Here is a 144,179-nt window from a genome sequence, read left to right as displayed (position 1 = left end):
TGCTGGCGATGATGATTTTTTTTGCGTATATCTACGTCCAGTAACCGTTAATAGTGACAGGAATTGTCAAGCTGTCGAATCGCGTGCGCTGGCCGGCGACGTCTCGCAAACGATAATCGTTACCGGACTAAACGAAAACTGCTCGTTGTTATGACGATATTCTTGATAGGTTGTACAAAATGGCGGGTCTTGTTTGCAATAATGCGTGTGTCTCCATATACACATAGCTAGAAAGGCGCTCGGCTAGCGTTGCTATGGAGCCAGGTGTTGAAAATAAACGCTGTTGGCATAGTTACACCGATGACCACGTTGAGAAACCAGCCGTTATTGCTAGATAAACCTGGTGAAAATCAGTCATGGTTTCGTTTTAACAACCTGACTGAGCGCTGGATTGTTATTAGACATGATACTGTATATCATAATGTAGCGAAACGCCTCCCATAGGATTCAGCGCTTTGTAAACGATACTACAGGCTACATTGTCACAATGCAAATAGTAGCATCAGGAATTTGATTGCGCAGATACTGTGCCTATTTATATGTTACATGTACACGTCCTAAACAGTACAGTCCTGTTGTGCATTATTGTATTATTTCTTTCTTTGTATTTGAGAATATTAAAGTATGCTCTACACGTGTTCTTTAACTTGTACATTTATTAATGTTAATATGTTATTACTACATAGGATGATAATAGTGAATACTATAAGAATTTGATTTAAAATCATAAACCAAACAGTTTGAGCGAAATGCAAATTATCTGTTTATTTTCATTTGGACCTATTTGTTTTTAAGTCTCACTTTGTGTTTTTGATGATGGTGTGTGCACTCTTTCATTTGCAAGCTGTGATCAGGTTACTGGTAATAAGACACCAAATGTGCTGCCTTAACCTTCCCTTCTCTACTTGCTGGGACAACAATGGTTGTAGTCTTTTGGGCTTTCCTGTAAGAGCCTATGGCCTCGTACACACTGCATTTTAATTCGGTTGTCACTGCACCTTTTAGTGCTTAATCCTGTTTTGTACACACACACTTCAGTTTACGGTACTGACAAACGCATGCTACAACCGAATGAACTCCCACAAAATGCAGGTATTGACAACCAAGTACATAACCGAACTGAACGCTCAGTTGGTAATTAATTATTTAAATGTGCATCATGGACATGACAAGTCTCTCACCTAAAAAGTAAATGCCTAGAAGGGGAAAAACTGCAGAAAATGAGCGTTTGCTGACTAGTGTTGCCAGATCTTGCACGAAAAAATCTGCAAACAAGAAAAATACAATTCTTTACCTTAAAGATCAAAATATTGGGACCGGCAGCTTTTTACTTTAATAGCACCAAAAACATGAACCAAAAGCCATAAATGGTTAAGCGACACAACTGTACGTAAGTACAAAGATAGACGAGGAATTGGCAAAACTGCAACACAGCGCTGAAAGAAGGAGCCTCACAAATACATACAACACACAACGCCAAGACGGTGGTTTATTGCAACATAATGCTGTAATATTATTTTAGTCAAAGCTGTGAGTGTGAGTGATAACCACATGAGACAGCACACCGTTGCTATGGTTACCTCTGTGTCAATCATCTCAGTTTCGTGAGTGAGTCTTCTTCCGTACACACAGGAAATGATAATGTAGGGGATTTACTCCTGCATTTTAATGCGGTTGTCACTCCTGAAAGTTTGCGGTGTGTACGGGCCTATGTGCCAAGTATGCAGTGATTCATTTGTATATATATAGTAATGATAACCCAACTAACTCTTAGTGATGTTGGCTAAGGCAAACAATTAAAACGCCTGTTGGATGCCAAATGTTTTTTCAGCTAAGCGCTTTGGTAGCTGTGATACTTCTGTTTTGTTTATCAGTCGTTGTACGATGCGCCGGTTGGTTGTTGTGATATGTGTCCCGCCCTTCCTCCACTGTGATTGGACGGCTGTGTGAGAACTGACATTGACGAGTGGAGCTTTTCACCCAAAGTTGAATCTTTTTCAACTCTTGGTGCTCAGCGTTGAGCGCGGAAAACTGCTGAGCGCCGGCTTACAGCGCGAAGATAAAAACCGCTAGCTGCTGGCATTTCTGAAAAATGCCACACTTCCATTGGAACAATTGGAAACAATTGAAAGCATACACCGGCCGCAGGTGTAAAAGCTTTGGTGTGCGTTTACACCGGTGTCTGACAGGTTTTGTCCGTGCCAAGCGCCGGCACCGCGCTCGAGAGTTGTAAAATGTTCAACTTTGGGTGAAATGCTTAGCTCGTCAATTACACTTCTCACTCCCCCGTCCAATCACCGTGGCGGAGGGGTGGGACAAATATCACAACAACCAACCGGCGCATCATTCAACGACTGATTACAAAGCAGAAGTATCATAGCAACCAAAGCGCTCAACTGAAAAAAAGCTGGCAAGCGCCTACAGTCGGCGTCTGCCTGGTGTTTTTAGCCGCGTTTAAAAGCTTTGGTGTACATGCCCCCTAACACCAGTTATAAAACTTTGACAAATACCTCATGAATCACACACAGTTTGTGCTACAGACGCGAATGGTAACTAAAATGTATGGCTGTGTGTTATTTCTTTCAAAGCAGTTAAACGTTTTACCTGGTGAATGATAAAATAAGAAATGCATTAGACTTACATTAAAGGAGGGACCTGAGTCATTTATAAACAGTAGAGACCAGAATATCACAGACTAAAAAAGTAAAAATAAAATAAAATAAAGGTACTACATGATGTCTTAGAAGAACAATTTTTTGCAATATGGTTCCATAAAGCCATCCATTTTCACGAAAGATTCTTTGTGGTGGATAAAGGTTCTTTAGATTATGAAAAGACAAGAAATGGTTCTTTTAAGGACCACTGTCTGAATGGTTCTATGGGGGAACCAAAAGTATGTTTTTTCTATGGCATTGCTGCCTTTTGTAGCACCTTTATTTTTTTACTTTGGCCAGGAAGGATCCATGCAGAACATCTTAGAGAGTCCATAGCAACCACCAACAATACAATACTTTAGCCTTGTGGGCAAGTAGTAAAGCTCAATGCTTTTCTGCACAGTCCTCCTTTGTCTGTTCTTGCAATCATTTTTGATTGTATTTTGAACCTTTGATGTGTTTTTCCCTCTCATCGCATTCAGTCCAATGGCAACCCCAGCTTATGTTAGGGAGCTGCAGCAGACCTCCCAGCCCCAAACGGGTGCTGTGACTTCAACAACAGGCCAGCCCGCCACGGTGACTGTGGCCCCTCAACAGTTCCTGGCTGAACTTCAGATGACCGGCGCTTCGGCTGCCCCACCCGCCGGACGGACCACACCCCCTCCAGCACAAGTGCAGAAGAGCCCTGCTATAGTCCAGGCCCCACCCACACAAGCCCCATCCACTCAGTATGTCACAGCTGAGATTCAGAGTTCACCAACACAGTCCAGCAATGACCAGAATACACCACAGTACATTGTTGTCACGGTTACAGGTGAGAAAAAACTCTTTGTTTTACTGAAAACTCTTTGTTGTAAACTCTCAAATCTTAAACAGTCCTCTCTTTTCCTGCAGAGGGGTCTCTTCATTCCAGCGACTCTGTGTCAGACTCAAGTCCTCCTTCGGCTATAGTACAGACTGGAGTTCCCACACAGGTGGTTCAGCAGGTTCAGACCGCCCAGCAGGTAACCCCGTAAGCCCGTACACCCTGTCAAGACATTGAGCAGTACACCTGCACCACAAGTCACCTGAATAAGCCCAACCACGCCTCAAGCCTCAAATCAATAAACATCAATATATAAGAAACCCTTGGGAATTATCTGACTCTTGAATATGATATTAAAGGGATAATTCACCCAAAGGTCATACTTTACGCATCTTCATGTTGTTCTAGACCTAAAAAATATTTTGATAAGCATACACTTGACAGCACCCAAAGGGTGAATAAATTATGAGTTTTCATTTTTGGGTAAACTATCCCTTTAACAAACAAGGCACATTTTATTACATTTTTCATTAAGTAATCAAGGTCATGGATGGAAGACTACAATTATTGTGCAAGCATTTCTATGACTGTTACACTGTTTACAGAGTCTGTTTGAGTTTGTAGGATGTTTTACATTTTGATGCACAAACATTGAACAAGAATAGCATTCTCTGTTACCACAGAGGAAACCACCTCTCCCATTATAAGTGTGCTGAAGGCCACTTTGGTAGTTTCACACACAACACAAAGGTGCACGTTTTGTTGAAGCCTGTTTGTGAAAACATGACTATCCACCTACAACAGAACAACTAAACAGGCAATCAGTTATTAATATAGTTTACTAACAAACAACATACTATATGATAATTCCCAGAGGGAACTATTCACTATTTTTAGATAACCGAGCATGTTTTTATAATATAAATTGCAATATAACAATTCAAAAGTTTACCATTTTAAGGGCTGTTAATATGTTTTCTTTCTTTTTCTTTAGTTTTGAGAAGGTTCATTCTGTAATTTTTCTGTGCATGTATTTCCACACATTCAGGCTGTGAAGTGTGGTGGCACAGAGTAAATAACTAGTTGTTTGAAGTTCCGCAGTAACCCTGTTGGGTAAGCTTAATATTTTTCACTTCCCTCGTAATCTATTAACAGAGGTCAGTGGTTCAAGCCACCACCCAGACAACGAAAACTGAGCCGGGCACACAGCTGAATGTCACCAACCTACAGTCTGTGCACCTGCCACAGGAGGTGAGCTGTCTCATATACATATATGTCATTATGTGACTAAACTCTGGATTTTGAACAAATGCACACTCAAACTGATGCCCATGATCAGTTTCACTATGACCAACAAGCTTTTTTATAATATGCGTTTTACCTGAATCATATTTTAATTGTATAACGTTCATAATCATATGATGGGTTCATGCACTAAAGAAATGATTCACCCAAAAAGGAATAAAAATTGAGATCTGTATATTGAATACATACGGTGATGTATGATCATTAAAATAGTTGCTATATCTGTGTCCCAATTCGAAGGCTGAATGCCAAACACATTGAAATGTAAATGCTGCTAATGTGATTTTTTTTAACAAAAAAATTACATTTCAGAAGACTATAGCATCAAAATATAGCAAACAACTCATAAGCTGTGTGCTTCGAAGGTCGCGTTTTGAGAAGGCAAGGACTCGGTCTTCAAAGGATGCAGCTTTCTCATTTCAGTTCACTACGTGGACTTTAAAAGCTGCATCCTTCGAAGACAGAGTCCTCGCCTTCGAAGGACGTGGCCTTCCAGGACACAGCTTATGAGTTGTTCACTATATTTTGATGCTATAGTCTTCTGAAATGTAATTTATTAGTTAAAAATCACATCAGGAGCGTTATATATATATATATATATATATATATATATATATATATATATATATATATATATATATATATATATATATATATATATATATATTTATTTTTATCAGTAAGGGGATTTCTAAGTGGGCTTAGTCAGGGGCGTCAGTTTGTGTTAAAAAGTGGTGGGGACAAAAAATCAGATGAAAAAAGATTACAGCAGGACGGGAAAAATCTTGAATAACGGCGCATCAAAAATGTTGCACAAAAATACTCAGCATAAAACCCTAACAATGTCGACTGCACATGTAACAGTACCTGCAACACCAGCTCAACCGAACAGTGCCAAAGCATCATACTGTAGAAGGCAATGATTACAATTAAATTCATTACATTATGTAAAAGAAAACACACTATAAGCACAAAACCAGTCGTACACTGCAAAAAAAAATTTCAAGAAAAAATGTTCTTTGTATTTTTGCCCTGTTTTCAGTAAAAATGTCTAAAAATTCTTAAATTAAGATGCGTTTTCTTGATGAGCAAAATGACCCAAGAAAATAAGTCTAGTTTTTAGGCCAAAAATACCAAATGTAAGTGATTTTGTGCATAAAACAAGCAAAAAAATCTGCCAATGGGGTAAGCAAAAAAATCTTGAAAATTTTTCTTAAACACTAAATTCAAGAAAAATTCAGGAAAAAAATGCTTACCCATTGGTAGATTTTTGCTTGTTTTATGCACAAAATCACTTTTTGATGATTTTATTTGATATTTTTGGTCTAAAAACTAGATTTTTGCACATCAAGAAAAAGCATCTTGATTTAAGAATTTTTAGATATTTTACTAAGAATTTTTTTCTTGAAAATCTGACTTTCTTACTTAGTATTTATGTCTTGTTTTTGGTAGAAATATCTAAAAATTCTTAAATCAAGATGTATTTTCTTGATGAGCAAAATGACGTAAGAAAATAAGTCTAGTTTTTAGACAAAAATATACAATTTAAGTGAATTTGTGCTTAAAACAAGCAAAAATATAGAAAATTTTGCTTAAATTAAGTGTTTAAGAAAAAAGAAATCTTATTTTTAAGATTTTTTTCTAACCCCATTGCCCGATATTGTTGCTTGTTTTAAGCACAAATTCACTTAAACTGTATATGTTATGTCTAAAAACTAGACTTATTTTCTGAGGTCATTTTGCTCATCAAGAAAAAGCATCTTAATTTAAGAATTTTTAGATATTTCTACTGAAAACAAGACAAAAATACTAAGTAAGAAAGTCATTCTTGCAGTGTAAGTCGAACAGGTATTGTTTGATTTTTCAGAACATTTTAACCAAATGCTTTCAAAAAGTGGTGGGGACATGTCCCCAGCATCCCCAGTGTAAATGACACCTATGGGCTTAGTTCTCTTTATGTGTTCAATACTTATTCCCTGTGTCATTTCACTTCATTTATTATGAATCAACTTGTACACTTAAATGTTCTGATTTCTTTGTATGAATTCAATATTTGGCTTGATGGCTACTAGGGATGTTCATTCATATCAGTTAATTTTCCCGACCGACAACCGCAGCTTATGAACCAAACATTAACCGTTAACTTATAAGATTTTAATATGAAATTGTCATTGAGTAAAAATACAGTTGACGGTTGACTGTGACTTAGTAAAAACAAAACATTTCATTTGAACGTGCAAACAGCAGCGACAGATCAACAACAGAACCAGGATTCATACATTATCAGATATTCACGCAACATTACCTTGTCAAAGAGCACGCGATCGGTCCAGAGGATTAATATCTAAAAAGGGCAGATTGTCACTTTTTCATCTACCACAGTGATCATGTTTAAAGCAGGACGCTTTTAAAAAAGTTTCGTTTTTGCGTCGTTTTTTTCTATGTTTGTGCAAAAAGAGAGATGTTTATGGTCAGGGTCAAAGGCCATCAGCGAAGGTCTGTGCGGATGTGCGCGAGACGGAGACGGACCGCGTCATCTTGTGCGGACATGAGCGCATCTCCGTTCAGCTTCCAAACACGCACACAAATGATTTCTCATACAAATGATTACTTTATCAGACCGTCAGGGCAGCAATAATTTGTGTCATTTACATGACATTCACAAATTAAAGATAGAAAAGTGGCTCATGAAGACATGAAGATGTCTGTTGGCACTGTGTATTAACAAATATTTTTTTCTTTTAACTGATCATGTAAATCGGTCATACATTCTTTCCTTCGGTTAACGGTAAAACGCTCAATGTGAACATCCCTAATGGCTACATCTGGTGGAAATTTTGTGTCAATAGCCCACTTAGAAATCCCCTTACTGATAAAAATGCTGGTGTGTATATATATATATATATATATATATATAGTGTGTGAATGATATTCGGATGTACTACATCCGGCATGTTGATGCATCACAGGTCATTCATCATCATAACAAAAGGTGAGGCGTTAAGTTGGATTATGTTAAACAAACGCAATTAAACAGTGATTTTCCTTATGTATTTACATTTGAGAAGAGCTGCTTTCTGATATTTTTAAATATGATGACGCCTCTCCTTTGTTGGGTGACTCCTCTCCTGGGGGCTTAAGGCACCGTAAGGTGTCTATCGAATGCACACTTCAAAATCTTGCCGGATAGAGTAGGCCATCTGGGTATTTCTCACCTACTGTTTTTTGAACAGTTTTAATTTGGACATACCATTCTCGCAGGCTTTTCGCCAACTATATTGTATCGAAGTGGGCGATTTTGGATGCAGAGATGGTGCTTCACTATGTGCCATACCAGTTAACATTGTTAACACTAGTTAACATGTCAACATTGGCTGGATTTACAACCGATTTGAGAATATGGGAATCTATGCATTTTTCTCCTGCTTACACGTTCGTATATCGACTCTATGCCACATGAGGGAAAAAACAGGCACTTCACTTCAAACATGCAATGTAAATGCGCCATTCTTAAATAAGATTGATTCTCTCGCATGTCGCGTGACCAATCACAAACATGATTTAATACTCAGAATTAAATTTAGCTTTCACATAATATTTGAGTGCTACAAACGTGTTAGCAGAAAATGACCTAAATTTCAGTCTGTTGACAACTGAATGACATCATTTTCATTTTTGGGTGAACTCAAATTTCTTTAAGTGTACAGACATCTAATCCTCTGATGGTTCCTTTCAGGGCTCTTTCCTCAGACAGACAGGAAGTGATGCAGAGAGAGAGAGAGAATTTAAGCAACAGAGTCAGATAGAGGAGTGGTTGGAGCGTAGGGCAGCAGTAGCAGAGAAACAGAGTTTATCTTACACCTCTTTTAACAGAGGTTTGCTGGATTATTCACCCTCACCATCCTGTTTTTCCTCATCCCTACCGCTCACCTGTTCATGCGTCACCTTCCCAATGCCCGTCATGCCAGTGGGCTGGGAAACAGATGGATTCTCCTACACCGCTATACCTGTGGCAGAAACAAGCTCCTACCTCTATGAGATGCCCCATGGTCATAGCGTAGGTGACGGCAGCTGGGGAATTTACTAAGACTGAATTGAGGGAAATGAGAATGATGGTGCAATTTATAAAAGCGTCAGTCAAATGCATAAATGTAAATGTACCGTGTGCACAATTATTTTATAAATTAAACCCAATCTGAGAGAGTAAGTGGAAGATGTTAAACCATTTATAATTAAATTAGTCTTTTAGTGTGTTTAATTATTCATTGCAAAAGTGTAAAAATGTGCACTACAGGTACAGCAGCAACTGCAGCAGGTGCCAGTCCAGCATGTGTATACAAACCAGGTGCAGTATGTGGAAGGAGGGGACACTAACTACCAGACCAGCACCATGTGAGTATAGCAGAAAAAGTATGGAGTGAAACACAGAAGTCGAACGTGACGTTTCCGTTTGAAACCTTTTTCTTATTCTCACAGTCGCTCCGGCAGTTTTCCCTACACGGAGACCCCTCTGTACACGCAGACCACGGCAGGACAGTACTACGAGACCACCCCTGCCTCTGGTTCTGAGGCCACCTCCCCTGGCACCCCTCTGACCGTCTCCGTAACCACGGGTTCCCCCGGAGTGTCCATGTACGTGACGGGGACGGGGCAGATCGTGGCCAACCCCACATCGGCTACCGGGGGCGGGGTCACAGCCGTAGTTGCGTCCTCTGGGGCGGCGTCCAACGGTTCGGGAGAGTCCGGGAGCGAGGCTAATGGCAGCGGCGCAAGTTACGTGATTCAGGGCGGCTACATGCTCGCTGGGAGCGGGAGCGGAAGCAGCAGCAGCGGAAACGGTTATACGCATCCCACCCGCGCATCTCCGGCCACCGTGAGTATAAACGAAGGCGAGGACAATAGCGTGCCGTCGGCAGACAAAAAGGTATGACGACAACGGGGATGGGCCGCAACCTTCACCCATCGTCACTCACACGCCCACCAACCCTCCCTTCCCGCTACTCAAACAAAATTGACGCATGATCTCATTGTTTCTTTTCACATGTCAGAGAGCACAGTGAAAGCGGCCTGACCCGGTTGTAGATGTGGGTCAGATCTAATTTTTATGATTCTCAGTTTCATTTTGTGAACTATAAAGTTATCACATTGACCTTTGCAGCATGCTCCTTCTGTGATGACGCTTTCTGGTTGCATAAATCACATCGTCCGTTACACAGACACAAGTCATGTGACTTATTCTATTTCTTTTCTAAGGCAGCTGACGGAAAGAAGGGACATCAGAAATGTTCAAAATAACATATAGACTTGGAGACAAGAAACCATAAGAGTGGGTCTCTTTTGACTGAACCACCTAGAAACCCACCAGAACATGCAAGCAACAGTATAGCGATTCACCAAAAAACCTAGAACATGGCAACGCCCTAAGATCCTAAATAGATTGTTGTCTTTTACTGTGCTGTCATGTTCATTGCAGAGAAAAATATGTCATAACCATATTCATGATATCCATAAGACAGGACAGAATTGGCCTTCAAATTTGATTGCATATTTTTTTATTTAATTCTTTAAGTAAAGGACGAAGGGATTTCATTGATTTACCGTTCCATTGTGTACTCATATTGTATGCCACGGCACGCAAAATATTTTTTGTATAGAAATGGAGAAATAATAATATTTGTTATATATTAATGAGCATTACAGTAAACATTATTATCAGTGAAATCCTCATAAAATCAATTCCCTTACTTTAATCCTTAAAAGCATTAAAGTAAAACGGGTTGAATCAGATTCAGTTTCATACTAGAGGTCTTCACGGGTCCACCTAGATCTGAAAACCCGAGGTCCGGGACTAAAAGTTTCAGATGGGTCGGGTTTGATGTTAGCGGCCTTGGGTCTCGGGTAATTTAAAATGAATGTGTTTTTGTCAAACAGACCCAAGAAGACCCTAACTATCTTGCGTGTGTGCATTTAGTCCTTTTCCAACCCCTCATCTGTTTGCCAAGAGTGCATGCTTGTGGCTGGCAATAGGTTTATTTTCGTTGAGCCAGACCTGTCAGTCAATTTTGAATGAACATTTTAGCGGTTACCTTGGTAGTAGATTGATATTGCTGAACAGGAAGTAGGTTAAGAAGTCGGTCACTACCTCAGGGTTGTGGCTAGAAGGGATACAGATATGGTCAAAATCTTGAAAAATCAGGCTGGGTGAGTGCTGTTTAAATCCTATCCCTAATCCAAACATTTCATGGGATTAAGACCAAACCACTGTTCAGTGTGTCGACGGGTGATGGAATTTCTGGAATATCATGAAATTTTAAAATGTCTTTTCCAGAAATTGAAAGTCTATTTATAGTTTTTCATCCAAGTCATGGAATATCGTGGAATTTCAGTTTCCATTTATCAAAAGGTAATATATTTTACACACTTTGTTTATTGTTATAGAGTGCCATAGGGGTGAGGTATTTGGGATGAATGCACATTTTAGCGGTTACCTTTGGTGTCGTCGTCAGATACCAAATGAAAAGCTGAAGACTGTACACACGTCGCTGCCATTTGGGTCAGTGACAAAAACGGTTTGGCAAGACAAGAAATTCAAAATCTTTATAAAAAATTTGTTTTAAAAACATGCATTAGGTTTATTTCAATGCACAGTGTATTTATGTTCATTTTATGCAACCATTTTTATGAAAGTTAAGACTGAATGGATCTGAAAATGTCAAATGGTGTAACCGCCAATTGCACCAAAGAATGAGAATTATTAAATATTTTATCCATCTAATGGCATGAAATCATAACAAAAAATTATAATTTTAAAATATCCTTTTAATGCGTTTTAGTAATATTTGTCTTGACATGCTGAAAAAAGCTGTGTTTTCTAAATAATCTTTGACAAATGATTTGAAAATGCATGTAAAAAAATCATAAATGATTATAATTTATTCCACATTTTTTATGAATATATTTATATTTTCATTTGAAAAGAATACTAGTTACACCACATTGACATTTTTGCAATTATCCCCCAAATATTCTGTCAAAATAAAATAAAACCAGAAATTTGGTCCTCGTAAAAAAAAAAGAATGCATGCAAGAAATTTGCAAATTTATTTTGAAATTTTTACCCGTTTACTGTCAGGTAAATTTTTTTTCCACTGGGTCGGGTTGGACTCGGGTCAAATTTTCTTGCAATTGTCTAGTGTCAGGTCTTTATTTAAAAAAATATTTATGCACGTCAGGTTCGGGGAAAAAGTGATTCGGGTTGGGGTTTTGGGTCCATTTCTTTTGACCCGTGAAGACCTCTATTTCATACTTGACTTTACCTACAACACTTTTCATGACTGCATATCTAAAATGCCTGTGCATGCCCAGCGTTCATATGGGAACGTACACGCATATTTGCATCTAGGCGTGTGTTTATGTGTAACTTAGGGCACCCTTTAGTCTGGGCACTCTGTCTGAGTGTGTGTGTGGATGTTTGTGTGTCTCATCCCGGCAGCTGTCCTCTGGCCCTCAGGTGCAGTGGTTACTGGACAACTATGAGACCGCTGAAGGGGTGAGTTTGCCCCGCTCCACGCTCTACTGCCACTACCTGTTACACTGTCAGGAGCAAAAGCTGGAGCCGGTCAATGCGGCTTCCTTCGGGAAACTCATACGCTCTGTGTTCATGGGGCTGCGGACCAGACGCCTGGGAACTCGGTGAGAGAAGTCACATGACAGTTTCAGCGGTTCAAAAAACTAATGTGTCACTGCATATTAAACTTAGGTTATACGTTAAAAATATGACACACTTCCCCTTGACATATTTGGGTTTATACCCAAGTTTTTAGTTGTGCCAATTGTTTTATGTAGTATTATTTCACCAAACAGTTCATGAATGAGACTGACCATAAAATATACACTAACTCTGTGCTCACACACACTTAATGTGCTTTAAAGCTTTCATGACCTTCTGGTCTAAGTCATCCAGGTGCTTTGAAGCTTTGTGTGTGTGTGTTTGCAGAGGAAATTCCAAATATCACTACTATGGTCTGCGGATCAAAGCAAGCTCGTCTCTGCTCCGACTGATGGAAGACCAGCAACACCTGGCCATGAGACAGCAGCCCTTCTCCCAGAAACAGAGGTGGACGCACCTGTTTTTGCATGTCTCTCACTTTTGCCGTATTGACGCCTTTCTTGTGTACCAGTGTGTTTCTCAGTCCGGCTTATTCTCCTCTGATCCTGCAGGTTGAAGCCGGTGCAGAAAGTGGAGGGAATCACAAACGGGATGTCATCCGGGCAGCAGCAACAGCAGCAGAATTCCGGTCTGTCGGACATCAGCACCCAGGTGCAACAGTACCAGCAGTTCCTAGGTGAGTCACGATATCAATGGGAAAAAAACAAAAAATGATTCGATTTGCATGTCCTGGCAAACATTAGGCCTTCGTGGTATCACAAAGTTATGCCAAGTGTCATTTGATATGGAAATCATAATTATGGTGGGGTGTAAAACGTTATGCGCTCAGCCACTTTCGACCACATTCAGAGGTACACATTCGACCGGATTGCTTTTGTGGTGTAGACGTGCATGTGGTCTAATGTGTTCGAGCAGCCACAAAAAAAAAACGCCCCCACTCTTTGCTTATTGATCTAATGTGTTGAACACAATGTTTTAACATAGGACTTCTAGCGTGAACACACAGTGCCCAGCGCTATCTTTAGGCTTTCATTGATAAAACTGAAGCGGACAAAATGCATCTTAATAAACAGCCTCTTAAATGCAAAAATGTGAAGCGCCTCCAAATCAGCCATGCTTTGAATTTAATATAAGTTATTGAAATAATTGCAGAAAAGTGTAAGAGAACATATGATGGATGTAAATAAAATCTTTCAAATGCTGTAATTAAAGGTGGGGTGCATGATCTCTGAAAGCCAATGTTGACATTTTAAATCAATTAAACAATCACGCCCCTACCCCAGTAGAATCTGGACCTTCTTTTGGTAGACCCCCCCCACACACATACGCAATGATGTCGGTTAGTAGAGACGCCCCTTACTGCTGATTGGCTACAAGTGTGTTTCGGTACTTGGCCCGACTCCCTTTTCCAAAGTGTTTTTCAGAAATCATGCACCCCGCCTTTAAAAAGAAACAAATCGTGTTTGCTGTTTCTTTAGATGCGTCTCGAGCCCTTCCAGAGTTTCCTGATTTGGTCCTTCAGGGTAAAGCATTACCAGAGGGCATTGAGCTGGAACATCTCAAGAGCTTTCAGATCCTCTACAGAGAACACTGCGAGGTAAAACTTTTTTTTTTACAGAAATACTTTTCTCTCCTATATCGCTTCAGTTTCGTTGCATTAAATCGAACTTTTTGTTTATATATGTATGCTTTATGCTCAGGCCATTCTGGATGTGATGGTCAACCTGCAGTTTCCATTGGTGGAGACACTTTGGAAAACATTTTGGAGATTCAGCGAAAATCAAGCAGGAGACGCAGCATTAGCTGTGTAAGCACTGGTTCATTATGATATATCTTATAATTGCACATCAAATGCCTAAACTTACCCTGTAGTAGATCGATATTGCTGAACAGGAAGTTGGTTGAGAAGTCGGTCACTAGCACAGCTATGGCCAAAATCTGGTGAAAACTCTCTGGATGAGCGCTGTTTTTATCCTAATCCTACCCCCAAACCTTACCCAAATCCCAATATTTCATGGGATTTAGGCTGTAGCTGTATCCTATCTAGCCAAAACAGCCGTTTTCATCCTAACCCTAAACCCAACATCTTGCGAGATTTGGCCGTAGTTTTATCCTGTCCAGCCAAAACCGCCGTTGTTATCCTTACTCTAAACCCAACATCTCGTAAGGTTTGGCCGTAGCTGTATCCTATCTAGACAAAACAGCCGTTTTCATCCTAACCCTAAACCCAACATCTTGCGAGATTTGGCCGTAGTTTTATCCTGTCCAGCCAAAACCGCCGTTGTTATCCTTACTCTAAACCCAACATCTCGTAAGGTTTGGCCGTAGCTGTATCCTATCTAGACAAAACCGCAGTTTTCATCCTAACCCTAAACCCAACATCTTGCGAGATTTGGCCGTAGCTGTATCCTATCTAGCCAAAACGCGTTTTCATCCTAACTCTGGCCATAGCTGTATCATATCTAGCCAAAACCGCCGTTTTCATCCTAACCCTGGCCATAGCTGTACCCTATCTAGTCAAAACCGCCGTTTTTATCCTAACCCTAAACCCAACATCTTGCGAGATTTGGCCGTAGTTGTATCCTGTCTAGCCAAAACCGCCGTTGTTATCCTTACTCTAAACCCAAAATTTCGTAAGATTTGGCCGTAGCTGTATCCTGTCTAGCCAAATCCGCCGTTGTTATCCTTACTCTAAACCCAACATATCATAAGATTTGGCCGTAGCTGTATCCTATCTAGCCAAATCCGCCGTTTTCATCCTAACCCTAAACCCAACATCTTGCGAGATTTTTGCGGTAGCTGTATCCTGTCTAGCCAAAACGCGTTTTCATCCTAACTCTGGCCATAGCTGTATCATATTTAGCCAAAACCGCCGTTTTCATCCTTACCCTGGCCATAGCTGTACCCTATCTAGCCAAAACCGCCTTATTCATCCTAACCCTAATCCAAACATCTCGTGAGATTTGGCCGTAGCTGTATCCTATCTAGCCAAAACAGCCGTTTTCATCCTAACCCTTAACCCAACATCTTGTGAGATTTGGCCATAGCTGTATCCCATCTAGCCCAAACCGCTGTTTTCATCCTAACCCTAAACCCAACATTTCGCTAGATTTGGCCGTAGCTGTATCGAGTCTAGCCAAAACTGCCGTATTCATCCTAACCCTAAACCCAACATCTCGTGAGATTTGGCCGTAGCTGTATCCTATCTAGCCAAAACCGCTTTTCCATCCTAACCCTAAACCCAACATCTCGTGAGATTTGGCCGTAGCTGTATCCTATCTAGCCAAAACCGCTTTTTCATCCTAACCCTAAACCCAACATCTCGTGAGATTTGGCCGTAGCTGTATCCTATCTAGCCAAAACCGCAGTTTTCATCCTAAACCCAACATCTCACGAGATTTGTCCGTAGCTGTATCCCTTCTAGCCAGAACCCTAGCACAGATGCTGACATTTTAAAATTCTATGATTGGTTTTTAATTCTAAAATAGTTTTTTTTTATCTTGACTGCCATGACTCACTGTTAATTTACGTGAAACTGAAAGTTTGTTTACTCAGAAGGAAAGAGCAGCGAGTTACCGTAATTAAAGATTAGTAAGATATTAAACATTAGCCTTTTTTTATACATCACAGGCACGATGAGTCAGAGAAGCGGCTGCCCAAGTCATGTCTGGTCGTACTTTGTAAATATGATCCAGTGTTGCGCTGGAGTCGTGACTGCGACAACACGCTGTACCAGGGCCTGGTGGAGATACTCATCCCAGATGTTTTAAGACCCATTCCCAGTGAGTTCCTCAATGTTCTCGCAGCAAGAGCACTAGGGTGATGATAATGGCTGATCACGCCACAGACTGTACACAACACATTCACCGTCATGTATTTAATTCAGTTTTTATACTTTCCCCAGGTGCCTTAACGCAAGCCATCCGAAACTTTGCCAAGAGCCTTGAGAGCTGGCTGACAAACGCAATGATGAACATCCCTGAAGAGATGGTTCGTGTCAAGGTCAGTCACATATGGGTCATTCATATTTGCTTGTATTTAAAGGGATAGTTCACCTAAAAATGTAAATTCTGTCATTATTTACTCATTCTGCTCAACACAAAGGAGCAATGTTTCTAACCAAACCATTTTTGAGCACCATTAACTTCCATAGTATTATGTTTTTTTACTATGGAAGTCAATGGTGCCCCAGTTTTCTGCTTGATTACAAACATCTTCCTTTGTGTTTAGGCGAACAAAGAAGTTTGTAACATGAGGAAGAGTAAATAATGACCGAATTTACATTTTTGGGCGAACTATCCCTTTAACTGGAATATATAATCTGTCACATGTAAAAATGAATATATGCATACATTTGTTGACAGCATTTAAAAAAGCCTTTTTTAATGTCTTCAAACCCACAGAGATGCTTTGGCCATGTATAATCTCTGTCTTATCTCATTCAGGTGACATCTGCCAGCGCGTTTGCGCAGACCCTGCGCAGGTACACCTCTCTAAACCACCTGGCCCAGGCAGCTCGTGCCGTACTGCAAAACACGGCGCAGATCAACCAGATGCTCAGCGATCTCAACAGAGTGGACTTTGCCAACGTGCAGGTGGGTGTAACCGGACAATCCGTCCCTCACCTCCCAGTCAGATGTGAAGATGAATGCTTTTTCAACTTGAACTTTCATCTCTCGCCATCTAAGAGGAAGTCTCACATGGCTCACACGTGTATGCAGGGGCGTTTGTGGTCAGTCGAGCTGTCAGGAAAAGGAAACTCGAGTGTTTGTCGTAACACGCGATTTGTTTTACTGAAACCGATTGACATTAAGGATGTAAGCAACTAGTCATTTCACAGATGATGATTATTAGTATAGTTTGTTATACAGTGTATTTGTGAAAGGGGCAATTCCCTTCACACAACCATGCGTTGGGTATTTTTCCTCCAGTGCAAAGAAACCTAAAACATTTTAGTCCAGAGCTTAAACCATTAGGTCACAGCACTACAACACCCTTTACTGCTCACTGTGTCTAATAGGTGATAGATATAAAGGGCAGTAAACAAACATCCTGATAACCATGAGCAATGTGCTAAAATCACTCATAATAGCAAATCTACCATCAACACCCCAGCAACACCACTTTGTAGGTGTGAGCAAAAATGTGCCATTTTTGGGTGTGTCCTTTAAAATGCGAATGAGCTGATGAAATGCAAACACTGATCGCTATGATGGTGGTTTGTTGAAATTGATATGATTGTGCTGTCAATATTTCTCTCTCTCTCTCTCTCTCTCTCTCTCTCTGCACTTAATGGCAGTGCTGTGGTTGGATAGTGCAGATTAAGGGGTGGTATTATTATAATAAGATACCCTTTTGACATCACAAGGGGAGCCACATTTCAATTAGCTATTTTTTCACATGCTTGCAGGGAATGGTTTACCAAATCTAAGTTACTGGGTTGATCTTTCTCAAATTTTCTATGTTGATAGAAGCACCGGGGACCCAATTATAGCACTTATAGGAAAAAGTCAGATCTTCATGATATGTCCCCTATTAACAGACATTACACTGATATTGAATTGAGCCTATTTCTCTGTAGGAACAGGCCTCTTGGGTTTGCCGATGTGAGGATCGGGTGGTCCAGCGTTTGGAGCAGGACTTCAAACTGACCCTCCAGCAACAAAACTCCCTCGAACAGTGGGCCGCCTGGTTGGATGGTGTGGTTTCACAGGTCTTAAAGCCATACCAGTCCAGCTCGACCTTTCCTAAAGCAGCTAAACTCTTTTTGCTCAAATGGAGCTTTTACAGGTGAGCTTTAAATCTTTGGGCTGTCATTGGCCACACCATTACACACCATCTTTACTCACTGTAAAAGCACTATACAAATAATAAATGACTATACTATACTATAATCATTTTTGAAGCAGTAAATTCTGGTATTGCCGTGTCTTGCCTTCTATTTTTCACAGCTCTATGGTGATCAGAGATCTGACCCTCCGCAGCGCTGCGAGCTTCGGCTCGTTCCACCTCATCCGTCTGCTCTATGATGAATACATGTATTATCTGATAGAACACAGAGTCGCTCAGGCCAAAGGAGAAACGCCTATTGCAGTCATGGGAGAGGTACAATATCACAAACACAAATGCAGCACTGTGCAAACTTTTTTTTTTTTTTACAAAAATTTAATATTTAAAGGTATAATGTGTAAAATTTAGGAGGATCTATTGACAGAAATGGAATATAATAATATACATAACTATGTTTTTGGTGGTGTGTAAAGACCTTACATAATAAACAAATATGTTTTTATTAGCTTAGAATGAGCCGTTTCTATCTGCATACACCGCGGGTCTCCTTACATGGCGTCATGTTTTTACAGTAGCCCTAAATGGACAAATGATTCTATAGACCGCGTTTTGTCACTACATTGTGTAAGATGATGATGTGTTTGTCCTACCATAGCTATGCTATGCATTTCGAAAAGAACAGGTGACCTTTGGACTGTGCCGTTGGTTGCAATTCACAGTCTCACCACTAGATGCTGCTAAAACTCCCTGAGTTGGGGAACTTTTGGAAGGATCTATTCACAGAAATGCAAAATAATCTTCATAACTATAGTATCAGTAGTGTATAAAGATCTTATATAAAGAACTGTATTGTTTTTATTACCTTAGAACGAGCTGTTTTTATCTATCTTTATCTATCAGTAGCCCTAAATGGACAAACCGATCTATAGAGCGCATTTTTTCACTACGTTGTCTCAGACGATGACGTGTTTGTCCTGTGGTGGCTACTATAGCTTCTCTATGCATTTCGAAAGAGATGGATGAGCCTTTGTTTTCCTTCAGAAATCTACACAGTGGACCTTTAATTTTTAGATTTCTTCGCTATAAAGAATTATGTGTAGCATATTTGCATAAAGAAATGCAAACAGTCTTGCAGTAGGTTGTGTAGGCATCGTAAAACCCTGATCTTAACATGTCTGGGAATACATGAAAACATAGAAGCCATTCATACAGCCTAAAGCCCGGGATACACTGCAGGATCTTTGCCATCCTATAGATGGTTCATCGGACGCATGTGCGGTGACGTGATACGCGTCTGGTCTGAACTTTACTTCCGGTTTCAGTTTTTTTAATGGTCTGACTAGTTGCTAAACTGAACTCTTGAACAAATACCTCGTCGAAAATAACTAATGTTTTTGTTTCCTAGGTAATCTATAGTATACTTTCTATAGACGTGTAAAACTATATTTTGGCGAATTGTTTTTTTACTTTCATTGTTTCACTAGTTTGCCTGCCCATTTAGAATGAATAATTAATGGTAAACGAACTTGGCTTGCTGTTTTCGAAGGCAGCTCGAATCTTGGTCGAGCTCGAGCCGCAAGTCCAAGTAACAGAACAGAAAAAAAATGCAGAGATTCCAGAATTTGCGGCTGGGCGCGGAGGCATGGAGACTCCCGTTTAGGCTACCATATGATTTTAATGATGATTGACACAGGACTGTTTAGGTTCCTTTCAAATCTACATTAAAAGTGTAGAGAGAGCGCGGCTCTGTACAAAAGTGGAAATGATCGATGTTATTTGAAGTCGGCTCTTAAAGTACAAAATACCCGATTAAGCTATTACGTGGCTATTGTAAAAAAAAATTACGGGACGTTCTTGCGACCTGGTGGCAACTTGTCCATGACCCGGTACTGGGTCGCGACCCGGTGGTTGGGGACCTCTGCCTTAATCAATACTTGAGGATGATCGGATGCAAATTTGGATCGTATTAAAGGGGGTGGTGTACTCCGATCTGTGATCCGATCCGCAGGAGAAAAGTACGCATGTAAACGCGTGAATCGTAGTATTTTCTCAGTCGGATGCAAAAATACATTGTCCACATGCGCAGAACATTTGTGCTCAAGTTCACGTATTATATTAAAATCTTAAATCACACGATTCTCTTATTCTCACAGAAACACACAATAGCAAGGCAGTGGCATCACGCATTATTAAGGTAACGTTAATGGGGTCACACAATGTACATTCTGCCGCGTTTTGGATACTTTTAAAACATTAGGCTACTTAAAGCAATAAAATATAGGTATACTTCTTAAGAACAACTTTCTCCAACTCCGTTTTGACTTTAATCCAGAGATAAAGCCTGAACTCGACGGCAGCGTCCACAAGTGCTTTTTTTCGAGTTTAGATTTGAGCTACTGTTTAAACTGTTTCCACCAGTTGTTGTTTTTCTGCGGGTTAAAGATGAAAGTATTTCGTTCATTAGTTATTGGTATTTGGGCTGTGAATAGTCATTGGGATGCTTGTGGGCTAGTTTTGAGTGTCCATGTGGGATGGTTCTGATACGTCAATCTGGCAACCCTGGCTGTGCGCTTGTGCAGACGTTCGGTTCAGATTCTATAGAATGTACATGTAAACAAACATTTTAATCAGACTGCAATGTTTAGGGTGCATTTAAACTGTATCGTCGTAACTTTCAATCCTATTTAATTCAATCGGATTGACAAAATTTTGTGCATGTAAACATAGCCACTGTCAGAAAACGATCATAGGCTATCTTTGGTCGCAAGAACGGGGAAACGGCCAGCTTTAAAGGAACATACCGACTTTTTGGGACTTTAGCTTATTCATCGTATCCTCCAGAGTTAGATAAGTCCATACATACCCTTTTCATCTCCATGTGTCCTGTAACTCTATCTGACACACCCACCGCTAGCCTAGCTTATCACAAAGACTGGAAGTAAATGGCTCCAGCTAGCATACTGCTTCCAATAAGTGACAAAGTAATGCCATCATTTTCCTATTCTAAGTTGTGATTTGTATAGTCACAGTGTGTACAAATAACAAGGTCATATGAGACACAGCCATCTTTAAACCGTATATATACTAGGAACTATATTCTCAAAAGGTGCAACACTGGGGCGAAATCTTTGCTCCTCACCACCGGGGTTTCTTAGGTGCTGCGAGCAAATCACTTTGGCCAAGTAGCAGTGCTTCACCGATTAAGTGCCATGATCACAGAAATCGCGACGATTGTTTCACAATGGCAATATTTGGTCTAGGACAACCAAAAATCGTGTATACTGCAAATGACAATTAGAGACATTTGAAATGCTTAGGGTGATTATCTAATGGTTTTTTTTTACTGTTAATTGATACATGCTTTTGTTGTCATTGATAAAAAGCCTGCTCATTTTATAGTATTATTTCACAACTTTACACTGTACTTGCACAATCTCAGACCTGTTTGAGACTCAACAAAAGTCACATAAAAGTCAAAACAGGATATTACAGAGGAAGTGTTGCATAAGTATGAAGGCAATCGCTTCAAATGTGGTAATTCTCAGTTTTGCTCTTTTTAAGTTTGCAAGTCTCGGACGAAGTTTGAACCCACTGGATCCTGATAAAGGTTAGATGCTTAACACGTGCACCCACCCATCCATCACAAATGAATCAGCTATCAATTGGATCTCAGTAATTCATCATTTAGCGTTATTAGTGGTGTTTGCATAATTAGGTTTAGAGAATTGAAACAAACATTATTGAACTATGAAACTCACTGTTCATCATTTCTCCTGCATGATTCCTCAAAATGTACATCTTGTTGAGAAGTGAGAAGCCTGATCAGATGTGTGTCCTTACTTTAAAGAGAGATGACGTTGATTGTCAAGTATGTGACCCTGCCGGTGTAACACTGAAATCGGTGACCGTAATAGGCGCATAATCTGATGGGTCACAGAATTTGGTACAAGACTTGAACCGGCGAACTTTGGGTTACAAGCTCAACTCTCTAAGCATTAAGACACGACTGCCCCTCTACTTTAAACAATCAGATATCCTGGTGACTACCAACGTCTCCCCCCATATAAAAACCAAGATATAGTAGAGAGACTTCAGACCTTTTTTAACTTGACTAGCAAGTGTCTTAGCAGCCAAATAGCACTGCAAACCTTTCAGAAGCTCCTAAGCAACTGCATAGCAATACTTTGAAAACAGACCCTATTGTTGCTACAGCAACTTTTTTGTGGGCAAGCACCACTCATTGCTTTTTCACAAACTGTAACTTTAGTTTCTGATGTGGTTGTTTATTTCTCCTTTGTTGTGTGTTTCTCAGAAGAAGAAGAGGAGGAGGAAGAAGACAGTGAGGATGAGTGCCAGGAATTGTCTCTGCAGTCAGATGTCGGCACTATTGGCGACGAATCCCTCGAACCACCCGCCAAACTGGCTCGAACCGACCAGAGGGTGCTGTTCAGCACGGGCAGCATGGACAACTGAGAACTTGCATTACATGCACATGCATACAAAGCAGATACAGACGTACCACATATGTACCTACAAGCACACACGTATATCTTAAATCACAAATCATTTGTGCCCCTACAGTACCAACATATGCATCTACAAAGCCGAAGTGCTGCAGCCTACACATTTACACCGCAGTTTGTACATTTTCCTGCCTGTCAGTGTCTCAAATATGTACATGCACAAACGCATTCACCGTAATGCACGCAAGACTCATAACATGAACACAACCACCACTTTCAACAGGGTTATAGAGAACCTTTCTGACTGAAAATACTAACAAAATCGCTGCACTTAGATCCGGGAGAGTTGTTTGCAATGGACCGAGCACTGATTGGCTATTGGACTCTTGATCAAAGCTGTCAGTCAAACTCTTACAGCCTATGAGGGCGGGACTGGATCAGTGTAGAGAAAAGATTGACTCTTAAGTGTCTGTTTGCGTGTCGACGTGTATCCTTTCTGCCTCTCCGTGTGTTGTTCGTGTGGTGACGAGTGATCGTTTTTATTGGCTAGGATGCAAGGGTGTGGTTTCGTGACTGTGTGTGTATAATTGTGTGCACGTGTGAATGACCGTTGTGATTCTCAAGAAGTGTTGATAGTTTTCGTCAGTGGTATTTTTCGAAGACGTACAACCTTTTTTCAGTTCTCGATGCCTTTAGCGACTGCCGTGTCATTTGCTGTTTATAGGCCAGCTCTTAAAAAACTGTTACACGTAAGCCTCAGGGCACGTGTTTGTTTTTTTAGAGCTGGTCTGTACTTCTTAAAACAGTTTTTTATTTAGTACTACTGTGGTCTTTCAGCCGTCATGAAGGTTCCTTTTTTCCACTGATATTTATGTTAAATTGTTTTTTATAAAGTTTTACGGTTCCGTTTAAATTTTTTTGCACTTTCCTTTTGCCATATATATCGTCCTAATTGTACAAAACATTACATGTTTCCAGCCTTACATATATATTTTTTCTATGGTCACAAAGTGACAATCTGTGTGCAGTGTTGTCTCACACTGTTTAGTGCATATTTGATGGTTTGCTGTGTATTTGGGATTTTGGGGGAAGATATTTATTAGCAGAACCCTTCGAACACTTGACCTGAGCTTTGCCTGATGTACAGTAAGCAGAAAAACAACCCTGAGCCCTTATGTTGTTGCAAACTTTTATGATTCATTACACATACTTTCAGGTTTGAAATAACACATGTACATGTTTTGGTCACCGTTATACCACAGTTTAACCCTTTTTGTGTTGTTTAAAATTCTTGTTTGTGTTGAGGCATATGGTTATATGCTAACATCATAATTTAAAAATCTATCCCAATTCATTCTGTATATATGTGAACTTGGATTAATGCTACTGTGTATTTGACAGAAAAGTAAGCGGTGGGGTAGCACACGAGGAGTTGACTGATCTCAGACCAGCATGTTCTTTTCTTTGCCTTTGATAGAACCACAAGCAGACATATCACAACCCTCTCTATGTAACAGCCATTTAAATAACAAAAGAAATTTCACTTTTCAAAGTTGTTTTCTCAAAAAGCTAAATGTGTGGCAGTGTTTCGAGTAACCATTGGTATGGTTGTGCCTTTGGAGTTATCAAATGAAAAGCAGATGTTTTTAATTGAAAATATGAATAAATTAATCATTTCTAAAATTGTGAATCGTTTCAGATATTATGTTGCAGCGAACACCGGCGTGTGACTTGACATCCTGTTCAGAAATGTGTGACAAACTCATCTCGTGTGGTAATGAAAGAGCATTTGAGAAGTTACATGTAAAGGTACTTTCCAGATTGTCACCTTTGTACCTCATAGAGATTTCTGAGAAGACCTCTCACGCTAAAAATAATGAAACATCATCAACTTTTGATGCATCTCGTAAACATCTGATCGTCTCAATGTTATGTTAAAGATACAGTAAACCCAAAAACAAATTATTCACCCTTATGTCTTTCTTCAGAGTGTTGTTTTGGGTTACTATGGGAGAGGATGGTGACCGCCTCTTCAAGCTTCAAAAAAGACCCAAAACTCTATTCGACTTGCTGTATATTACGTGTCCTCAAGACATTTACTCCACTTTCTTGTTGTGGATATCGCGGTTGCTACATCATTTAAAAAGTTACAACTTAAAACTGCCAGTTCAGCAAGTGAATGTGCAACTGTTAAATTGCACCGATTTCATTGGTAAAAAACTACGTTATTTTGTGTATTTGGTTAAAAACACATTATTTTCCACATACCGTAAATTTTTGTAGCTCCATATTTCACTCTCTTTATAAAACGCACGGATCATTTGAAAAGCTCTGATTGTCCAGCTTATCTATACATTGTGATTGGCCTGAATACCTCTGATGTCAGTCGGAAATGTGGCGCTCCTTACCATGTTTGAAAGATTCGCTCACAATGCAATGCGAACAGGAGTTTACTTACAGGCTGTGAGTCAGAAGCGGGATGAATTACGATAATGTTGGTCTTTACTACATCACCAATCTTAGGAAGTAAACTGGATAACTCGCGTCACCGTTTACGTTGAGTTTTTTACCTTTTGCATATCGTTAACATGTACTAATACACACTTACAAACCAAAGGAAATGTAAAAATGCGAATCGGACAATAGGTGCTCTTTACAAATTCCTGTAGAGATTAATAATAATAATAATAATACATTTTATTTTATAATGTGCTTTTCACACACCCAAAGTGCTACAACAACATGGCAAATACAACAAAGTAAAAACAAATACAAAATTAAATACATAAATAAAATAAATACAAATACAAATAACAGATAATACATTACAGTATTACTGGCAGCTGTTTGCCAGTAACTTACTGTAGATTTAAATGTATGTTATTTCCTGGCAACAGTTTGTTTAGCCTTAAAGGAATATTCCATTTTCTTAAAAGAAAAATCCAGATAATTTACTCACCACCATGTCATTAAAAATGTTGATGTCTTTCTTTGTTCAGTCGAGAAGAAATTATGTTTTTTGAGGAAAAAATTGCAGGATTTTTCTCATTTTAATGGACTTTAATAGAGCCCAACATTAAATACTTAACTCAACAGTTTTTTTCAACGGACTATAAACGATCCCAAACGAGGCATAAGGGTCTTATCTAGCGAAACGATTGTCATTTTTGACAAGAAAAATAAAAAAAATGCTCTTTTAAACCACAACTTTTCATCTAGATCCGGTCGTGATACGTCAGCGTGACCCCACGCAATACGTCATGACGTCAAGAGGTCACAGAGGACGAACGCGAAACGCCGCCCCAGTGTTTACAAGTGTGTTGAAAGAGGACCGTTCCTACGTTGTTGTATGTCAACTGATACTAATTAATGTCTTTGTGTCAGTTTATTGTTTAAAATGGTCCGCAAATATGCGTTTTATATATGTTACACGTGACCTCCCTACGTCACGCATTTACGTTATTATTACGTTATGTTACTTGGGCCACGTTTGGGATCGGTTATTGTCCTTTGAAAAAAACTGTTAAGTGTTGAGTTAAGTATTAAATGTTGGGCTCTATTAAAGTCCATTAAAATGAGAAAAATCCTGCAATGTTTTCCTCAAAAAACATAATTTCTTCTCGACTGAACAAAGAAAGACATCAACATTTTGGATGACATGGTGGTGAGTAAATTCTCTGGATTTTTCTTTTAAGAAAATTGAATATTCCTTTAAATTAACATTAACATGTCTGTCTTAATAACTATAAAAAAACAGCCTCATGCAAAGCATTCTGGGAACCAAAATCTGAAGTGAAAAAAAAAACAGAAAAAGGCTTTTTGGTTCCCAGAATGCTTTGCATGAGGCTGTTATTTTAGTTTTATTGTGTAAAGGCAAAGACTTATTTATTATATGCCTTTAGGACACTTAAAATATATGACATGAGTCGAGTGGAGTGATTTGTTTAACACTTTTTGGTCTTTTTAAAGCATGAAGTGGCAGTCACCATCCACTCCCATAATAACCAGAAAATACAAAACAAAACTTCTGGGTCTTTGATAGTATTTTTGGTAACTAAACAACACTTTTTAAAAAAAAAACTGTTTTGGTTTTGAAGAACATAGAAAGTGGGTTCAAATTACATAAGGGTGAGTAAATAATGACAACATTTTTGTTTTTGGTGAACTCTCTCTTTTAAAGGAAAACACCACCGTTTTTCAATATTTTACTATCTCAACTCAGACAAATTAATACATCCCTATCTTTTTCAAGACGTGCACTTAATCTTAATTTTTTGGGCCACCATACTTACTCGTGTAACTACTCATGTAACAGTCTTTAAATAGGAAAAACATGGAAGTGTTTGGTGACTTCTAAATTCATCCTTGTTTGGATCCTAAGGAATGAATGGGGCTAGGCTAAATGCTAACACATTCACGACGCGCTGTACAAACATTAAGTGCACGCATTGAAAAAAGATGAGGTAAAAACATAGTAAAATTTTGAAAAATGGTGGTGATTTCCTATAACTTAAAGCTGGTACAGCAGTACTGTATAAATAAAACCCCTTACTTTTCAAAAACGTTTTTTAATTATAGAAAAGATATATGGATAAACAAAGAATGAATTCAAAATGTGTTTATTTATAATCACAATTTATTTGTAGAAGTGTGATCATGAGTGTCAACATAACAAATAATATTCAGATTACATTAATACAAATAGCTTTGTGGTTTGCTTCTCTTTACCTCCAGTTTTGAATTTGTTATCATGTTGAGACCACAATGAGACAATTTTGAAAAGTGTTCTCTCTCCCAAATGACTCACAATGGTCATTTGAATTGTCAATGATATTTGCTGCTTTTTGATATAAAAAATCTGTAATTTTGATCTATACAGTGTATTGTTGGCCAGTGCTACAAATATCCCCGTTGCGACTTATGACTTATGGTTTTGTGGTCTGGGGTCACAAATGTGTAACAAACTGACTAATTAGTTCCTTTAAACTGACAAACCACAAATATTTTCGAAACGTGATCAAGAGTGTGAGTGTGCCATCAGATTTGGCAAATCTGGATCCCTGTGCTTTGCTTTGGCACACTAAGCTCATCCTCTTGATGACGTGTCTTCACAGAAAAGTAAAGCCTGAAATAGCAACAGTGTCATAGACTGCTCATAATATGCTACCGTTATTCAGAAGCAGCCATCTGACCCATATTCAAACCAAATGTTGCCATTGCACATTTAATAACACTACTCCGATTATTTCCAAGCAGCTTTCCAAACTTGTTCATTCAGTTTGTATGGTTACCTGCAAGTGAGAAAACCAAAACCTTGTTAAAAACAAGCCTCCAGGCTTAGTATGGCAGGCCAGTTCTTTCTGTCTGATCATATTGTTAAAGGGAAACTCCACTTTTTTTTAAAAATATTGAAACTCTTTGGTTATTTTTAAGCGTGATGCTAATGGTCTAATCAGATTCAATGGATTATGCTAAGCTATGATAAAAGTGGTAGCGCCAGACCTGGAGATCAGCTGAATGGATTCCAAAACGGTAAGAATCCAATGTTTAACTCTAGGGGAGCTGGAAAATTTGAATATTTTTTAAAAAAGTGGAGTGTGCCTTTAATAGTTGTATAAGTCATATTCATTTAGTTCACATATTATTAAAGGTTTTCTAGAAGCCTGCATTGTAGCCTGGCTGAAAGACATCTCAGCTTGAATGAGGAATGAGGAAGCACCATTTCCAACTCCACATTTTGCGATGCGCAACTTCACCAACTTGAGACAGCAACCTTAAAGGAAAACACCAATGTTTTTCAATATTTTACCATGTTCTTACCTCAGCTTGGAAAAATTAATACATACCTATCTTTTTCCAATACGTGCACTTAATCTTTGTACAGCGCCTTGTAAATGTGTTAGGGGAGCAAATGGGGTCACAGTCGCAACCTGCCGGTCTTAAGACTCGAACCGGCAACTCTCTGGTTACAAGCCTGACTCTCTAACCACTGCTATGACTGCCCCAAGTTTAAATGTAAATATAAAATGCATGCTTAGATGATTGGGTGAAATTTTCATATCAGACCTCAAAGAACAGGCTTTGAATGTGCTGTTTGGGATTGCATCTGTTCATCCATCAGTAGGTTTTCCAGATCTGCTTCTGAGTTGTTTCGAACTTGGACAAGACAAAAACCCTGTGGATCTGCTGGACACGTAAAGAGCCCAAAGTATTGCAAAAATTATGAGAACATAAGGATCGGCCAAAAGCTGTTAAAAAGTTATGGTATGTATGTGTCGCTTGGGATAAAAACATCTGCCAAATACACAGATTTTGAGTATAAAATGCGATGTGCATATGTGCTCTTGTAAGAGATGTAGGGGCGGGTTTTCGGACAGGGATTAGACTAGGCCTAGACTAATAATTTTTTAAGAGCTGGCCAAACTGAAAACAACTTGCACTGACATATCTTTAAATACATCAGTATCATTTGTTTTGCCCCAAAATGCACACAAGTAATGTTTTTAGCATGTTTGTTAAAACTAGTAATATTTTCTAAACTAAGGCCTAGTCCTGGCTTAAGATAATCCCTGTTCGGGAAACCGCCCCATTGAGTGTATATATCTGTGGTATAAGCGGAATGCTTGACGATGGGCAATTTAATTATTTAAAAATAATGCACAAGCTTGCTGTGCATTATTTTTGAAGAATTCAACTGCCCATCATAAATTATTTCTTACATATATTGTAGCCTATGCAACAATGCACTTTAAACATAAACACATTGAGCCCAAAGCAAGTTTTTTAGAGATTGTTCTCTAATTCAGCAAATAATTTTTGTGTAAATTGTAATATTATATAAAGAAAAGAAACGTAAGAACAAATGAATGATTTAGGATGACTATAAACCTATACATTATTTATATGAATATTATCTAAACGTGAGTAGGGAAGATTTCTATTTTGGAGTGTTTTCATGTACAATCATCAAGAGGGCAGCATAACACTGCTGCATGAGGTTGAAAAAAAACCCCCACAAAACCAGTGCATGCAGGTAGGCTACTGTAGACATGCGAAGCCATTGTAAGATGAACTATATTGATGTCAAAAGACGTCATTAGTTTACTAAACCTGGTTTCCTTTCATTTCAAGTAGGAAGTGCATCTAAAAATAAAGTCTACTATAGTTTTATTGATTTTTAAGTTTAAAATTGGACAGAAAAAGGGGTGTGAAAACTGTGTGTTATCAGACGCACGCGCGTTGCCGTGGTTACGGGTCTGAACTGATGCTGCGTTCCAGGCAGGTTTTTAAACCCGTGAGTTACGACTTCAAAACCACGACTCACGACCCTATGCGTTCCAGGCAGGTTTTTAAACCCGTGAGTTACGACTTCAAAACCACGACTCACGACCCTATGCGTTCAAGGCAGCCTGTAACCCGTGTTTTTACAACCTTCTACCGGTGAAAGTGCACTGGAACGGCAGTCAAACCCGTGACTTCCCACCCGTGAACTCGTACTAGATCGATGTACTCCCAGTTCAGAGTCGTGAGTCGTGGTTTTGAAGTCGTGAGTTACGGGTTACAGGTTGCCTGGAACGCAGCATGAGGTCTGTTCTTGTTTATCGGGGTAGTGATGATTATGAAATGATTATTTTTTACATTTAATTCTCATATTTTTTTGATTGTTCATGAAATCATTTTTACACATTGTTTTGATTATTTAAATTAAATCGTTTGCAAGGTTTACCTGGCAGTTAATATTAATAATACACATAATACATATTTAAAAGTAATTATTTAATGAATATATCTTTGAAAAACTGAAAAATCTTCACAATAAGAAATAAACACAATAAAGTGTCTGAAAAAAAAATGCAAATCAAAATAAGCTGACTATACCAGTACTAAATAGTAGTCAAACATGTCTGTAGTAGCTAAAAAAATCAATTTCTTACAGATCCTTAAGAATAGCATCTTTCACTAAATTTGGATGTTGTTTTGGAAATGTATAGACACGCGTGCACTGACGCGATACACGGATCTGAACTTTACTTCCGGTTTCGTTTTTTTATGGTCTGACTAATGGCTAAACGGATCTCTTAAACACATGTGCCTCGTCGAAAATAACAAATGTTTTGGTTTCCTAGGTAATCTATGTGTTGTTTTTTTTGCTTGTTATATAAATAAACTACGTTTAAAGAACTTTGTTATTAATTCTTAGCAGAGTTTACAGGAAATTACGTGCGGTCCACGACAGCCGCTGTTTTTTTTGTTACTGCTGAAACCGTCTATATTTTACCTGGCAGTTCATACTGCTTATCAACGTTATGCAACATTTCTTTAAATGCTGTTTTTTCCACTGTATTGAATGCTTTTCGATGTATCGCGTGACACTGTCTGTTAAAGAGCGCCATCTGATACGGTCTCATTAATACAGGCACTGCAGCTCCCCCTTATGTTTTTAGAGAGATGTGCAATCATTGCAGTGATCTGTAGACAGGGTTTAAATTGGGCCGGGGCCGTCCGGGGCTAAGCCCCGGCACATAGGATGAAGGTCTCGTCCTGCTCTTGCCAGTGTACCCGCTACGCTGGTGCGTGTGCACTGACGCGAAGGGAATAATGCGTTTTCATTATGGGGCATACTCACCAACGCAAGTTCAACGATTTGCGCGAGCAGATTACATACAAAGTCAATGCAAAGACGCAACCAGGCGCGTCCTCGCACGGGGCGATGAAAATGACGCGAATTGGGCGCAGCAATTGCCGCGAAAACACGCGCTTTTCCCTTTAAATGCGTCTTCGCGTAAGTTACGCAACTCAAGCGAAAACACTCAGAACTTCAAGAACGCACTCTCACGCAGAATCATTTGACGAGAGAGAGAGACAGAGAGAGAGAGAGAGAGAGAGGTAAGAATGGTGCCCACGTCGAGAAAACTTCATAGAAGACTAGAAACGTGTAAAGGATTAAAGTATGTATGTCACTCATCTAATTACATTACGTTAACTGGATAACACTGGATATAACTCATTGTATAGTTTAATAAAATAATGTATTTTGATTACACAAATCAAACCTAACTATATGATTGTTTTAGCTGCTGACCAGCATAGGGAATCTCTATGGCTAATTTATAAGACATGTAGCTATACAGTACTGTGTGTTGTACCTTTTCTTGTTAATTGAGTCTTTTGGGGTAGCCTATCTTATGCCTAGAATTATTCAAGGAGGTTGATTCTTTTAACTTCCTTTAAAGTTTGATCAGTTGTGCATAATGACATGTGCAACAAATGGATATAGGGTGTCAAACTCATAGATTTGCATCATTTAAAATTCAGAAGCTCTTTTTAAAATATTTTGGGTCAACCTCTGGCACAGCTTTAAAGCTGAAACTTATCAAATCCTATAGAGGTCCAGAATGTCATTGAAACACATAGTGGCTTTGCTATCATCAGTATTAAACATGTTACTCCTTGAAGTACCCCTCCCCGCAGAGCCCCCCCACATAACAAATCCCAATTCTTACCAACCAGGTAAGAATTTAAGGATCTAAAGCTGTGTAGTAGTTGATACGCTTTAGCTATGAATTGAATTAAGTATTTACTTTATTTTGGTCCATTTGTTTATGTTGTTCCCGCTGAAAGCTGATAGGATGTGATTAAAATGTACTTATGGCTGTGTTTATTTGATTTTATGATAGGATAAACAAAGTCATACAGTTAAGTAACAGTAAGGCATCAAAAAGAGAAAACAATCAGGCAGGTTTTAGGACGTAAGCTGAGCTGTTGTTGTTGTTCAATACTCTGAGATGTCTGGCTATATTTGGAGACTCCCATGAGATCCAGTCCATGCCCAATCTGGCCCTTTTCCCTCTTATTTCCACGTGCCTAATAATACCAACCTCTCCACACGAAAAGAGGAGAATGCATACTTGTGTCAGGATTGAAACGCACATGCCAGAACTGCCATCGGTTTATTGGTCAGTTTCTGCCCCTCTCATCTCTCCTGTTGTTGTTGGGATCGGCCTATGCGGCTTTCGAGCGTGTGAAACGGTGTGGCCAACTCGTGGAGAGAGAGCATATGTCCATCTCTGCCTCTCTCATCCTGACATGTGTCCTCCTCCGCCCGTGGCCACCTGTGACACTTCCTGTGCCCCTTCTGCTGTTGCTCCGTCACTTTCAAGCTAATCTCCAAGCCCACGCCAACAGGTACCGCTGACGTGCTAACAACCACAATCAGCACTGACCACGGTCACCAGGATGGGGTTATGCACTCTTAAAAATAAAGACCTCTAAAAAAGTTGATTTCATAAAAAACCTTTCTGTTGCCCAAAAGGTTTTTTAGATAATAAAAGGTAAACAGAAGTGGATTGTAACCTTTAACTGAAAATCATTTTTCTATGCCATTTTTTGTTGTTCCTGAAACAACATTACTGATAAAGAAACCTGTTGAAGTAACATCCTAACCTATATCCTACCCATAAACTAAAAATATTTTTTGGGGAGGGTTATGGGTAAGTGTTACATATTTCAATAACATGTTTAAATGTATATATAGTCCCATACTGTATAGGCTTTTGATCATGATCATAATTTATACAAGTTGTTAAGGAGCACCGATTCCCGTTTTTAAATTTCCTTTGGTGTGTAAGTGTGTATTAGTACATGTTAATGATATGCAAAAGATACAAACCCCAAAGTAAACCATGACGCGAGTTATCGTCTCCAACGTTCAGGAAGAGAGTGTAATCTAATGCTACAAAAATGTACGGTATGTGGAAAATAATGTATTTTTTAACAATAAACCACGCAAACACATTGTATTATACCAAATACACAAAATAACCTTGATTTTAGCAATGAAATAGGTGTGCTTTAAGGACAGTAGTTGGCTATGTTTTGCAACTTGTAAAGTGTAAAAGTAATAAAACAAGAGGTCACACCCTCTCAGAAAATAAGGAACTTAAGATACCTTCATCAGCGTTTCCCACAATTCTATGCATGTGTGTGCGTGGGGAACGTGATTGGTCGAGCCTAGTCGAGTTAAAAAAAAATAAAATAGCTGCCAATTAATGGCTGGAGCATGAATTTAGTGTAAATAATATATATAAACTTTTTTGCACATTTTGATAGTATTTCTAGCGCGATAATTAGTTTTGTAGTTTTCAAATATGGGATTAGTTATCACAAAATCGCTCTCTGTCTATAGACGGTTTCAGCAGTAACAACATAAACAAGCGGCTGTCGCGGTCCGCACGTAACTTCTGGTAAACTCCGCTAAGAATAAATAACAACAAAGTTCTTTAAACGTAGTTTATTTATATAACAAGCAAAAAAACAACACATAGATTACCTAGGAAACCAAAACATTTGTTATTTTTGACGAGGCATTTGTTCAAGGGATCAGTTTAGCAACTAGTCAGGCCTTTAAAAAAACCAAACCAGAAGTAAGGTTCGGATCCAGACGTGTATCACGTGCGTCCGATGAAACCGTCTATATTTCAAACATAATTCCATTACACTGCCTATAAAGTCTGTCTGAATGTGTTTCCTGGAGCGGCCTTCATGCCGCTGAAGTCATTGCCTCATGAGTCAGCTGCCTTGGGTTTCAGACGTGGCCCTTGTGAGTACGTGGACTTGATTACAACCTGAATGTGATTTTGCAATTGATTACTATGTCTTGTCCGAAGAAGTGTATTTTTTTATGTGGTTTATGCCAAAAAAGCTTGCAACAGGGTTTTGCAGCTAAACACAGTCAAATTTGTTAAATATCAAAGGGACATTTGTGAAAATAAGGCATTTCAATTACTGACTTAAAACATTTTCATTGCCATTAAAGTGAAAATACTGAACCTAAACATAAGAGTCTAATAAAAAATACACACTTTCAAGAACTTGCACTTATGGTACATTCACATAGGCCATCAGTGTTAACGCTTGACAGAGGGCGTGGCTAAACGTGGCTAACAGCCAATCAGATTGGCAGCAACACATGCTCCTGTGTTCTCCGGTCTTGCATAAACGTAATTGTTATTTGTATAAGGCAAGCTGATTGGTTGACGCCAGTATTGGCGTTTGAAAAGTTGAGAAATGTTAAGCTCCCGTTCTTTCTGTGTTTTTGAAGATTTGATTGTGTTTACAGTGCGCAATATAACATGTGTTTATGTTTTAGTGTAAAAAACGCGGTATTTTTCACACAATTTACTTATTTCTAAAGCGCTGTTTTCACTGTCCTAAAACCGAGCTGATGTCTTCCTTGTTCTATGAAGTCCCTCCTTCAGAAATACGTAACGAGTTCTGATTGTGTAGTTTGTTTAGTGTGTTGTGATTCGATAGCAGCTTAACTTGCTGTTAGCATAGCTGGCGACTGAATTATTCTTGTGGGCGGAGTTTAGTCAAAAAACTGTTCTAGTGACGTCATTAAAGCAGGAAATAGAGGGCTGTAGTCCAAACCGGCCGTTCGCTGTAGGCTTTGAAAGGCGAATTCTGTTAAAGAAAATATATCGCCTGGCAAGCTTGGGTTTAAAAAAAAAATGTGATCAGAAAAAAACGTGACCTTTCAACTTTTGCAGCGAGCAAGGCCAGTGACGTGACGCTGACGGATCCACAATTCAGTTCAGCAATGCATGACGGCAAGAAGCGTTAAAGCTGATACCCTGTGTGAATGTACCGTTAAACGGTTTTGCATTTGATCTCCTCGGCTGCATTCGAAAGCTTAGGCAGCTGACTTGTTGCCTTGCTGCCTCATGAGGCAATGACTTAGGTGGCATGAAGGCAACTTTGGGAAACGCATTTGGACAGCCTTCATATGCAGCGTAATTGATTTATGTTTGAAATATAAACAGAGAGCGCCTTTGTGATAACTAAACGAATATTTGAAAACTACAATAATAATTTCTCCCTAGAAATGCAATCAAAATGTGTAAAAAGTGAAAATAAAACTTTATTTACTAGTGATGTAGTACTCGAGTTTGGTCTCAGTGATTTCTCAGACTCAGACTTGCTTCCTCAAAGACTCGGTATATTTGTATTTGAAAACCAACAGACTCGGTCTCGACTAAGTCTCGACCTTTCAAAGACTAGGTCTTGACTTGGACTCGACTTAGGTGGTCTCGTCCCCATCACTATTATTTACACTAAATTTGTACTCCAGCCACTTTCTTGGCTGCCATCAAATTTTTTCTAACTCGACCAGGCTCGACCAATCACATTCCTCCCGCCCACGGCCACGCATAGAATTGTGGGACAAGACGATGAAGGTATTTCAGGAGACCTAACATTTCATTCAGACGTGCCTTAATGCCTTCCTGCCTTGGAATGCTGCCTGCAAAGGCAACATTTTAGAGCTTTCAGATGCAGCCCTCATTTATAGTCAAGAGATTTGATGACAGTCGCTTTATACAGGAGATATGTTTTATTTAACCTAGCTTTTCATGAGCCAGGACCCTTGATATATCTGTGTATTTTTTAACTTATACAGATATGGATTTACATAGTGTTAGTTTAAACTTACCCAACAGTTGTAATATACTGTATAATAGCTACTTTGCATGAATAGTAAATCTACCTGCCTGGGACATTTGCCAGGATGGTTGCCAATTGAAAGTTTCTTACAATGAAAGTAAATGACATCATTTTTATATTTCTGATGAACAATCCCATTAAAAGCGCTTTGCACAAACAGCACCGCTGTTTCAGGTTCATTTTTATGTCACATTCATGCATTCATGTGTGTATTTGCATAATTTAAACATGCAATGGTCACCTTTAGCTTCTTAGTTGTTTCATATTACGCCATTATTCAAAAACCAGGCCCGGCATAACACAAAGCAATATTTTCACATCTGAGGTTTATTACAGCAAAGCGAGAGATTATGACAGCATTTAAATCTCTGCAGATATTCAGCTATTGGTAGTTTCAGCCGACTTCATTCTGTGCACAGAAGCATTTTATTGTAAATAGGATTGTGAAGTGACATTTTTAACGATGCCAAAGACTTTCATTCCAGTAGTCTTGCACGCTGCTAGGAATATTAAGTTTGGACTTAATATAAATGTATACGGTACCTTACAATCAGCCAACCTTTTAGAAAAAAGGAAGAAACAGAACATGTAGAGGAGGAATATCGAAACGGGAGGGAGGGTGGTAGAGCGAGAACGGGCGAAAGAGAAAGAGAGAGAGAGCGAGAGAGAGTGTTCAAATAAATCCTTACCACATTATGATTAGAGCGCACAAGTCCTGCCTCTGATATGAGTGCAGAAGGAACCAGGATTACAACTACACTAATCTGAGAAGCACAACTGCACACTGAACCGACCATGTAACCCCACCAAACCATCAGGGGTCAGGGAACAACTACTAAACGGGCACAATCGACACTTACAACTTCCCTTAATGATAAGAATCAACAAGCTACAAGTACAAAATACTACAACCTAAAGAAAGCGGAGACAAAAATATCTACTGGCTGAGAAGCCACTACTAAAAAGAGAAGATCTGTCTGCCGGCCACAGCCACCTGTTCATACGGGCACAGGCAACCACCAGTATTCGGAAAAATCTGTGGCTTTTATTGGAATGAAGACTTCATGCACCGGACACACAAGCCAGAGACAAGTAAATAAGGTAAACCAAAGGTACACATACATGTTTCAGTGGACATCAACAGGTAATAAAATTCAATTTTTCTTAATTGAGTGATATTTTGTACTCTTTAAGGAATTTATTCTGGACATATTTGATGGGATCCACATCTAAGAGATGTGTCCAACTAACCAGTGACCTTCTTGGACAAGGACGCTATATGCTCCTCGACCGGACAGTTGTGGATAAGCATCTCATCTCTCGCCATTCTCCTCTGTCATCTACTTTCCCTCCGTCTCTCCGCGCACCTCCTCGCCTCTCCCTCCCTCCAGCCATCCATCCCACCCTCCCCTCACGGACGACGATGTGACCTTCTGCCAAACTGCTAGAGACCATGCCACCATCGCAGTGGGATCTTCTGTCTACACTGAAATAGACTCGAACGACAGCCGAAAGGAAAGAAAGAGAGAGAGAGAAAATAAGGAAAAAAATCACGGAGGAGTCGAAATGTGCTGTCGGAAGTCCGGGCTGCATGTGGTTTGCCAAAGCAGGTAAATGATACCTTTCACTATCACAGCTGTTGCTGACAGGCACGTGCATGACTAAAGTAAGTTAAACAACTGTATGGTGTTACTTTTAAGATTCGTTTCAAATTTGGGTAGTGTGTGGGTGAAGTGGGTATGAATCCAGTACTGTGTTTGCCATGCAGCTGTTTGGTCTGCTCCGGACCCACAGGTTGGATGCTTGTTGAAATAGTGAAGTTTTAGGTTAGAAATGTATGTTGGTGTTATAGTAGCGTTCAGCCGTGACTCGCAGGCACTATGGAGAAAGATCAATCACGCCACACTGCAGACAGCGAGCGCGTATCTCTTAAAGTCATTGTGCTTGAATGTTAAAGCGGCAGAAATCCAATTCCTTTGAGATGTGAACTGAAATATTTTGGAAGGAAGGCGATGACAGCTTTCAGTAATTACTGCTGGGAGCTGTTAGCATTGACGCATTTGGGATACGTCCCACTGAAGATGTGATAATGTGCCACTTTCATACAGAGAAGAGGGAATGTCAGATGCATAGGAAAAGAGAAAGAAAAATCAGGAAAATCAAATGTAACCTTGTAAAAAAAGTTATTGTGAGACTCAAAACTAAAAAGACTAAAAAATATTAATGCTCAAAATGTTTTTAATCCTGTTCAGATATTTTTCCCCAAAGTAAAAAAAATCAAATATCTGGCATGCGCAATGTAATTGCATTTCATCTGTTTTTCATGAAATGACCTGATTGTCCTTGCATCCTTGCTTTCCTTTAGTGAGAGTACTTTTACCTGTTAGTCTTGTACGTTTACTATGATTTTACCTGAAACAATAAGAAAACCTTTCCTCCTGAATTTTTATTTGATGCTTGGCATATTTTGCATACAATTTTCAGTATTTTTATGGATGAAGGTAGTTCGGCTGTGTGAAATAAGCATATAGGTTCAGCTGACAGGTTGGCATTAGAATCAGTGCGTGTGTAGTATATGAAGAACGCAGTGTGCGCTCTAGAAGGATAGGTCATTGACGTCAAGTGCCTGGGAGAATGAAGCGTTCTCTCTACGGTATATCAGATATTGATGCTTTTATTGTAGCCTCTGGAGGGTGTGTTTTTTTCAGCATGCTGCGTAAACATAAATAAGAGAGTTTTTGTGTTTCACATTTTCTTCTGATCAATTGCAAACCACTCTTGTCGATTTTTTTTGTGTAAATGTACAAAGACATTGTAAAGTTCACAATATGAGTAGTGCAAGACTCGCCAGAACAGTGCCAGGGTGTTGGTTTCACATACAAGGGGTGGTTTGGGGTGGTTTTACTCCTTAGGATTAGGAGGTGGGGTCAAATCTTTAATCGTATGTTGAGATTGAAATATAATTTAGTTAGATGGAGTAACCGTACATTCAAACAATGTGTCAGGGTTAACGCTTCTCATTTACATTGAATGGGTGACGAACTGAATTGTGGATTCATCAGCGTCATGTAACTGGCGTAGCTTGCGGCAGAAGTTGAAGATTTTCAACTTTTTAAGCGCCAACACTGGCGTCAGCCAATCAGATCACCTTATGCAAATAACCTAGTGCAAGCCAGCCAATTACATTCATGCAAGACCGGAAAACGTGTTGGGGCCACTGCGTTGGCCACGCTACAGATACACCCTCCATCAAGTTTTAACACTGGTGCCCGTGTGAATGTACCGTAAGTGTTGTGAGCGTTGAACTCTTATACAGTAAACGAAGCAGAAAATTTGTCAGATTTGTCATGACTACACTCTTAAAAATAAAGGTTGTTTCACGATGCCATAGAAGAACCTTTTCTGTCTAAATGGTTCTTCAAAGCACCTTTAACATTTGAAGAACCTTTCTGTTTCACAAAGGTTTTATAAAAGTTCTTCAGATTATAAAAATGTATAAAGAAATGGATCTTTAAAGAACTTTTGACTAAATGGTTACTTTAAAGGAAAACACCACCGTTTTTCAATATTTTACTATGTTCTTACCTCAAATTAGATGAATTAATAAATACCTATCTTTTTTCTATGTGTACACTTCATTTTTGTACAGCGCATCGTGAATGTGTTAGCATTTAGCCTAGCTCCATTCATTCCTTAGGATCCAAACAGGGATGAATTTAGAAGCCACCAAACACTTTCATGTTTTCCCTATTTAAAGACTGTTACATGAGGAGTTACACAAGTAAGTTTGGTGGCACAAAATAAAACGTGGCAATTTTTGAAATGGATAAAATGAGAACTTTATTGTATGGTGGAAGAGCAGTGAGTTTGCAGCACTTCGACCTCTGCCGCAGTATTATTGACGGAAGTTTGAGCGAGAGGGGGAGGAGTCAGGAGTGATGTTGTTACTGCACGCCGAGGTCGAAGTGCTGCAAACTAAGTGCTCTTTCGCCATACAATATAGTTCTCATTTTTTATCCTCTTAAAAAAATCTGCATGTTTTATTTTGTGCCACCATACTTACTCGTGTAACTACTCATGTAACAGTCTTTAATACACACAGTGGCCAAACCTGCACCACTAAACAAAACAAAGTTTTACAGCCAATAAACGCCAAGAAGGATTTGGGGGTGGGGGTTGGTCGCGTTCACGAAAGCACGGAAGGGAGGGGGAGGAGTTAGCTACGCTCCGTTTGTTTGAAAACAGTTCAAATATCAACAACCAGTGACGTCGAACATATTCGCTTAGAGAGCCTTTAAATAGGGAAAACATGGAAGTGTTTGGTGGCTTCTGAATTCATCCCTGTTTGGATCCTAAGGAATGAATGGGGCTAGGCTAAATGCTAACACATTCACGACGCGCTGTACAAATATTAAGTGTACGCATTAAAAAAAGATAGGTATGTAATAATTCGTCTAAGTTGAGGTAAGAACATAGTAAAATGGTGAAAACGGTGGTGTTTTCCTTTAAGGAACCCAAAAAAGTTCTTCTATGCACTCTCAGAAATAAAGGTGCAAATGTTGTCACTGGGGCAGTACCTCTTAAAAAGGTCCTAAAATGTACCATTTTGACACAGATATGTAACTTTGAGGAACCAATATGTACCTCTTAGGTACAATGTGCACCTTTTAAGTACAAAAGTGTACTTTTTGAAAAGGTACCACCACCATAGTGACAGCTTTTGTACCTTAATGCACCTTTTTTTCTGAGAGTGTGGCATCGCTGTGAAGAACCTTTCAAGCATCTTTATTTTTAAGAGTCTATGTTTTATGTAAGCGGAGAACAGATGCATCGATCGCAGGGTTTGTTGGCTCCACACTGCAATGACTTCCATCTCACAACAGGGTGGACACACACACGCATGTCACAGACGCAAGCATGGACATTTCGAGACTTTGCCCACACTCACCCTCTCTGTTTATTGGCTCAGTTATGTAATTATATGGATGCTTGCTAACTATAGTCTGCATACATAGGGTTAAATATAAGAACAAAAACTAAAAATGCTCAACATCAACATCCTGTTTTTATGGTGACTTCTAAAAACACTATTAAAAATAAAGGTGCCTTAAAGGTTCTTGTTTTCAACCAAGCATTGGGTCAAAATGGACGAGCCCAACGCTGGGTTAAATAAGCCCATAAAAGCATTAAATTTAACACAACAATGGGTTAAAAAGCCCAGCATGACTATTTGTCTCTTTTCGACCAAACGCATAACCCAGAATTTGAGTGTAGAAGAACATTTATAGGTTAAATCTTTAAAATATGTGTAGTTGTTGAACAGTGTATACAATTCTGAAAACAGTATAGGACTACTAAAGCAAACAGGTCAAATCAACAGATTTCGAAAACAGATGCTATCTTAATCTCTACAACGCCTACAACACATACAGTGTGCATCACAGTCCCGTGCTGTACTACACACAGACAGGCTCGGATTACAAACGTGTGAACATAAAGGCGGTTATGACACATCCCATGTAAACACACTTGCCACAGTTACTGTTGAATCACGAACATTCATTACTTGATGCTGGCCACGTAACAGCATTCAGTTTTTGTACGTGAGTTACACAGGGGGAGCAGTGCCATTCTGCTGAAGTTTAATGAAGACATCACTGCAATAACCGATCACGAGCATGTTGTCATCATTACTCACCCTCGGGTTATTTTAAACCTATGTCACTTATTTTCTACTGGAGATTACAAAACATGGATGTTTTGAACAAAGTTCAAGTGATAATAAATGTGTTCGAAGCTGTCAACAGAGACCACAAAGGTGTACAGTTGTATCACAGCCAAATATTTTCTTAACCTAACAAATCCTATTTACTTTCACTGTAAGATATGTAACAAATAAGTGACGACAGGCCGTTAAATTATTTGCGTCATGAAGTTACACCGCGAGTGTGCATTATTTTCAAATAATTCAATGGACCGGAGTCAATTATTCCACTTATACCACGGTTATCACAAACTTGCTCAGTAGGTTATTTTAAAATATTTGACATTTTAGGTGTGCGTTTATCGGAAAATTATGTGTATCCGTAAAATATTTCTTAACCAATCAGAATAAAACATTCAACAGGCCCGTAGTATAAAGAGCAACATAAACATTCTTGTCTAACAACTTTTTTTTTTTTTTTCACAAAAAATTAAGAATTTTTGAAAGGGTGAGCTTATGATGACCGACTACATTTTGGGTAAACTGATGCTTTAAGGGGGCTTGCACACCAAAGTTTTTTTACGCGAATGAAAACGCCCTTGCTTTATTTCAGCAAACTGCCAGCTTTCTAGCGCTGTGTTTGCTATGATACTTCGTCGTTGTACGATGTGCCGGTTGGTTGTTGTGATATTTGTCCCGCCCCTCCTCCACTGTGATTGGATGGCCGTGTGAGAACTGACATTGACGAGCTGAATTTTTTACAAAGTTGAATATTTTTCAACTCTTGGGGCTCAGCACTGAGCCGCGCTTTCATTGTAAACAATTTTAAAAACATACGCCGGCCGCAGGCGTAAAAGCTTTGGTGTGCACGAAATTTCTATAAATAGTTTTTCGTGTCCGTAGCACAACTTTTTTTTCGTGTCATTTTTTAAATTTTGTTTTCCAATTGTTTTTATTTCCTATTTTTAAATCATTGTCATTTGGGGTATGGGTTAGGATGTAATTTTATGTATTGGTTTCTACATGTTTTTCAACTGATTTTAAAATTATTTTTGCTTGGGTTGGTGTTTGGGTTAGGATGTCTGAAATGTAACAGAAAGTCGTTCTAACCCCAAGCGACTGATAAAAATAGGAAAAAACTATGAGAGAACAATACATAAAATGACACGAAAAGGAAAGTCGTGCTACGGACACGAAAAACTATTTTTAGGAATTTGTGCTGAATGACACGAAATAGACATGCTCAGTGGCATGAAAAAAGCAGGAAAATTGTGTCCATGAACACAAATAAATCAATCAAATATTTTGTGACTATACCACGACTTGCCTTAAGATTGGGTTGGCATATTAGTCCCTCAAAGGTACATATCTGGACCTTAACAAAAGGTACCATCCCAGTGCCAGCTAAATGTATGTTCATACTAATAGTAAATGTCTAAATATTCAAAAAGTTTTTGGCTGACCTGTTTGTCAGCATATTTTGAGAATGAAGTGGTCATAGAAAACAAACACATTAATCTCTCCTTATACATTTATAACATATATTATAAATGCAAATGAGCACAAGGTAATACGATTACACGACAACCATTACACACCCAGCGTAAAACAGACAGAAACGCAGAGCTTGCAAGATTCATCAAGGTCATGCGTGGGGAAATTGGACATTTCTCCATCAATGTGCTCCCATGGTCACATCTTCTGTCAATCAGGCTTCGTTCCTTAGAGAAACTTGTGAGAAATTAACAATTATCCTTCGACTGTAGGTGAAAATGTGATTATATGCACATCTCGCACCTATGTGTTGAAACCTTAGGTTGGCGTTCGTCGTGTGTTTGAGTCAGCGAAGCACGTCTTTGTATTTGTATTCTGAGTGCAACACAAGTGCATCATGCCCACAATAATGTCCTCTAGCAAAGAAAAAAACCCTGTTGGCTACAAACTAAATGACAAAACCCACAACCAATCCATGGTTTTCCTACACTGCCGCTTAAAATTTTGAAAATCTGTAATATTTAGGTGTAAGCACATTTTTCCGCCAAAAAACATTTAACTTTGGCATGTGGGACCATCTGGTTAAAGTAAAACCAGAGACAATGAACAAACAGCTGTTACATTTATGGTGCGTGGCATCTTAAACATCTTGTTAATAGAGTCACAGCTTAAATATGGCTCTTTAATTAGTGGTGCTTGATAAAGCATACATCCTCATACCACGCATTTAAACTCCTAACCCTAAATATTAAAACATAGTGCATAAAGACATCTATAATGCACTCTTAGAACCATGATTTCCTTTTTCTACATTTTGTTAAAACGAGAAAAGCAAATAATAACGGTGATGTTAAAGCAGTCATGTGACATCTGGATGAGGGGAGATTCTGTAGTGGATGCCAGTGCAAGATTAGATCATCTTATCATGATCCTGCTTTCCAAATACCCCCCCCCCCCCACACACACATACATATGCTTGCAAGATAACCCACTCCCAACACTTGCTACACCCTAACACGAGTTCACCTTTAACAGTGATGTTATATCAGATGTGTCTACTAAAATACACTGTCGACCCTGCAGCGTACTTTCAATTCTAGTCTAATACCTCCTTTCAGATGTTATTACAGTGAAATAAAAAAAATCAGCTTGTTGTGTTAAGGTTGACAGTGAGTGAGAAATGTGTTAGAGAGGAAAGATTGATGGACCCTATGGGTCATTCTACGACTCTGGGTTAATAGAGATCTTTCAAGAATGTCCCAGGGACTGATCCAGGAGCAGTCTGTGTCCTCTTTAATGGTCAAGATTAAAACTAATCATAAAGCTGTGTAATGTGGAGGTCAGTATGCATGTAGCTTGCTGGCAAATTACTGGACTTAAATTTTTTGTTAGCATCTAGGTTTTAGATGAATGAGTTAGATAGATAGAATTTTCCTTACATTTTTAATTTGAGGGTTTTTGTATTATTTATAACATTATCCTGTATAGTGCCGAAGTACACATATTAAATGTCATCTCTCCCTGTAATTCATATGAGAATATAAAAATGCAGTAATAAGGTATTGTGCAAAACAGGTTTTTTGTGTGTGCTTCAAGAAATAAAGATGTTTAACTTTCAAAGAAGCTACTAAAGTTACGCATAACCAATGTCCATCACATATGCAGATTGATATTTAAGTTATTTTTCTTCTCACATTTCTTCTTCTTCTGACATTTGGATACTAAAAAAAATATAAAATGCCATAAATAAAAAACTAGCTATGTTAGCTGAATACCTTAAAAGTCCATGGATATGAATATTGCCATCATAATGCTGCTAACACTTTCTAGATAGGGTGCAGTTTCTTTTAGGATATCCTATTATGAAATAATTAGAAATATGAATTTTATTTTATTTATTAATTTTTTACTAACACCATTCCAGCATCTATCCCAGACAGGAGACGACTCCAAGCCAGATTCGCACCGGAACTGCTGGCTTCGGCTCTGGCTCTGGCTTATTCTGTTTTTAAGTTTAATCTGTAAATATGTTTTTATAAGCTGTCTTCCTCAAAAAACGAGCGTTTAAAGACACAAAAGTGAAAACAGGCAACTTTTCATAGTACTCATATTAGTAGAACTGCGTCCACTAGGGGGAAACCTAGTCGGCGATCCACTTTATTCTCCTTAAAAGCTGGGTTTTACGGCTCGACAGCTTATAAAAACTTATTTCTGGGTTTTTTGGCTTCTTAGCTGTACATATTGTCACACAGCAGCTTTCAGGCATTATTCGATTTTTTGTTATAAGCCAGAAATGACAAGGAGGCAGCCTCTCGCAATACAAAGTCAATGGAGACGGTTGGATTGTTTTCCCCCCCGGTGGGCATGGTTTTCAGGTTATGACGCGCTGCGCTCTGTCTCTATACACAAGTTAATCTATACAAGTTGACCTACACACAAGTTGGGGTAAGGGCAATTTAACATCTCCATTAACATATAAAGGTGTCATACAAAGAACCATTTTTTGATGAATTGTTGCATAAATAACACTTAGGACCTTATCATACACCCGGCCCAAAGTGTTTTTTGCTAGTTTCAGTTGTCATTTTCACGTTTAGCGCCACGTTGATTAAATAGCAAATAAATTTGTGCCCATTTTTGTGCCGAAGGGCGTTCTGGTCTGACAACGAGGTGTGTTCAGGCGCACTGTTGCCACATTGCTATTTTGAGGCAACTAAAATATTGGTTTTGTTATTTAAAGAGCGCAATAGTAATATGTGCTTATAAACGGATTAAAATGTAAAAGATTATTATTGAGTCTCTTGGACACTGAGGAGATGTTAGAAGGCGTAAAGAGCTACTTTAACTGTAGCCTGGTAAGTAATTTAATGTTTTGCTTTTAAACAAATGCAAATATTGCATTTATTATTATTATTTTTTAAATGCTACCCCACGGATTTATTGTATATGATGACTTTGTGAAGTCTATGGTGAGATGAGAACCTTTTTAAGTAATGCTTTCAAAAACACTCACGGCACTGTCCGAGTGCTGAAGGCTCTCCACACGTTTGTAAATTCTTTATCTCCTGTTTGTTAAAAAAATAATGTATTTTTAGAGTACAAACCTTTTCTTGCATATTTGTAAATTATTTTTGCACTGATCATGTAGGCCATCCATACATTCACAGCAATTAAAAGCCTGCTAATTTGACTTCCATGACTGAAAAAAATCCACTTTTAAAGAGAACCAAAGGTTTTAATACAAAAAATACAAATAAAAACAATGCAATTTTTTAACATCAATTTTAAGTTTTTTAGTTTATCATCTTACAAAATCTGCCATCTAAATAGGGAATTGGCATAACGTGAGGTGCAACTGGCTTTTAAAGGGGATGAGAGCTGAGACTTTCATTGATTTATTGCACATTACGCCCAAAATTAACCCATTACTCATTAGGAGTTTAGGAACAACCCTTTTAGACTGTGAGCTAGGCGCACAAACCATTTTTCCTATCGTTAAATTAGAAAATTGAGATTCGAAAACACCCATTTAGACCGTGCGCTTAGATCGTTAAAATAGTGCCCTTAATTTTCACAAAATGTTTTGTTGTAGTTAAAAAGATTATTTATAAAACGGGCAGTTCTGGTTCTTCATTCTGATTGGTTGAAACGCGTTCTAAGCCGTGATAAAATACACCGGTAAACCCACGGTTCAGACCACATTACATAAGTATCACTGCGCCACTGTTACTGCGTATTGATTTATGAAAATAAACACCACAGTCTTAAATCATATTTTTAATTTGTCTACAATTGCACAATTAATGGCGATATCCAGATGAATGTCAATAAATATTGTTGAGTCATCTCGTCGATAAAGAGAAAACGTTGTCTGAGGATTTTATAAGTCAAGTTCACACGTCCGCTATTATCCACTGGGTGGCGATCTTACCCAACTTAAACACTGACGCATTCACTGAAAACACCGTGTAGTACTGTTCATGGCTCCGTCTGAATCTGATCTCTTCAAGTTCTTCACAAAAATGGAATTATCTCCGCTTTTAATAAAAAAATTTGAGAGGTGATAAGAGATCAAATGAAGGTAGGATGAAATGTTTTTTTGTTTGTTTTTGTTTCAAAGCGGATGGTCTGTTCTTTCATTTTATATTTTATGTTTATATAAAGAAGATAATTTTCTGGAAGGCATTAAACTAAAACTGGGTGGCAACTTAAAAAAAAAAAAAAGCTGACATAGAAAGAGAAAAAAAAAAAAAAGCTGACATAGAAAGAGTTCAGCATGCTTCCAAGCATATTTGATCATCACTTCAACAGTTGCACGATATAAATGTTAATGTATAAATTAGATGAATGGTGATTTATAAAATAAACACCACAGTCTTAAATCATATTTTCATTGTGTCTTTGCTGTGTCTGTGTTGGTTGGGAACTGCGCTCTGTTTCAGTCACACTTGATTCTGAGGAACTACTTTGTTTGGCGGAAGAGTAATATTTGTACTAATATAATTACAACTTTTTTGGGTTTTATTTTATAAAATCCCGCTAACGTTATGCATATGAAGTAACCGTTTTATAAACGCAATAAACCCCTCGAAGCGTTGGGTTACCAGTGCATTTTATAACAGCTAACAGTCGTGCCTAACAACGCCCCTTAGCTGTTATAAAATGCACTGGTAACCCACTGCTTCTCGGGGTTTATTGCTTTAGAAAGATATGAACAAAAGAAACTTTGACTTTAAGTTTCTTTAAGGAACCAAAAATAGTTCTTCTATAAAATCGCTGTGAAGAAGCACCTTCATTTTCGAGTTCACCTAACCTGCACGTCTTTTGACTGTGGGAAGAAACCGGAGTGAAATATGACATTTAAAATAGATATTTTAAATTGAGCATGTCACACTACATTGGCTCCAGCTCTTCCGTGACCCCACATAAGAATAATACATACAGAGGAATAATGGATGAATGGGTTGCAGGTGTCACTCCTTGACATCTCATCTCAGATATGTTGGAAGTGAACTTTTAGATTCTTGTTTTTTAAGCATTTATTTAACTTACGTTCGACTAGCAACACTGCTGGATTTCAAGGAGTATAAACGCAGGGTAATGTTGGTCCAGTCGTCTTGTACGGGATCAGATGATGTCTTGGATCTGTGAGAATCCTTCAGTGTCATGTTAAAACGCCATTACTGTGCTTTAATGAGCTTGAATGTTTCTTTATTGGCTCATTACGACACAGTCATGCTGCAGAGGTAATGGGAGTCATACTGTATGAGAACATACACAGGGTGTGTGTGCGTTTGTCAGCTTGTTATTGATGTTTATCATGAGCCCATAATGACAGGCATCATTTAATCAGGACAACAGGAGTAAATATGAACGTGGAGGTTTTCCAGGCTGTCGACAGACAGGATGTTGAGTTATTATAGCTAAGAGGTGAAATGTGATGGCGGGCCGAATGAATGTTGCCGTTTAAACATTTGTCAGCACCTCAGTCGTGAAGATCGAGTTTAAAGTGGAGCGCTGACCTTGATTTGATGTGACATTAACAGCGCCTGTTTATTGACTCCAATGTTTGTCCAAAAATTCTATCAGTGAAGAAGGCTCACATTTTAAATCACCCACACATGTTAGCATTTGTCTTGGAGCAGTTTGCTTTGGAAGTTGTATAGAGGCGGTTTTCCAGACAGGGTTTATCCTCCGTCCCAGACTAAAATGCATGTTTGAGCTGCCTTGATTTAAAACCAGCTTGCATGGACATATCTTAAAATATGTCAGTGCCATTGTTTTGTCTCAAGATGCACACCAGTATTGTTTTTACTACTTAAATGTCCTAATATAACTAAGGCCTAGTCCTGGATTAATCTAAACCCTGTCTGGAAAACCACCTCGTATGTTTAATATTAAAGATCAAGTGAAATCAAATATGAGTTTTGTGGCTTTTAGCAAATGTCTTTTAGCTTTAAAGTCATAAGTATAGTAGTGTACTAACTTTTAAAAAGGGCAAAAAATATTGATGACTCATACTGACAGCACTTTGTCCAAATAAATGCTCTTTACAATGAAAATGTAACTCTCCATAAAACTTTTGCAATTGACTAGCAAGTGCTAAATCTTGTTTCATGGCTAATGGCCATATTTAAAGTCCTCATAAAACAAAATTGTAGTTTTTCGGCTTTTAGTATAAATATTTTATTAACCTTAAAAGAACTAATGTGCTTTTAAAAGAAAACACCACCGTTTTTAAATTTTTTACTATGTTCTTATCTCAACTTAGATGAATTAATACGTACTTATCTTTTTTCAGTGCGTGCACTTTTAATCTTTGTACAGCGCTTCTTGAATGTGATAGCATTTAGCCTAGCCCCATTCATTCCTATGGCTCCAAACAAAAGTTTTATTTTGTGCCACCATACTTGTGTAACTACTCATGTAACAGTCTTTAAATAGGAAAAACATGAAGTGTTTGGTGGCTTCTAAATTCATCCCTGTTTGGATCCTAATGAATGAATGGGGCTAGGCTAAATGCTAACACATTCACGACGCACTCTACAAAGATTAAATGCACGCATTGAAAAAAGATAGGTATGTATTCATTCGTCTAAGTTGAGGTAAGAACATAGTAAATTATTGAAAAACGGTGGTGTTTTCCTTTAACTCTTTCCCTGCCATTGACAATTATCTCGTCAATCCGCAATATCGCTATTATCCACCAGGTGGATACTTCCGCAACTTATAAAACCCGGAAGTATCGCCCTAGGGCAAACAGCTGTATGTCGTGTATGTTTTTCAGGATCGCTCTGCATCTGATCTCTATCAAAAGTCCTTTACAAAAATTGAATTATTACAGCTTTTTGCTCAAAATGTTGTGTTATTGGAGAAACCTATCCATATTTGAGAGGTGATAAAAGAGAACTAATGAAGGTAGAATGAAACTTTTTTTGAACGCAGACGGTCTGTACTTTCATTTAATATACTGCATCTTTATATATTTAAAGAAGAGCATTTTCTAGGCATTAAACTTTTGTGAAAATCATGAAAAATGCTGGCGGGGAAAGAGTTAAACATTGAAAACATACACATTAAAAACATAAGCATTCAAAACGTACAGTTTGTTCCTACACCAATACGGATTAACAGTTTTCATGACATCATTACACACATCAGATTTCAGGCTGTGAGACGAAGTAAATGCTATTGATTATATTAAAAGGAGGTGGGGCCTCTTGTATGCCCCGCCCTAAATTCTGTATCAGTGCAAATTGTTAACATATCAAACAAAGCTGTGAATTTGAAGGCAGACGGCAGAAGACTCTAGACTGGCTCCGCCCTCCTACGTGCTTCCGCTTAATTTTCATTTCGCTTCAGCAGTACGTCTGGGATTGCTCTATAGAGTTTCGTTTTCTCCTGCAAAAATCTGCAGGACCAATCAGCGAACAGATGGGGGTGGCTAAGAACGATGACGTTGAGGTCGTGCGTCAGTTTGAGTTGTAGTTAAGTAATGGCAGCGGAGAAAGACGTGAGAACAGCTATTCGGTCCGTTGTTGCAAAACTGCCGAATATACAGAAGTTAAAGCCGGAGCAAGAACAATGTTTGCTAACTTTTGTTTGTCTGATTATTCTGACTTGTTGTTTCCGTCCGGTTTCGGTGCATGATATACGTCACGACCACACGTTAGCGATTGGCTTTGGCAGATCCTGAGTGACTCTGGGCAGATCCAATAGTTTTAAACTCCAACAGAGGACCCTCCTTAACGGAAGTAACGCTTTGTAATGGAGCACGGCCAGACTCTCTGTACAAATGAAATGAATGTACGAGAGTCTAGTTGGACCAGGCTAAGATGACTCCAGGTCTAAAGCTGACTTCAGTGCAGATCCCGTGCGGATCTGGTTCGGATCTGGCCTGGAGTCTCTTCTGTCTAAGTAAACTTAACTATTCAGCTTTAAAGATTAATTGATCATTAAATATTGCACTTAGGGCTATTAAGCATTTCACACTCATTTATTATTTGCTTTTTGCATTGTAACGGCAAACCATAAAATAAATGATTATGCCTAAAAATATATTCACAAGTCTCATTTAATTTCATATTATATACTGATATCTAATATGATACAATATTGTTCCTGATCAAGTCTGCACAATATATGTAGGCAGTAGGCACATGTAGTGTGTGTGTGTTTTTAGCCCTTGCAAGTTTGTAACATGATGTTTTGTTGGTATGCCATTCTGGTGCAATATTCAATTTGAATTCAATGTGATATTGTCAGTCTAGCAAAGGAGGAGAGAGCTACTTTTTGGGTTTATTACTTTGGCCGTTTTCCTTTTTGTCCTCTCTCTCTTGATATAACAATCCACTGCAACTGGAGATGAGTTCGGTCAAGTGAGGGCACGGAGGAAGTTATGACAGAGCGAAAACTCTTTCAAAAAAAAGTACTAAAGTTGAAATACAATTCCATTTAAATTCAAATGAATGGGAATTGGAAATGAAAATGAGCCCAGGGATGGATGAAAATACTATAAGCACTATAAATTTCAGAAATGTATGGTTCCCCTTGATGTGTGAGGGATTTTTAATGGGATTATTTTTTACAATGTTTGAAACCGCAGTAACCTTGAAGTTAAATGAATATTTTGGAACGACTCCAGAGTTACAAAAACAGGTTTCAATTCTGAAAAGATTTCCGTGTGTTGCTGTGGTCTATATTTCAAGTTAATGTGCGGTATGGTTAAATATAAATAACAAATCAATAACAGCTTTTTCATGTGCCAGTGTAAGGTTATCTCTGGTAAATAAAAATGTCCTCTTCTTTTCCCCCACTAGAGGGTGTTGAACACTTTGAGTATTCGGTGCTGTATTTACTGAACTCTGCATCAGGACCACATTATCCGTAACACATCATATATACAATAGTTTCATTTAAATAAGGATTGCCGATGGTTAAGGAATGGTGGATGGGCATAGTGGGGCGCTTCATGTCATGCTGGATCATTCCTTTGCTTGATACTTTGATCTAATCTGGTATATGTTCTCAAAGGCCCATACTTAGAGAGAGCCAAATCACAGATCACTAATCTGAGCAGACACAAACTTTCTACTGATAGCAGCTCAGTACGAGTAGGGACAGTGACACATTTTAAACCCAGATAGAGAGAGAGAGAATAAAGAGTGAGCTGTTGATTGGTAGACTAGATTACATCTCTTAAAGGCAAAGGGTGTCATTTTTGCCCCTACAATCTCAAAAGCGTTAGATCGAATAGGGACAAATCCATCCGTTTAGTTAAATTAACCCAACATTTTTTTATATCTGACCCTACAATACTATAGGTTGAAACAATCCAGCATACTGTATGGTTGGGTTTGTCCCTTTTTGACTCAACACTGGAATTAAAATAATATAGCATTTTTTAAGAGTGTATAGCATCACCAAATTGTAATTGTAAAAAAAAAGAATCTTTTTCAAACTATTCTTCCCCATTCCAAACCCATGCCATTGGTTGCTGCTTTAAAACAATGTATAATTGGAAAAAGGCGCTATATAAATAAATAAATGTAAATAGGATTTTAGTATGTTGGACTGTTTGAGATGCCAGTCCAACTACGCAATGTTTTTATAACACCACTATAGCCCTATTCGGACGGGATTAGTTTTACAGGGGGACCTCTGAGAAAATCGTGCTTCTCAGAGGTCCTCTGTGTTTTTAATCCCGTCCGAATCGGCCATGTCTGTGTTTTTCTCTGACGACCTCCGTAAGAATTCCAGAGCAATTTACCTACTGTTTTTCGCCGAACTCAGAGGTCCTCTGAGAAATTTAATCCCGTCCGAATGCAAATGTCTGTGTTTGCCCGCAATATCTTTTGAAAACGCGGTTCATTTCGTGTTTTGGCCAACGTGATCTGCCGTAAGGTCTTACTAATGCGCGTATATTGTATTTCCTGAGTCCCATTCATTCAGATATTAATGTTTTTTCGCATTCGGCAAAATAAAATAATTAAATCAAGACGAGCTGAATATCATACACTGTTAAGACTGGCCACTGTAATATCATTAACGTTATGAGAAACTCCGTTCAAAGTTCTTCAGCTCCGGAATGGTAATGTTAATTAATAAAGATAATAAATTGTTATTAATCATTATTTCTTCATAAGATTTATTATAAGCAGCCAGTTATATAAAACACGTAGGCTACTTTAGTAGGATTTGTATATTTTATTTTGATTTGTTAAAATTAAATTAATAAATTACATGTTCTGTCATAATTTTACATTTAACGCAAAATATTAAACATTACAAACACGTATCCAGAGCACGTGCTCTTCTGCAACGCCCAAATGCATGAAACAGACACTCCCATCTCTGGAATAGCCTGAGAATTTTAATCCCGTCCGAATCGGTACATAAATTCACAGACGTCCTGGGGGACACGTTGAAACTCAAACGTCGTTTGGAAAACTAATCCCGTCCGAATAGTATGTATGACAGAGTATTTTTTTGGGCAGGGGGAGCTCAACCAAAATCCCTTTAGGGAAGTCGCCTCAGAAGGCAGCCATTTATTTTCATCATGAAAGACTAAAGTCCTATCTACTTGAATGGGGAAAAACAGATATCTCTAAAATCACAATTAAGCAAACATATTTCCAGTGTTGGGGGTAACGCATTGCAAGTAAAGTGCATTACATAATAAGATTACTTTTCTGAAGTAACGGGTAAAGTAACGCATTACTTTATAAATTTACACATGAATATTTGAGTTACTTTTAAAAAAAGTAAGTTACTTTTCAGTTGAATTAATTCAATAAAAAATATATTTACTGAATTACACTAAATGTAGTTACGTAGAATTACGCACTTTATGCATGCGTGTCTGATCGGCAACAATTTGAGTAAAAACAATCACATTTTTGCGATGGAAATATGCAATTTATTAATGCAGAACTTCTCAGTCATAAAAACACCTGAAAAGAGATCCTTCTCAGCCAAGTAAGCCTCAGACAAGTAAGACAAAGTATTGCAAAAGTAACTTAAAACGTAAGAATTACTTTCCATGAAAAGTAATTAAGTAACACAATTAGTTAATTTTTTGAGAAGTAACTTAATATTGTAATGCCTTACTTTTAAAAGTAACTTTCCCCAACACTGCATATTTCTGACTAACAATTAAACCGGACATCAATATGTACCATAACTTTTGTTTCTTATGCTCAAATTGCACTAAAACGCATTTTTTCAAGTTAGTTTTAGCTGCTGTGCATGCACACAGGTTGGCAAATGTCAAATGTGACTCTGTACAGACCAGGGGCGTCGCTAGACCCCTTTTACTGGGGCACGTGCCCCAGTGTAAATCTTTTGTGCCCCAGTGTAAATCTCAAGTTTAAATTTTATCAGTTAACTAGTGCAATCCTTTACAAAGACAATCGCGGCAAAAACGGATCTTTATGCAAAGTAGTTATCCAATTTAGGCTTGTAAAAGCAACGAAGCATTCGCATTGACGCGTGCACGCACGTATCCATGGCCGCGCGCGTTTGTGTTCACCGCGCACAACCGCATTCAAAAGGTGACGCCACTTGAGTGCTTATGAAAGCATAACGAAACTAAAGTAAGTTTCTAAATCATAATGCTAATATTATTTTGACTCGATCATTATTGGCTTCTGTAGATGGACATCAGAAATGTTTTGTGCAAAGAAGGGAAAGGGAAGAAGAAAGGAGAGATGATGAGTTTAAGTTAGACAAACTACATCCTGACCCTGTCGGGTCTCAAACATTAGAGGAAAAATCTCAGGAAAACCTCTTGTCAAGTCTATAGAATTGCATTGTTGCCGAGAAAATCAACAGATGTATGTGATATACTGTTCTGTATTTTCAGATATGAAATTAATATTTAGTTTACTAATATTTAACTCTAGGACACTAACTTACATAACAGTTAGCAGTAACTATGACTGAGATTATTTAGTATAGGAGTCAAAATGACTGGTTTCTTAAAATATTCTTGTAAAAATATTCTTGTAAAAATAAGTTGTTAATCATTGCTATCATTGTATAATGTAGAAAATATTTTTCTGCTGTCATTATTTCCAAACATGTTATGCCATTTATGCCTCCAACCATGTTAATAATGTTAGGTATGATGAAGATTACATTTGTATATATGTATCTTTCACAGTAACTGTTGCACTGTAGAAAAGTGGGTTAAGCAAAGGACATTGTATAGAAGTGTTGCACACTTCTTGCACACAGCAGGCTTTCAAAAGAAAGTCAGCAAAAAATGGGGGGCCTGTGCCCCAGTAAAGCTTTATGTCTAGCAACGCCCCTGGTACAGACCCTTCCCATAGGGAATTGTCAGTCTTTATCGATTGATGATTGGTTCTTTTAACTGGAAGGTGGGACTTCCGGCACCAAAGTGGCCATATTGCATATCCCCATTGATAGAAATAGGAGTGCTCAGTGTTGTTATATCTTTGGCTCAACCAATGAATGTCTTACACATTAAAGGGACACTACAGTTTTTAGAAAATATGCTAATTTTCCATCTCCCCTAGAGTTAAACAATTGAGTTTTACCGTTTTGGAATCCATTCAGCTGATCTCCGTGTCTGGCGCTAACATTTTTAGCATAGCTTAGCATAATTGATTGATTCTAATTAGACCATTAGCATCGCGCTCAAAAATAACTAAAGAGTTTCAATATCTTTCCTATTAAAAACTTGACTCTTCTGTAGTTACATCGTGTACTAAGACCGACGGAAAATTAAAGGTTGAGATTTTCTATGCGATATGGCTAGGACTATACTCTCATTCTGGCATAAAAATCAACCCCTTTGCTGCCGTACCATGGCTGGAGCACGAAAATAGTCCCTTTGGTTACTTTCAATAGCTGGGGACTATTTTCGGGCACTGCGTAATATCATTGCGTCTACTGCACCCATGGTACAGTAGCAAAGTCCTTGATTATTAAAGTGGTACCGCCAGACACAGAGATCTTTCGAATGGATTCCAAAACAGTAAAACTCAATTGTTTAACTGTAGGGTACCTGGAAAATTTGCCTATTTTGAAAAAAGTGGAATGTCCCTTTAAGCCTGGAATAGAAGCAATTGTTTCAGCATTAAGATTTAAAGCAACATTATGTAGTTTCCATGTAAAAATGACTTACAGCTCCCCCATGTGGTTGAAAAGCGCAACAGTGCCTGGTATCAGACACTCTTCTGCAGGCAGGGGGAGGGGCGGGGCTGTGTTTCCTACCCTCCACCGCCACTTTCAGAGTGTGCTTGTAGCAGCTAGGAGGCTGCTCGGGTTGCAGCAACAGTACAATTTGTCCAGTTAAAAGTTGTTCTATCACTGAAATAATTTGAAAGACATTATTTAAAGGTAAAAAAAAACTACATAGTGTTGCTTTAAGAGCACAGAATTGTCTATATCTGGTTTACTGTTCTGAAAATTATGTCATAACACAAAATAGGCTTCATTATCTATCAGTAAGTTCTTGGCAGTTAAAGGTCTACTGTGTGGACTTTCAGCAGCATAGTGCTGAGATTGTGAATTGCAACCAACGGCTCAGTCCACAGCTCAGCCCTCCCTTTCGAAACGCATAAAGAAGCTACGGTAGCCGCCAAAGGACAAATATCTTATCATCTGAGACAACGTAGTGTCTATTAAACAGTTTGTCCCTTTAGGGCTACTGTAGAAACATGGTGGAGCAAAATGGCGTCTTTCATATAAGGGGACCCATGGTGTATAAAAAGATTAAAGGTAATATAACAATACAGTTTGTTTGTAAAGTCTTAATAAACCGCTGATAATATAGTTATGTATATTAGTTTGCATTTTTGTCAAGAGATCCTTCCAAAACCTACACAGTGCACCTTTAACTCTGTTGTAAGTGCAGCAGTAAGATCAATGTTCTCCACTGTCTGCATTCACATCAGTTTTCAGCACATTCATCACATCTGTTATAGCCGACATGTAAATGTAATCGATCACCTGCAAAGGAAAGCTAGTCTTTTGAAATAAGTCGGTCTCATCGGTCAAAAGAGGTGTTGTGCGTTTACTTATTGTTCCATTTGATAGATATTTATACAAGGGCACGAAGCCTGTATATCAAAGCAAGAGCATGAGCAATCTGTACCAACTGCTGTGTCGAAATCTGTCATTGTGACTGTGCTTAAAAACAAGTTATAGCTGAGCGAATCAGATTCACCTTGTGTTTAATGTTTAATAAAGAGCACCTATTTTATTGCCAAAAACAACGTTATTTGTGTATTTGGTTTGATACAATGTGTTTATGTGGTTTATGGTTAAAAAACCCTACATTAATATCTCTAAAATAGATTGAGTAAGGTCATGTCAAAGATTGAAATCAAACCTGCATATAGATCTTATAATTAAATTATGAGATTTAAGCATAGAGATATGGTCACATGTGTATAGATTGGAACAATACAAACAAAGCATTCCTAAATAATCTAACCTAACTGTACAAAAACGTCCATAAATGTACAAAAAGTGTTCAAAAACCTTCCAGACCATGTAAACCTACTTTATGGGCCAGTGTAGGAATAAAGGCATTACTATGAGCTCTGGCCACACGGGACGCTGGATGAGGTGATACCATCAGGCTGCGAAGCATGACATACTAGGGGGGGATTACGTGGGATTACATGGCGTCTGGCTCATGAGACATGGTAAATTTGGTCAGCATGTTAAAAGTGGCACTCGTGTGTCTAGGCAGTTGGACGGCTAAAGCCATGCAAAGACCCGAATCCCTTCGAAAACAGTAGTGAGTTTAAGGGATAACCCTGACAAATTGATACTGATGTTGTTTAAGCATTGACGCGTTGATAGTGGTGGATTTGTGAGTGTAACCATGATGGATAAAATAAGGGAGATATAAAGAAAGATGATAAAAAAATCGAAAGCTCAAATTAACCTCACTTTTATGTTGTTTGTTTTGCTATCCATACCGACGGCTTAAAACAAGCTTTTAAAATCCAATAAGGTAACTTTAAGGGCACTGTTTCTAGTTTCTATTGCCTATTGACTTTCCATTGCAGGGATTGATGTAGACGGCTCTGTAAAAATAAAGGCCAAAAGACACACAAGTTAAGGGTCATAAATCCATGTTCTCCATTTGTTGAAAGAAAATGGGATTTTTTTCACAGTGCCCACCATCTGTTGGATCAGACTGCATGGTTTCAGTGTATCAACTCAACAGCTGGTTAACTTTACAAGAGCTGTTCGATCTCCGACTAAAGCTGAAATATTTGATGGGTTAAAAAAAGTTCAAACCTTAATTTGTTTTCCCATAACTAACATATTGTCCACCCCTGTTTTTTCCATCCAGGCAGTAGGCTGAGACTGAGATGGGCGTTCATCTAGGGTGTCTCAGCGACACACTGTGGCTGCCGTTGCTGCTGCTGTTGTCCGTCAGCTCCGCCCCCCATTGCCAGGGCCGACCGTTTGGGATGGTTGACTCCACCGTGAACGTGGCGGTGGTCTTCAGTGGCTCCACCTACCAGATGGAGATCAAAGGGCGACTGAGTCGAGAGAACTTCATGGACCTGCCGCTGGAGGTGAACCCCATTACCGTGCTGGTGAACAACACTAACCCGCGCACCCTACTGACACGCATCTGCGACACGCTGGCTGCTAACAGGGTGCACGGAGTGGTCTTTGAAGATAACATTGGGTCGGAGGCAGTGGCTCAGATCCTGGACTTCATCTCCACGCAGACGGCGGTGCCCATATTGGGCATCAGTGGAGGGTCCGCTGTGGTCTTACCGCACAAGGTCAGAGTCGAGGTCCTAAGCATGCCAGCTTTACTCACCCTTATGTTGTTACAAACTTGTATGAGTTTCTTTCTTATGTTGAACACAAAAGAAGATTTTATAATAAATGATGGGTACCACACAGCACCTATTGACATCTATAGTATGAAAAACACATACTATGGAAGTCAGTGGGTACCATCAACTGTGTGCTTACCATTAATAATCAAAATATAACTTTTTGTGTTCAACAGAATCTAAAAAAAAAACTCATACAGATTTAGAACAACATGAGGGTTTTTTGGGTGAACTATCCCTTCAAGGGATTTCTTGCAACTGAACCCTAATGGGGTTTAACATCATCTTGATGTTACTTTGCAAAAATGACCGGATGACTGTACATCAGTGATTCTCAGACTTTTTCAGCGTGTGGCCCCCCTTGTGTGTACCGTGCATCCCTTCATGGCCCCTCAACGAAAATGTATGACATAAAACATGATAAAATTTGAAAAAAAAATGTAATTAAACAAAACATATTAAATGATACAATGTATTGCTGTTGGTTTTAGCCTTATTTTCTGTGGTTTAATAACACATAATTGAATGATTAATTAATAAAATGTCATAAAACTAGGGCCCCCTGGCACAATCTCGCATCCCCAGTTTGAGAACCACTGCTGTACATTACGCCACATGGCTACATACAGAATATATGTCAGAAAAATTTATATAAGTTTAAGATGCTTTGCAAAACAAGTAAAGTTCTTGTGTTTGAGACAGAGACCCTGATTTTGAAAAGTCAAATTAAAAAACAAAACAGAAAATACACTGAAAAGAAATACAATACGTAGATTTTACTTAATTTCCATATGTGTGAAATTTACTTGAAAAATATTTTGGCAAAAACTTGCAAAATAAATATTAAGTAAATCTACCTAGGTAATAAGGGGACATGGAGCAAAAATTAAATAAAGTTTAGTTTCACGTGCGCACGTGAACTTTAGATTTTTTTTACTCCAATGTCACCTTAGGGGCTCGGTACATTATTGAGTCAATTGAACTTAATTTTATAACGTATAATCCACTTAAATTTGCAAGAAGGAAATTAACTTAATAATTTTGTGTTGAAACTACATAAATGATGGGAATGCATTTCCAGAATTTCTGTTCCTTTGAGTTTTGTAGTTACCATGTTTCAGAAAAGTGGTGCTTGAAAATCATGATGTGTTAATTCACCCAATGAGCAATAACTGTGCTAATAACAGTACTAAGACCAGTCTCTTTTTACTTGCTTATCATGGTATATAATAATAAATATAAGAAGAGGTAATGTTACATGATTGAATCCGGAAGATTCAATTAAAGATTGTTATCAAGATTTTTTTAAGTAGATATCAAATTTTTTTACAGTGTCATTTTACTTAACATTAACGAGCCCCTAAGGTGACACTGGAGTCAAAAAAATCTAAAGTTAAATTTCATGTGCTCACATGAAACTTTCCCATGCTCACGTGAAACTTAAATGTGCTCACGCAAAACCTTCATGTGCAGAATTTATTTGCGCACGCGAAACTAAACTTTATTTAATTTTTGCTTCATGTCGGGGGTCCGTAATATGGTGTTCATTTAGAATTTCTTAAATTACTCACATTTATGTTGTAGTTTTATTTACCAAAATTTGAGTTTGAGTTGATTTTTCTATAGTTTTCACTTCGTTAAATCTACTAAGGCACATAATAATTTTTTACAGTGTACAAAACAGTGTCTCTCAATGCTGATATGCAATAAAACTGGTGTTTATTACTAGAAAATCTTTTATAGCACAGCATTGGGAAAACATACTAATAAATAATAAATCATCATGTTATCATTATTTGCAAGCCCTTTTCCTTGAAAATATAATCACCATTGAGTTTTGAGCAACAAACATTGTTCATTTAAAATTGTACAAAATTACATGAAGCATATAGCAACTGTTGTGTTTAAAAGGACATGCCTGAGCACAATGCAGAAATGCCTGACTGAAATTTAAAACTATATCTTTAAACGTATATTATAAATGTGCTGTTTGTTCAGTAACATAAAAAAGGTCAGGTGCATACACTGACAGAAAACATCGGCAAAATATCTACTCCAGCTTTCAATGGGGTGCCGCCCTTTCAAAAACTACACCTTTGCACCTTGCAAGGATTATTAGGTGCCTTATAGGTACAAATACAGGTAAGTACCAAATGTATACATATCTGTACCTAAATGGAACATATTAGGACCTTTTTTAGAGGGTACTGCCACAAAGACAGCTGGGGTACATATTGTGTTTTGACAATTTTAACAGTATAGTTTAAACTATTCCTTAATCCAAAATCCCTCACTATTGGCAACTTTTGAATATGTATTAAAGATTACCTTTCTGTGCAAATATTGTGTTTATCAGCTCTCCATCCTACATTTGTTGGAAATAAAGGTACAAAAGTTGTCACTGGGATGGTACCCCTTATAAAAGTTTTTAATTGTACCAGTTAATGTACTTTTGAGGTACTAATATGCACCCTTTAGGTAGAAAGGTATACTTTTTGAAAAGGTACTTTGCTTATATTCTTTTATTCCGAAAATGTAGATACCCACTTTAATCTTAAGAAATAACTTTCTTGAGTTTAAAAAATGATAACTTCTCCATTGAACTGTACTGTAACCTAATGCAACAAGATCTATTTTCCCATTTTAATTTGTCCGCTTTACCAGCAATGAGCATTAAGGAGATACAATGGTATTACTCAAGTCATTTAAAAAATGAGACTGCTGTTGAAAAACCGTACATGAGGAGATTATTCGAGATTTGGAAACGTGCATTGCTGTAATGTTAGACACGTGCAGTGAAACTATGATCATCTGCCCCTCAGTCCAAATGAAGCTCAGCAGGACCGTAGACGGCAACGTGTCCCTCTTTTATTACTTCTATGCAGATTGCGGTGGACAATAACAGAAAGCGCAGTTCTGTGACTTCCACACAATAAATAGAGACATAAAATCTTTATTTAGCGTGAAATATTAAGCAATCAAATCCTTTGACGTCTGGCTCCCGCAGCTGAAAATGTGATTGTCGCAATATGCAGTAATTCACCATTAGACTGAAATTCGATTCAAAGCTCAATGCAGTACACCAAAGCAAAATGTTTCTTGTGTCCAATGATAAATCCATATATCTGCTGATAAGTTTTTTATTGCTAGCAGATCCAAAGAGACAAATGGATTATTGCATTACTGTACATACATATTCAGGCTTCTAATGTATTTTTCTGCTAATAAACAATGGATAGATGGATTTTCAGCACCCTTTCAATATTATATTATATATATATATAATTCAATATAATAATAGCACATTATTGTGGCACGTTATGCATAAGTTGCAAGGCACATTGTCGTATGCAACAAAACAAGGTTTTTATAAGATAAAAAAGACGTTGTGTTGGTTAAACGGCCATTGATTTGCAAATCAATACCAGTAGAGTAAAATATACTCGCTTGGCTTTAAATAGACCCATTGCACTGGTTTGTGTTACACGAGAGCTGAGGATGAGACTATAAGGTGCTGAATTACTCTCATTTTATCTGCTGTTGGCAGGCTGGCACGGCTTTACCCAGTGGACTTTCGACAGCCATCTCAGGTTTTAACTGATGAATGCCACTGTTACACCAGATGGTCACCCTGCTGCCCACTTTCCCTGTGTACTGTAGTAGCGATAGTCTCACTTTAGGCAAATCTGGAGGTCTAAATTAGTTTCAGTCTCATAACTGTTAAATGGGACATATCATGAAAATCTGACTTTTTTCATGTTTAAATGTTATAATTGGGCTCCAGTGCTTCTATCAACCTAGAAAGCATGAAAAAGAACATACCAGTAACTTAGTTTTGGTAAACCATTTTCTGCAAGCATGTGAAAAAATTTGTTATTGAAATTTGTCTCCCCTTGTGATGTCAAAAGGGGATCTTATTATAATAATACCGCCCCTTAATCTGCACTATCCAACCATGGCACCGCCCTTTAGTGCAGAGAGAGAGAGAGAGAGAGAGAGAGAGAGAGAGAGAGAGAGAGAGAGAGAGAAAAAATAATTCACAGCACAACTGAGTTTCAATTTCAACAAACCACCATTAATCAGTGTTTGCTTATCAGCTCATTTGCATTTAATTGGACACGCCCACAAATGGCACATTTTAATAACAAATTATCTATTTTATTTTATTTTGAGCTAAAACTTTACATATGTACTCTGGGGACACCTGAAGACTTATTTTACATCTTAAAAAAGTCTTATCTCAGTTTTTTACTTTTTGTACCATTTTTTTCCACTTCAGTCTGCTTGTAATGTCAGTCACGTTAGTCATAATTCAGTTTTACATGACTTCCACCCTTTCGCTGACCCTCACAGTTAAAGAGGTAGTATTGTGAAAATCAATTTTTTTAATGCACTGTGTAATATAACAGGGCTATTGAACTCTGGTCCCAGAGGACAGATAACCTCAAAATGGAGCTCCAGCCCTATTAAAGCAGTTTAGGATTATTTGACAACTACAGGCAGGAGTGTGTGATTTAAGAACTAAACTGCACCGTTCACTTTTAAATACTGTAGTAGGTGGGAACCGGGGTGACAGTAACGTGGGATGAAAATAACAAGCGATTTTCTCCGAGCCCTGACTACATTTGCATTCCAAAGTTTCCCTGTGTCTCAATTCATCCCTAGCTCCCAAGATCCTTGAATCGGTATATCGTGTATCATGTTTGGACACTGGTTAGCTCACTTGACATTGGGACACTGTCAACTTATTATGTTCACTCACACAGTCAGACGCGTCCTCGCGTGGGGCTATGTGAATGACGCGATATGGGCTGCGCGTTTGCCGTGAAAACACACGCTATTCGCCTCAAACCCGTTTTCGGCCAAGTTGAAAATATTAAACTCAAGCGAAATATTCGCATGACACGAAGTTAAATCCCGCGAGTAATCTAGAGCGAGTAACACGATGCCCCGCGTTTGGTGTATACGTAGCATTACTGTCTAGCGATGTGTATTTATATTTAAATCTTAAACACACATTTGTCTTTATAAAAGTTCTGTTGAATTTCATGAAGTTGGCTCACGTGATTTTCGGTTGGAGAGCGTCACAAAAGGTCATGTGATTTCCGGTAAAGGAACAAAGCGAGCAGCGATGCTTAATGGGTTATGCGTTGCATTGTGGGAATTTTTAGGGAACGGACGTTCCAGTGCACTGGAAGGATTTTGTGATTGAGACAGCCGTTAAAATGGCTGACTCCCCGATCAGTGCCCTGACAAGCGAGCTGATTGAGACACAACAGCATCTTTAGCATGCATCCCTTGACAGAGCAGACAAATATTGTGTTTTTTCGTCATCATTTCGCGCATGTAGATCCAGAAAGCTGTTTTTGACCATGATAAGTAAATTCCTAAAGTGTTTTTTTTGTGTGTTATAGTACTGATCAATCTACAGGTTATTTAGTGACCTAACACAGTGGTTCTCAAACTTTTTAGCATGCGGCCCCCCTTGTGTACGGTGCATTCCTTCATGCCCCCCAAAGAAAATTTATGACAAATTTGTTCTAAAAACGTAACATTTGTAAAGTTTTTTTAAAGGTTTAATTACACACAATTCATGATAAATTAATGTATTTTATAAAATGTTATAAAACTGGAGCCCCCTGGCACCATCTCGCGGCCCCCGGCCCCCAGTTTGAGAACCACTGCTAAATACTATTGCATTATGTTGAGAATTTATATTATTTTAATTTGATTTAATTACATTTTATAATTAAATTTTATTTAATTAAATGTTCATTCTGTTAAAAAAATACTCTCAACAATTCAAGCTTGCTTTTGAAACATTTGATAAAACTGAAATTTTAAATGAAAATGTAATTTCATTATTTTTTGCAAAAATAAATGACAAAATATGTTTGCAGTTACATGTTAACAAGGTCATAGTTATGTATATTTACTAAAAACAAGTGTAACACAAAAATGTTCTGTTGTGTTACTTTTGATCCACCTGTGTGTTATTTTCATCCCATCTGACAGGTCGAAAGTAACAATGCGCTTTTGTTCAAAGTGAAATTATCGTTTTATATTTGTTCAAAATTCCACCTGGTATTGATAGAACCCACATGTGAGTATTTGACCACAGCAAAAATATATCTCTGTCCATAACATTATCTTTTAAAATGACATTTTTCTGAAAAATGGTACTTTCGCCCCTGCTCTCCCCTACTGTACACTGTCAAAAAATGGTTCCTAGCTGTCATTTGGGGCAGAACCCTTTCAATGAGTACACCTTCGCACTTAAAGAGTTCATATTAGTACCAAACAAGTACTATATTTGTACCAAATGTATACCTAAATGGTGCATAGGACCTTTTTAAAAGGTACTGCCCTGGAGTGACAGCTTGGGACCATTATTTATTTTAGTGTAATTTAAAGGGACACTCCACTTTTTGAAAATATGCTAATTTTCCAGCTCCCCTAGAGTTACACATTTGATTCTTACAGTTTTGGAGTCCATTCAGCTGATATTACGTAGTGCCTGAAAATAGGACCCTGCTATTGAAAGTTTCTAAGGGGACTATTTTCAGGTGCTGCGTAATATCATTGCGCTGCTGCAGCCATGTTACGGCAGCAAAGTCCTTGATTATTACGCCAGAGTGAGAGTATAGTTCCTAGCCATATCGGCCTAGAAAATCACAACATTTAATTTTCTGTCGGTCTTAGTACACGATGTAACTACGCAGTTTTAAATAGGAAAAATATCCAAACTCTTTGGTTATTTTTAGGTGCGATGCTAATGGTCTAATCAGATTCAAGGGATTATGCTAAGCTATGCTAAAAGTGGTACGCCAGACCCGGAGATCAGCTGAATTGATTCCAAAACGGTAAGAATCAAGTGTTTAACTCTAGGTGTGCTGGAAAATTTGTCCCTTTAAGTATTTACAATCAATGATTGATTATTCTAAATGACTTACTGTATGTAAATGACTTAAAATACCGCTGTGATAGTGACCTCATGTGGTGAGCTTTGGCACTGAAATGTACCACTTTGTCCCCTTTCTGTGTTTTACAAAACAGCTCCCGTATTGATTGACTGATAGGCATCAGACCAGAATTTTCTCCATCCATTTCCTATTTCTTAGACATCTAATCCAGCAAATACAACAAGCTGGGAAATTAATCTATAAAAGTTGCCCTGGGAGTATTGCGCTACATGACAATATGATTACATTATTCTCTGCAACATTTCTCATCTAACTAAGCCAAACACATTGCTGTGGCCAATTCGGTCATCTATCACCTTGAAGAATCAAGGGTAAGATACGAGGAAGTTCTTTAGACATTCATAACCGCACCTCTCAACCTATACGCCGGCTGGAATCCAATTTAGTCTACGGAAATTCATTTATTTGGACCAAGTAATTGCTTGCGGGCCATGTACAGAATCTAATCTTAAACTAAAGCAAGTGTTTACATCAACCATGTGATGAAAATCAAATCATTCTGAGTTTTCATATCAGTTCATCATCATGGATCAATGCACCAGTCGTGTTGTTTTGGCCGCAAACACAGTGACCAGTGCTACGATATGGCAGGAGAAGCAGAGGGCATTAAACGTTTTCAGCCATGAGAAAGTAAAATATAAAGACGATCCTGAGCAAATATAACATTGATTTCTAGAAGTATAAAATCTTAAAGGTCACATAATTAAACTTATGTTAAACTATAAAGTAGTATTGCATCTTTTATATCTCCAAAGAGTCTTTAGTTTACCATGGGCGGAGCGAGTCATGAGCAAGCCACACACACAAAACATTATTCCACTATCTCTTAACAACTTATGATTCACTATATGTTCGTGTCGTTTACAATATATGCACTTACTCGATAATTGCCAACAAAACAGTTTGATGCAGTTTTACTTACCGCCTGAGGCTCATGACACTGTTGGGACTGCCCCATTTCAACGATATACAGCTTTAAACTAACACACTCGCATACCCCGGATTAAAAAACTACATCCACTGTTAATTTAATCCATAAAGCTGGATTCATTTAAGCTGGACAAGTTTATAGTAAATTACCATCACAAACAAAAACACATTTCATCGGTGACATTAATTTTGTGTCAGCTCTTGGTTGGTCTGTGCGTGTCCTATTCCAATTAAAGTGCCCATATATGGACTTCCACTGTACTTTCTGCACTGAAATTGCCCCTTAAAGAAATCAAGCAAATTTGTTATGTATGAATCTCTCATGTTCGTAAAAACTTGTACTACTCCCTTCACACGTCCAACTGCTTTTTTCACACTTTGCCAATGTTAAGCATGAGGAATCCAACTCTTTAACAGTGTTAACAAATCAGAATGCGTTAAATAGATTTATAGCCCCCCCCCTTTAAGTTTGTATTGGTTCACTAGGCTGCTTCTGATATTTACTTTGCCTAGAAGTTTATCTGAGACACACAGAGGGCATTTGCTTTATCTGGGTGGTATGCAGAATTTAACACAAAGTTGTCCTTCTATCTCTCACAAACAGAATTTTTCTTTTGGAGATAAAGATCAGGACCTCTATATGTGAGTAATAGCTTAATAAAATAGTAGTTAGTAGTCAATGTGTGCTACCTATGATGAATATGTACTGTATCACCAAACATGGCAAATCTCCTCTTGAATTGAAAAAGTAATTCCAAGGTCTTTGATTACTAAAGGGATAGTTCACCCAAAAATAAAAATGATGTCATTAATGACTCACCCTCATGTCGTTCCAAACTCGTAAGACCTCCGTTCATCTTCGGAACACAGTTTAAGATATTTTAGATTTAGTCCAAGAGCTTGTTGACCCCTCATTGAAAATCTATGTACGGTTTACTGTCCATTTCCAGAAAGGTAATAAAAACATCATCAAAGTAGTCCATGTGACATCAGTGGGTCAGTTAGAATGTGTTGAAGCATCGAAAATACAGTTTGGTCCAAAAATAACAAAAATTACTACTCTTTCGGGACTGCATGCGTACATTATTTTCATTTTTGGGTGAACTATCCCTTTAAGGAAAATATTATTATTTCCATTCAATTGTACCAAAAGGATGATAGCAGGACGGCAAATTTTTGTTAACGTTCTCTGAATAAAATATTTGTCTTGCTAGCACAAAAAGGGTGGCGGTCGTAGGTTGTTTGTTAAAACGTTGCTTTGCAGTTTATAGTGCAGTTTAGAGTTGATTTGGTGCATTAGTATGCAATTTCTACTGTACCTTGGGTGGTTGCTAAGGCGTTGCAATGCACTTTATAAAGTGTTATGAGTTGATTCGAAAAGATTGGTGTAAAGATTGATGGGAACAAACAGATTCAAAGGGCCAGATTTACTAAACGGGGCAAATTAGCATGAGAGCGCAATTCCAAGAAAGCGCCGATGTGAGCGGTAATATCTGTTGGTTATATACAAAAGTGCAAAGTAAATAACAGTTGATTTCCATAATGACCAACGCAATCTAATAAGAGCAGTGCAAATTGGTTCAGGGTCACAAATAAGCAGAGCTGATCTTCGGGGTGTGAAATCCCAGCTAACGAAGCCATAGGACACTGAAAAGAACTGGATGACAAAAAAATGAAGGTTTACAAGAAGTTTTGAAACGTCTCGTAGCATATTCTCCTAGTGACTCCTATTTTATTTACTTCAGCAAATAAAAAATAACATGGCTTGGCAAACAATATTTTTGAATAATATGTTCCTCTGGCATTCCAAATAAAGTGTTATGTGTTAAAACAATCCACTGCATTGTATCACGCGCTCTCTGTTTTCTATGGCCCTGTTTACACGTACATGGTTATTTTGAAAAACGCACACAAACGGAGAACTCACCTCTGATTCTTTCTAAAAACTCTGGCCAGAGTGGAGATTTGGAAAATCTTCGGTTACACGGTTGCATGTAAACTGAGACAAACGGATGTTTAGGCAGCCAACGTCACAGTATGTGCCAAAGCTCGCACCTATGCCAAATGTGCGACCTTGTTCAAAGAAGGAACAGGAAGTGATTCGTTGCTGTTTTCGGGATTTTGATTGGCTTACGTGGGCTTGAGCTTCTAGCTACACCATATATACACGGGTACATGTCAATGAAAACTTTTCATTGGTTGAAATGTCCGTTTATGAAAATAGCCGCTCACGTGTAAACGTAATCTATGATGCCTCTTTTTTTAGCAATAATTTCAGCCATTTCAAGCGCAAAGTAATTTAAGACAAGTTTTTTGGTGTTAAATCATAACACACACACAAACATTAGTAAATCATTTCGTCATTGCGTGAATCATTGCGTGAATCATTTGCGTGAATCATTTAAATAATCTCATCCAAAAAAAAGGTCAGTCGCAAAAATAGATAGATCACACCTTTTCAGCACTATTTATCCACTGCACGTCTTTGGTAAATCCCAAACGGGTCGTTTATTTGTACAAAATGATGGATTACACTGGTGCAATGCTTAATGCATTGATTATGTAGCAAGATGTGCCATTGTGTTCTGTTCTGTATGAAAATATGAGATGTGTTTCTTATATAAGTTGTTTAGTAAAGATTCATTTAGCCAATGTTTTTACAATACATACATCTTAATGGTTAAAGGATCTCTTTCAACCTTCAGCGTTTTACATTCACCATCTTTAGCATTGGGGGCATGGGTTCCAACTAAAAATTTCTTACATCAAATTGCTCAAAATTGACCAGTATTCACTATGCATTTGTATTATTTGATAAAGAATAGCTTTGACATTTTATTGCACAAGAAAATAGTGCTCAGGGTGATGACCTAAGGCTGTGAGTATTCCTGATGTCACATTTTTATGTAATAAAAGTGATTTATTTGCATAATATATGAGTGTGTGTTGTGTCTTCATGTATGTATTTAAGAAACATTTACATGTGTGTATATATTTCTTTATATTTTTATATATTCTATATGATATATAAATAAAACAATTATATATAAATAAAAAAATCTGAAATGAATATATGTATGTGTGGTTAAATATACATAATAATTACACAAAGTACACACACATATATTATGCAACAAAAGCTTTTATTTTAAATTTTGTATGCGATTAATCACCATTAGTCTTTGCCCAGCACTTGTTATTATATAAACTTATATGGTACTTAAATAGCCCCTAGACCTCAGTTATCATGAAAAAAGCCATGCAGTTTCAGATTTGACAATATGGGACCTTGAAAATGCTACCTGCTAAAAAGTCTAAGCTGCAAAGATCTGATTAAATGAAAATAGGCTTGTGCAATGGGACCAGCTTATAAATATCTAACCCATTATATTGTCTTTAACAGCTGCAATGGTCATTCAATGACAGAAGCATTAAAGCATTATGATTTTTAGAGCATTTAAAGGGGTCACAGGACAGGTGAAATAAACCGGAACGTTTCCCATTCCCAAGTTAATGAAAAGGCTTACCCTACTTTCTGTACTCTCCAAGCTAATGTCTGAAGGACATCACACTGTAACATTGAAAACTCTCTCTAAGGATAGAGTTTAGAACAATAGGACAGCAGTTAGCCTCTATTCTCTAAATAAAAACTTGGTCAAATTCCCTCCTCCCTTTTATTTCAACAGCAATACATTTATATACACTCAAAAATGGTTCAACTGTCCACTTTAAGTGTATGTAGAAGCTATGTTCGGACCCTAGCACCATTTTTTTTTGGTGGGGGGCATTATATTGCATTTTAGTGCTTCCTAAACTGCAGTACACTTACGCAATGTGATGATGGGGTATACGACTTTTTATATTTAATGACTAAAATAACATTTCTGTAAATGATCTATATATTAGCCGTGTGTGCATCATACATTTACAAATAACCGTTTTTGACACTCGCTTCCGTAATGAGTTGAAATGTGTTGAAAACAGTTACTCTCCATCGCTTGAAACGCTTTAGGCTTGCATGCAAAGTATCCAAATTGCACTATAAAAATATTACTGCCTTTCACAATGATGTACCTTTGTGAAAGTAATGATCTTAACCTGGAGCATGAAAAATAAATAGACATGAACAACTTTTTGCGAGTCAGTTCATGCAGTCCCTCTTTAGTGAATATTTTGATTTTTTTTAAAGTAATCCAAGGGTGCTTTTTTAAGTTAAAAGTGTTGCATGGTTTTAATATAAAATATATAATAATATAATGTTCTGTAAGAGGGCAATTGGAGGGGTACGCCATTGTAAAAAGTTTAGAAAACACCTTGATCTTCAATTTATGTGAACGAACTTTATTGACCAAAGGTCATTTCACATTTTTCTATTCTTTACAGGGTGACGGCTCTACCTTTCTTCAGCTGGGTGCCTCCATTGGGCAGCAGATCAGTGGCATGTTTAAAATGATGGAGGAGTACAACTGGGACAGTTTTGTGGTGGTGACCAGTTTGTACCCAGGCTACGACAGCTACGTGGACCACATCCGCGCCTTTATCGATACGTCCTATTTCCTCTGGGAGATGCAGGACGTCTTAACGTTCGACATGTCCGCGGACGGCATGAACGACCTCCGTGCCCGAAGGTTACTTCAGCAGATCGATGCCCAGGTGATTCTGGCATACTGCTCTCACGATGAGGCCCAATACCTGTTCACTCTAGCCAGGGAAGCGGGTTTGGCCGGTCCAGGGTATATCTGGTTTATTCCCAGCCTGGCAGTGGGAAACCCCAATTTACCTCCACCAGACAGTTTTCCCGTTGGATTGATTAGCATTATCACAGATCGCTGGAAGATGAGCTTGAGGAACAGGGTCAGGGATGGCGTAGCCATTGTCGTAAAAGGAGTGGAGAGCTTCCGCAAGCAAAGGGGGTTTATTCCCGACGGACACATGGATTGTCAGAGTACAGTTCGGCCGTCTACCAACGAAACCCTCTATAGGTGAGTGAAAAAATAAGCATCCATTATTTAATCTAAAAGTTTATCTTGCTAACCCAGACCTCCTTGTTATGCTTTCTGGTGGGACATAAATGTTCTTTGGATGTTAAAGGTTCTTTATGGAACCAAACCGCCAAAAATGGTTCTTCTATGGCATTGTGTAGCGTACATTGCATATGGTGTAGTTAAAATAACAAGTGAGAATAGGACAAATGCACATGATAAAATCTGCTACGCTGTAAAATCTAATACTCTCTAGGCACCTTAGTTTAAGCCGACCCAACAGATTTGCAATAGCCAAATTAGAGTGGATTGATAAAAAGTGACAAGAAAGTTTTGAACGAATGCCAATGGTTTTTCTTGTAACTATGCCAAAAGTTGAGTAGCCAACTTTGCCGCCCGGTCTATGCCATCAAGATTTAGATACAGGGATCAGGCGAATATATAGGGTGTGATGTGCCCTCTTCTTGCCAGGGCTACCCAAAAGAGCAATCTGGTGCCATCTGTGCCAGGGAACACAACAAATCCTGTTTTATCAAAAAACATATTAATCATCCAATGGGAGAGAGCTGGAGTAGTAGACACATAGAAAGCACCGTGTTTAGTCCAAGGTCACTAGGTTGTAAATTGTATACTGTACAGGATCTGTGAATGTGTGGTTGTTTGTTGTTTTTTTTGTGTGTGCACTGCAAAAAAAATACTACAAATATGTTATTATTCAATTAATAATTCAGCCAAAAATTTAGTCATTATTTTAGAAGAAGCTGGAGTATGAAAAACATTTTCCAAAAATGTCTACTACTCCACCAAAACAGATGACAGCATACAGGTTTTAAATCCATATTAGTAAATTATGAACAGAATTGACATTTTTTTGGGTAAACAATTTATGTTTTACGATTTATTTATGCAGGTTAGAACTTAATGTGAAGAATACTTTATTTTCTTATTTCCCCATCTAAACTTCCACAGCATGAAAATTCACAGTACGATAACTTGACAATATTGTTCAACCTTAAAAATAAAGGTACCGAAATGATTCTTTGCAGCATTTGGGAAAAGAAGAACCATCTTTGGTTCCCCAAAGAACCTTTTAGATCTTTAAAGAACCATTTCTTTCTTACCTTTTAAAGTATGTTGAAGCTTTTCCCACTACAAGGAACCTTTTGTGCAACACATTCCATACACTCTAAAAACAAATGGTATGTAGCACTAAAAGTGGTTCTTGACTCGTAATCATAGAGGAACCATTTTAAGTGCCATATAGCACCGATGAAGTACCTGTGTAGCACCGGTGTAGAACCATATTGTGCTATGTAGAACCATATGTGGAGCTATAGTGGTGCTATATGACCCCCGTATGGTTCTTCATAGATGCTTCATAGCACCAAAAATGGTTCCCCTATGAATACGAGCCAAGAACCACTTTAGGTGCTATTTAGCAACGTATGTTTTTAGAGTTCCATACCATACAGCCCAACAAAAAACCTTTCAGGAGTATAAAAATCAAATGCCTTTGACATGACCTTCATCTAGAATATTAACCCTTAGTATTGATGAGGCACTTAATGAAATCTGATTTAAATGCATTTGTGATGAAGTCATTTTACCTGTTAATGAGATTACAGGAGATTATCAGATTATGACACTTAACCATGCCATAATAGTCAGGGGTTTTCATCACCTCCATTGCATCTCTCTCTCTCTCTCTCTCTCTCTCTCTCTCTCTCTCTCTCTCTCTCTCTCTCTCTCTCTCTGTGTGTGTTCGTGTGTGTGTAAAATAAGGCTGTATAATATCCCACCCATACTGAGACCATATGATGGTATGTGAGGTATCATGTTGCAATTATTTGATTTACAGAAGCTTTGAGCATTTTTAATAACATAAGTTTTGATGCAACATGCATTGTCAATATGGACTTTCACTGTACTAACAGAGTTTGTTTTGATTATATATTCCACTTAGATATATGCTTTGTAAATGTTGCATGTTCAATGAAATGTGTTAAGCCTTGTTCAGACCACCAGCGACTTTCTCGCTGTGTGTTGCCCATCTCTTTCAATGAGGCGTTCCTAAATCTGGTTGTCAGAAAGGAGTACCGTCGAGAGCAGGGGTTTACAACTTTTTGCAACAAAAGTCAATGGGGCCCACCCTTTTTAACATGATAGTATCAACGCAGAATAAAAAGATGCATTGTTACATTTCGCCTCACCAAAGTCACTAAACGTACACCTGGTCATTCCAATGGAAAACCAAACCACATAGGTTTTTGCTTAAAGGGATAGTTCACCCAAAAATGAAAATTCTGTCATCATTTACTCACCCTCATGTTATTACAAACCTGCATAAATGTCTTTGTTCTGACAAAGGAAGATATTTTAAGAAATGTTTGTAACCAAACCGTTTGTGGAACCCATTTACTTCCATAGTATTCCTTTTTCCTACTATGGAAGTAAATGGGGTCCATGAATGGTCAAAAGTCTTATATTCGTTCTTCAGTGTCTTCGAGTCTCTGAATATTTAGCAAAAATAATTTTAAGATTTGCTTATTAATTCTAATATTTTCATAAAAGGTTGAATCATAAATGTTATGGTTAGTTATGGTTTGTTCAGAAGAAAAGCTAAACTCTTTGATCTTTTGACCACAGGTACATGCTGAATGTGTCCTGGGAGAACACAGACTTTTCCTTCAACAATGATGGATATCTGGTCAATCCTACCATGATTATAATCACTCTGGACCGGGGCAGACAGTGGGATAAGGTGAGAATGTCTTCACGTATTTAAAAGGTTATCCCTCAAAAAGCATATTTTTGTCAATATTTCAATACATCTATGAAGGGTTAAATTTGTATGTTACGAATAACTAGCACATAAATTCAAGTGTTATTATTTTGAAAAGTGACAGAACTGCTTGGAACTTCAGCAATATTCATTGCCAGAGACTGGAAATTGTGTGTATATGGGGGGACTTTCTATTAAACATTGATGTTTTTTATCAGAGCTGGATGACATCGTCTGTCTACCTTCTGCTTTTATGACCAAACCATCCTAAACATTTTAATAGCGGTCAGTTTGAGTGATGGCAAAGAAGTACAGTGTCTGACTCCTCTTTATACATCAGCGTCTGCATTACTGTGTCAAACTTGTTAAAGAGCACCTATCTTTGATTCACGATTTTACTTTCCTTTGGTGTGTAAGTGTGTATAAGTACATGTGCACGATATGCAGAAGGTACAAACCCCAAAGAAAACAATGACGCGAGTTATCGTCTCCAACGTAAATCTCTTTTCTTGGACTACAACAAACACACAGATTGTAGGCAACAGTTTATTTTCTGGGATTGGTGATATAGACAAGGCCGACATTATCATAATTCCTCCCGCTTAAGACTCACAGCCTGTAAGTTCACTCCTGTCAGCATTGCATTGTGATCGAATCTTTCAAATGTGGTAAGAAGCGTCACATTTCCGGCTGACGTCAGAGGTATTCAGACCAATAACAACGTACAGATTAGCTGGCCAATCAGGGACACAGAGCTTTTCAAATCGATAAGTTTTGCACAAAATCAGTGCGTTTCAGGAAGAGAGTGAAATTTGGAGCTACAAAAATGTACGGTATGTGGAAAATAATGTGTTTTTTAGCCATAAACTACGCAAACACATTGTATTATACCAAATGCACAAAATCACCTTGTTTTTTAGCCATGAAATAGGTGCACTTTAATGGAAATGTACAGAAATGAATATGAGGTCGTTTTCACTAATAGGCCTATTTCACAATATGGCGGCCGAGACCGGATGTAGGTAAAACGCATTTCCGGTGAAAGTTATTACGGTGAAAGCCTATTCAAAACGATGGCGGAGACTAAAAGTAGTCAGTCTTGTAGCGTGCCTTTGTTTTTAAATTCAAAGAAAAAACAAATATACTTGTCATTTCACAGCTTTCCGAGCGATGAAAATGCAAAAAGCGTTGGATCTGGGCTATTCGAAGAGATGAGTGAGCATCATTTACAGTGAGGATGGGCAGCAGTTTTGTGTGTGCCATGCACTTCACGGAGAATGAAGTCCGCGTCCACCCCGAGTCTTACTGCTGATTTACTATTTAGTACAACTTTATGATTAACTGATGATTTATTAAATGTGTTTGAAAGATGAGTTGTTGTCTTATTTTATTATATTTTACCTTATATTTTCCTTGCTTGTGCACGCAATGGCAGCTGGAACAGTCTTGATGCCTAGCGTACTAAAATGTGCTGTCTGATAAAGCAATGCAACCAGATGGTTGCACAAACTTCTTCCAGCAGCACATGAGCGTGTATATGCTGTCAGTTCAGGTGGGGTGATGGTTTCAAGTGTGATATGAAGAACATGAAAGAAAGACCTTCATGTATTTTGCGTATTTATTTGTTTTGCTATTCATTTAAGAAGTACATTGAACCATTTACTCCCAACAGTACAATGTGTATTCGTAGCTACAGTTTATATTTATAATTCTACTTGTACAATGTTAAAATTTCTAGTCCAATTCCATGTAAAGATTTGCATTTTTGCATTGACCCAGTCTAGTCAAAGTTTGCTGCCATCTACTGGGGAAAACACTAAAAATAACATATTTCATACTAACGTACAATGACATCATTCTAATTTATTTATTTACTTATTTTCTGTGTACATTTATAGTATCAACTTTTTAATAAAATTTTAAATGCCCTAAACAATGTACAAGGGTTACAACGACCATTAATAATGTAAAAGCTTATGTTAATGGTAACTGCAGTTGGTGCTGTTATTACAAAACTAATTAGCTTCTTTTAATACATACATTGATATAAGTAATACATTGGAAACAATCTGTTTATCAGAAAACATACCATTACATCCAGTAACTTATTATTTACCTCAAGCTGATGTGGTTCCTCTCGCTTTTGTAACGACCTATAACACCTGGCCCTAATAACAATTTTCCCTAAAATAATGTTTGTGACTGAACACACACACAACCATACACAGTTAACAAGTTTTTTTAATTTTTTTTTATTAAGAACACTTTTAAATCATCCATAAAACAACATTGATCATTCTGCCATGATAACTGCCTAGCATAATACCTACCTTGATAATCGAAAAATTGCTCAAAACAATTGTACCCTTTATCTAATTTTGATCTTCTTACCTATCCCTGAAAACTATCAACAAAACGGACAACATCTGCTATTCTTACTTTAGTAATGTCTGAGAAAAAACGAGCTGTTGGCGGTCCATTATGATTAAGATTATGAATGAATGAATGAATGAGATCCTTGACGGCTCATGACAACGGCGCGACCGGAAAAGCGTTCTACCTACATCCGGTCTCGGCCGCCATATTGTGAAATAGGCCTATTGTTTACAAGTTACGTACCAGAGCATGTGAGAGGTGCGGAGCGGGAGCGGAGCATTGAGCGGTGCGGTAATATTTCCATCAGAGCGCAGAGCGCATTTCCGAAAATTCCGCTCCGCTCGCTCAATACGCTCAGCACCGCTCGCTCATCCCAGAATGCCCTTTGGTAATTTGCTAGTTCGAGAATCTGTAAAAATGGCTAGCAATAAGTTATGGAGTTCAATTATTGTTTTAATGAAGTCGCCAGCCTTATATATAAATGAAAGAAATGAAACTAAGATTACAGAATAACTGTAGCGTCGTCTGCATCTAGATGCAGTTTTAAAGATTAAAATAACTTTAATCTAACTGATCAACACAAATACAAATATATTTGTACATAATATAACTGATTGCTTACCAGCATTAAAACCACTTAAAATAAAAACATTTATAGTTCTTTGTTTATGTACAGCAGCCACTCCGTGGATGAGGAAGCTGTAGCCAAAAACGCCGGTGCCTTTAGTATTAACTGACTGAACACTTGACTTACCTGGACATTTAGATATTAAATTTTTTCATCAACAGTATCTGCGTGGAACATTATAAACATTGATGATAATCTGCAGACTCGACTGATTCAGCACATCCTCTATTTTACAGAGAGTCCGCTTAATTAACGGCTTTTCGTTCGGTCCGCGTGACCTAAACATTTTTGTTCTGTAATTTGTTCTCGTATAGGCTATATTTCTACATATTTTCGACCATGTAACATTTGGGATAAAATGTAAGTTGTTATAGATAGCATTTAAGCTTCTTCTTGTTCTGAAATGATGAAATGTTTAGTCTGACTAAAATGATCTATCCAGATTAATTTAGCCAAAATAATGATTTATTCGTTTTCATAGATACATGTTAATTTATCTAATAATATACTATTGAAAATGCCATAAATAAATATTCTGTATTGCATTCGTTTTGTACATTTACAGGTTCATAAATACTGTCTAATTTTAATTTCTTAAAAAGACACTGTGTTCTGTTTTTACCATGCAATGTAAATTCGCACTTAAAAACCTTCTTGTTAAGAAATTGTTCTTCAATTTATTCTAGTTTTTTCAAATAATATATTTATATAATATTATAGTTTGTTAATCTTTTTCTCATAAGGGGAACGAATTGTTATAATATTTCGTAATTACTTATTACATTTATTATAACTTAAAATTGTGAATTAGTAAAACATGTGGAGGTCGTGGAAACAAATTGTTAATTTGAATTATATCCGTATCAGTTAAACTAGGTCTAATAGCCAACAAACAACTGTACATAACTTCGATTTATTAGCTAATACTTTAATTAAATGCAATTATCCAAGAACGTCAGTACAGAAAACAATTAGGCTTACTAAATATTTTTTTTATGTCGGAGCGGGATCTGAGCGGGAATTGGTTTATTTCCGAGCGTGAGCGGAAAGTTAACGGAGCGCTTGCTTGGGCGGTGAGCGACTGAGTGGAGCGCTTGAACAGTAGAGCGGAATATTTAGCGGAGCGTCACACCGCTCCGCACCGCTCACATTTTCTGTTACGTACATGAGTTCATATTTTTTATATACTTTCACATTCATGCATTTGGCAGACGCTTTAATACAAAGCAATTTACAGTGCATTCAAGGTATACGTTTGTATCACTATGGGTTCCCTGGGAACCTTTTGCATTGCTAGTGCAATTAGCAACACAAATTTATGCAATTGATGAATGCTGAAGTTTAAAGTGACTTTTTAGTACAATGTAGTATAGTTGCAGGACACATCAACATGTTTTTATCACTGAATCCTGATTATTATAAATGAGGGAGAACATGACCAGAGTTAGTAATTAGCATAATATACGCCCAGCCCATATATGGGCTTTCCTGACAGCCTTAACTGCACAGCAATTTTTAGGCATTTACTTCTCAAGTATATTGTTTTTTTAACCAGTTAAAATGCAGTAAACACCTTTTAGACAAGACTAACATGTGATTAGCTACATTATGAATGCACAACGTTATTGGTTTTTGCATAAAATTATCTGCATTTCAGCGGTTAGTGACCCATTGTGAATTCTTTCAGACAACCCCGATACTGTTTACAGTGCCAACGGGAAAGATGCCCACACAAACAGTTTGTTTTGGTCAAGGACCTTAAAAAACTGCCTCCGGCAGTCTTTAAGTAATTACTGGCTATTGATATTTCTTGGGAGTTGGACTCGATTCATATTGGGTGTGGAAACCTGGCCAAAGGGTCTTGGCACAGGCCGTGCTTTTACCTCCAGGTGGAGTGAAGTTATATCAGGACTGATGCAATAGATCGCTCGTCTGGTTCCCTACTGGGAGAAGTCATGAAAAATAGAACCAAGCTTAAAAATGATGGCCGTTGTGTTACGAGCTTGTAGTGCCAAAATCAACACAGCTCTTTGCAGATTTACATGAATGCATTTGGCTGATGCTTTTATTCAAAGCGACTTGCAGTGCATTCATGCTATATTGTACATTTTTATTATTTGTAAGTTTTGTCCTTTTGGGGATCGAACCCATGATCCTTTTACTGCTGGAAAACTAGTTAACTCAATATGTTTTGCCTATAAAACTAAGGTTGAATCTCTTGACTTTCTATTATAATACAGGATTGATCCAGAGGAAGTTTTTGAAAAGGCATGAACCAATAACATCCTCCTAAAAGAAAAATCCTGCTCACAGATTGCTCTAACATTTTAATGAAGGACTTTGTCTCAGTTTTAAGAAAGCTGTTCCTGTAGCTCACTTGGTAAAGCATTGCATTAGCAGTGTAAAGCTCATGGGTTCGATCCCAGAAATCACAGTATAGCTTGAATGCACTGTAAGCAGCTTTAGATGCATAATGTATATCGAAACACAGCAGAAGTATAAAGCAATCTAAATCGGTGTGAATAGATACAGCACATTAGGGGTGTCCTCGACTAAGGATTTACATATTCGAATCAGAATTTTCGAATCTTTCCATAGTCGACCGATAGTCGAATCATCTATGTTTGTATGCATGGGTTGGGAGGGGGCCAGACCAGGTACAAATTGGTAACTTTTATTTTCTTTCACAAACAGCACACATAAACAACTGTCTGATAAAGTGACCAAAACTGTCTTTCAAGTAATAAACGAAGACAAAACTGACGATGCATTTATATATATATATTTTAAGGTAAAATGTAAGGCAACATTTGTTTAATTATTCCTCATAACATTTTAAAGCCACGATCTACAGAACATCACACAAAAATAAATTTTGATAACTAAACCTAAAAAAATAACAAAGGTAATCCTGCCTTGGAAACTCCGGCTACAATTACGTGTTTTTATTTAATTTGGAGATAGCGCGTCAAAGCAGTCATGACCAAAAAAACCCGACAAATGAGAAATGACAAATAATTTGTGATTGTGACTGTAAATGATAAAAACTAATCTTTATATACAATTCATTAAACTTTAATTTATAACAAGAAAAACACTAAAATTAATGATTTTATAGACACTACGCGTTATTATTTAGCACAGAAATACCTGCTTGCTTGCTTTGACTTTGATCATCTCTGTATTCACTTTAGATACAGAAAGACCGGATGATATTATTTATTTCAGGAATCTCTTTGCTATAATTTGAAAGTGAACACCGACTGACCATAATATTAAATCACAAGAAAGACATTCGTGCATGGGCGTAGATTTAGGGTGGGACGCTAGGGACATGTCCCTACCAATGTTCAGGGAAGACTGAATTGTCCCTAGCAATAATTTCGACCAAACAATTTATCTCTATTTATATATAACCACTGATGGCCGTCTTATTCTTGTGTTTTCTATTTTTTACTTATTATATTTTTTTCAGGAATCATTTAAATGAGATTGGAAATCTTTTGCAATCCCGTTCTGTAAAAATAACGCTCTATGTGGTACACAAACGGTTAACAGCTTTCGTTCTCTGCAATGCCCGCCTCCGTAACTCACATGGCTAATATGATTGGCTTTGCATTTCTTTAGTCCTTCCTCTCTAACTCACAATGCTAATATGATTGGATTACCATTTCTTGAGTCCCCCCTTTCTAACTCACATCACTTTATGATGGGCTTGTCTTTACTCGCTACGTGTGATAGGATGGTTTCACTTTGTACAACGCGCCAAAATTCACTCAACAAGACGCGTGTGATTATTCGAGCTACAGGTAAGTGAGGAAGAACGTATTACTATACCCAGTGTAACTGTTTCATGCACAAAATACGGAACAAGGTGTGTCACATGATTCAGGACAGTGTTTTCACCAATACACGACAATCCCATGTTAACCTGATGAGTTGCAAACTTGTGTCAACCTTTTATAAATGGGGTGGCAAGGTTATTTAGGGGGTCCCTAATCCATGAAAGAAAATAACCCCAACATGATAAAAACATGAATTAATTTCATGATTGCTGAATACTTTACATTACTGCACTGTGGTCATTACTTGCACAGATGTAGACATATAAGGTTGCAATTTAAACTTAAACAATTTTTTTCACACTGATTAACTGTCTGTTAATGAAAAGAAGATTTAATGTGAACTACAGAAACGTTAATAAACGTTGTTCAGGAAACAGCATGATATACCTACTTCAACACTGGGAATTTTTTTTTTGCAAAATTAAATTAAGAATTAAATATTAATTGCATATTCTTCAATGTTATAATGTAAATATGGATTCATATATTTTACAATGTGATTTTCTTTTTTTTTGACAAAGACTTAATAAGTTACTGTTTATTAGGCTTTAGGACATAAAGAATTTGGGATGGCACCGGGGGTGGCGAGTCAGATGTCACTGAGTAAAGTGCATACTGAGTTGTCTGTTGTTTATGTCAAGTAAACGGTGATAAACAGTTTTTGCAATGCAACCATTTTATTTATGTCCCCACCAATGCCAGAATCAAACCTACGCCCTTGCATTCGTGTCAGGCAGAAATAGGTTCGGTGCAGATATAGTTTCCGTTTCATCACCGAAATAAAAAAAACGGCTTACCTGTTTTGTAGTTTAACTTTAAGATAGACAATATATGTTTTAAATACATTTTAAAAACTTATACTCGTCGAAAAACATCCGTTTTTTAATGTTTAGTTTGATGAACTCCTAAATATGAGACGCAGAGCACCTAACCGTTCGGCTAAATTACATGCGCAAGCATGGCCAGCACGCAATAGCGCAACATCGATACAACGAAAAGCTATCCAAAATTTACATACTTAAATTAGATCGGAATTTACGTTTATAATAAATACAATTTTTTTTAATAAAATAAGGTCAGAAGTAACAAAGTGCAGAACAAATATGCAAAATGCCTCAAGTGCACGGAAACAAAACACAAGCCAAATAGTTAAATCAGATAACCCAAAGTGATTTATAAATAAAATAAAATATAGAAATTATTAAAAGAACGAAAGACATAGTTTAATTTGCCAGCTTTGTCTTTTAAATGTCGAAACAAAGAGGCAAGGCTTTAATAACATAGAGACCTCTTATGGACGTGAAGTCCGGTCACAGGGGTTGTTGGATTTATTAACGCATTTTAAAAATATTTATTGAAAGCTGCTACTTCACATATTATTTGGAGCATTATCATAATATGCAGTATATTAATATATTGTGAGAAAGCTGTTATATGTGACCCATGTCGTCAATATTTGACGACACTTGACCATTCGTCATATGTTGACGCGAAGGGTATACCTTTCGCGTCATATTTTGACGAACTGGGGACTTCAATACTATTACGTCCGTTGCATTCTCTTTCCTATTTTCTTACCATTTGCGCGTCGGTTTAGGGTTAGATTTACATAATGACATCCGTACCCAAACCTAACTCTAACCCCAACGCCAGGTGAAAACTGTTTAATTTCGCGTACACTGTTTAATTTTGCGTAATCTAACCCTAAACCGACGCGAAAATGGTAAGAAAATAGGAAAGAGAATGCAACGGACGTAATAGTATTGAAGTCCCCAGTTCGTCAAAAAATGACGCGAAAGGTATACCCTTCGCGTCAACATATGACGAATGGTCAAGTGTCGTCAAATATTGACGACATGGGGTGAGACTGTGTTACGTGCACCCATACGGCCAAAATTAAATGATCCTCATTTCATAACACATCTGCGACGATTCGACTATGAGATTGGTAGTCGAATCAGGCTTCTCCTATCGATGCATCGAATCTTCGACTATTCGGGGTCACCCCTACAGCACATAGAGTAAAAGATGATCTGCTTTTATCCACAATAGATACGGATTGCAGCTGTAATGTGTCAGATGAGAACTGGCCCTATTTAAGCCTGGTTTTCCCCTTAAAGTTTTTTTTCACCCTGGAGTTTTATTTTTTCAATCCATTGACTGCTGTCACCCTGCTGGTTTGCTTACTGGGAGACTGCTGACATTAGCTTAACTTAGAGCCTTTTCATGCACATTACATTTATACTGCTATCATTATTATGGTCCAATTACAATCACTTCTTCACATTACTCTTTACATTATTCTGTTAGAAAATACATTTAATTTCTTCCACACTGTGAGAGGGTTTGTTGGTTCGGCATGGAGGGGTGAGTTGCCTGCTTGCCTTTAGATTTTGGGTTGATTAGGTATAAGTGTGTTGCTTTGTGCTTGCTAGTGTTTCTGGGTCAGGTTGACTTTAGTTTTGGGGCAGCCGGATAGCTTACTCTATTAGGCCGAGCCAACAAATCTTTCTTAGGGGCCGTGTACACGAAGACGTGTACACCAAGGTGTTTCTAATTGTTTCTAATGAAAGTGCAACAATTTTCAAAAATGCCAGCAGCTGGCTTTTTATTCGCGCTAAGTGCCCAGAGTTGAAAAATGTTCAACTTTGATTGAAAAGCTCTGCTTGTCAATGTCACTTCTCACTCGGCCGTCCAATCACAATGGAGGATGGGCGGGATAAATATCACAACAACTAACCGGTGCATTGTTCAATGACTGATAAACAAAGCAGAAGTATCATAGCAACCAAAGCGCTTAACTGAAAAAACGCTGGCAAGCGGCCACAGTCAGCGTTAGCCTGGCATTTCAGTCGCGTTAAAGCGCTTTGGTGTACACGCCCACTTACAGCACATGTACTCCACACTGCATATTTATACTGGAAAACAAGGCAAAAATACTAAGAATTCTTAAATTGAGATACATTTACTTGATAAACAAATTGGTTTAAGATTTTAAGTCTTGTTTACTGAAATTATGAAATTTAAGAGGTTTATGCTTAAAACAAGTAAAAATATCTGCCAGTGGGATATTAAATAAACTTGAATTAACTCTTTCCCCGCCATTTACGAGTTAACTCATCAATTAAGAAAAAACGCTTATCTGTCAATGACGAGGATTTCCGGCTTTCCGTAATACCATTATATTAGGTGGCGCTCTTCCGCAACTTCTAAAACCCGAAAGTATCGCCCTAGGGCAAACAGCTGTATGTCCGTGTATGTTTTGAGGATCGCTCTGCATCTGATCTCTATCAAAGGTCTTTCACAAAAATTTAATTATCTCAGCTTTTTGCTCAAAATTTTGTGTTTTTGAAGAAACCTACACATATTTGAGAGGTGAGAAAAAGAGAACCAATGAAGATAGAATGAAACATTTTTATTTATTTATTTTTTGAAAGTCTGTTCTTTCATTTGATATATTGTATGTTTATATATTTTAAGGGGAAAAAAATTCTGTAAGGCATTAAACTTATGTGAAAATCATGAAAAATGCTGGCCCTGGCTGGCAACTTAAAAAAAACGCTGTTGGGGAAGAGTTAAGTTTAATTTAATTGAAACTTAATTGGAATTAAGATTATTTTTTCTTACCCCACTGGCAAATATTTTTACTTGTTTAATTATGAACCTCTTGATTTTCATTATTTATTTCAATAAACAAGACTTAAAATCTTAAAGCACTTTGCTTACCAGGTACATTTATCTCAATTTAAGAAGTCTTAGTTATGTAAACTGGAAAACAAGACAAAAATAGTAAGTAATTCTAAAATTGCCCTTCTGATTTTGTTCTGTAAATTCTTTCTTTCTATTCCATTTAAAGCTGCTTTGTATCAATGAACAATTGTGAAAACTGCATTTATGAGGAAGAAACAGCGTTATTGATGTGACATTTATCTGTTATGGACGTAAAGAATCTGAAATTTGCCCTTACTTAACTATGGAACATAAAATAAAAATGCTTTAAAGGGGACAGAGAATGAAAAACCATTTTTACCTTGTCTTTGTTGAATAATGGTAGTCTACCCGCATTTACGAACATACAACAAGTGCTAGACATGCTAAACATCTCAGTCTCATAGAAATTCCTCTTTTAGAAATGTCAGCCAGAAAACGGCCCAATCTGAAAAACTGATGCTTCTGACATCACAGGCATCTCACTGCCCCTCCACTTTAAAATAATTGGTTACATTTTTTGAGTGGCAGCAAAGTCAGCCAATCAGTAATGAGATTGCAAGTTAAGCCAGTAGGGGGAGCCAAATAGGTGCAAAACCACTTGTTTAAAATCTCCCACCCTAATAGAGCTATCTGAGAGAGGTTTTTAGGAAGCTTCTAAGGCAGGGGTGTCAAACTCATTTTAGGCTGAGGGCCGGATGGTAAATAACGCCATGAAGTGTGGGCCGGATAATTTTTTTAAACCTTAGTGTGCTGATAATTGTGTTAAAATTAACTAAACAAACCAATTAATTAGTTTGTTTAGCAAGAAAACCAGAGAAACACACAGCTCTGTGAAAACTACATTTCATAAGGTCACACTCATACTGTATATTATACACACAAATTTACATCTGTACAAAACCCACTGGCCTTATAGGTTGAAAAGCTTTAATTTAACTTCTTTTGCCTTAATGCCAAAATTATTTATAAACCATTCACTTTTCTTTGGAATATATTTGTAATGAGAACAGTCATTTAGAAAATGCTAGATGGGGCAGTGGCCCAAACCAAAAATGGCACTAAGGGGGGTGGTTTTAATTATGGTTTTAATAAAGTATTATAAATATATGATGTGTTATATTACTAGCATGTGATTATAAAGGGAAATATAATAATAAGAATTAAAGTGTGACAATCTGCTAAATATTCAATATGATTTACCTGCTGGCTTGATGGAGCTTTGAATCCATGTTTGCAATGTTGAACTGCTGCTAAAAGCCTCTCTTTCCGTTCTCTGTCGTTATTTTGTGAAGGCATTGGTATTTTTTGTCTACAAAGTGTGCCAACAACAGCAAATTTAGTGTTTATATTAACTTAGATCTGATCGGGAACATTAAATCGATTAGACAAGCATTGTAACGTTAATAAGAATGTGGATATTTTGTTGTTAGCTTGCTAAGTTGTTAGCACTTTTAGAACACTGACAGCAAATCATTACCGGAAGAAATACATAAACATACTTACAAATTACTAATTCTGCGGTTTAACAACTGATATAATGTAATGAATCTACCTGTTAATGCAACGAACTTTGGAAACTGTCGTCTTTGCTCTCCAGGCAGATAGTGGACACAGAGATACTGCGGAGCGGGCGGGAAAACACGAAGTGGATTACCATAATCGGTGGATCTTTAGCGGAGCGGTAACAATAAAACGGCAAGATTTTTGGGCACCGTGTTTACTCTATGCTCCGCGTTTTGCTGCTTTCCGCAAGTCTCTCATATTAAAAACGAACTAGACACCCGCCTAAAAGGGTTTTTAAAATATCTATTTAATATTTAATAAAACTGTATAAATCATCATGCGGGCCGGATTGGACACCTTTGCGGGCCGTATCCGGCCCGCGGGCCGCATGTTTGACACCCCTGTTCTAAGGCATTACAGACCCAAAAAAAAAAAAAAAACTGTCTACATGTTACATCACAGAACAAGGATAAATACTCCGTTTAATCATTCTATGTCACCTTTAAAAACTAGAAATTTGAATAGGCGTTTAAACCACTAATTATTTACATCTAAGATATCAGTATGGGTAAAAACATAACTTTTCATAATAAATGTTGATATTTGCATGGAATTGCCCCCCTCACTGTGCACCATAAGAACATCTGGGTCCCCATGTGCAACAGTCTAACTTTTAAACATGGACCCTTAAGAGAATATACATGTAGTGCTAAATAAACATTAGGACCCCCAGACCTCCAAACACTTACAGTGCAAGCTGGGACCCCTTTCCCTCGCAGCTTATACTGTACAGCTGAGCCCTTGGTTGCCAAAATGAAAATAATGCTTAATCTCCTCAGCTTCCCACAGTAACTCAAATGTGAATTATATTTCGTTTCTGGCTGGATTTTGAATTAAAGACTAGATTTCCAAATTTGTGACCCTGTCTGTGAGATCCAGGTTAAAGTCTCATAATCTAACTATAAGAATTTGATTTCATTAATTTCAATCTTTGACAGGATCTTAAAAAAAAATAGACAGATTATTTTTTAACAAATATTGGGTAAATATTGGCCAGAACACATGCTGGGTTAAAAATTATTACCCAATGTTGGGATGTTGTTATGCAACCATGTTATAATAACCCAACAGTTTGGTTAAAACCACCCAGTATTGGGTCAATTTTAACCCAGCGGTGTATTTCTGTCCAATATTTACCCAACATGGCTTAAAAATAACCCAAAATACTCATATTAAAGATATCAAGTTTATATTTTCACAGAATGTTCTTTACCTTATTTAGGATGACTTTCTTTATTATGTAAATTACAAACAGTGACCTTAGCTGTTTTCAGAGACTGGTCACATATTATTATGTAGTTTTATTATAAATTGGATTTATTGGGACACTGATCCATCCTTGTAACTGTTTCAAGGATCTTAGCCACATCTTTTACAGTCTATTTCTTCTCTCTATCTCTCTACAATTTTTGTTTCCTGTGATTCACGAGCTCACTGACTTTAATGTTTATATTCCTCTTTGTGCTGCAGTTCTTATTTATTCTTTTGAGTCTGGTAAACAATAGCGTTATATCTATCTTCCATGAATCAGACTTCTTTTAGTCTTTCTTTCTAAGAAGCTCATTGACGCATGATGACAGTTGGCTGATGATGAACTTCTACACATGAAATAGATTGTCCTGAAACTGCAGTTTTGTGTTGTGCACACGCTTGTCTCTCTGTGCAATTACATTGCCCCCTGTTCAACGTGCACGAAATACAACTTTTATCTTTATCTATCTCAGCGGCAGGTCAAACGGGTTCGTGTCGCTCAAAGCCTCTCGCGCTGCAGACGTGATTTACTAGGTGGGTAATTTATTAGGCAGGTAAATCCACAGATTGTACTTTTCAACCAGATTGAGGCTGAAAGCCGGCAATAACTCTTTCTTTATGGTTCGGCTTGTGTCATCTTCTAATGACACCTTTTTTTTAAAAGGCTGGTGAGATGTCCTCAGGCTTGAGAGGAGAACATTAAGAAGAAAGAGATGCAAAAGGTTGGCCTTCAGTGAGCCACAGTAAAAGTGTAAAGAGCATCAGCAATAATTCACTCCATTGCAGCTCTCGACTTTACCACATTACACACAAGGACTTATCTTAAAAATATAGCATAATTCAAAACAACTAAATAACTTTGTTCATTTTTAGACTCTAAATTGGTTTCCCTGACCTGTGGTTTATATATTAATGAAATAAATCTTGGCAATATATCACCATTTGTCTATACGGCTAAGCAGCTAAAATCGAATGAATGTAATTATTACAGAAAGATTATTCGCATCCAACCCAATAAAGGGTAACCGGCGGAAAGTGCATAGTCAGAGAAACACATCAGCTCATAAATGCAAACATACTTTCATTTCCCTGATTAGATTTAATGAAAAGTTTTCATTTTGTGTACAACGTCTTATCTTTGATATTTGTGATGTGTTTGCTCTGATGAAATGAACAAAAGGCTCTAATCATGCACATTGAATACATAACTACCCAAGTGTACAGACCTGCTAATAGTAGAAGATGAATAACTCACTTATTTACACTTCACTTTATACTTTATTAAGGCTGCACAATATTAAAGTAAAATGCGATAATTTGCTAAATAATGATATTGGGAAATCTACAATATGCAATATGATAATGCCTTAACTCCTTTTGGGGGGGGGGTGACGTACACCTTAAAATTTATATAAGTCTGGGATTTTTTTGTCTAGAAGCCTAATCTTGACACTTTAAAGTGTCTGGATGTGAAAATATTAAAGAAAAAAATTGTTATAGCAGTTTACATATATTGTAATAAATAAAAATGCAATAAAGTATACATAAAATACATAACATTTGTGCTTGTCAAAAATAAATTACTGTCACTGCTTTATTTTTACTGCAAATAAGTTTTGAAATATGATAGACTTTCCAACGATATATAGTTTGTCATGATAGATTACAATTTATATGCAAAATATTAGTATATCAAGTAAATTGAGGTGTCCAACTTACGGGCACAACATTCGGTTTTTATTGGGAGTGGACACAAACAAAAACTGGACACGTTAAGGTGATGTATAAATCATATCTGTATAAGTAATCTAATTCTCTTTGCAGAGGGATTGAAAAATAAAGAGTTTGCGGCGCATGTGCCGCAGTCGATCCCACCCACTGAGCGATGTAACGTCAAAACAACGTCTTTTTCGCACGTCCAGTTTTGGTCCTCTGAAGGTGCAGACTGTGACGCCAGATTACATCTTTTTTCCAACGTCTACTGAACGTCCAGTATTGATGTTCATTGGACCTCTGTATAGGGGTTGATTGTAATCCAATTGTGGACATCTTTTCTACGTCAAATTTAAACAAATTTTAGACATTTAGGTGTTTTTTATACTGCTTTATACTGCTTTTATATTTCAGAAGGTGGCATACTGTTCAAGTAAATTTTCTTTTAGCTTCCTTTGTCACAGCAGCAGATGAAATGTTTGATTTTCTTACCCATATTGTTCTATGTGCATTGATAACATACAAAAATAAACACCATCAGAGATGATGTAGGCAAAAACTGCGGTCCAGAGACACTTAAAATGAAGCAGTTAATTTGAGGAAAAACAGGGAAATGTAAATACATAAATAATTAAATAACCAATCATTTTCAAGGTGCTCTAGGGTTAATCTTAGTCCATCAAACAAAACTTATATGGCACGCTTTTAAATAATAAAAAAAAACTTTATTTTAGATGGTATATAAAAATTTTAACACATTTCGGCCCATGCCTTCCTCAGGGAGAGTGACACAAACAAATTCAGCAACAGGTAAAAGCAGTTAACATTAAGTCATATGAGTAGTCACTAGTTGTCATGTGACCAACATCTCCATTACAGCATTTAATGTCAATTTACTTGACAAACTATGTCTTAGACGTCAAAAAAAGTTAACTAGTCAGGCGTTTAAATGTTGAACTGCATATTGACGTCTAACTGGGGTTATTGTTAGACGTCCAAACCGCGGACCTAGTTTGCACATCGTGATCATTCCTATATTGTGTGACGGACACAATATAGGAATGATCTGCATGATCCATCAGATGTCTAATGTTTAGTGGGCAGAGAGTTAAGGGTTTGTGAAACCAATTTAAATGATAATAAAAACACTGAAAATTCTATAAATAACATACATGTTTCACTTTCTTTCTGGGAAAAGAAAGCATCAATAACCTCATCAACACAGTACTTTGGTCTCAGAAAATACCCGTAATACCACCAGACAGGCTTCTGTGTGAACGTCTCCCGTAAATGTTCTGGGATCGCTCCCAGAAAAGGACCTAGTAACATTTATGTAAGATACCCCGAAAGCCCTCTGTGTGAATGTGACTAACCAAGTTATGGTTCAGGGGTCTTATTTATAAAGCGTGCTTACGCAAAAAACAGGGTTCGAAACGTGCGTACCCCAGTTCCCACGCAAAGGTTGTGATCTACAGTATAAAAAAACAAACTTGATGGGAGAATGGGCTTGTTGATCTGAGGATGATTCATATATGCACACTTGCAGGTTATCTGTGACTTATAAAGGGAACATTGCTGTTTTATAAGTTGTAATATTTTTTGGCGTATGCCATTTTTGGCTTTTGTGCGTACGTAGACTTTTAGTAAGGATCCTATGCACAGTTTTATAAATGATACCCCAGCTCTTTAAAATGAGGGATTTACATGCAGATTAGCATTCATGATGAGAAATGTCGGCAAACTGGAATGAATCAGAGATCATGGAGGTTGTCAAATATCCACTCTGAGCTTAGATCATTCGCCAGCATACTAGAACAGTGCGTCACGTCCTCCTTTAAAGTCTTATCATAAACTAAAATGCACGCGAGTGGCTTCTGGAGACAGAAATAATGTATAATAAGCAAACTTCAGATAAAACCTACCAAGTGCAGGACTTTAAACATGTCATTTGTCTTTACGGGATCTTTACGGCATCTGTGTGCAAGCATGCACAGATTCTAGAAAATCATTGGCAGTGTGAATAAACCAAAAATCAAACGATCCCGGACAAATCCTGGATGCATTTTCCGTGTATTTTCCGTAATGTCTGTGTGAAAAGGGCTAGTATGTCTTGCAAGTCTGCAGCCACTTAAAGCTTTGACTATATATATTTTTGAAATCATTTGGTTATTGTAAACCATTGCAATATGAACATCTGAGATATTTAGCAAGTTTTGAGATATCTTGCTGCCCTATACAGTTCAGGGGTAGGTAGCATCGGTCCTGGGGTGCCGATGTCCTGCAGAGTTTAGCTCCAGCTCTAATCAAGCAGACCTGAACAACTAATCAAGGTGTAAAAGTCACCTGAAACTACAGGTAGCCAAGGTTTTATAAGGGTTGGAACTAAAAATCTGCAGGACATCTGCACTCCAGGACTGACCTTGCCTACACCTGCTACAGATGGATCAAGTGGACATACAAAATACATTTAAATGTTTGACATTGTGAGAGTTTGTAAAGCGTACTGTACTGTAAAAGTCAGTTGCTAATCTGTTCGACAGGAATATTACCTTACCGTTTTTTATTACCATTACATTAATGTTTTAAAGTCTCCCCCTCTTTTCAACAGGTGGGAAATTACGAGTTTGGTATACTGCAAACGAGATACCCCGTCTGGCCGCGTTACGGGTCCTACCTGGAGCCTGTGTCAGATAACCGTCACTTAACAGTAGCCACGCTGGAGGAAAGGCCTTTTGTAATCGTTGAAGCCGTGGATCCAGTTACTGGCACCTGCCTGAGCAACACTGTCCCCTGTAGACGCCAATCAAACAAGACAGAAACGTAAGTTGTGAGATTTTGGTCAAACGCCTTATAACACATCAATGCTTCTTAGAACCAAATAAAATATATAATGGTCAACTTTAATGCTCATGTCATCTTGGTGCTGGTCATAATGCATTGTGGGATTGCATGCTGTTTTACAGTTTGTTTACAATGAGTGGCTGTGACCTTTTAAAGCCTTTGAATCATGCCTGTAATGTCTTAAAATGCTGCCTCTGTAGGCTGCCCATTAGGTTTAAAAACAAAGCAATGCTTTCACCTTGCCAGCAGTGAGCAATTGACCCAGAAGCCACAATGTCAGCCAATCAGAAAGCAGAATACACTCAAGCGTGTCTGAGCACTTTATCAGTGATTAAGGAGATCAGTGATGAGGGATCAAACGGTTTAAACATTTATCGTATTGATAAAGAAGATGAAAAAAAGCGACTGAATAATTGAAGAGCTCAGATGCAAAACCCTCTAAGGCCCTGTCCACACGTACATGGGTATCTCTACTTTTTCTATCAGGTTTGGCCATTCATCCACACACAAATGCAGTATCAGGTGACTGGAACAGAACTGTTATAAAAACTCCTGCCAGGGTAAAGATTCTGCAATGGCTTCTGATTGGCCAAAATGGCTTTACAGTTAGGGATACTGTATATCGCCATCTGTTGGTTTGGCATGCTATTTACAGCACTTCAAATCGGATTTTTGCATGTTTGTGTGGACGCAGAGATTTTTCAAATGGAGGAGGGAATATTTTTGTGTACGTGTGGATTAGGCCTTAGTGCGTCTGACATGTATTCTTGTAAATTAGCCTTTTTTTATCAGACTTTTAAAGGTGCCAAAAAATGCATTGAAATAATTTGTTAAATTGTTCTTTGATATTTACATAGAAGCTATGTTTATTAAGTGAAAACGTTTTTACATGTCCATTTACAACCCTAGGATTTGTCCTTTAAATGAAATGGTCTATTTTTGCCTTATTTGGAAGGGTCATGAATAATAATGTTGAGCTCTGCTCTGATTGGCTCTGCTCTGAGGCTCATGTCAGTAGCTCACATTAGTAAACAGACCTTATATTTTTGAGCCTGTATCAGTTGAAAAAAATACAGATTTTGAGGAACAACTTTGTGTTTTTTCAGTATGGATCTGCAAAACGTAACTGTAAAGTCAATAGTAGAACTTTAGTCTAAACGCTAGCATATAGCATTAATTAGCATATATCGCTAACTCACCAGTCACAACTTTGTTTTTAGCATTTTTACAACTTTGTTCTTAATTTAATGTGTAATTTAATGTTAGGGGCGTACATGTTGTCTGTGTTTTGTTGAGATTGGTCTGTTTTCCAGCAGTCTTTTGCATGCACAATGTTTACATAAAAATGAGGAAACGAACGCGTTTTAAACTTACGATATGTCATTACCATGTACAGAGCTCTTATTATTCATCTATACCTAGATAAATACCGTTTTGGCACCTTTAACGGATTCTTGTCTTATTTTTGACTGAGGTGGTGTTTAGTGGCTTTTGCATCTAAGCTCATCATATGTTTTTATGTAACTTCAAGTTTTTAACGTTACTTCATCAAGTTATAGAAACTCATCATCACTAGTGAGTGATAGTAAAATTAAATGGTAGCCAGCTTAATTAAACTTAAAGATTTAGTGTATAGAATTTAACTGCATTTAGGGATGAGAATGTGAATTTCAACCAACGGCTTACTGTGGGTTCACACCAGATGCGTTTGAGGCATCAAATTTGCGTCTACCGTGCGTAGTGGACCCTTGAACATTTTGAGTGTACTTGCTTCATTCGCGTGTGAAATTCTAGTCATTGAGACATTCACGCGGAAATTCGCATCATGGGAGGGGCTTCTGCAACTCCGCTCGCTTCCTGTAATCATGTGACTACCAGAGCAAGCTCCTGATTGGTTAACAGGGTGTGTTTTCCGCCAATGTTTAGATTTTTAACTCGCGTGTTTCCCAAGGCAATGCTCAATTCTTGCGAACTAAACGTGTGAATGAACCGGAATTGCGTCTAACGCACCGTGCTAAGTGCCTCATTCGCATCGCGAGACCTCCAGACGCGCGTCAACGTATCTTTAAATTGACTTAACATTGAAATTACTCGCACTTGAAGCCTCTACCGTGGCTGGTGTGACCGCAGCATTAGTCCGCAGCTCATCCCTCCCTTTCGAAACGCATAGAGAAGCTACGGTAGCCACCACAGGACACACAAGTCATCGTCTCAGGCAATGTAGTGACAACACGCCCCATAGAACAGTTTGTCCATTTAGGGCTACTGTAGAAACATGACGGCGACTTCCATGTAATGGGACCTGCAGTGTATGTAGATAAAAACGTATCATTTTAAGGTTATAAACAAATAGAATTTATTTTGTAAGGTTTTTATGAATCACTGATATTATAGTTATGTATATTATTTTGCATTTCTGTCAAAAGAACTCTTTAAAAGTTACACAATGCACCTTTAAGGCAGCAAAAAATGTATAAAATATAATTAGATGCTTTTTTATGTAACCCGTTAAGTAGCTAACTATTTCTTTAAATGTCGATTGACCATACTTTAACTACTTTAAAACTGCACTTAGACTCGTAATTTAAAGTTTCCTCTTGCACTTTATGTGTGAAAAGAAACAAAAGGCAGTAATTTCGGTTTCTCCATCCTTTTGAGCCGTAGCATTCATAATACAGAACCTGCAGAGCGCCTGCAATCAACTCTAAGTAAAGATAACATTATATTTTCACAGCGCTGCGTTCGCCTCTCATGAGAACCGAGCGTTCATTATCAGAGTTGATTAAAGGCGAGCTCGACTCGGTCTTAAACCCCTCAGCATCTCCATACGCACGGCATTGTGTTTGGCCTATTAACAAATTATTTAAGAATGGTTTTCCCATGACTTTCTGCTCATTACGCTCTCATTAGAAGACTGCAGGGCTGCCAGAAAGAGATCAATAAAGCAAAACCAAGCAGCATGGGTGAGAGTTATCAGGGTTAACCCTCCTGCATAAGCCCGGCCAGCTGTCATGAGATGGGCAGAGGGGGTGGGTTGTTTGTGTTGGGTCTTTGTTGATGTTGTGAGTGACGGCAAACAGATAATTTGCTTTCTGTTGTTGTTTACGGTGATGATAGTGTGTGTGTTTGCGGGGGTGTTTGGAGTGAGTCATAAAGCCTCTAATCCCCTTTATGGTACACACCATTAGTCAAGAGGTTACAGGGGAGGTTAGAGAGCCAATGCCATTAGAGAGCTCGGCATTTTACACCACCACCACACCGCATCGTTCTCGCTTTTCCTGCTTTTTCACTTTTAGACTCTTAATCACTTTTTCATACAATCAGGCTATTTTCCAATTAAATGGATGAAGCAATTCAATAGGCTTGCATTATAGGAGCTCGGTTCAAACCATATCTAGCGACCAGAATGAAGACGTAGGGCGATTCTGACTTGAGCCAATTAGCAACACGTTAGCAACCAGCAGAACACCCAGCAAAATGCCCTAGAAACAACCCACAGTACACAGTAACACATACGTTTAATCTGTTTGTTGGGATCGGAGGTTCAATATTATTGGTCAGAGGTTGCTCGTTCCTAGTGTGTTCTCAACTTGATCTCAGAAGTTTCTCATAAAATTGCATACCCTACTGAAAAATCCCTCCATTTTAGCTTGTTTAAGGTGGCAGTAGCTGGTCTAAGCTGGTGGGTCAGCTGGTTTCCCAGCTAGACCAGCTTAAAAAGTGACCAAAACACAGCTAGACCAGCTTGCTGCACCAGCAAAACCAGCTAAATCTAAGCTGGGAGACCAGATAAAACCAGCTCATCAGCTTATGCTGGTCTTAGCTGGATATTTCAGTAGGGTAGTAGAAACAAACATACATGAGAATTGCATTAAGAGCAAAGAGCTGTAAAATGAATGTAATCTGGATTTGATGAAAAATGTCTGAGCTAAAATCTTTAACAATATTAACATTTGATTGCAGATTTGACAATTTGATCTCAGTTTGTGACGGTAGCTGCATTTCTGTTACACTTCAAATTGCGCAAATTGAAATAGCCAATTGAAAATGCATTAGATGAAAACACGATAATTACGCTTAAACTCCCATATATCACAAAAATTTTCTTAAGCTTGGGTGATTTGGTTTTTTAGGCAATTTGAAAAAGAAATGTATCGCAAAACTGCAATGTAAACCGTTTTTTGCATTTACAGGTCACCTGATGCACGTAAAAGTCACACGATTATTCTTTAAATATGGTGCTGTATGTTTAGTTTAAGGCGGGTGGGCCTCATACATCTTGAAAAGGGAAGCTGTTGGCTCTTTGTTCACCTCCTGATGGCTAACAGCAGTACAAGTTATAAACCCAGCTCTGTTCATGCAAATGAACGAGACTCGTGTCAAAATAAAAAAGTAATTACACTTCCAATTAATTTTTCCGTAATATGGTTTTGGTCCTTTCACTCATTCCCCGCCAGCCATTTTTTGCCCGCCAGCATTTTTATGTGATTTTCACAAAGGTTTCACAAAATGCCTTCCAGAAAAATCTTCTAAAAATATATTAACATACAAATACTGTATATCAAATGACAGAACAGACCCTCTGTTTTCAAACAAACAATAAACAAACAAACAAAACGGGGAAAACCGTTTCATCCTGTCTATATTTTTTTCTCTGCTATAAACTCTTAAATATGTATAGGTATTTTCTTTAAAAATAATTTTTTTTAGCAAAAAGCTGAAATAATTGCATTTTTGTGAAGCAATTTTGTTAGAGATCAAATTCAGAGCGACTATCAAAACATACACAGAGTTTAAAATGAGTAAATAACGTTCTGGCTTCAGTTTTTTATAAATTGGGTAAGTGCATCTAGTAGATAATCGCGGTATTGCAGAATAACATAAAAATTCATCAGAAACTTGTTTTTTATGCAAATGTTTTCTCTTAATTTACGAGATAACTTGTCAATGGCGGGAAAAGAGGTAAGGTAGTTTTTATCATGCTGATATATGTTCAATTCTTCATTTTTGTGATAAGTTTCATTTTAGCTTGTAATTTGATGCTATATAATGGGGCGTGTTATTATGATTGACATTTGTGATTGACTTCTGAGCGGACTCTCAGCTTCGAGGGAAGATTGAAGATATAACTATTAATTTTCGAATTCTGTGTAATTTCACACACGACAAAATGAGTTGCATTTAACTAACCTAACTTTTTTTTAGCAAGCCAGTCAAATGAGCCGTTCAAGTGGTGTGGCTGAATTTGGCCCGCGAGCGTTTGAATGATAGTTTGATACCGTGGCTCCACCTCTGGGCTCCACGGACGATTCCTTCTGCGCATGCCCTGGCTCCAAACTGACGTTTTAGCGTAACATGGCAGCGCCCATGGTTGAAAGTGATTCATTACAAGTGAAGGAAGCGACGTCGCCCCATCCAGTCTTTTTTACAGTCTATGGTTTGAGGACAAGACAGATGAGTGTGTTCCACTTCATGTGGCGTCACAAGAGCCGAAAAGCACGTGACATCAAAATACCAAGAAAGCGATTTGGGAGTCGACTGCTCTTTATGCTTTCAAGTCGCTCTTGTTGTATTTAGAAGTCATCCGCTTGACGGTCTGCACGGTATCATATGAAGTCGAATACACCCATCGCCATGACTTGTTGCGAGAAAACTAAACTATGCTTTAGTCACATAATTACACGAGTTATGGTAACGCCGTAATTTCGCGATCGTTTGTTGTCGTCATTTAGAAAATAGCGTTCAAGTTTAGAGTAACTCGTAACTTTTGTTGAGATCTCTTCTGAAACTGTAACGGAGACATTTGTGAGATTTCAGTTTTTTTCTCAGGAGAAATATCTGTGATGCAGGACATCAGTTAAAACTATCATTTGTACTCCATTGATGTCTACACAGCAAAATCACTGGTGTTAAAATAACACCCAGGGTGTCAAATTTAACACTGGAAAAGTGTGTATATGTGTCCACACTACACCGTGTTAATTTAGTCAAAAGTGTAGTGTTAATTTAACAACACTCATTATATGTTAATTTAACACTCAATATTGTTAAATTTTACACTTTGTTCAACACTATTCATTGTTGTTTCCACACTACACTGGTGTTGGCACAGAAATACAGTGTTAAAAATTAACACTCCTAATTTAAGGTCAACACCAGTGTAATGTGAATTCAACAATGTTAAGTGTTAAAATACTGATTAATAGCCACTTTTGTTGCTAATGGGTTGTTTCTATAAAAGACAAATGACAAGAAATATTGCAAAACCTCTTTTTATTAAAGTACATCACATTTAATATTTACATTGATACACACAACACTTTGCATTTAACACTGCTTATTTAAATACCTCAGCTACAATTAGAAACAGAATACAGTATGGAATAATGAAAGTTATCTTATAGCACAGCGCAGTGACATGAAAACCACTTATTATAAGGTCTTTAATATATCAAATGAGAGTTTAAAAAAAATTAGCCACCCTACTCAAAACTTGAACATTAAAATACACTGCAATTACCTTACTGGCAGGCAGAAATGCTTATCCTTCACAATACTAAAGATTTTTCCATAACAAAACAGACATTTCAATTCAAAAGACGTTTCATTTTTCTTAAATACGTTCCAACCTGGTATTTAGTTCTGTAGTTGTTTTACTCATGATGTAGTGGAAGGCTGCATCAGTGGTCTTCATCATGGAGGGAATGGCTTTTTGGTCCAGAATGATGCAAAAATTCTGGATGCAACTTCTGTTCCCAACGCAGTGCAGGCAGGGCTGTGCTTATTCATCCACCTCAAAGCATGGATTGATGCTAATCACCTAAGAGTGTTTTAAAAGAGTGTATTTGATGAATGTATTTGATGTGTGTTTATGAACTTGTATGCATTTACATGGGGTGAACAATGCAAGCAAACTAACTGCTGAATAAATAACTAGAACAAAATACTAAAAAACTTACACAGCACAATCAGTAGCTTCAGTTGCACATTGACCCTCTCCAGTCTTTCTTCCTTTCACAAATGAAGGCAAGAGGTGAATGAGCCAGGGAAGAGCTGCCACATCACTGTCCCGTCCTAGCAAAACAGAATTTAAACACCATGAGTATACAGATAAACTTTAAAACCGTAAAAGTAGCAAACCCATGTACACTTACCATATTTAAACTCCTGTTGACCAGACAGAGGGTCATCCATATTGTTGTATGTTGGCTATTTTGCAATTCATCACCTCAGCATATTTCTGCAGATTTTCAAAGACAAAAAGAGTCAAGAAAATACCAAAAAGGGTGCAGTTTTAACCGTTGTTTGAACCAAAATCATCTCAGTATAATAAATCATGTTAGAGACAGTGTACAGTACTAATGTACTGTGTGTACTCACATAACTAGTTGGTAAGCTCTTATCCTCCAAACTGGGTTAAGGAATAACAGTTCCAGAATTCATGGGTATGCCGTATTCAAATATAGTCTGGTAGGGTCCTATCACAAAAAATGACAATAAAGACTCTGAAAACTCAACATTCTTTTTATATTTAAAACAGCACTCAAGACAATATGAATCTTCATTTATACATTTTCAAAATAGTAATCAATTTGATTGCTATTTAATATGACATCAATAGCAAAACGATGTATGAGAAGATAATATATTTTTATTAAAGTTGGCAGCAGGTCATGTGAGTTTCTTTCCAGATTAATAATAATAATATGTACAAAACTACATATACTAAAAAGATTGGTTAACTGTTCAGTTATGTCAAATAAAATGATTTATATGTATAAATATATAAACTTACCTTCTGTAATGAATTTATATAAGTATTAGCAGTCGTTTCTCATTGGAAGTCATCCATGTCAGGTCTTCTTTAATAAACTGCCCTAAAAACAGCATCTCTTCTGAATGATTTGAAGCACTCAGTGTGAACTTTCACCAAACTAGCATCTATAATGACAGAAAAACAAATGTTTGGCATACACGTTTTACACTTTCGTATGTATTTGCCATTTGCATCTGTCTGACATCTAGCGCCACGAAAAGCTTACAACACACAATGCATCCAATCTGTGCATACAAATGATGATATATTGTGAGGTTTTGGTCAAATTAATTGTTGGTTTGGCGATATTTCCCCTGTTTGCATACATCTTAGAAAAACATATGACAATGCGGTTGCGGTTTTCTCCGTGTTTTTCAGTAATTTGAATAATTAACCGATATCCGTGCACTCACGTGCATGTAAACGACCTCGTTAACTCACGGTATAACGAGCATCATATGGTGAATAAACGAGCTTTCATTTAACTTAATTTCATACCTTCAATTTGTAGTGCATGTCGCGTTTTATCATTGTTCAATTCTTTCGTTCATATCTCCTGTTAAAATTATCCTTCTTGGTTTTAAACTTTTAGCTAGCAGTTTAACTTTATACTAAACTAACAAGGGAACAAGGTAACACAATGTAGCTCTGATTAAACTGAAACAAATAACGAACAAAGGGGAAATAAAATGGGAAAAATATCTTATTTATGTTTTTTGGCATATGGCTGCGTAGAGTCAGACAGAGAAATAACAGTTTAATTTAGCTAAACCATGTGAATATTATGAGACTGATTTACCTGATCTCTTCAGTCCTCCTGTGAAAGAAAATGGCGGTAAAATCCCTGACAGGAAATGTTTAGTGGAGGCGTGGCTTGATTTACACCGCTCAGAGTGAAATCTGATAACACCCTTGTTTTACACTGACACTGTCGTGAATATAACACTGGCCTAGCAATGGCAGTGTTATTTTATTACCAGATAGTGTTAAAACAGCATCAACACTGTGTATTTAACACCATCCCTGAAAATTTAACACTGGTGATTTTGCTGTGTAGGAGAAATACACTAAGAAATTTTTTTGTTTTTTTCTTATTGTTCTAATTCCAAATAATAATGTACTCCAGAATCAAAGTCGTCTCTTGTTTTTCTCCAGCAATGTGAAATAAAGTGTAGTAATAAAAACCAATAAACCTGTACATAAACCTGATCCATTTTAATGCTGCTAACAGGCACACATTTAACTTGCATTCAAATGTGGACAGAAAGCATTCAGGAGTATTGATTGTGTATATAAAAGTGTTGATATGCAATAAAAGTGTTTTGGAATGGATGTCTTGCCACCCCGCTACAGCCCACATAATCTTGTTAATGTTCACTGAAATGACAATTCAACAGTTCTGATAATACATTTAGTGAAGGTTTGAAATTGAATCCTGTCCTGTTCTAACTCAATGTGACTGCAAAACCAAGGATGTGCGCTTGATATCAATGTCCTGCATTATTTCTTTTATACTTTTTGACAATGTTATTTGTGTAGACAGAGGAAAGAGAAAATGCAATGAAAGAAGGCGAACAGGTTTAGGAAATGTAGGGTCCAACCTCATATCTTTTTTAGCCATGTGAACACCACAGCTCAGTTGCAAGGACACAACGTCAATGCCTTTTTCACAATTGTTGTACAAGTGTCATCTTACCCAGGGGTTTTTAAAATGTGGTTCGAGACCCACTTGTAGATCGCACAGTGGGATAAGGTGGACCGCGCAGTCGCTTTGCTGTTGTGGTGAAAGACACAAAAAGTCCAACTGATGACAAGCAATGATTTTATACATTTCATTAATAAAGTGACAGCTTAAAACTAAAATAAAAACTACTCAATTATAAAAAAAAAAAGTTAAAATGTGTATTTTTTCATTAAACATTTAAAAAAAAAGGTGGTCCTGGGATATATTATACTTTATAGCAATAGGCTCTGGGGCGGATCCGCAACGGATCCAGAACAGAACTGCTGACTTTGGAGGGGACGTGGTACGGATCCGCCCCGGAACCTATTGCTAATTAAATGGGAAAATTTGGGAACCACTCTAACCTATACCACAAGACTATAATATTATATGTTTTGTCAAACTGCTTTTCCATGCCCATTTCCTAGCTCACGTCACACGTCCCCTCCCTCTCCCAATCCTCCTGCCATTGATCTTTGGACAATCTCGTAATTGCCCGTTTTAGTTTCTTGCCATTTTTAGTCTCTGCCACCCTTCACAGAGCACAGTTTCCCTCCATGTAACTACATGAAGTTTATTTAGAAAGCGGCAATCAAGCTGACCAACAACCATGACGTCTCCTTGTTGTAAATTGAGAGCACGGCATTATTTTCTGTTTAGCCAAAAGAGCCACACATCATTACTACTGCTGTGAATAGATTTATTGTTAATCAGATTGCCTGTATGTTTATCTTGATGTTATAAATCAACAAAACAGAAAACCGGACAAACTGGGTAAACATTGTAACGTTAATGAGGCATGACTGCTGCAGAGATACTTACTCCAATAAGGCCTCATTTATTTGTTTCTCGATGGTTGCAAATGGATTTACATAGAACATAATTGAAAAAAATTGTTATGTATATAAAAGAGGTGAGAAATGAGGTGATTTACACTGCTGTTGTATAATGGTTAACCTACACGCTACACAAAAATGTAAATTCAGAAATGGGTGTACACAAAACTACACATTTGGATGTGAGTTCTTCACCAAATGACTGATGATGAAAATAACACAACCACCACCATGCTTTACATTTGTTTCTTCAATGTTAGTTTTGTTACAGATAAAGTTACCAACTTTCACATGTCTTCATCTTATGTATTTCCCTATATATTTTATTTCACATATTTTAATGTATAATTTAATTTGATTACTTATGTGCTTTGGAAGCTTATTGGGAAGCTGAAATTCCTTAAATGTTTAATAAGTGTGTGCATGTACTCTACCTATAAGTATACTTAACTAAATGTTGGGTACACATGTGTAGCAAGTGCACAAAAGCTGACAAAAACTCCCTTTGAGGAGGTGAACATTTGAAAAAACACCAAAAATGTAGTTGGACAGAATATTTGGGGGATAACTGCAAAAATTTCAATGTGGTGTAACCGGTCTGTGTCAATTGGTGTAACTAGTATTTTTTAAATTAAAATATAAATATATTCATAAAAATGTGGAATAAAATATAATCATCTAGTTTAGTGTAATATGATTTTTTTACACACATTTGTACATAATTTGTCAAAGATTATGTAGAAAACAGAGCTGTTTTTAGCATATGTCAGGACAAAAACGCATTAAAATTTACATTTAGAAATAACTAATAATTTTTTTTAATGATTTTTTTTGGCAGATTACGCATGCCATCAATGTGCATAAAATATTTAATATTTTTCATTCTTTGGCGCAATTGGCGGTTACACCATTTGACATTTTCGGGTCCATTCAGTCTTAACTTTCATTAATTTTTTAATGCATAAAATTTACATAAATATACTATGTGCATTGCATGCTTTTAAATCAAAAGATATTTTTTTAAAGATTTTTTAATTTCTCATTTTTTAATTTCTCATCTTGTTAAACTGTTTTTGTCACTGACCCACACTCATAAAAAATGCTTTTAAATCAAATATATTTTTTTAATGATTTTTTAATTTCTCATTTTTTAATTTCTCATCTTGCCAAACTGTTTTTGTCACTGACCCACACTCAAAAAAAAAATGCTTTTAAATCAAAGATATTTTTTTAATGATTTTTTAATTTCTCATTTTTTAATTTCTCATCTTGCCAAACTGTTTTTGTCACTGACCCACACTAAAAAAAAAATGCTTTTAAATCAAAGATATTTTTTAAATGATTTTTTAATTTCTCATTTTTTAATTTCTCATCTTGTCAAACTGTTTTTGTCACTGACCCACACTTACAAAAAAATGGTGCTAAATAGCACTAAAAGCTCGTAATCATAGGGGAACCATTGTTAGTGCTATATAGCATCTATGAAGAACCATCCGGGGGTGATATGGCAGCACTATAGCACCAGATATGGTTCTATATATGGTACTTTACAGGTGCTACACAGGTGCTAGGTGCTATATGGCACTTAAAATGGTTCCCCTATGATTATGAGCCAGTGAACCACTTTTGGTGCTATTTAGCACCGTTTGTTTTTAGAGTGCAGTTAATAAAGATTTTTCATTGTGGTAACTTAAAACTTATGTAATATTATAATATAGTGCACTGTTAGTATAGTAACTAGTTGTGTCTTTATTTAGCCAGTTACGTAAACGTGTATGTGACATTAAAAGCTTACTCTTGTGTTCTCACAGGATTGTTGGACATACTGAGCCCTACACCAAACTTTGCTGCAAAGGTTTCTGCATAGACATTTTGAAGAAGCTCTCGCGTAACATCAAATTCTCCTATGACCTCTACCTGGTCACCAATGGTAAACATGGTAAACTGGTACGTGGGATCTGGAACGGTATGATCGGAGAGGTGAGAAAGCCTTGAAAGCATAGTTTCATTATGACTGATTTGATTTGCTCCGCCTCTAAAATGACATCACAGATTGTCATCCAAAACAATTAACAGTGCATTCAAGCTGTGCATGTTTTCTTTGATTCAAACATTTTTGCTGCAAACAAAATGCTCTACCAACTGATCTATAGAACATTGCTTTAAATTCATTTAATGTATGAAGTTATCGTTGTATGGCGGAACCTCGTGAAAACTGTTGTGATGTCAAAACAGGCTAAAGATTTCAGTCTCCGAAACGTGTCTTAGAAGGCTGTGCGTTCCAGGATACGTGACTGCCATTGTAATGTCTTAAACAACCTTGTAAATAAACTTCTCCATCAGGCATGTTGACGTTTGATGCACAGCGGGGTCTGAAGAGTGTCGGCCCGTGACGCCCGACTGCTGTTATGGCATTTTCTCTGGGATGCAGAAAACTATTGTGTTTACTGGTGCATTATAGATGGTATGGCTAAAACAGGGAAGAAAGAGCGAGCGAGCGAGAGAACGAGAGAGAAACTAGCTTACATTGTAGATCTATAGGCACAGAGTTTCACAAACACGCAGGCACGCACGCACGCACACACACACACACACACACACACACATAAAGATTACTGGACAAACATGGCTACTATAGACATATTTACGATTGTGTGATTAAATAAACACGTCATTTACTAAGAGAAAGTAACCAATTTGTTAAACAACTAAGTGAATATCTTTTATGGATTAGTTGCAAAGTCACAATTTCATTGCAGCAAAGACTACAAAACATTTCCTAATGAGCATATTGTGCATACAAATCATAATAATAAAAACAAAATTCAAATGAGGTCATGTGAGCACTTTTTTCACAGGTGTTTTATAGGAGAGCGGACATGGCCATCGGCTCTCTCACTATAAACGAGGAGCGATCCGAGATCATTGACTTCTCTGTGCCATTTGTGGAGACTGGAATTAGTGTGATGGTGGCCAGGAGCAATGGAACCGTTTCTCCATCTGCTTTCCTGGGTGAGAAGTGTTTTCAGCTTGATTGTGAGATCAACAACAAAACTTAACTAACCTAAGTTAAAGGAAATGAATTATTAAAGCACTTTAGGCTTTATAACATTTACTCCACACTTAAAATGTCTCAATGTCACAGATAAAAAAAATATTAAATATTAAAATGGCATATGCAAATAAATGTTCCTTAGAACACACAAATACAGTTTATATTTTATTTTACAGTTGAAAACCTATCCAACTTCTTTGTCAAATGTGTTCCTTGAAGTGTCGAATAAATGCCACTTTGTTTTCCAATTTATTATTGAATGCAATGACATTTATCAATTTTGAATGTGGTGTAAATGTCCAAATATATTTTGAGGCGGCTGAGAATGAATACAAACTCTAACTGTAGAGTCATTTCATTTTTGGCCAGCTCTATAACCACTATGCCACGCTAGTGCAACTATTTCATTTTTTAGAGCCGAGATCTATTACGTTTTTCATGACTTCATTGTAAATTCTACAAAAACGCAGCAGCTATCTCGTCACTTTTCAATTTTGTGAGTAAAAATTACCACCACATCTCTCATGGTGCAGCTGTTTATAACCCATATGTTTATAACTGATTAAGTGTTTTAATCAGTGTTTACTTGTTTTATAGCTTACGAAGCAATTGATTAGTCTTGTTTTGTATGTTGTAGAGCCATACAGTCCGGCCGTGTGGGTGATGATGTTCGTCATGTGTCTTACTGTAGTCGCCGTGACTGTGTTTGTATTCGAATACTTCAGCCCTGTGGGCTACAACCGCAGTCTGGTTAGTGCCAAAGGTCAGTGATCACCGCCTTGGTTTCACTCTATGAACTGTGACACAAGATAGTGTTGACATAAAACACGGTTTTATCAAATTCGACAGAACATTTTACTGCTTTTAAAGGGACACTTCACTTTTTTGAAAATATGCTCATTTTTCATCTCCCCTAGAGTTAAACATTTAGATTTTTACCGTTTTGGAATCCACTCAGCTGATCTCAGTGTCTGGCGGTACCACTTTTAGCATAGCTTAGCACAATCCATTGAATCTGATTAGACCATTAGCATCACGCTAAAAATAATCAAAGAGTTTTGATACAACTCTGCTGCCGTAACATGGTTGCAGGAGGCGCAATGATATTACACAGTGACCGAAAATAGTCCCCTGCTATTGAAAGTTACTAAGGGGACTATTTTCAGGCGCTGCGTAATATCATTGCGCCTGCTGCAGCCATCAGATTCAATGGATTATGCTAAGCTATGTTTAAAGTGCTAGCGCCAGACCCGGAGATCAGCTGAATGGATTACAAAACGGTAAAAAAGAGTGTCCCTTTAACATCTAGCCTTATTAAGTTTACTGTATTACCATGGTTTAATACATAACGGAATTTTTGCATATATTTTCCTGTCTGTTATATTATATAATTTTACTTTTTCTTTATTATTATTTTATGTGTAAGAACATGCATTTGTAAATAAAATTTCAAATATTATTATGCATATTTCTATTGAATTTACTGCACCTGTCAAGATTACCTTCAGTACCCGTATGAGGCTTTAATATTAGTTTTAGGCTATCTAGGAATAACAAAGCTCAGAATATCACCACTGACCAATCAGAATCAAGCATTCCAGAGTGCCATGTACTAAATTCACAATATACCATGCCCTCCACACGTTAAAGGGCACCTATCATGCAATATCCACTTTTACAAGGTGTTTGGACATAAGTGTGTTGGCAGTGTGTGAACAAAACCACTTTACAATTTTAGATTCCTATTAAAACCAAAGCATTGACATGCTGTTTTGATTCTATTGTTAATGTGACTTCACACTGATAAAGCCCCGCCCACTGCCACTGAGTGACAGTCCTGCATTACCATAGTTTCTGCCCTCAGCAAGTTGTATACTGTCCTCCATATCTCAATAGTGAGATACTAGCTCAGACTGTATTTACAGGAATCAGATTTATTTGAACTGAAAGCGCTCGCTGTCTGTTGGTAACGGAGAGAGGAGCAGTAGCTCATTTGCATTTAAAGGTACAGACATGAAAACAGCACTTTTTGCTCCCACCCAATTTTCGAACATGCTATAATAAATGATCTGTGTGGCAAACTTTACAGACAGATTTTGAACACACCTAAGGCTTATATTACATCTTGTTAAAACTGGCATAATAGGTGCCCTTGACATCTATAGTGGACAGCTCATTCCACATCTTTTCTAAGTATACTGTAATTCTCTCCTGTTAAGATCCAGGTGGGCCGACATTCACCATTGGAAAGTCAGTCTGGCTGCTTTGGGGGATCGTCTTTAACAACTCTGTGCCCATTGAAAACCCCAAAGGCACCACCAGCAAGATCATGGTGCTGGTGTGGGCTTTCTTTGCCGTGATCTTCCTGGCCAGCTACACCGCTAACCTTGCTGCCTTCATGATCCAGGAACAGTACATCGACACCGTGTCCGGGCTGAGTGACAAAAAAGTAAGAACAGTAAAGCTGCCACAACATCTGTCTCTGCCAAACGGCCATTTTACTGGCGTCATTTTTAATTAAAGCCGTCAGTCAGTGAACTTACAGTATAAATGTGCGCCCTGGTGATGAAATGTTGGATGGGGAGAAAGAGGTGATTAGAGATGGTAAATGTTAAACGAGAGTAAATCATAAACTGCCCTGCCAAGGTCCAGCAAACCCAACTGCTGTGTCTAATGAGACTTTTATAGACACTTTAAAACATAAAAATACATTTTAAATATTCTTATGAAATGAAAAACAGAGGTGATATCAATGTAAGCATCACTATTAATACAGTACAGTGTGTGCTTTCAAACTACACAAACTTTGATTGGAACAGCTTTAGGTCGGAGTAGTTTGTTTTATTACGGGAACGTACACACACGGTCGAACGCACAGCATTACCGTGCATAGTTTATTTGATTTGTACGTGTACACAAAAGTTTGATGCATGCGCATTGCGACAAAATGCAATGCATCTGCTCGGTTACATGCTCCATTCTCCTGTACGCGCATCGCTTAATCCGTACATATCCGGTGCTGGTCGTACCATAAGGTTGTATTTGTTCACATACAGTAGTTAATGCATTAGCCAACATGAACTAACATAATGAGATGAACATAATGCATTTACTAAATTTACTAAATGCTTAATGCGCAACACAGGTTCTAAGCGAGTGCACATACACAAAACCATAGGTATCTGTGTGTTGCACTACTATCATTTTGCCACATTTTTTGTCGGGACTATAGGACAGATGAAAGACAACATTTATTCTGTCCTCTTCACTTGAACGACAGCATACACATTCAGAATGACGCATTCACTGACACTAGTGTAGGTCACATGCATTCAGCTGGAATACAATCAGTTTGTGTTCCTCAGAGACACTGCTCACTCATTCAAGGTTACCTACATTACAACACAATTATTCATGCCTCCAGATCTAATGTGCCGCCTTACTGGCTATATTACATTTATTTGATGTTCCAGTACAGACACTAAATGAATATGGCTGGAATCATGTACAACCAAATCAGTACAAATCTTAAGAGGGAAAAGAAAAATTGAAATTCCACGGATTCAGCAAGGCAGATACGTTCCTATGCAGAACGATACAGTAGGAGGTGCAAATGTCAGCATTTGAGCCGAATAAAAAAACTCATACAAGTTTAGAACAACGTGAGGATGAGAAAATTATGATAGACAAAATTTTAATTTCCTTAATGTTAGCATTTACTGTACAAATACATATCTTACTGTAAAACAAAAGTTGTAACTGCTTCCAGAAGTTAACATAAATAATTGTATTGGCATTAAGTTACATTAAAGGAATATTCCATTTTCTTAAAAGAAAAATCCAGATAATTTACTTACCACCATGTCATCCAAAATGTTGATGTCTTTCTTTGTTCAGTCGAGAAGAAATTATGTTTTTTGAGGAACACATTTTCTCATTTTAATGGACTTTAATAGAGCCCAACATTTAATACTTAACTCAACACTTAACAGTTTTTTTCAACGGAGTTTCAAAGGACTCTAAATGATCCCAAACGAGGCATAAGGGTCTTATCTAGCAAAACGATTGTCATTTTTGACAAGAAAAATAACAAATATCCACTTTTAAAGCACAACTTCTCGTCATGTAGATCCGGTCGTGATGCGCCAGCTGACCCCACGCAATTCGTCATGAGGTCAAGAGGTCACAGAGGACGAACGCGAAACTCCGCCCCAGTGTTTACAAGCGTCTTGAAAGAGGACCTTTCCTACGTTGTTGTATGTCAACTGATACTAATTAATGTCTTTGTGGCAGTTTATTGTTTACAATGGTCCGCAAATGTGCGTTTTATATATGTAACACGTGACCTCCCTACATCACTACGCATTTACGTTAGGTTGCGCTGGACTTGACCTAGACGAAAAGTTGTGGAATAAAAGTGTATATTTTTTATTTTTCTTGTCAAAAATGACAATCGTATTGCTAGATAAGACCCTAATGTCTCGTTTGGGATCATTTATAGTCCTTTGAAACTCCGTTGAAAAAAACTGTTAAGTGTTGAGTTAAGTATTAAATGTTGGGCTCTATTAAAGTCCATTAAAATGAGAAAAATCCTGCAATGTTTTCCTCAAAAAACATAATTTCTTCTGGACTGAACAAGGAAAGACATCAACATTTTGGATGACATGGTGGTGAGTAAATTATCTGGATTTTTCTTTTAAGAAAATGGAATATTCCTTTAACAAAGATTAAAAAATTATGAAAAACTATATTGTTTAACCCTCTGGGGTCCGACCCTTTTGGGACACTGTCAGAGGTTCTGACATGCTCTCACGTTTGGTCTTTTTTCAGTTGCTCTAAAACACATTAATGGCTAATATCACATAACACTGTATTCAGCACAAACTGTGCTATAATAATATGTAAGATTAATGTATGTACATGTTTGTATTTTTAAGTAAATGATGTTTATGCGTGGTTAGTAAAAAAAAGAAAACAAAAAGTTGCTGAAATAAGGCCAAGGAACACATCCTAAACATTTGTAAACAAGCAAAAAAGTTATCTACTCTTGTAGAGTAGAGAATTTGCTACAAAAAGATGTAAAAACCATTTAACCCACTCACTCACATGAAACAATACATTGATTTAACTTTTGTAAGACACCTTTTGCTGTGTAAAGGCAATATGCAAGGGCGGGTCAATGGTCATGAATATTGATGTGTTTCACACCAGAGACCCAACCCCCTAATGGCTCAGTGAGGAATGTTGGGACAAAAGAATGTATGCGGGGAGACTTAAAGAGAGAATATTTTGCTTGTAGTTTAAAAAAATAGGTTACAGTAAAGTACAAAAGACTTAAGACTTTATTTTTATCTGAAATTAGTAAAATAAAAGTCTTATAGGGTTGCAAAAAATGCTAAAAACATGAACAATACAATAGAGTTAAAAAGCTTTATTGTAATTATCAATAAAGAAGCATCATTGTAATTATAAATAATAAAGTAACAATACATGTAACAATATTCTATATGACCAGTACAATATGGCTCTAATTAAAAGAAAATTATTCTAAATGTCAGCTATGAATGTACAGTTTGGTGTGCATCTAAAAATACTTCACAATATAAAAAATAAGGTATACATTTGTAAACCATCACACACTGTAACTCTTTGAGAATGGAGTTAAATGTTGTCGTGCCATTGTTCAAAACAGTTCCTATTTAACTGAACACACAATGGAACATTACATGTTTGTCGTCTTCTGGGTGACTCATGTGCACATTCCATGAAATAGTGCAGTATCTCTCTCTTGACATTACTCTGGCAGGAAAAGGCACGGAGAAAACATCGTCCTGTCTCCAGTAGTGCCTGATGGAGATCATCTTTAGTGCAGGAAAGAAACGCAAAGTGTGTGGAACCACATCAATATCAGCCTCTGTTTTCCATGACAGAATGGACCTGCTGCTGCTTGCCTGGATGTTGGTCTTGACTCTTTTTGCAACAGGTGCCTTATCACTGTCAGTGGTAAATCTGTAAATAAATAAATAAATAGTTTCGGTAAATAAATGGTTTCGGACCAATTTTAACATCACAGTTGATATGCGGCCAGGTCTCTGGATTTTTTAGGCTTCTCCACCTTTATATATAATAATTTAATTAAAAGAAACGTTGAGACATTGATAAATTATAAAAGAAAGACGTTTAACCTATCGCACGAGTCCACCACGCACATTTACAATGCACCTGTTGCAACGGTGTTTCGCGTCTCCGCCAGCAGCAGGACCAGCGCATCGTGGATATAAAGAACTGAATAAAAACCTTAAATACTGTGCATAATCTATAAAAGACTTCTTTCGGTAGTCATGTAAAAAATGCGGTGTAAAGCCTTGAATTTTAATTGATGCATAGCGAATGTGTAAGGTAAGGCAACCTGCATGTTTATTTCGTTTTGTTTTGATTTATTATTTTTCTGCACCCCGCCGCGACTGCGAGCAACAGAGCAGCCCCCCTCCGCTTTTTAAAAAATAGTGTGTTGATAATAAACATTTAAACTAACATTGTTATATGCTGAAAATATATATATTATATAAACGTTATTGTAGGCAAGTGAATTGTTGATTTGAGAGGCTCATTTGATCAAACAAGTCGTCGACGTTAGCTGTCCGCCGCTATCCGCTTGGTCATTATCAAAAACCTTAATTTAACAAACAAAAAAGACTCTAAAATAAATAAAATATATTTTATAATTTTGACAGTTAAAACTGAACTGTTTAATTGCTGCAATAGTCCTACAGCTGTTAGGAATCTGTTTTGTTATTTCTGCGGATTTATTTTGCAAAATCTATGCGGAATTATTTTAAATGTTTTAAAAAGATCTAAGAGAATGGGAGCTGTGGATATTATAAAACAATAAAATATTTTATAATATAGGCCTATAAAATGTATATAATATTATATAAATGGCTGTAAAGTGTAATAAAAAATACTGAAGTAAATTGAAGTTCTTCACTAAAAGAATGATCGTATTTTTAATCGTGATCAAAAGTTTGAGCAAACATCGTGATCATCATTTTTCCTGTAATCGTGCAGCCCTAATAGAACCTTTTAATTCCAAGGGGACGAAATGTAACTTACACTTTATGAATTTCGGGTTCGTTTCTGCATGCCCCCGTGCGTCTTGTATTTTCCAAATTACTAAGCAAAATATCAGTAATAGTCTACTAATAAAACAGAAAATCCCGCAAATGTGACTTACCCTGTATGAATGTCCGTCGCATTTCTGCAAATGCCCGCTGAAGAGGAGAGTGATGCTGCCACATTCCTACAAGTTTTTAATAATTAATATAATGTATTCTCCACAGTACCAAACTTATAAAGCAATACTAATGCGGTAAAGCATAGTTGAGATAAGATAATTGGGTACATAGATGCGCTGTATATCTTTGTTAACGGGCCATTACCGGACATATTTATGGCTAAACATTTAACACATTACATATCTCCGGACACATTTACAGCACATCGATACTGCATCGATACATTTACACCCGAACAGATAGTCGCGTAAACAAGACTTGTTGAGGCATAAACGCTAGTCAAAATATATTCTAAATAGTGATATTGTTTTATGCTGCTACCCAGTCTCACAAAGTTTCGTGATATAGTCACGTATTTTTTTGATTCTTTTTTCGTGCTATTATCACGAATTTTCGCGTTTTTTCGTAATCGTATCACGAATTCCTGTTTTCGTGTGATTATCACGTATTGGTTACTCAACTGCTTTTTCCTATTTTTAAACCATTGTCGCTTCGGTTTAGGATTAGATTTGGTGCTTGCATTAGAATGTCACTTTATATATTGGTTTATACTATTTTTCCTGATTTATTTTTTTAAAAGTCGCCTGGCGTTAGGGTTAGAGTTGGGTTTGGTTAGGGATGTCATTTTATGTAAATCTAACCCTAAACCGAAGCGACAATGGTAAGAAAATAGGACAAAACAGTTGAGTAACCAATACGTGATAATCACACGAAAACAGGAATTCGTGATACGATTACGAAAAAACGCGAAAATTCGTGATAATAGCACGAAAAAAAGAATCAAAAAAATACGTGACTATATAACGAAATTTCGTGAGACTTTTATGACATATTGTATATTTACATTACACTATACAATCATACTGTTTAACGCATGACATATCTCCGGGCGCATTTACAGCACATCATTACACCCGAGCAAATAATCACGTAAAGAAGCCTTATTGATAAGTCGGCATGAACACTATAGTTATAGTAGTGATATTGCTTTATAACATATTCCCATTACACTAATCAGCATACGGTTTAATGTAAGAACTATCATTTTAATGTAAATACAAGTTACGAGACGTTTATATAAAGTCATTATGAATATCTGCTTGCAAATAGTCAGTATACAGTATATAAAAGTTTACATCACACAACATTTCAACAAATGTAGGTAAAACTTACTCTTCAGAAATTATATCCTCAGCTGGATCAAGTCGCTCTTCAAAATACAAACGTTCATCGTCGGAGTCCTGCTCTTCGTCTGAAGAAACTGTGAACTCTTCCTCGCTGTCCAGGAGCATCTGTAGAGCTTCCTCACCTGTAAAGCGTGTCATTTTCCCAGCGCATCGATAAGTGAATGAAACTGTCAAAACTTGCTGCTTCTCAAAGCATTGTTTGGGGGCGTTGATCTTGTTTGCATAGCCCGCATCAGGTAATTTCCATATGAATGGCGCGCACGCGGGTAGGTGGGATCACATTAGTACTAATGAGGTCGAGCAAGAAAAACTGTACCTCTCTTTACTTACATGTCGATTACACAAACAGACAATGAGTTCTTCAGATTTTAATTACATCATGTAAAAGTAGACATTTCAGGCTTTCTTTAGACACATGTATCATGTTCGTGTGACAAGTATTGGCGGAGTTATCAGTTCATGTTTGTAACGTGTTTGAGGAAGATGGTCAAGGAGACAGAGATGTCGAAATGCACTCCCTGTTTATTTTCTTTATTTGCCAAAAGCACACGGTTTTGTTGTTATTATGAAGGCACTCACATTAAAGTAGACACTTCACAGTTTCTAATGATGTATTACATGTATGTGTATGATTATGAATGACGGAGTATTTTAAGTGGATGTCACAGGAAACAGGAAAAAATGCGTCAAAACGCGGCCCCGCGTTTTTGGACCCCAGGGGGTTAATGTTCATGTTAGCTAATGCACTTATTCATGTTAAAACATACATTTTGTATGCAGATTTTCTACAATGCGTACCCAACTAAAGTCCTTAAAGGGACACTCCACTTTTTTTAGTTAAACAATGAGTTTTACCGTTTTGGAATCCACTCAGCCGATCTCCGGGTCTGGCTGTACCACTTTTAGCATAGCGTGGCGCGATCAATTGAATCTGATTAGACCATTAGCATCATGCTAAAAATAACCAAAGAGTTTCGATATTTTTCCTATTTAAAACTTGATTCTTCTGTAGTTACATCGTGTACTAAGACCGACAGAAAATTAAAAGTTGCGATTTTCTATGCAGATATGGCTAGGAACTATACTCTCATTCTGGCGTAATAATCAAGGACTTTGCTGTCGTAACATGGCTGCAGGAGGCGTAGTGATATTACACAGTGCCTGAAAATAGTCCCCTGCTATTGAAAGTTACAAAGGGGACTATTTTCAGGCACTTCATAATATCATCAGTTTTAAATAGGAAAAATATCAAAACTCTTTGGTCATTTTTGAGCATGATGCTAATGGTCCAATCAGATTCAATGGATTATGCTAAGCAATGCTAAAAGTGGTACCGCCAGACCTGGAGATTGGCTGAATGGATTACAAAACTGTAAAAATCGAAAGTTCTAGGGGAGCTGGAAAATGAGCATATTTTCAAAAAATGTGGAGTGTCCCTTTAAACTGCCATACTGTATCTAGTGCTGGTGAAATCTATACAAATTTTGCAATCTTAGCTTCCACTCATCCAGGAATCCATTTTGGCTGTAAATGAAGTCCAGTATATGAGCTAAAGATGCTAAAACACCATCTTTCAGTTTCAGAGACCGCAAGACCAGTACCCTCCGTTCCGGTTCGGTACGGTGCCCAACGGCAGCACGGAACGAAACATTCGCAGCAATTATCCAGAGATGCATTCGCACATGGTGAAGTACAACCAGAAAGGTGTGGAAGATGCCCTCAACAGCCTCAAAACAGGGTATGTTCACTGTGAATTATACACAATTATATTTTATTTTATTTGCTACTAGAGCTTCCTATCCATCAGATATTTCTTAGGATTATTTGTGTCTGCTCACTCAGAGTTTCTGATAAAACTTCTTTTGATTTTGAGCAGATTCAACAACTGTTATCATAAACAGAGAATAAATGCTGATGTGCTTTAAAATAAGCACGTGTTTTGTTGTTTTGTGAAACCAGTGTATTCTGTCTCTGTCATTAACAGGAAGCTGGATGCTTTTATATATGATGCAGCTGTGCTGAACTACATGGCTGGTAAAGATGAAGGCTGTAAACTTGTGACTATCGGTAGTGGGAAAGTATTCGCTACTACAGGTTATGGTATCGCCCTTCAGAAAGAGTCTCGCTGGAAGCGACCCATTGATCTGGCTCTTCTTCAGTTCCTCGCTGATGGTAAACTTTATTGCCTGTGGTTTAAGTGTTCAAGCACTAGCTTTTAATTTTGTACTTATTTACTCACCATTATATTTGATCATGATACTCCATAAAAAAATGAATGAATGACATTATGTGGCAAAAACGGGGACAATTCTTCAAAAGGTTTTTATGGAATAAAATCGAATACATTTGGAGCCACGTTTCAAAGGCAGTATTTACATTTTTGTGTTATTTCCTATTTTTTATATTTTTGGTGATAAAACATGAAGAAATATTGTACTAATGGATTATTTTGTATCTAAATGAAGCCTAACCATCATATACTCTTGACTTATTTAATCTCAAATGTATCATGTATCACAGGTGACACTCAGAAGCTTCAGACCGTGTGGTTGACTGGCATCTGTCGTAATGAGAAGAAAGAGGTGATGAGCTCTAAACTCGACATAGACAACATGGCCGGGGTGTTTTACATGCTTCTGGTGGCCATGGGTCTCAGTCTGCTGGTGTTTGCCTGGGAACATCTGCTTTACTGGAAACTACGACATTCTGTCCGCAAGTCTGACCGCTTGGACTGCTTACTAGCCATCAGCAGGGTAAAATTCATTTTTATAATCAACATTTTGAAGTGTTACTTTAAGGGGGCGTGCACACCAAAGTTTTACGCTCGTGGACAACGTATTTTTTCAATTGTTTCCAATGGAGGAGCACCTAGCGTTTTTTCAGCCCTGAAAGACGGCGCTCACTGGTTTTTCCATGCTCAGTGCCGAGGGTTAAAAAATATTCAACTTTGCGTGAAAAGCTCAGCTTCAATCACAGTGGAAAAGGGGTGAGACAAATAGCACAACAACCAACCGGCGCATCGTACAACTAAACAAAGCCGAAGTATCACAGCAACCAAAGCGCTTATCTAAAGAAAGCTGCCATTTGGCTGAAATAAAGCTGCCAGTCGGCGTCCGCCAGGCGTTTTTTGAAACGTAAAAAAGTGCACACCGCCTAATACTGCGTCCGAAACAGCCTACTTCATACTATATAGTACGCGAAAATCAGTAGGCGAGGTGAGTAGTATGTCTGAATACATAGTATTAGAAAAACAGTATGCGAAAAGTACCCGGATGCCCTACTACTTCCAGTTAGATTTTGCAGTGTGCATACGATGGACACTTCACTATCCCATGATGCCCTGGGAGAGGAGTTATCCAACGAAGAAGAAGAGGCATGCGGCTGTTTTCGCGCTGGAATGACATGACGTAATGACGACGATGTCACGTGATGTAGCAACATGGCGGATGTAGTACGTCCCAATCTCATTCATACTACCAGGATTCATACTATACAGTACCTATTGTTTTAACGCCAAGTAAGTAGGTACTTCATCTTATTCACTACCTACTATACAGTATGCGGTTTTGCACGCACCCTAAGTCTTCAATGTTCCTTGCAGTGCAAAATGCTTCTAACAATTATAAACAAACCATTTCAGCTATGGCTCATTTAAAAATTATTACAATAAAGCTAACTTATACATTGATATTGAAGAAATGTTTGTATATTGATTATTTTTATTACCATATTGAATAGAATTTTATATTATAGCCTAATAAAGAAAAATGCAATATAGGACAACTTGCTAAATAATGTAATATTAGTATGCAGGAGTGGCGGCCGGTGACTTCTCTTCCGAGGGGCGCAAATTTAAAGGAAAACACCACCGCTTTTCAATATTTTACTATGTTCTAACCTCAACTTAGACAAATTTATCTTTTTTCAATGCCTGCACTTTTAGGGCTCTATCTTACACCCGGCGCAATGCAGCGCAATGCGCGACGCAAGTGTCTTTCGCTAGTTTCCACCCTAATTTTCACGTTTAGCGCCGCGTTGTTTAAATAGCAAATGCATTTGCGCCCCCTTTTGCGCCCAAGGGCGTTCTGGTCTGAAAACGAGGTGTGTTCAGGTGCATTGTTGGCGCGTTGCTATTTTGAGGCAACTAAAATAGACTACGCCATTGACCAACAAAAACCTGGTCTTAAGTCTAAAGTCTAAAGTCAATGGCGCAATGTGTTTTATGTTATTTAAAGAGCGCATTAGTAAAATGCGCCTATACACGGGAGGACAACGCGGGTTTGCTTATCACATACATGAATGCGCAGCAGCACAAAAACGCTTTTAAATATGAAAGATTAAAGAATGTAAAAGATTATTATTGAGTCTCTTGAACATAATTGAGGACTAATTGTGTGACGTTAGAAGGCACAAAGATCTGCTTCACCTGCAGCCTGGTAAGTAAATAAATGCTTTGCTTTGAACAAATGCGTCTGTTTTTAAATGTTTTTTTTATGCTACCTCACGGATTTATTGTATATGATGACTCTGTACCTGTGGATATGGTGGGATGAGAAACATTTTTAAGTAATGCTTAAAAAAACTCTTTGCTAAAAAAAACGTGTGCATAGTGCTGAAACGTGAGGAGAGCCGTTTGTAAAATCTTTATATCCTGTTTGTTACAAATAAAGTATTTTTAGAGTACAAACCTTATCTTACATACTTGTAAATTATTTTTTGATGATATTGGATAGCCATACATTTAAAGCAATTAAAAGCCTGCTTTTTTACTTCCATGACTAAAAGAAAACGGGTTTTAAAGGTTTTAATAAAAAAATAACAATTTCAATACAAGTGAAAAAACAACATAATTATTTAACATTAATCTTAAAGGACAAGTTCGGTATTTTAGACTTAAAGCCCTGTTTTCAGATTGTTTATGGTGAAATAGAATGGTTTTGACTGAAATTTCGACATTTGCGGGTGCCCTGAGAATTTTCGCGTGTTGGTGTTTCAGCTCAGACCTCTATAATGGGATTAATGGTGCACTGGAACAATCCTTCCTAAAATGCATTAAACTTTCGTTAACAAAGACGTGAAACTCACCGAGTGGTCAGGGGTGTTCACTGATATGCTCACACAAAAATCGCTCCAAAAGACGCATTCCAACAGGTTTTATCGTAGTTTTTACCAGCTCCATGGACTTGTATTAGATGTCCTGTGAGGTACGGTATTACTCCGCGCCGGGAACTTTGTTTCTATTCTTGCAATTGGCAAAGGCGGATTAGCGCCACCACCTGGGCTGGAGTGTCTATTATTCAAGCTCTAAGCGGAAGAATGTACGGGTGTGAGGCGTTTGGGAAAATAGGTCCACAAGTTAACAACGAATGCTAAAACAGCTGTTGGAAAGCATCTTTTGCAGCGATTTTTGTGTGAGTATATCAGTGAACACCCCTGACCACTCGGTGAGTTTCACGTCTTTGTAAACGAAAGTTTAATGCATTTTAGGAAGGATTGTTCCAGTGCACCATTAAACCCATTGTAGAGGTTTGAGCTGAAACACAAACACGCGAAAATTCTCAGGGCAGCGGCAAATGTCGAAATTTCAGTCAAAACCATTCTATTTCACCATAAACAATCTGAAAACAGGGCTTTAAGTCTAAAATACCGAACTTGTCCTTTAAACTAGGGATCTTCTTCCTCCGCTTAGTTTTTCAGTTTACAAAGTCCGTCATCTAAATAGGGATTAGACATAGCGCCAGAGCAACTGGCTTTTAAAGGGGATGAGAGCTGTGACTCTCATTGGTTTACTGCACGTTACGCCCAAAATACTCCCATTACAATAGGACCAACCCTTTTCGACCATGCGCTCGGCGCAAAAACCATTTTTCCCGTCGTTAAATTAGCAAAAGTGGATTCGGACACGCCCATTTAGACGTTGCGCTGTGCGCTTTAGACAATGCGCTTAGATCGTTAAAATAGGGCCCTTAATCTTTGTACAGCGCTTCGTGAATGTGTTAGCATTTAGCCTAGCCTCATTCATTCCTTAGGATCCAAACAGGGATGAATTAATAAGTCACCAAACACTTTCATGTTTTCCCTATTTAAAGACTGTTACATGAGGAGTTATACGAGTAAGTATGGTGGCACAAAATAAAAATTTAGTTTGCAGCCATAGGAATGAATGGGGCTAGGCTAAATGCTAACACATTCACGACACGCTGTACAAAGATTGAAAGTGCACGCATTGAAAAAAGATAGGTATGTATTAATTCATCTAAGTTGAGGTAAGAACATAGTAAAATATTGAAAAACATGACAAGCTAAAGGCATGTTTTGACAAGCTACGCATTCCTGCACCCTCTGCCACTGTTATGCAGTTACATTAATCTTTGAGTTTGTAAAATCAATTTAAATTGTAATAAAATATATTTAAAAGGGGTCATATGAAGCATTATGCAATATGCACATTTGCTGTATTTCTATCATTTCGATATATGTTGTAGCCCTAGCAACAATGAAAAATTGCCAGAGGAAGCTTGGAAATTCAGGAAAGACTTTCGAAATACTGTAGAAACATTTTTCATAAAACGATTTTCATGAGGACACCAAGATGTTATAGAGCCACTAAAGATCTGGGGGACAATATGAAAATCTCAATGTCATTATTCTAGCCACCAAAGCACTTGATATTTTTTATTTACTGTAACTGATTTTATTCTCTGGAAACTTAAGATCCAAATTTAAAGGTAAAATACATAAAGCAAGAGAAAACAAGATATACACATTTTACACATGCATGCATAAGCTATAGTTAATATTCCCACATAGTTAACTTTATATTACTGAATAAATTAATCTTACTGTATCTGCCTTTGAACGTTCTATACTGTAGGTAATTATACACAATTAGCTTGTGAAAGCAGATTTATTACCCTTTTCAACTGAATTTAATTAAATTAAACATCGTAAAGGTTAAGATTTTTCCCTTTTCTTCCCCTGCAGGGAATCTACAGCTGTTTTAATGGTGTAGAGGACATGGACCGTAAAGGGAACATGCAGAACCCAGATGTCACCACCAGCTACACTCAGGCTAACATGCTGAAAATGCTCCAGACAGCTAAAGACATCGTCTCATCTGCCAGAGTGGAAAACTCTTTGGACAACGCCACCAAGACCATTGAGAACTGGAGTCGACGTGATCCAGAGGCGGCAAGACCTACTCTTCCCACCTGCCTCATAGGAACTGATTTCAGCCACAGTCGCCTACCCTTCATTTCCAGTGTCACAGACAATCATTCACCTTACCAACAAAATGTGGAGAGCACCACCCAGCATCTCCTGGAAAAGCCTCACACGAGCACACGTCCTACCTCACTGCGCTACACCCTTCCGGCACGAACCAGCCAACACCACATCTATGAACGAACGCTACCCATATCCAGCCTCAGCAGTCCACATATTGCCATGAGAGACCCGCCTCCTCCTACAGCTCCCAAACCCCATGTGTACGTGGATCCATCCTGTCACCCTCGCTACATCTCTTACCGTGACTTTCAGGTACCTGACATCTTCGTAGAGCACCAGGAAACTCCCGTAAGCCATAAACCGTACATGGCAGGTCTTGGTCGAAATAAAAGGTCCCACAGCTACGTGGCAGCATCTCCTGAAACTCGACGTAGGGACGATTACGACGTCCCTCAGTCTTGCCTGGCCGAGCTTAAAAGTGATCATCTCCTGGAAAACCATTCCCATACCACACCCTGCATGAGAAGTCAATACCAGAGACCCATTTCAAGCTGCAACGCCTGCACAAAGCTGTATATAGAACCGGACACGGATGACATTCCTCTTCTTGGGAAGGATAAAGTCAACCGCCGCGCCTCTTTTCTCAGGGCCACGTGGGGCGGCGATCGGATCGGGCAGATTGACGAGAAGCCCAGCACTTCGGCATCCTCTAGCAGTTGCATCAACATGCCGGACCTTTTCCCAAGAGTTTTAGTTACGAATCCCAAACCCTCAAAGACGTACGGGAGTGTCGGTAACAGTCGTCGTTACAACGTGCCGGCGGAACCCGCCTATCTGGACCCGGCCCACATGGGCTCCTATCCTTACAAGCCCCAAAAGCTCAAATATTCAAAGTCCATCCGTCTTCCGTCATACCGGGAGGCACTAATACAGAACACAGCATCCCTGCGTCGTTCCACTTCCACACTGGTGCACGGACACTATTCGACATACCTGAACTCGTACACGGACATGCCTATGTACCTGGGGCCTCTACCACAGGGGCCTGCCCATTTCCACGACCACTCCAAAGACATGTGCCACCTGTTTCCCTGCGCCAGCCATTGCCCGGATAATGCTGCTCTGGTTCACCGGTTAGGCAGCAGACACACGGTGTACCAGAGCACAGGTTTCGGAGGCTACGAGGGGGCCGGGCGTTTACCCCAGCAGTCGCTACACACTTTGCCGGTGTCTTCTGTGTGTAGGGACCGTAGGCAGGTTCTAGTTGCACGGAATGTACACAGTCCCTTCGCTCCAAGGCCCTGGAGGAGGGTGTCCAGCCTGGAGTCAGAGGTGTGAAGTCTTTTTTAGGCTTTGTGGGAGAAACATTGCTAAACCGAATCAAGCAAAAAATCTTAAGGTGGACTAACAGTGGTGGTAAACTCAGTGCAATAATACAACAAGACTGCAGGGATGAGGTGGGGGGATGTATAAGTGATTACTGTGGAGATAAGTATAATGAAAAAACTAAAAGTTAAAATATTTAATAGTTCTTAATATATAATCTATTGATTGTTTAACTGTTTTAAAATGCCATTATACCCATTATATTAATTCTCTGCGATCAATCGGATATACAGTAGCATGTTTTATGGCAGCTTTAATCCTGAAGGGTTAAATTTAAAATCTGTTGTTTTTTTCACCATTTTAAATCTACACCCCACCAAACTTGGGGAATTTTATAATGTAGGTACACAAAAATGTCTTCCAGGAATTTTATAAAACCAAGGGTTTGAGAAAGCCATCAAATTTTGTCACTACACGAAATGTAATACAGTTCTGATTAGACATACAAAATGCAGTTTCACAGCTATTTTACCGTTTAATAAATGATGGGATGACTTGACGGCAAGTTGAAAGTTTCTTGTGGTTGAGTAGGTATAGCTGCGCACAGTGGCGGCCGGTGACTCCGTTATCGAGGACACACGATCCGAAACTCGTCACATCATGTATGTAGCCCAGAGGCTCATCATTTCAAAATATGTGTTCACTGCGTCATATAAGCTTATGTGCATCATGTGTGATGTCAAAATACGAGCCTGCTGCAGACGCATCTAAAGGGTTTATGAAAGAAGAGACGCCAAATACTCGCTTAATCTCATGTGTAATCAGAGTTTAGTGTTAAGTTAATGTCTTTCAAGTATTTTGTGAACACAAGTGTCTCTTTTATCATAAATCCTTTAGAGGCTGTTTACACTTGGCATTAACATGCGTTTTCGTCGATCGGATCACAAGTGGACGACGTTAATGCCAGGTGTAAACGGTGTTCAAAACGTTTTGAACGCGTCCACTTTCGACCACTTTCAACCACATCCAGAGGTAGTCGAAACCACTTTTGATCGGATCGCTTTGGAGCTGCGGAACGCAATGTGGTTGAATGTGTTCGAACAGCCACACGCGACCGCCTTCTCTCCGCCCATTTATCTAATCTGAGGTATTAAACACAAATTTTACGTCTTTTTTTGACTTCTGGCTTGAACATACGGTGAACAGCGCTATTTTTAGCCTTTCATTGATAAAACTACTGTGGGTGTTCGCCGTAGTTTCGTTTTGAAAGCGTGAAAGTTGCGCGATCCTATTTCATCAATTGCGCTGAAAATTCAGAGAAAGCTCTAACATATACACGTACAAAACACTGTGCAGCATGTTTACTTGCTAAACAAGCAGCGGACTCCGACATAATATTAGTTTGCGTCCATATAAACTCATCATTACTCCCTCTCGAGTTTGAATGACAGCAGAGAGACTCGCCCACCGTCTCACAGACCACCCCCTCACAGTATTCAGGACAGAAGGGGTCGAAAGTGGACAAAAGAGATGGATTTAAATACCAGGTGTAAACGTGATGTGTCTCTCTCGTCCACTTGTGATCCGATCGATGAAAACACATCTTAATACCAAGTGTAAACAGCCCCTTAGACGCATGTGCAGCAGGCACATATTTTGAATTGCGCCCCTCGGAAGGGAAGTCACCAGCCACCACTGGCTTCACTTTTAAGTCATTGATCATGTGGTTGCATTAAACCCCACATGTGTGATATAAGCAGATCAGACATCTAGAGATGATGTCCCTAAAGGCTCTTAGTGGTCTCTGTTAATGGAAGGTGCTCTTGTTTCCTTTGAAGCCACTGAATGAGTTCTCTCTTAAAGGATTTTGAGAAAGTGAAATGGTAAAATTATTTTGGCCAGGACAAATAATGACCTTAGTTTTTAATAAATGTGTGAAAATGGTTGCAAATCCCCACCAAAGTGAACGTTGAGGTTAGAAGTAATCAGTCTGAAATCTCATTCATTTCACATTGTAATGAACTGTTATGCAGTGGTTGGTGAACTTTATTAAAGACATTCATTTTTACTATTATGCATTTGGCAGACGCTTCTATCCAAAGCGACTTACGGTGCATTCTAGTTTTATCAGTATGTGTGTTTTATTGAATCAAACTTACAGTATGACCTTTTGCGCTGCTAACACAATACTCTACCATTTGACCTACAGAGCATTCACTGAAACACTCTTGCGGCATTACAATATATAAAGTTTTCACATTTAACCTATTTGGTTGGGTTGGCTCAACCTAAAATGCTGGGTTGTTTTAAAGAGGACTTTTTTACAAGACTTTAAGATAAATAAAATAAATATTTTGTGTCCCCAGAGTACATATGTGAAGTTTTAGCTCAAAATATCATTATAGATAATTTATTATAACATGTTAAAATTACCACTTTGTAGGTGTGAGCAAAAATATGCCGTTTTGGGTGTGTCCTTTAAAATGCAAATGAGCTGATCTCTGCACTTAATGGCAGTGTCGTGGTTGGATAGTGCAGATTAATGCCGAATTCAGACTGCGTGATTTTCAAACTAGTCAGGTCACAGATGTTTTCACACTGCGTGATTATCTGTGGTAGCGTTCGGTCGCTGCTGTTTCAGACTGCATGATGGATTGGCGACAGGGTTTTTCATACTGCAACTGACAACTTTGTCCCGGTCCGCAAACTACGTCTCACAACCAAACGCACGCGAGAAGTGACGCGAAGGAAACAAGGCGAGGTCACGGTGCAAGACCGGAGTTCTCACGTGAGACTGGGATTATTATTAAAAATGGTAGCTCGCAAGAAGCTTACCATACAAATTGCATGTGCACTCATTTGCAGCAGAAAGAAGAAGATATAAAGATTATGAAGGAGGAAATGGTTGGAGAGACTCCTCCCCGAACTTCCAGCTCTCCTGTATTTTGCTCTCTTATTGGTTGTAGGTCATCGTCAATGTTATTTTTCAGTCAGAACACATTTCACACGGCATGATTTTGAATAGCCGACGGGTTCATATATCTAGCATGCCAGATATCTCACAGGTGTTGGCGTTTCTCTCAGAACGTGTCTTTGATCATTTACACTGTGTGATTGTGACTCGCGTGCACGAGCATCGATTTGCCTGTGATTTCGGGCATTTGTTGGCGATTTCTCAAAACCTGTCGGCAAGTCAAAATCAGGGCTACAATTGTGCAGTCTGAATTCGGCATAAGGGGCGGTATTATCCCCTTCTGACATCACAAGGGGAGCCAAATTTCATTAACCTATTTTTTACATGCTTGCAGAGAATGATTTACCAAAGATAAGTTACTGGGTTGATCTTTCTCACATTTTCAAGGTTGATAAAAGCACTGGGGACCCAATTATAGCACTTAAACATAGAAAAAGTCAGATTTTCGTGATATGTCTCCTTTAAGTCGTTAAATGCATTTCCGTTTCCCTTCACATTGTGCAAAATCACATTGATGTGTTTCCATTGGCCACATTTGCAATTTCGCAAAAACTTTTTTACGCCCACATGAAGTTGTTTTTCAGGCAATTTGTAAAAGGTGTATTACACAAAACTTCAATGGAAACCACATTTTCAGGTCACTTGTTTCAAGTAAATCACATAATTATTTTTTGAAGATGACGCGGTATGTAGTAAAATCTGCCCCAATATGTGTCTGCTCCCAAGTATAAAAGACTTTCATTGCCAGTGATGTTTGGATAACACTCCTACATCTCTTTTGATTTAAAATGATGTACTATTACCTCCAAGAAACACCTATAAGTTTCCGCTATACATGTAAGTATAAAGGGCTTTCCATGGCGTTAATGTTTGGATAAAACATTTGTTTAAAAATAATGCCAAGTGCTGTGGATGTGATATTAGTAAACCTACCAACATCAGCCAATGTGATGCTTGGAATGACTTATTGCGAGAGGAAAAACTATGTTTCAGCTGCATATCAAGGGTTCATGGAAAGGCGTAATTTCGCAACAGTTTTTTGTCAACATTTAGAAAATAACGCTAAAATTTTGCGCAAATCTGTAATGAAAATGCTCTATTGTTGGGTCAAATATAAACATTTTCTGGGTTTAGTTAAAGGGATAGTTTGGCCAAAAATTATGTTAAACCCATGATTTACTCACCCCCAAGCTGTCCGGGTTGCATATGTCCATCGTTTTTCAGACAAACACATTTTCAGATATTTTAGAAAATGTTTTAGATCTTTCAGTTGATTAAATGTAATGTTACGGGATCCACCCATAGTCCACGACCTTCAAGTCCAAAAAAAGTGCGTCCATCCTTCACAAATTAAATCCAAACGGCTCCAGGATGATAAACAAAGGTCTTCTGAGGGTAATCCGTGCTGTGTTGTTGTAGAAATATCCATATTTAAAACTTTATTAACGTAAATAAATACCTTCCGGTAGCGCCACCATCTTAGACTCCTCTGTATTCAGGAGAGAGTATTAGCGTAGTGTACGCACTTTTCTTAGTGACGTATGACAAATTCGGAGGGCGGGGGTACAGAGCAGCCTCCGTAGGCTGCGTAAGCTCTCATCCTGAATAAGGACGTGACTAAGATGGCGGCGCTACCGGAAGGTATTTATTTTCGTTAATAAAGTTTTAAATATGGATATTTCTACAACAACACCGCGCGGATTACCCTCAGAAGACCTTTGTTTATCATCCTGGAGCCGTTTGGATTTAATTTGTGAAGGATGGACGCACTTTTTTTGGACTTGAAGATCGTGGACTATGGGTGGACCCCGTAACATTACATTTAATCAACTGAAAGACCTAAAACATTTTCTAAAATATCCGAAAATGTGTTTGTCTGAAAAACGATGGACATATGCAACTCGGACAGCTTGGGGGTGAGTAAATCATGGGTTTAATATCGTTTTTGGCCGAACTATCCCTTTAAACCAAAATCTGGGTTTGTACCTTTTTGCCCAACATTGGGTTGAAAATAAGCCAGCATTTTTTTTTAAGAGTGTAGGAATTATGTATGACATGACTGTTAGAGAAATATTGTTTCATGCATACAATGTCACTCTTGCTCTCCTCATTATGCCAAACGTATTCGTTTCCACACCCACCAAAGGGCAAAAACGATTACATCTGCAGATTTTACAGCATGTATAGCGTACTACCAGACCAGCATTAAAAATACATAACATGAGACTTCACAGCAGTCATTTGTTGCAACCCCCTTGTTTTCACTACAGGTTAAACGCTGACATAGCGTGATTCTCGGCTTCTCCCTCCCTTTCCTGCGTCTTTAAAATGTAATACGCCTTTCTAACATTCATCTTTCCCCCTTGTCCCGGGGAGAACCAGTAGCCTCTGCACTTCCAAAGGTTCACGCAAGGACTGGAAAGGCACCAGCTCCGTTCCTGTCAAAGGTCAGAATGGCCAGATTGACCCGAGGGAGTAGTGCGTTTAATCGGGTTGGCTTAAGATGATGCACATCTGGGCAGCGAGCCAATCAGCAGGGACGTGCTATCGACCTATAGTCCCTCTTCATTTAGTCCCTTTGACACGAAATGAGATGAGAAAGTAACTGAGGCGCACGATGACCATGAAGATCAAGCTCTTGAATGAGGAACGAAACCTTCAACGTATGTTACAGTGTCATTCAAAGCTGCCGACTGAAGAGTATTTATTAGGAGAGCTCTCATCTGTGAACGTGTCCGATTTATTTTCTCAGCCCAGCCATTGTTATCAGACCAACTTCCCAACCCAAAGATTTATCGTGTTGTCTCAAAGACAAAATGCAATTGGCAGAGAGAGGCAATCAGAGTTTTATCCCCGCATCTCCACAGTACTATTAAATTTCAGATACTGGCAGACAGAGGTGGACATGCGTATGAATAAAGGACTTTGGGGCTCATAAATGCACATGTGTTGCCTGAAATACATGATAACTATGGATGGGATGGATGGATTTCATCTGGGATTGAGTGGGAGGGGTTTCAGGGATGATTGGCAGTGGCTTCATAATGACAGAGAATACCAATTTGATGTGTTTACGAGGAACATTTAACCTTTGAAAGAGACTTTCACAGCTAAGATTGATCATGGCTTTGAAATGTGACTGATTGTTTTAGGTGGGGTGATCAATTTTTAATTCTGCATCCACTGTCATTTTAATAACTGTCGGGGTGAATAATGATTTAAAGAGGGAGGATTTAATTGCACCTAATAAGAAAGCAGGGACAAGGCGAATCACACAGTGACATAACGGCTAATCAGTTATAGTGAACTAATGTTATAAAGTTACAAATTATCTATTGAAGTGTCTGCAAATGTATGATGGCTGAAAACAGCAGATGCTTAAAGTGCACATATTATGCAAAGTCGTTTGCATAATATGCAAAAAAAAAAAAGAAGTTGGAAAGTGTTGGCAATGTGAACACAAGCACCCTATAATGAAAAAAAACCCTATCCTTTTTAATCCCCATTAAACCAAAGCAGTTAATTTAGCGGTTTGATTCTCTTGTTAATGTGATGTCACACAAACAAAGCCACTGAGTGACTGGTTAATTTTACCCAAAAGGTTTTCTAAATGTGTTTGTTAGCACATTGTAGCACTGTGTCTAAAGATACTATTTTCTCAGACTGTATTCACAGGAATAAGATCTATTTTAACCTGAAGCATTAAAGAGCCCCTATTGTCCGATTCTATATTTCCTTTGGTGTGTAAGTGTGTATTAGTACATGTTAAAGATATGCAAAAGGTGCATACCCTGAAGTAAACGATGATGCGAGTTATCGTCTCAAACGTAAAAAAAAAATTGGACTACAACAAACACACGGATTGTAGGCAACAGTTTACTTCCTGGGATTGTTGATGTAGTAAAGACCGACATTATCATAATTCCTCTCGCTTCGGACTCACAGCCTGCAAATTAACTCCTATTAGCATTGTATTGTTAATGAATCTTTCAAACATGGTAAGGAGCGTCACGTTTCCGGCTGACGTCAGAGGTATTCAGGCCAATCACAACGTACAGATTAGCTGGCCAATCAGGGACACAACGCTGTTCAAATCCATGAGTTTTGTACAAAATCAATGCGTTTAGAAAGAGAGGGCTATCTCAAAAATGTATGGTATGTGAAAAATAATGTGTTTTTTGAAAAATAAACTACGCAAACACATTTTATTATACCAAATACACACAAACACACAAAAAACATTGCTTTTAAGCAATGAAATAGGTGGACTTTAACTAGCTGTGTTTCCATTACTCTTTAAAGTGCGCAAATTGACATTTTGTGAATAAAAAATACGGCCAATGGAAACACATCAATTTCGCTGTGACAGGCTATAGGTCCCTTATATTAGTGATTCCCAACCGGGGGAACGCGTACCCCAGGGGGTACGTGAAGAGTTTCCAGGGGGTACGCGAAAAGATTTAGATTTTGCTTTGATCTCATTTCCTTTCATAAAAATGTCTTTCGTTTGTCCAGTCATTGACATAACATTGATTTTTGTAAGGAAAGCATTGTAAAAAGGACAACTTTAAATGTAATTTTAATCTTATCATTAATATTATTAGCCGTCGTGAGTAAATGCGCTGCATGCTCCAAAACGCATTAGCGATGTCCAACTCAAGAACGATTTGCGTGTGATTTACTACAAAAGCGCAAATAAAATACACAGGCACAATAATGGCATAAGCACATTTCCATAATGACCATTGCAGTCTACTAAGAGCAGCGCAAATAAGTACAGAGACCTCGGCAGGACATCGCAATGAAAATGCGGACTGCGGAGTGTAAAATTCCAGCTAAAAGCACACTAAGAACTGGAGGACAAAAGATGAAGGGTAAAAAATGTTTTGAAAAACCTGATTTGACTTCTCCTCGTGACTTCTCCTCCTCTTTTCTCCAGCAAATTAAACATAGCATAGGTTTGGCAAAACTATATATATTTTAAAAAAAAGTATGTTCCTCTGGCAAAATTTAACACTCCCCTCACATTAATGTTGCTTCTAAAAGGAAAACTTCTTCAAATGCATATGCAATAAGGTCGCAAAAGTAACACCTTTTCAGAGCTAAATATCTACTGCGTGTCTTTAGGAAGATCAGTCGTTATTAACGCCAAAATGATGGATTGCGCAAGCTGTTAGTAAATCTGTCCCTTAAAGGGGTCATATGAGGAAATTTTTTAAATTTGTAAAATAAGTCTTTGGCGTTCCCAGAGTCCATATGTGAAGTTTTATCTCAAAACACCCTACAGATAATTAATTATAGCATGTCAAAATTGACATTTTATAGGCCTGAGCAAAAATGTGCCGTTTTTGGGTGTGTCTTTTAAAATGCAAATGAGCTGATAAAATGCAAACACTGATCGCAATGAAAGTGGTTTGTTGAAATAAACATGCTTCATCAGTCAGTGATTTTTACTTTAATGTTTAAAATGAATGAATGAATTAATTAAGTAATTAATATGACTAATTATTTGTCTTTAAAACACAATTTTGGTTTAGTTTCGATGAAGGGGTATTTGAGCCTTACTGATATTGCTGTGGGGGTACTTAGGGCTAAAAAGGTTGGGAACCACTGCCTTATATCACAAAAAAGTTTAACTTTTAGTGATATTAGTAATATTAGTAAAAAAAGTTTTACGCTCGAATGAGGTGGTTTTTCAGGCAATTCGCAAAACTGCTATGGAAAACGTTAGGTGTGTTCGACATCGTCTGTGGCTGGATGTAACCGATCGGCGAGATAAGCCGCGTGCAGGCGGGGAGGAGCCAAAAACGGAGACGTGAAGTCGGTCTGTGTCGTCATTACAGCCCGTGCAGCTCCTCTTTGCGAACTGCGCTGGCTAACTCAGGCGGCTGATCTCCAACCGCTCTCGCGGTACTTAAAAACCATATGGCTCAGTCACGTGCCTGCAGCGCCAGCTTAAGTCGGATAGAAATGCAGCTACTATTGGTAAGGGAGTGAGGAACTGAAGCTCATTTGCATTTAAAGGTACAGACAGGATAAACGCTTTTTTGCTCCCACCCAAATAGGGGCATTTTTAGCATGCTATAACAAATTATCTGTGGGGTATTTTGAGCTAAAACTTCACAGACACATTCTAGACACACCTGAAACTTATATCACATCTTGTAAAATAATATGTGATCATTAAAGCAACACTAAAAAACAACAAAAATCTATCCTGCACATATTTCAGTGAATGCTCTTTGTTACTAAATGAAGTTGACTTTCAATGGTTTTCACAGACCATATTTCTTTTTAATATTTTTGTCTTGTGCTTCAGTGTTCATATCAGACAACACACTGTAAACACTTGCATTCAGGGGCACTACCGTCATGAAACATCAGTCTTTTAGGAAACAAGATCGATCAAATATGTCCTCATCGGGTCAATTACTAAACCCCAATGCTGCAAATAAACCACAAACGGATTGAATAAGCCAGACACATCCACAATCTGCTTGGCCTCCACCCAAGTTCTAACAGAACCCTAAACTACAGACACGGTCCTCTCCGTGGCTGGTGCCTCCATTTTGCGGGCAGATGCCATGACATCTCGGGCAGCTGATCGGCGTGTGCCATGAGCATGATGGCACGTGGGCAGTAAAGCTGGTATGAACCGAATGACCGAGACAGACTGTGTATCATGATGGCATCTGATCTTCATCAGCCATTATTATGGACCTGCAGATGGGTCAAGCTCCCATAGGGAGATCTCTTTCATGGTCACTCATCTGGATGCTCAGATCTCTAATATGGGTGGTTAGAAATGGGCAGACAGTGGACCAAACGGTGTATGGTACTTGGCAAAGAAAGTCATAGTGATGCCATGCAAATTTCTATCTTTGACGTGATCTTACTCCGTCTCCGTCAATATTAAAGATATCAAAGTTATATTTTCACAGAATCTTCTTTACATTATATAGGATGATTTTATGTAGAAATCACAAAAAAAAAAATTATATGGTTTAATTTCTTGGACCAAAAACTTGATGCAAGACAAATCTTTGCAGTTTAATACGGTTTTGGGTTATTGATTTGTTAAAAACCAGCAATGGGCATATCGGTCTAATGGTGTGATAGAAAATGTATTACAAGCTAAGATAAATGAATGCTCACGTATGTCAATATTATTGCAGAATAAAATACTTCACATTCAATTAAAAAAACGAAAGAACCACTACAATTGTGATTTACACCAATGAAAGCCATAGATAGGTAATTAGGCTATAAGGATGATATTTGGAAACCTGGCATCTCATTGCTAACCGGCTTACTGCCAATTAACCATCAGCTTCATCAGTTGACCTACGTGAGAAATTAAAGTGCTAGTTCTGATGTATTGGATTTGAAAGGTGTCCTGGTGGTCACATTCATTTCGTGGTAAGTCTTTATTACCACACAATTGATATTCTCCATACAGAGGGACGCTATGAAGCAGCATTCTCCACACATCCTCGCCCTGAATAAATTACCTTACACTCCATAAATTTTCCCAGATGTTAAGAGTCACCTTGAGAATAGCTCATGGATCCAGCGGTACAGCATGATTGTGAAAAGAAAGGAAAAGAAATTGCTTGAGGCTTGTGGAAGTGCAAACAACACGAAATAAGGAAAATTATTGTAGCTGTATCTTAATGAAAAACATACAATTATATAGTCACAGTGAATCGACCTCAGATGGAATTGTGCATAATTAAAAAGTCTGTCTAGACGATCCACTACATCCGAGAACATCCTCTTAATTTCTCATGCAAACAGAGCATGAACAGTTCTTGGCGTCACGCGATTGTTAATTTGTATCGTGCCTTCTGGGGTTTGAACATAGGACCTTTGGTTTTTTAGTATAAATATTCAACTACTGTGTTATTTGCACAAAGACAGTATAAGTTTGATCTTTGCCTATAGAGTGGACACACACGAACAGAACCCAAATGTATAAATGTGACCCTGTGCGTGAAATCCAGGCTAGAGTTTCATAATCTAGTGGTTCTCAAAATGGGGGCCCCAGTTTTAAAGGTGACATTTTATAATACTTTTTTAATATTTAAAATAAAACTTTCCCACAGTAAATTGTGTGAACTTTTAGCTTAAAATACCCCACAGATAAATTATTATAAAAATGCCTCTTTGTAGGTGTGAGCAAAAATGTGCCATTTTGGGCGTGTCCTTTAATGCAAATAAATTGATGAAATGCAAACACCGATCACCATGATAGTGGTTTGTTTAAATTAAAGTTTGAGAACCATTGTCATAATCTAATAATGATAATAGGGGCATTAAAGTTTGATTTCAGTCATTGATTTCACATTGATTTTAATCATGACCTTACTCAGTCAATATTAAAGATATCAAGATAATATCTTCAAAGAATCTTTTTTACATTATGTAGATTGATTTTATGCAGAAAACAGTAAATCACAAAAAGTTTTAGTTGTATTCTTTGTAAGCCTTGTTGATGGTTGTGACAAATTACAGTACTGCAAAACTAATATGCTTCAATATTTCTGTTTTGTTTTTAAGTACAAATAGATATCAAAGATATCAACAAGCACAATGACCTAAGATATTAGGTCTTAAAACATGGACATAGATATAAACCACATTTCTATTTCTCCTCTCTTGTCAGATAAAAACACTAACTCTTTCTGATTCTCTCAAAAGGTATTTTATAGTTAATAGTGAAAACGTATATCTTGTTATAAGCAGCTTTTGTACTATTGCCACACATCGCTTTTATTGATTCCTAATCTTTGTAAGTCGCTTTGGATAAAAGCGACTGCTAAATGCCTAAATGTAAATGTTAAAAAATAATTGTGACTTGAAAAAAGCCGAAAAAAGCCAAAAAAATCTGCCAGTGAAATAAGAAAAAATAAATTCACTAAAGTTTTAACCTAATTTTAGTAAACTTGATCCAACTTCTTACTGTATACTGTAAAAAAATGCAGCATTAAGTTAAAACAATATGGTTTTGCAAGTCAATTCAACCTATTATTTTAAGATTTGACCTGTGGTAAGTTGACATTTCTTTTAAGTTGTTTAACTTAATTTGTTCAGTTGAAGTAACATAAAATGTCTTGATTTGACAAAGATGCTGTATTTTTTACAGTGAACACCCCAAGCAGAAATTGTTACTTGTTTTATCCATAAACTTAATTTAAAGTAAACTTTACTTTAATTTTATATTAAAAAACTCCCAGAAGCAAGACTTAAAGCGAAACTCCAGCCAAATATCAAAATGTAAAAAGATGGTGTAGTTACTGCTATTATAGTTATAAAATTTGAAATGTGGATATTTTTCTTAAAAAGACCTTTATTAACACCATTTGGATTACTTCTATCAGACCCGGCGCCAGACACAAATTCACGGATGGGCATTTCATTTTTCAGGGGGGGCACAAATGAGAGCAACCTCACTGCAATGCATAATATCATTAATTATGAATTAAATGGACAAAAAAGAGAGGAAGAACTAACATACCTCTCCATTATCGCAATACAGCGGAGAAGTCGTAAAGATTGGACCTAGCTTACTGAAGCAATCTAAACGCAAATAAAACACGTCGCAGGGCTCGACATCAACGCTTGTCCGCTTAATATCAGAGACAAGTGGATTTTTTAAAAGGCCAAGTGAAAGAGAATTTTACTTGCTCGACCGAACAATAACAATCACTAAAACCGGATAATGATTCTGCATCCTTTAATCAATGGCGACCGAAAGTGCATAATGTAATAACGCAAAGTTAAACAAATAAGCACAGCAAACACAAAGTGTGTTAACAAAGTGGGTTAAACATACTGCGGTAAAAATGTGGAGTTTTAATAACATGATACAGTTAAGCAGCATCCCAGATAGCAAAAAATATCCGCAGGACTTCTTTTTTTCCGCCAGCCCTAAGCTGTCGGCTATAGGTGCGTCCCGCTGGCGGGGATGAAACGTTTGCCGCCGAATACGTCACTCCCCTTTCTTGCGATTTGCCGCTGGCATGCAGCCGGCGGACCGACTGCTTAATTTATGCAAAAGCGGCTACCGCCGGCGGTCCGCCGTCAGACCTGTTTGCGATTACGCCCTTATGACGCTTACTGCCTCCAGAGCACCGCCGGTGGTCCGCCGACTCATTGCTATCTGGGATCACATCACGGTTGAAAATGTGACAGATTTAATGACAGTTCACTAAACAAGTAATTAATATTAAGCCACTTACATTTTAGACGCAATATTTTTGTTGTTTCAGCAGCGAAAATAGTGAAAGATAACAGCAGAACCATAACATGTCAGTCTCACTGCAGGCAGCACTCAATCGTGTCTTAACGTTAAGCGGTGGCGCGCTTATCAAACAACCAAACATTTCCGCTCTCACTACTGACAAACCAATCAAATACGTTTAAAATATATATTTTTTTAAATCAGACCAAACACGTTTTTATTTTTATTCAGGAGTTGTATATGTACAAAACAATAACTTTTAATTAATAACAGTGGCCTATTGATAAAAACATGGAGCTGGTGAACAGATGAAGGGAGACCGCAGGTTCGTCCAGGGCGGGCACTGGTGACTCACAGGGCGGGCCCGGCCCCCTAAAGCCCGCCCATGGCGCCGGGGCCCGGGACTGACTTCTATGAAAATGAATGCACTTGTTGGTGTTTAAATTCAAAAGTTGTTCCCTGTGTTCTATCCTTCTACAGCATGAAAGAGCAAAGACATTTACTAAAATAACTCAAAAGTGCTCATCTGAAAGTTGATGAATATATCTCGGATTAACTGAGGGTGAATAAATCATGGAGTATTTTGATATTTGTCACTTTAATATCTTATCAATTTGCTTCTCAAGTTAATTTAATAATAATTGTGACCCTGGACCACAAAATCAAGGGTCTTTTTTGGCCGAGATACAATTATTTGAAAATCTGGAATCTGAGGGTTCAAAAAAATTGAAATATTGAGAAAATCACCTTTAAAGTTGTCGAAATGAAGTCCTTAGCAAATGCACCCACTAAAAAAAAAGTTTTGATATGTTTGGAAATTAAAAAAATATCTTCATGGAACATAATCTTTACTTAATGTGTCAATGCCACAAAATTCAGCTTTTTATGTGACACTCGCACAAATTTCTATAAATAGTTTTTCGTGTATGTTGCACGAGTGTCATTTTATGTATTGTTTTCTCATTTTTTGTCCTATTTTTAAATCATTGTCGCTTGGGGTTGGGGTTAGATTTGGGTTAGGATGTACTTTTATGTATTGGTTTCTACGTGTTTTTCTTCCACTTTTAAAACTATTCTCACCTGGAGTTGGGGTTTGGGTTAGGATGTCTAAAAACGTAACAGAAAGTGATTCTAACCCCAAGTGACAATGGTAAGAAAATAGAAAAAACAATGAGAAAACAATTCATAAAATGACAAGAAAAAGTAGGTCGTGCAATGCACCCTAAAAAAAATTATTTATAGAAATTGTGTCATGAAAAAGACATTCATGCTCAAGGCACGGAAAAAAGCTGATTTTTGTGCCATGGACATGAAAAAATTGATCAGATTTTGCGTGACTATAACACAACTTTTCTCTTTCTTGAGATCAGTCTGTACAATAAATTGTTGGCTATTGCTACAAATATACCCGTCCGACTACAGACTTAAAGTTTTGTGGTCCAGGGTCACATCTAGATATCTGTACTGTAAAACAAGACTAAACTACTAAGAAAGACATTTTCATTTTCTGACTGAAGCTTCTTTGGAAGATTCCTGCTGATGTTATTTGATTGATATCCATTTACATAGAGTGGGCATGAAATTGAATTATTGCTCACGATTATCATGTTCATGCACTGTGAACTGAAAGCATAGAAGAGAGGGATTCTGGAAACCATTAGCTGAGTGTTACAAAAAGCCCTAATGTCTTTATGTGGCTCTAAAGCCACCAACTGTTTCAGGTCATGTGACCGAAACCAACGTCAGGCCATCCAGATGCTTCAAGCTACTGGGTTTAATCCTTGGAGTGTGACGGGCCGTGGATGTGTGTAGAGGTACAAATATATTTGTGGGTGGACATGAGCCTGTTGATGGACTGGAGTGGGCTAGAAACAAACGAGTGATAAAATCATTTCTCTCAAGCTTTCACACACGTCTGGTGTAATGGTTACTGTTGGTTCTTATTAAAAATGAGCATTTCAAGGTCACCATAAGAAGAACATTATGTGTCCTATCATTTCTCTGACCGTAATGACTTATTACTTTCGCTTTCATTTTTCCAGGTATTGGTTGTGCACCACACAATTGCTTGCTTTTAAGTACTTTTCTATAAAATGATGGCAAAAAAAATTCTACATCGACTTTGTGAAGTAAAAAAAATCCATAGGTTTTAACTGTAATAAAATATTACAAAAGTCTTACATATGCCATTCATTTTCTTTTCTTCAATATACATGTATAGAAACCTAAAAATGTCCTGCATGGTAGAAATGATCCATTACACTCCTACTCAAAGTCAAACTGTGAAGTGCTATCAGTTTTTACTTGGGCGTAATGATTGTTTAACGATTCACCTCATTCCTACAAATGCCTCGCGACTGCCGACCGTGTCCGAAACATTTAAGCAGTCAGTGATAAAGTGAGTAACACATCAACATTCATATACATGTTTCATGCACTGTGCTTCCCGCTAATTATTACAGCAGAGAGAAAATGAGGCCAGATTGTTTAATATGCTCAACAATTAATAACCCAAAGCTGTTAGTTCAGTTTTGCTTAATTGAACACTTAAAATTCATCTACTATACAGTGCTGGAGAGAAAAATACCTGCAGGGTATTAAACGTGTTTCCTTCTTAGTTCAGCACTGCTTCACGGTTATATTGTTTTACACACTTGACTTAATTGCGCCGTTTCAAAATCTAGTAAGCTGACTAGATAGGCAGAATCGGTAGCCATAATTATTCCCAACAGCAAGGCTTTTATGTCAACAAATCGTAATTGTTGCTTTCGTTTTGGCATCATCCCAATTATCCTGCATGGAGAAGGCAATCCCAGAATGCACCGCAATTAGCTTAAAGGAATAGTCTACTCTTTTGCCATATTAAACTATGTTATTACCTCAACCTAGACGAATTAATACATACTTATCTTTTTTCAATGCGTGCACTGTACAGCGCGTTATGAATGTGTTAGCATTTAGCCTAGCCCCATTCATTCATATGGTACAAAAAAAGTTTTATTTTGTGGCACCATACTTACTAGTATGACTCCTCATGTAACAGTCTTTAAATAGGGAAAACACGGAAGTGTTTGGTGGCTTCCCTGTTTGGTACCATAGGAATGAATGGGGCTAGGCTAAATGCTAACACATTCACGACATTGGCTTAACATAGAACTCTTTTCTATATGTTACATTATTACTACGCTTGCTAGTACGGTTTAATTTCAGCCATTGTACTCTGCTACTTTTGCTGATTTTTCGGTGTTTTTTCCTGCTTTTATTAATAATGTAAAGCTGCTTTGAAACAATTATACAATTGTGAAAGCACTATATATAATTGGATACTGTTATTGACTTCATAAAACGCACAATAGTGGAATATAATATGGGTTCAATCCTTCATGTATATTTGTGTTTTACATTTCTGGGGAAAAAAAGGAATAACACATGTACAGTATATAAATAGCCAAATTCAAACCTGCAACTTGTGCATGGCCACACATGCAAAACAGTATTTCTTCCCTGACATGCAGGCAGACTATAACTGATCTGAGGCCAGCAAAAATGTCATTTATTGGAGCTAAGGAGCTTCTTGCTCTTGGCAAGGTGATGGTTTAGGATGGACCAGAGACACTACACAGAGAAACACACAGCTCTCTAATTAACATTCAGATTTAGCCTCAACAGTGTAATAAAGAGACTGAAGAAAGTCACCTGCTTTACAAAGGACAAACATTCAATTCTACCATCCTGCCAAAAAGTGTGATGAAAGACGAGCAATCTTGGTGTTGGACCACATTTCTTCTGGAGTTTGAACATGGACGAATAAAATACAGTACTGCTCATGAAAAGCAGATGTGAAGAAGATGCTAAAACAGGGAGGAATAATGATTCCTGGGCCTTTACCAGATCTGTGACTTTCATATGAGTAAAACCTGCTGTTCCCCGACAGAGAAATAATTTTTTGGGAAAGGTCTATTAATGCTTTTGTTCCTCCCTATCAGTGGGAAATAATCAGACACGATTCCCTCGCTGTAGCCATGACCATGTTTGACCTTCATCAGCAAAAGCTCATCTGTGTTCTCCAGCTCTCCACACCAGCAGAATTCAAAGTTGTGCTATCTAACTTTAAAACTGAAGAAAGTTTTTGACTGACAGCAACACATACGTGGTATCATGTGCTGTCAGTCTCTGTTTGACATAAACGCTCTATATTTGGGTAATGGTGGACAGCGTCTCCTCTAGGCGTGTTGTTTTTCTCTGTTGTCACTTTCAATGACAGATTTATCATGATGCTGAGAAAGTTACAACTATTCAGATTGTGTGGGCAGGACCTGACACATTGTTTCGAAACAAATTGTTTGTTTAGAAAGCGTGTTGTGGCATAATGTCGAATTGTGATTTTTCGAATTTCATAAATCATTCTAGGTAATAAAAATGATGAAATCTCTTACCCAAGCTGCATAATAACATGATTTTCTACTGATGAAACTAAGGAGGAATATTTAGAGTAGACTTGAGCAAGTTTATGAATTATGATCTTTATTACCATTGTTCAGTTTTAGGGCAACATTAAGTCAGATCTCGCCCTGCACCTTGCAGGAGATGAATAGTAGCTGGCTTGTTGAGGAAAAATGTGCCATCTTCCCAAGACAAAATGGGTGGAAAAATTTCAAGAGGGTGTAGGTCATTTAAAAAAATGACCAATTAATTGCCTTTCATGATTTATTGGTATTGTAAACACTCCAAAGAATGTTGGGTTGTGTCGGGTCAAATATGGACAAACCCTACTGTTGAAATTATATGAACCTATGCTAGGTTGTTTCAGCTCATGGTTGGGCCAAATACAGACATTTTCTAAGTAAAGTTAAACCAACAGTTGGGTTTCCCTTTATTTAAATAAAAACCCACATAAAGATACTACAAAAGTTTTTTATATGGTGCTTTTCCAATGCATAGTACCCCACGGTTTGGTTTGGGTCAGGTCGGATCAGCTCACCTCACTTTGGCTTAGTTAGCTTTTCCATCGAGTTTAGTAACACTTCGGAGTGGGAGGGATTATAGGCGTGTCGTTATATTTGCGCTGCCTACTGCTGTGACATCATACAAGTGAGAGCTTCGTTGTACATTCCCATACATTCATTTATTTTTCAGGCCGCCACAAAATTAAAATTGACCACCACAAATAAATGTTTGCACATCGTGTTTATCACTACCTCTGTATCACATGACAGTTTCTGTACAAACACCCGTGGCGTCAGTCGATGCGCTCCGCTGAGCCTCATTTAAGTTGCATTTAAGCACATATGCAGACGTGCGCGACGTGAATGTGCCACCACAAACTGCAAGTCTGGAAAAAACTGGTATGGTGTTCCTGATTCACAACCTGTTGATGTTTTTTATCACTAAAAGGGAGTTTGGGAACTTACAGCAAAGCACAAATGACAACCAGTTTACTCGAGACAGCGCACGCTAGCATGAAGGTAAAGCTAATCTTTTACATTTTGCGATGACGCTGGTAGTGACGATTCTCTCAGACCAATCAGTGATCTACAGTGTTTTCGCGTCACGTTTTGGTATCAGTTCAGGTCGCTTGGAACCCCGACCGAGGTGGTAATAAAAAAAAAATACGTACTGTACGGCACCCAGTAGAAAAGCCCACAAAAGTAGGGTTACCATACGTGCCATTCTTCCCGGACGCGTCCTGTCCAGGATTTCGGGTGCGTCTTCCGGAAGTCGTATTTGTCGACCGCATACGTAATAGAGGATTAGTATTATTATTACAGAAAAGCAACCGTTACATTTTAAGGTAAGAATGAAAATATGATTGTATGTCTTGTGTTTTTAACTGAATGGCGTATGCGGTCAACAAATATGACTTCCGGAAGACGCACCGAAATCCTGGACAGGACGCGTCTGGGAAGAATGGCACGTCACCCTACCCAAAAGTAAGCTGACCCGACCCAAACCAAACCGTGGGGTACTATGCAATGGAAAAGCGCCATTAGTCTATTCTGGAGTTCTTTAGGTAATACAGATTAAAATGGCTGTATTAAAATCCTTCTTAGGGAAAATCTCCTCTCCTCTATCTAATGTCCAACCACATAATCATCTCAAGCCCATCAGCCTAATTAAAATAGATGAACATTACTACAACCTGCCTGCTATCATTTTTCAAACTCTCACTGTGCTTTGACAAGCAAAATAGAAAATTGTTTTTTAGTGTAAAGCTACGAATTCCAGTTAGCCAAGGTGAGCAGTGCAAGCGGTTCAAGTTGCCAGATCTTGATGAACTTCTTACTGCTGGCCAGCGCTTACATGATTTCCATTCAGCAGCTGCAAAAAGAGCAAAGTCATGCCCAGCCCCTGCTTTCCATCCATCATAATAATGCTTAACTATTCCAACATTGATTGGACTTTATTCCCAATCATTGTTCCCTCATAAATTATCCATCAATCTGTTTATGTTGTTTAATTGATGCTATCATTCATCAAAAGCGGAAAAACTTTTACTGTCCGGGCACAAAAACAGCACCATCTGTTTTCACTCGACCACTGTTGTTGGCAGAGTGATATTTATCTGCAAAAGTGAGATGTAGTCAGCCCCGCCGCTCCCATAACGCGCATCACGCGCTGTGCGTAGGGCACCAGGTCCTGAGAGGGCACCAAAATAATAGCCTAATGAAAAAAAATTATAATGCTGATAGAATTTCATTAGCCTGTAGAAATATTATTTGGCACTTTTTATCCATGTATATGTTACAAAAAAGGGGGAACGAGATAATTTAATTGCTCTAGTATAGAAAGTATGCCCCCCAGCCTTTGATGGTCCGTGCAGGTTGATCGCGCGGGCGCCTGACGAAGTTTGACAGAGACCGTTTCTCAATCTGAAGGCTGCAGCCTCCAGAGGTCGCATTTCCAGGCTGCATACGTCATCAAAACGTTTTTATTTCGTAATATTAACAATTATAAAATTGACTGTTATTCTTAGTTAATTGTAAATTGTTGTAATATGCTTATGACTTGCTAATGTAATGTTCAGTTAACTGAAATAAACCAGGCTTGATGACGTATGCAGCCTGCATATGCGACCTCGCGTAGGCTGCAGCCTTCGGATTGAGAAACGGCCAGACACTAAACTATTGGAAATGGCCCCGAAAAGACAGCAGGAGTCATGATCGGAAAAAAGAAGAAACTGCGGGATGATGCCCGTGCATCACTTGCAGGTAAATCCATCATGTTTAATCATTCCTAAATAAGGGAAATGCGCATGTGCTGCAGCTGCTGCTAATCGCAATGCGCCTCGAACTTGCTGTGCTGACATTAATGTTAGGAAACTATGTTGTTATAATTTATAACTTCAGTGCAAGCTAAATTGAGATTTTTCTGTAAAACATTACCTATGCATATGCATTTTACAAATAACTGACGGCAGCTGTTACTTTCTTTACTACGTTTCTTTAGATATTGAGCAGTAGTTTATTTTGTGGTTTATTTTGATGTAATGCTGGTTAATACTTTCTCAGTATAAGTTAATCTTAGCAGTCAGTGCACATGGTAGGCTAACAATTCCTGACTGTTAAATATATAAAAATATAAAATGTCACCATGTATGATGAAGCAAACATTACTGTGACACTTAGTTCTCTAAATCTTTGTTTTATTTAAGAATATTGAGCATTCTTGT

General features: G+C 37.9%; 2 protein-coding genes and 1 long non-coding RNA gene across 6 annotated transcripts in view; 2 read left to right on the top strand and 1 right to left on the bottom strand.

Moving 5' to 3' along the window:
- The window catches only part of rfx1a (regulatory factor X, 1a (influences HLA class II expression)), a 24,609-nt gene extending 233 nt beyond the window's left edge, over positions 1-24,376 (top strand). Inside the window, exons 2-18 of one of the 4 annotated variants that reach the window (XM_065252924.2) lie at positions 3,137-3,468; positions 3,549-3,658; positions 4,615-4,710; positions 9,059-9,156; positions 9,241-9,688; positions 12,275-12,456; positions 12,761-12,880; positions 12,985-13,109; positions 13,912-14,030; positions 14,134-14,240; positions 16,064-16,215; positions 16,338-16,435; positions 16,879-17,028; positions 18,015-18,223; positions 18,385-18,538; positions 21,785-21,830; positions 22,536-24,376. In XM_065252924.2, coding sequence (XP_065108996.1) covers positions 3,141-3,468; positions 3,549-3,658; positions 4,615-4,710; positions 9,059-9,156; positions 9,241-9,688; positions 12,275-12,456; positions 12,761-12,880; positions 12,985-13,109; positions 13,912-14,030; positions 14,134-14,240; positions 16,064-16,215; positions 16,338-16,435; positions 16,879-17,028; positions 18,015-18,223; positions 18,385-18,538; positions 21,785-21,830; positions 22,536-22,696 — 2,703 coding nt within the window. In that variant the 5' untranslated portion in view covers positions 3,137-3,140 and the 3' untranslated portion in view covers positions 22,697-24,376. Of the gene's footprint in view, positions 1-3,136; positions 3,469-3,548; positions 3,659-4,614; positions 4,711-9,058; positions 9,157-9,240; positions 9,689-12,256; positions 12,457-12,760; positions 12,881-12,984; positions 13,110-13,911; positions 14,031-14,133; positions 14,241-16,063; positions 16,216-16,337; positions 16,436-16,878; positions 17,029-18,014; positions 18,224-18,384; positions 18,539-21,784; positions 21,831-22,535 lie in introns of all 4 variants that reach the window. The other 3 variants (XM_065252923.2, XM_065252926.2, XM_065252925.2) reach the window with 3 other exon arrangements.
- Positions 24,377-36,857: 12,481 nt separating this feature from the next.
- Positions 36,858-123,852, top strand: grin2ca (glutamate receptor, ionotropic, N-methyl D-aspartate 2Ca). Its single transcript, XM_065277941.2, has 14 exons — positions 36,858-37,287; positions 37,381-37,796; positions 58,722-59,166; positions 71,520-72,118; positions 74,765-74,879; positions 92,596-92,807; positions 105,015-105,183; positions 106,062-106,215; positions 106,896-107,021; positions 108,478-108,707; positions 116,318-116,478; positions 116,725-116,912; positions 117,261-117,493; positions 121,725-123,852. Exons 3-14 carry the CDS (start codon positions 58,741-58,743, stop codon positions 123,303-123,305), a joined length of 4,194 nt encoding a protein of 1,397 aa, XP_065134013.2. The 5' UTR covers positions 36,858-37,287; positions 37,381-37,796; positions 58,722-58,740; the 3' UTR covers positions 123,306-123,852.
- LOC135734033 (uncharacterized) lies at positions 98,815-101,699 on the bottom strand. The gene is made up of 6 exons (XR_010527073.2): positions 101,444-101,699; positions 100,624-100,769; positions 100,209-100,306; positions 99,983-100,068; positions 99,788-99,902; positions 98,815-99,648 (listed from the first exon to the last, which is right to left on the bottom strand). It is a non-coding gene; the product is annotated as an uncharacterized lncRNA (long non-coding RNA).
- Positions 123,853-144,179: the final 20,327 nt, after the last annotated feature.

The sequence above is a fragment of the Paramisgurnus dabryanus genome, chromosome 3 (genome assembly GCF_030506205.2).
Source record: "Paramisgurnus dabryanus chromosome 3, PD_genome_1.1, whole genome shotgun sequence".
Classification (NCBI taxonomy): Eukaryota; Metazoa; Chordata; class Actinopteri; order Cypriniformes; family Cobitidae; genus Paramisgurnus; species Paramisgurnus dabryanus.
The sequence above is the reverse complement of the archived record's forward strand: the minus strand, read 5'-3'. Positions and strand labels throughout refer to the sequence as shown.

Coding starts and splice junctions, on each gene's coding strand:
- grin2ca (XM_065277941.2), top strand. CDS start 58,741: ATGGGCGTTCATCTAGGGTGTCTCAGCGACACACTGTGGCTGCCGTTG. Junction 74,880..92,595: donor GGGGCAGACAGTGGGATAAG/GTGAGAATGTCT, acceptor TCTTTTCAACAG/GTGGGAAATTACGAGTTTGG. Junction 116,479..116,724: donor CTCAACAGCCTCAAAACAGG/GTATGTTCACTG, acceptor TGTCATTAACAG/GAAGCTGGATGCTTTTATAT.